The sequence below is a fragment of the Neovison vison genome, chromosome 2 (genome assembly GCF_020171115.1).
Source record: "Neovison vison isolate M4711 chromosome 2, ASM_NN_V1, whole genome shotgun sequence".
Classification (NCBI taxonomy): Eukaryota; Metazoa; Chordata; class Mammalia; order Carnivora; family Mustelidae; genus Neogale; species Neogale vison.
This window is the reverse complement of record NC_058092.1, coordinates 183,743,564-183,885,335: the sequence shown is the minus strand read 5'-3', so window position 1 is coordinate 183,885,335 and position 141,772 is coordinate 183,743,564. Positions and strand designations below refer to the sequence as shown.

The window sequence follows — 141,772 nt, the reverse complement described above, 5'->3', positions numbered from 1 at the left end:
TGAAGTTCAGAATCACCCACCATGGGCTTCTCTGAAAAGGCTGGGTCCTTCACCAGCATTCCCCCCTTCCCAGAAAGTTACCCTAAAATGGCAGCTAAAATTCCCAAACAAACCTTCCCTCCAGGCCCAGGCTTTTTTAGGGCTGGTGCACTTGGCCCTGGCTCCCTGACTCATGCGGGGGGTCCCCCCACCCTCACTGGCAGCTGCTTGGTTTACAGAATCCAGGAGTGGGCACAGAATGGTAGAGATGTTCAAAAAGAAATTTTCCATGACTGTTCAGGGCATGAGTAATTTGCGAAGCTCGCCACCTCATTCCAGTCCAGAAACCAGGCGGTTTCGATAGACGTTAGTTAAACACAGAGGACTGACGAAGCCCATCCTTTGTAAGTGGTGACTACAGAGAACCAGGCTCCCAAGTAGCCATGGAGGTGACAGCACTGAGCGGGGGGGTCCTGCTGGGGAGGGGTTGTGGCTGGCATAACATCTCACACCCCTTCCCAGGTGCCTCCCAGCGAGGGCTGAGGAGCCCGCCGCCCCGCGAGGCCTCCCTGGTGGGGACCCATCTCCCCGCCTCCACGTAAGGGTCTGGAGCACATTTCCCACGATGGCGGCCTGTATCTCATTCCAGCCCCGCCAATCCTAGGCCGGGCAGGCACCTAAAGCTTTGGTGTCCCAACTTCTTCACCTGTGCGGTGGATAAAAAAAAAGGATCGACCCCACGATGCTGTGGAAGGAGCTAAGTGAGTTCCCACGCCTAGAGAGCCTAAAACAGACCTGCACATGGCAAATGTTCAGTAGCTAGTAATGACTGCGGCTAGCAAAGACGACCTTCCCTGCCCCCACCCCCAGATGTACCCCTTCCTGTGACCCTGGAGGCTCTGGACGCCTTGGCAATAATCACTGCCTCCTGCCCACCACCCTTCCTAAAGGGAGAGAGGTATCTGACGGGTGGGGGTGGGTACCGTGTTTCTGACGCAGCAGGTGTAGGGAACCCCGCAGGCCAGGGGTCCCGGGGCATTGCAGTCATGGTACTGGTTTTTGCTCCAATCCCGGTAGTCTTCCCCGCCACAGCACTTGAACTGAGGGGAAAGCAAGCAAGGAAGGGGGCTGCCGTCACCGCCGAGGCCTTGGGCGCACACCAGGAAGGGGACCCACCAGGAGACCCTGCGGTTTCTGATCGGGTCACTGGGGAACTGGAGGTGGTAGTTGTCAGCCAGGTGCCCAAGAGGTAGGGAGCACCCCGTCACTGGAGAGGCATGCAAGCCAAGGCTGGGCAGCCTCTCGGAGATTTACTGGGCAAGGGGACTAGATATTGGAGGGAAAGTCCTCCCTTGACATCCCCATCTTCATGTCCCATGGCACCTGCTCAACCCTTGAAGGTCCCAGAGACTAGGATTCTATGGATGCCCATAGCCCTGTGGCCCCTATGTCACAGCCACCCATCAGCTCTTAGCACAGGAGAACACACACTTCACGTCCTGCCATAGGCTCGGGACCAAAGGGTGGCAAGGAGGCCCTCATTTTCACCTTAGCTTAGCTTCTCCCCCTGCACTGGTGCCAGTGCTCTGGGAAGTGGTGACTCCACTGAGGGGCTGATGGGCGCCAGGCATGATGGTGGGCACTGGAGTGACAAGGGTGAGCCAAAGTGACACGGCCGTGGCGGACAGGCTCCGTTGGGGAGACGGAGTAACCACTACATGGAAAGGTCAGTGGTAGCGCCATGCGCCAGGGGCATGGGAAAGGAGGAGAGGGGAGCTGGGGGGCGGCTGTGTGTTGGGAGGTCAGGAGAGGCCCCTCTGAAGAGATGACATTTAATCTGAAACTGGAACAGCAGGAAAAAGCCAGTCAACAGTGCATGGGCCCTGCACATGTGGGCTGAGCTGTAGGGGGTAAGTAGCACGCAGAGGCTCATGTGTTGGGAGCAGGGTGAGCAAGAGGGGAGGGATGAGGTAGAGAGGCTGGCCCTAGCCATACCACGCGAAGCCTAGTCAGCCAGGATAAGTAGGGAGCCGGGATTGCATTCAGAGTGATAGGAAGTCATGGCAGGTTAGCTAGGGGAGTGACAGGGTCACAGGTCCCAGAGAAACACAAACCAGACAAGACACCCTTCCAGAGTCCCCACAGTGCCCTCTGGCTGTCAGCTCTTAGGACCTAGCAGTGCCTCCCCAAGCTGCGGTTCAAAGGGCATTTGTTTTGAGTTCAAGAGTCAAGAGACCAGAGATCAAATCCTCATCCTCCCATTCTTAGCTGTGTGACTTTGGGCAAGTTGACCAGCCTCTCTGGGCCTCAGATTCTCATCTACCAAGCAGGAAGAGCCCTGCCGGCCTTGCACAGCTGAGCTGAGGATACTGACGTCAGGCCATGCGTGAAGCATGCATCCTGGGGCCTGGCACCGAGCATGAGTCACCCCCCCCCCATCCCACCCTGGGAGAAATGAAATCCCCAAGCCAGGGGAACGCTGGTTCCAATAAAAACATCACACTTCATCCAGCGGCTGGAGCTGGCCGACACACCCTTGGCAGAACGGGGCTTCCCAGCAGCTGCACCTGTTGTGACTACAGTGAAGGCCTGAGCCAAGGGAGTGGCCACTGCGGGTGGCCATGGGCATGGGGAGATGTGGTTCCCCCTGGGGACGGGCCCAGGAACCAGGCCCACTGCAGCCCCCTAGACTGTGTCCCAGGAAGCGCCACCAGGGCTGAGTCTTGCCTAGGAGAACACGGCGGCGGTGCTCACCAGTCTAGGGGCAGGTACCCACCCCCTGATTCTGATGAGACCCTGAGGCTCAGAACCAAGTGAGACTAATATGCAGAAGCCATCAAGGGCAGGGCCAGTCTGCCACTGCTGTTATTATAACGCCACAGATGCGGCGGGTCTTGGGGGAGGGACAATGTCCCCAAAAGATGATCATTGCACCGAAAGAAGTGTTATGGAAGAAAAGGGGAAGTCATGTTCTGTTCCCCAGTGCAGGGGGAAGTGGAATCAGGGAAGAGTGCTCTCTAGCTCAGGGCTGTCCCTGATGTGCAGGGAGTAAGCTCCCCATCACTGAAGGGACTCAGCATAAGGTCTCTGAACTGGGCAGCTTGGAGGTCTTTCTCCGTCCCCTCAAGGAAAGAGGATCTTAGGCCACTGGAGAAGTATACCCTGGGACCATACAAGGTAGCTTGTAGTTAGAGTGGACCTTATTATTTATATATTTATTTATTTTGATGGTGGGGGGGATATCTATGTGACTAAAGGGAGGTAGGGAGCATAAGGACCTCTGGGCCAGGCACGTGGATAGAGGACTGGTTGAGAAGGTCAGGCCCCACCCTTGGTGCCCATCCATGCCCCCGCCATTACCTCCCAACTTAGCCAGCCCCTGCTTTGGGAATGGATAAGCCACTGTTCCCTATCCCCTGCCCTCCTGAGTGAGGTCCCGAGCTGGGGGACAAGGGCATGGCAGGTGCATCTCTGACCCAGAGCATCTGGCTCACCTTCTTCTGAACAAAGTCCATGATGTTTTTGAAGTCCAGATCGTCATAGTAGTTCTCGATTCCTCTTCGAATGTTGTCATTCAGAAAGTCGATGGTCTATTTCGATGGAGACATTATGAACGAAACAGACAACCCCCGACCCCCTCAAGGTCCAACCCAAGAGTTCCCAGAACTCAGGACTAGAAGAGATTGCTCACAAGCCCAAGTAGCCCCCACCCCACCTGCACTACCTTTCTGCCCACACACCCTCTCCGGACCCCAGCGCCCATCGATGCCTGGGTCCCTTTGCCATGTCTGAGCAGGACTGATTCACCTCCTTTCCTATACAGATCAGAGAGCTCAGGCCCCAAGAGATGGGGCTCTGCCTGGGGAAGCAGCCACACCCAGCTGGGACTTGGCTGGCCCGGGTCCCCGCCTGGTGCCCTTTCCACTGCCAAAAGACAGGCCTGAGCTGAGACTGTCCTCCAGACCCCCTCTCTGCTCTTCTCAGCTATCCAAACTCTTGTGTCATGGATAAGGAAACCGAGGCCCAGAGAGGGGGCCTGACTCTCCCAGGGCATGGCAGGCTGGTTAGGGGCCTGGCCGGGACTGGAAATCAGCTCTCCTGACTTCCCCAGTGGGCCACTCTTCATGCGGCAGGGCTCGGTGCTGAACGACAAGGCCCAGTTCCCGCCTCGGGCGGGGACGCTCCCCACCGGGAGGGGCGCTGGCACATCGCCTTCTCCCGGTCACACTGGGCCTTCTGGATCAACAGCCAGGCTGTTGTGCTGAAATCCAGGAGCACAAAAGGCCCCACAGCGGGAAGGGGTGGGGGTGGGAGGGTGGGCAGCCCAGCCCCATGCTCCCAGCGACAATCAGGGCTTTCAGCACAGGGAGGCCCGTGGATCACCAGAGATTGTGCTGGTACAAAGGGGGCATTCTTGGCTCTGGAGCCAGACGATCCCTGGGGGAGGCGCCTGCAGGCGCCACTGGGGAAACAGGGCCCTGGGTTCCAGGCCTGATTCTGCCACTGCAGGCCCCACCACCACCTGCCCTCTCTGAGCCTCAGTTTGCCACTTGTGAACCAAACCTGCAGGCCTATCTTTGTGATAACTGCCAGCTCTGAGGGTCAGAGACAAGGCTGAGAGGGGCCGTCAAGGCCCACGGTCAAGAACAGTTCCAGCAGCCACCCAGGCCTCAGACGCCTCATTTAGCCGCCAAGCCTCCACTTCCTTCCCTGCCAAATGCGGAGCACAACCTCTGCCTGGGAGAGATTTCAGTTTAGATAAACTAAAGCTACAAATGTGCTTAGCAAGGGGCCAGGCACACGGTAGGCCATGGTATTATAGATCTTCCTCTCCTTCCAGGAGACACATACCCTCCAGTACCGCTCCATAACCGTCATATCATCACTGGAAGATGGCTAATCCCAAGGGAAACCAAGGCCTCAGGTCTTGTCCAAAAGGCTTCCTGAGGTGGAAGCGGCCTCCCAAGGAAGAACCAGCCCGTGGCCTCAGACCCCTCACAAACACCTGCAGCCCGGAGAGGTGAGCTGACTAAGGTCACCCCGCCAGTCGTTGGCAGAGAAATGCTAGGAGCAAGGTGGCAAACTCCCAGTGCGGGGTCCTCTCCCCAAACCATCTCCAGTATCAGGAAGAGAGAGGAACAAAGGGTACCTCAGCCACCTCCTTCCTGACACTCACCCTGCTCAGTCAAGGCAACAAAGGAGACGGGCTCGGGGAGACCTATCTCTGTGGCCAGGAGGACAACCCTCTGCTGATGAAGATCAGCCACTTAGAATTAGACTGGGGACCCCAAAACCTGACATCAGCATCCAGTGTGGGGGGGCACGGGGGGAGGGGCAGGCCCTCTCTCGCGTGAAAGACCGCTAACTTGCCAGCCCTCAGTCCCACACTGATCCCAGGGCAGGAGCCTGCTGGTTGTACAACCTGGGCAGGTCAGGGACCCCACGGCCTCAGGCCCACCCTACTCAGAGACCCTCAGGTCATGAAGGCTTTCCAATCTGGGGTGCCCACTCCTCTAGGGGATGAGGGGACAGGCCAGCCAGCAGGGGCACAGTTGGGGCATCTCAGAAACAGGACATGAGGAGTGGGGGGTCAGTCCACCACCCAGGGTAGGGGGAAGGGAACAAATTCATGGCATTGAATGGCATGCGGGAGGGGGCCCACGGCTATACAGAGGTGGGGGTCAGGGGAATGCCACGGTCAGGGTCACATGCATAAGGGGTGTGTCAGCTTGTTGCAGCCAACTCTTGGGGCATTGCAGACACAGTCCCGGTCCTCCATGCCCCTCTGCACCCACCCCAGCCCAGTGGCCACCTCCCGGCCCCTCCCCTGCATCACAGATTATCTGGACTTCCCCCAGGGCGGGGGTTGAGGGGCCTGGGGATGAGGGCAGGAGGCCCAGGGCAGGGTCAGCACAGGGAAGGCCCAGTGGCCCAGCGAGGAAAGTTTCTCGCTCCTTCTTCAGTAAGCAGCTCTGACCATCCTCCCTAAACCAACTCAGTCACTGGGTACTTTCCAAACCTGCTGATGCCAAAAAGGCCTCTGTGACAATCAGGCCTCCCATCTGGTAAGCTGAGCTGGGCCCCTACAGGGATGGGAGGCCCTGCTGGAGGCCCCTCCAAATGGGCAGGAGGAACAGATGGCCCCAGGCTCCGAGGGCAGCAGCTCCCCAGCCCCCTCAGGGACCTCTTTGGATCAGGCTTGCTCTTGTGTGCTCTCACATGTGTGTGCGCGTGTGTGCGGGTGTGTGTGCACGCCTGTATATACCAGAGATGCGAGGAAACTTAGGTGGTCCTTGTGCCATGACAGGGCTGGGGAGGGATGAGAAACTCCAGTGAGACAAGCAATCTGCCCAGCTCATGAATTTAACTGTGAAGTGCTCGGCTGTGCTCAACTACATTCTGCGGGACTGTGGGGTGCAGTAGGGAATCCTCGCTCCCCTGTTCCTCCCCTACCCCGAGACCAAACTCCCAGTGCCATCCCTGCCTGCTCAAAACAAGGTCACAGCAGCAGGGCCGGCTCCAAATAGTGCAGGAAAACCAACCCCCACAACACCCCCCCTCCCGCCCACCCTCCTCCAGGCCTGGCAGAGCTTCAGGGTCCACATGGCCTGGGCTAAAACTAAACTCAGCAAAGGGTAAGCAAACATTAAAGGCCACAGGATTTTCAGAGTACACTGTTTAAACCACCAGAGGCAAGCTGCAAAGAACTGTCCTTTCTAGTTCTTTCTTCTAAATCTAATTCTAAAGCTCTCCAAAGCCTCTGGGCATAGCTTCCAGGAGAGGTGCTTAGTGTTTTTAGGTGAATGAGGAATCAAGGGGGTGGGGCATGCAGGCCCCCCACTCCCCAGGCTGAGGAGCAGGGGGAGGAGGGCCCTGGCCCTCCTCCTGGCCTCCAGAGATGGACCTTCTGCGGCTTTCACCCTGAAACCCAAGGCTACAGGGGTCCCCACTGACACCAATACCAGCCCAGTTCTCACAATGTGAAGGGGGCTCCCAGGCTTAGCTGTGATCCCAGCATCCTCTGATCAAGACCAGGAAAGAGGCCACTCCTCACCCCTGCCTTGGCAGTGGAGGGAAGGTAGAGTCCAGAAGGTCTGGGTTGGGGGTACAGATGTACCAACCACAACCCAGCACCCTCTGGGTGTCCCACGCAGCTCTGCCTGACTGGGGACACATGGGCAGCAGCTGCCCTCTCTGACACTCCTGGAACACGCTGGAGTACTGGTAGGTCAAAGTGAGACCCAGACAGTCATGGGGGTCACGTTGGTTCTCCTCGCACTGTTTGGGGTCAGGGCGCAGCACTGCTGATGCCCAGGCCCTTGGGGTTCCATGCCCAGCTCCCCAGGGCACAACAGAGAAGCCACTTGAGTCTGACCATCAGGTCGTGCCCGACAGAGGAAACCCCAACTCCACCCCAAGGTCAGGGATGGAGTTTTGTCTTTATACCCAGGTGTCTGTTGGTGTTTGGCTGCCAGGACAGCTATGGCCTGCTCCCTTCTTGACAACCAAGCATGAGGCCGTTGGCCTACTTTGTCCTCCATCTGGCACCACAAGTGGATTCTTGGATTTAATAGGTAGGCTGTGTGGCCAGACTTCTCAGAGTATGGCTCAGAGAAATGTTTCTTCTCTTGGCCAGGAGAAAATGGAACTGGGGGCTCACTTCCTCCTGGCAGCTGACCTGCATTGCTCCCTATTTCCTCTCCACCTCACACTGCCCCTTCCTGCTGCTGTCAACAGCCCACCCTTAGCAGTGGCCAGTCTTGTGTTTTACGTTACAGTTGGAAGAGACATTATTTTCCTTTATATGGTATTTCCCCTCATGATTATAAGAAAAAGAGGATTTGGAAATCTTCTTTTGGGAAGAAATGGGGGAAAATGTCAAAGAGAAAATAAAAATCACCCTAGCCCTACCCCTCAAAGGAAATAAGAGTTAATATGCAAATAATTCTATTTTCTTCCAGATTGCTCCTATTTTTTTTTAAGATTTTATTTATTTATTTGACAGAGATCACAAGTAGGCAGAGAGGCAGGCAGGGGGGGGGGAAGCAGGCTCCCTGCTGAGCAGAGAGTCCAATGTGGGGCTCGATCCCAGGACCCTGAGATCATACCTGAGCTGAAGGCAGAGGCTTAACTGTCTGAGCCACCCAGGTGCCTCTCTAGGCCTATTTTTTAATGGCAAAGATCTGACTGCATTTGCAGTTTTGTATCTCGTTTTTCAGTTATTTTGAATTATGTGTCAAAAGCAGATGAGAATACGGCTCACCCTGAGCCTCCGAAGAGCTGAGAGCCCCGATGGTGGGGGTCCTTCCTGGGCTGCACACAGAGATCCTCTCCTGACAGGACCCCATGAGGGGACATGCCATCCAATCCTCAGGCTTTGGGGATAATGAGATAATGAGAAACTCTTGGCGCTGACCTCGGCCCGTGGCGTCCTCAGCCATGAGGACTAGAGAGCTCAGGAAGAAGGAGTGGTGGGTGTCATGGCACCTACTGACCTTCAGGGCACTGGAAGATGTCAAATCAGCCTGCGTTTGTGAGAGCATGCTGGAAACCAAAATGGCTGCTCATTTAGGGGATGGTTTACGAAAACAATCAATGCTGCTGACCACAACCTGGATCTGGGCTCCAGCTAGGAAAGCACTGATCCAAAATTTCTGGATCTATGCTGGAGTCCAGTGACTGCACAGAAACACATCACCACGGACAAATGGAATAAGCGCTTTTCTCCCCTCTGGCTATAGAGACAGGAACCAACACCCCCATCTTCCAGCTCAGAGAGGATGGTCTTAAAGGCGGGAAAGGGGAAAAGGGAGGAGCAGGTAGTGACACCAGACTGGAAAGGTAACTAGGGGGCAAAGAAAAAAGGGAAGTAAAAGAATGTTTTGAGACAAACGAAAATGGAAACACAACATACCACACTTTGGGGATGCAGCAAAAGCAAGAGCAAAAGCAAAAAGCTTAGTTCTCAGAAGGAAGTGTGTCGCAGTGAACATCTACCTTGAGAAAAAAAAGGAAAGACCTTGAATGGAAAATCTCACTTTTCACCTCAAGAAAATAGAAAGAAAAGAAAGAATGAAGCCCAAAGTTAGTAGAAGGAAGGTAATAACAAAGATCTGAACAGAAATAAGTGAAATAGAGACTATAAAGACAATAGAAAATATATGTAAAATTAAGGGATGATTTTTTAAAAGATACATAAAATTGACAGCCTTTAGCTAAACCAGGAAAAAAGAGACAATTCCAATATAAAAGCAGATATGAAAGAGGAGATGTCACAACTGATACCACAGAAATACAAAGAATCATAAGAGACTATAATGAAAAATTACCCACCGAAAACTGGGTAACCGAAAATAATGGATAAATTCCTAGAGCACACAGCCTACCAAGGCTGAGTCATGAAGAAACAGAAAATCTGAACGACCAATAACAAGTCAGGAACTAGTAAACTAGTAAAACTCTAGGGCCAGATGGCTTCACTGGCGAAGTCTACCAAACATTTAAGGAATAATTTATACTAATCTTTCTCAAATTCTTCCAAGATATTGAAGAGGAGGAAACACTTCCAAAGTCATTATAAGGCCAGCATTCCTCTGATACCAAAGCCGAGTGAGGACACTATAGAAAGAAAGAAAATTATAGGCTAATATCTCTGATGAATATAGCTGTAAAAATCCTCAGCAAAATACTAGCAAACCAAATTCAACAGCACATCAAAAGGATCATAGCCATGATCAAGTGGGATTTATCCCTAGGATGCAAGGATGGTTCAACAGCGGCAAATCAGCCTATGTGATACACCACAATAAAAATGAAGGATAAAAATATGATCATTTCAATAGATGCAGAAAAAGCATTTGACAAAATTCGATATCCTTTTCTGACAAAAATGCTCAGCAAATTACGTATAGAAAGAATGTACCTCAACGTAACAAAGGCCATTCATAAATCTGCAGCTGACATACCCAACAGTGAAGAAGTGAAAGCTTTTCCTTTAAGATCAGGAAGAGACAACTGTCCACTCTCACTACTTATATTCAACATAGTCCTGGAAGTCCTAAGCTAGAGCAAGGAACTTAGGCAAGAAAAAGAAATAAAAGTCATCCAAATCAGAAAGGAAGTAAAATTTTCTATTTGCATATGACAGGATCTTATATAGAGAAATCTTAAGCATCGCAGGGGCGCCTGGCTGGTTCAGTCAGCTGAGTGTCCAATTCTTGATCTCAGCTCAGGTCTCGATCTCAGGGTTATTAATTCAAGCCCCATGTTGGGTACTGTGCTGCGTATGGACAGTACTTTTTTAAAAAGAAGAAGAAGGAGAAGAAGAAGAAGAAACCTTAAACATTCCAGCAAAAATCTATTAAAACCAATAAACAAATTCTGTAAAGTTGCAGAATACAAAAATCAGTTGCATTTCTAAACACTAACAATGAACTATCCAAAAAATAAATTAACAAACCCATTGACAATAGCATCAGAAAGAATAAATTATTTAGGGATAAGTTTAATCAAAGAAGTGAAAGATCTATATGCTGAAAATCATAAAACACTGATGAAAGAAGTTGAAGGCAACACAAATAAATGGAAAGTTATCCCTTGTTTATGGATTAGAAGAATAATATTACTGAACTATGCATACTACCCACAGTGATCTACAGATTTAATGCAATACCCATCAAAATTCCAATAGCATTTTTTTCACAGACATAGAAAAAAATCTGAAAATTTGTATGGAACCACAATAGACCCCCAAAAGCTAAAGCAATCTTGAGCACAAAAAGCAAAGCTGGAGGCAACATACTTTCTGATTTCAAACTATATTATAAAGCTATAGTTATCAATAGCATATGGGATTGACCCAAAACATATAGATCAATAGAATATATAGACATATAGATCAATAGAACAGGACAGAGAGCCTAGAAATAAACCCAGTCATACCCACTAATTTTCTACAAAAATGCCAACAATACACAATGGGAAAAGGATAGTCTCTTAAATGGTGCTAGGGAAACTGGATATTGACATGCATTAGAATATATTGGACCATTATCTTTTATCATACAAAAAAATAAACTCAAAATGGATAAAAGACTTAAAGACAAGACCTGGAACTATAAAACTCTTCCAAGAAAGCATAGGGGGAAAAAATCCCAGACATTGGTCATGGCAATGATTTCTTGGATCTGACACCAAAAGCACAGGCAACAAAGGCAAAAATAAACAAGTGGGACTACATTAAACTAAAGAGTTTCTGCACAGCAAAGGAAAGAAACAAAAAAATGAAAAGGCAACCTACAGAATGAGAGAAAATATTTGTAAACCATGTATCTTTTAAGAAGCTAATATCCAAAATGTATAAGGAAAAAAAATGTATAAGGAAACCTTACAACTGAATGTCAAAAGACAACAACAAAAACAAATAATCTGATTTAAAATAGGGTGAGGAACTAAATAGATATTTTTCCCGATGAGGCAGAGATGGCCAACAGGTATATGAAAAGATGCTCAATATCATTCATCATCAGGGAAATGCCAATCAAACCACAATGAGATCTCACCTAATGCCAATTTGAATGGCTATTACCAAAAAGACAAGAGATAACAAATATTAGAGGGGAGAAAAAGAAAGCTTTGTACGCTGTTGGGGGGGCTATAAATTGGTACAACCATATGGGAAACACTATGAAGTTTCCTCCAAAATTTCAAAATGGAACTATACCATATGACCCAGCAATCCCACTTGTGGGAATGTATCCACATGGTATGAGGCAGCATTACTCACCATAGCCAAGGAATGGAAACAATTTGAGTGTCTATTGACAGATGAATGGATAAAGAAATGAAAAAATGTATAACGTATTTATATATTTTTATTTTTATACTGTATTGTGTATCTGTCCATTGCATACACACATGCTGGAATATTATTTAGGCATAAAAAGGGAAGGAAATCCTGCCATTTGTGACAACAGGGATCAACCGTGAGGCCATTACACTGAATGAAATAAGCCAGACAGAAAGACAAATACCGCAGGGTAACACTTGTAATGTGGAATCTTAAAAAAAAAAAAAAAAGTTGGGGGGGGGAGTCAAACCCATAAAGAGTGGTGACGAGCAGGGGCTAGGGGTGGGAAATAGGGAGATGTAGGCCAAGGGTACAAAACTCTCAGTTATACTGTGAATAAGTTCTGTTGTACACAGAGTGTCTCTAGCTAACACTGTATAGTACACTTGAAATTTGCTGAGGATAGATCTGGAACATTCTCACTAAAAGGAAAGTTCCCACGTGAGGTGATGGACATGTTATTTAACTTGATCGTGGAGATCATTTCGCAATGTATATGTATACCGAATCATCAGCTTGTAAGTTTAAACATGCTGCAAGTTTACTTGTCAATCACACCTCAGTAAAGCTGGTGGGAAGGAAAAGAGAACTGAAACCAAATACTGAGCTGCCTCTGTCTTGCTGTGTGCCCTGGGAAGGGCTTCCTAACCACTCTGTGCCTCACTGATTCTATTGATATGATGGGACTCTCCCTACCTGTGTCCTGCAGTTCATAAAATGGGAAGAAGACTGCTGGACTCCAGGGGCATAGACAGGCCTGTGTTTTAGGTGCTCCCCTGCTCCCCGCTCCCAGGCCAGGATGCAGCTGCACCCACAGGGAGTTTGGCAGGAATCAAAGACCAGGTCATTGGAGGTCTCTGTACACCCCTGTGTCTAGGATAGCGATGGCTGCCCTGGGCTCAGCCTCCAACAAGAGAGACAATGTGGCCACAGCACTCCAGCACCTGCTCAGCAGAATGCCCAAGGGTGCCAGGAACCAAGCTGTCTGGATGGGGCGAGCTGGAGGCAGGGGAGCGGACAGACGGAACAGAACTTACACAAATTCACCGTGCTCCCCACGTCCCACCTCTAACACCAAAGCCAGGATGGAGGCAAAGGAATGAGATTATGAGAGAAATGACAGAGCCTTGGGTTGGAAGTCAACCCCACACAGCCACTACGTTCTTGTGGGACCTTGGGCAAGTTTCTTCTCTCTCCAGGCTCTGGGACAGAGGAGTTGTTATGTAACAAGGGTCTGCCAGGGGACATAACCACACCGGATCCTTCGCAAGCATTCTCTCCTCAAATTCTCACACAAAGCCCTGTGAGGGAGGAATCGTAATCCCCTGGGAACCTGAGGATCTGAGGGGCTAAATGACTTGCCCAAGGTCACAGAGCCAGTATGAGACACACACAGCCAGCAACAGAAGGAGTTGGAGACCAGAAGTCCCAAGAACCTCACCTCGAAGGGTCCCTGATTCTGCCAACTCTTCCAGGACCAAGCCATCATCCCCTCCTCCCTGGACGACAGTCACAGCCTCCAGCTGGTCCCCCCACAGCCCCGCTGCCTCCCTATTGTCCATTCTCCATTCAGTAGCGAGTAAACTGTAAAGCAGATCACATCACTTTCTGGCCAAACTCTCCAAAGGCTTCCTACTACCTTTAGAAAAAATTCCGAGGCCCCAAAACCATGGCCTATGAGGACCTTCAAGATCTGCCCTGGTGACCCTTTCCGACTTTGCCTTCTGTCCCTCCCTATCACTCACCTGCTTTAGCCCAGTGGCCTGCACACACTGGTCCACAGATCTGCCAAGCTCCTTTCTGTCTCAGTGGTCCCCCCTGCTTGGACCTCCGTTACCCCTATGCCTCACCTCATTCCCTCATCTGCCCCAGGCACGTACCTGTCACCTTTTCTGTGTTCCTGTTCTCTGGTTTACTCGTTCAGTGCCCATCTCCCCAGTGGAATGGATGTTCCACAAGGAATTATCTGCCCTGCTCTACGCACACCTCAGTTCATAGCCCAGAACACGCACGTGGGTGCCCAGCATACACACGTGGCTGACAGCCGCATCAGAGGCCCACCTGGTTCCGGAAGATCAAGGCTACCACGCCACCGATGAGCTCAATTATGAGGCAAATCCCAAGGATGTACATGAACTGAAAAACAAAATTCAGAGATTCACTGAGAGGGGCAAGCAAAGGGCCATTTGCTCCAAGGTCAAGTCCTTTTGCTCCTTCTTCCTGTGAGGACACAGGATGTGGACAGATATTCCCCGGGAAAACCCATCTCTAGAGCCGGTCCGCAGTCAGGAAGGGTGACTCAGCTGTCTGGGCCAGATGGCCGTGGAGGGTTGTCTCAGGCGTCCTCAGCAGACTCTGGTTGGAAAAACACCCCTTTGCCATCACCAGCACCGCCGTGAGGACAGCAGGTCCTCACTGCAGCTGCCCCAGATGCAGGCCTGGCCCGAAGGGAAGGCGGGAGTGGCATCTCCAGCTCTGCCCGCAGAGCCCCTCAGAAGCCACTTCCCAGACCCCTCAGAGTGGGTGACGCAATGTCTGAGGCTTGAGGGACACATACCCCCGCCCCCGGCCCCTTATCACAGGGCAGCTGTTGTCCAAACTGATGTCAGCAACTTCCGGCCTCAGGCAGCCCCAGTAGCTGCTTGTTCGGGCTCTGTGCAGCTTCCCACGTGAGGGACGACACTGAGGTCAAACAGACGTGTGGTTGCAGAACACATGAACAGATCTGCCAACCCAGTCCCCCCAGCTTTGGGGAGCCATTCCTCACTTCAGAGAAAGGCAGCTCGGTGGGGCTGACCCCAGGGCAAGGACTTGGCCCAAGCAGGGGTAACCCCATACCAGGGTTACCAGGAAAGATCCTCTCAATCCAGAGTGGATAGGTCTGAGGCTGCGGGTGACCCTTGCAAAGACAGCCTGAGGACAGGGAGGTGGCAAGAGAAAGAGGGAGCCCAAGGTCTAAGCCATGGCGCCAGCATGGGTTTGCTGATTACGTGAGCCAGTGACTGACTCACCACCAACATTTTTGGGGTTTGCTGGCTCCCATTCCAGTGTGGTTTCTCCCACTTGCACTGGAGAGGCGGGAGCAACACAGTTTAAATAGGACAAGAGTATCCAGATCAGCCTTGACCCGCCAAAGCGGCTGGTCTCTCTCGGGCTAACATGAACAGGTAGGCTGATTCAGAAAACCCTCTAGAAAGTCTGGTTTGAGGCAAGGCCTGGAAAAAACGGGCTTCCCAGGGACCCCGGGGCAGTCTCGCCAGCTCTCCAGGGAACTCCTGCCCCCGCCCACCAGCTGAGGGGCACCCGGGGCCCACTCACCGCTTGGAGAAGGCACAGGTTGTCACGGAGGGAAGCCAGCACGCCAATGAAGGAGACGATGAACATGATGACCCCCAGGAGGATGAGGATGATGGCTGGGGCCAGAAAGGCACTTTCAAGGGTTTTATATTTCTGCCTCTCCACCTCCGCATAGATGCCCACTGAGAGGACTAGGGCTCCGATCAGCTGCAGCAAGAAAGCGGGGAGTGAGAGAGAAGAGGGACTGGCAGTCACTTGATTATCCTACAAAGAGCTCATGGGGGGCTCTGGTGCCCGCCTGGGGGGCTCACCCCAGATGACCATACACGAGGGAACCTGTTATGGGCTGAACTGTGCCCCCCGCAAAGTTCAGACGCTGCACTCCTCACCTCCCTCAAACCCAAGTACCTCAGAATGTGACTATATTTGGAGATAGAGCCTTTAAAGCGGTAATTAAGTTAAAATGAGCTCATATGGGTGGACCTTAATCCCGTAGGACTGGTGTCCTTATAAGAAGAAGAGATCAGTCCACAGACACACACGGAGGGGAGAGCATTTGAGGACCCGGAGAGAAGGAGGCCATCTGCACAACGAAGAGAGAGGCCTCAGGAGAAACCGACCCTGTCAGACCTTGAACTTGGCCTTCTAGCCTCCAGAGCTGTGAGGAAATGAATTTCTGTGGTTGAAGCACACGGGCAGCCCGAGCAAGACCCTCTTTAGAGGACAGTGCCCAGGAGCTTGGGGCCCCTGGGATGCCTGTGACACAGGCAGGTTCCTCCCCACCCCCCCACCCCGGGGACATTTCAGAGCTGCAGCATGCACCCCCCTAAATGTGGAATGTATTTACACGAGGACCCTCAGGAAGGCAGAGGACTGGCGAGGGAGGAATTTTGAGGGGATTTTGTGTCAAAATGTGTCAAATTCCTTGTCGATCAACTTTCCCAACAGTGGCAAGATGACTGAGTTGCACTGTGTCAGGAAAAACCAGGTCACAAAGCTCTTTGGAGGGCCCCTCTTGTCTCTCAGCCTAAAAGTCTTGTACTAAATTTTCAGGGAATTTTATCAGCTGACACCACTCCTGAGCCTGAGATGAGTCTGGGGCTACACTGCTGCCCTGGGATCCCACTGTAGTGCCCCGACTGGCCCCTTTGCTCATTCTCCACCCAGAGTGACCAGGCAAACCCTTACAGAGCAGGCTGGTTCTCTGTGTGCTGAGAATGAAAGCCACAACCCTAAGCACAGATGACAGTCCCACAGGACCTATCTGAGCTCACCTCTCCCTGCCTTCCCTCCCTCACTCGGCTTTTGCAGCACTGGGCTCCTTATTGCCAGTGGAACACACTAAAGGCACCACCCCAGGGCCTTTGCTCAGGCTGCTCCCACTGCACAGACTGCTCTTCTTCCTGACATATCCACAGGGTTCACTCCCTCAGCTCCCTCTTGTCTTGTCTTTGCTCAGTTGTCAGCTGCTTTGTGAGGCTTTCCCTGGGGCCATCTTATTTAAAAGTAGAAAATCCTTCCCCCTGAAACTGCTGATCCCATTCCCCACTTTATTTTTCTCTTCTGCCCTGACCAGTATTCAACAGGCTGCTTTTTTCTTCTGCTTTATAATTGTTTGTCTTTCCCCGTGAGACTCTAAGCTCCATTTCAGGAGGGATTTTCCAACTGTTTGGGGTATCTCCAGCATCAGGACAGTCTTGACACTTAGGAAGAATAGTCAGGGCTTACAATCCATGTGTACTGAGTGGATGTGAGCCAGACATCCACTTGGGTCTGAGTCTGACATTGTGTACCCCTTCTCCTGCCTGTCCAAGGATTCTGAGTTTCCCTGACACAATTCCTGAGGGCAAGGACACATCACTAGATACGCTGGGCTTCCCCACCAGGAGATGGTGGTGTGGGACAATAACCAGAGCCGCAGCGAGGCTAGCTAAGGTCCGAGCAAAGGAAGTGAGGGGTAATACCGACAGGATGTTGGTGAGATATACTAGAGTCAACAGCCAGAACACCAAGGAGGCTGCCTCTCCAGTTCCTTAATGGCCTTAAATTGGTTCTAATGTGCCCTCCAAATAGATGCCCTTGACTTCCTTCTGAAGAGCACTGAGATCATCCTGGGGAAAGGGAAGTGCCTGCTTTTTCCGAAGCTTTGACAAGTGGCCAGGATGCCAAAAGTCAAACAGAATGAGCTTACTTAGAAAAACCGGATAACAGAGGATGGCCAGGAAGCTGTCCCCCCGGGACAAGTTGACTATATCAGGAAAACCATGCAAGAAATGATGTCATCGAAAGTACCCACTTGAAAAAAAAAAAAGTACCCACTTGGGTGAATGTTTAAATTTATAAGCCAGAACACACACACACTCTCTCTCTCTCTCTCTCTCATGAAACTTTCTACAGGAAAACGGTGACCCCAGAAAGTAAAGTCTACCTTTGACTGAGCTAGATTGATCAGAAACTATCTGGTCAGTTCACGCTCCAAAACCCAGAACAAGGTGAGATCATTGTTCAAGGCTGGCCTAAGCCCCGTGCGTGCCCTAGAACAAGACTAAGCAGCTGAAAAACAGTCCCTTCTGGCCTTTCTGAATTACCGGACTTCTAAGGAATCGCTCGCTCAACCCTAACCCTGAACCAGACGCGGAGCCCAGAATCCCTCCACCCCAAAGCTGAAGATCATGGTTAAAAAGGACCCCACACAGACGGACAGACGGACAGATGGAAGTCTTGAGAGCGCAGGCAGGGACTGAATTAAATATGCAAGGACACAGCGTACATGCGGGCGACAGAGGAGGGGTTTATCCTCTGGGTGAAGTGTCATTCTTATGCTGTCACTAACCCAATGAGATTACATCATAAATTTTCAAAACTGATTCCATATACTTCTGAGAATTTTGTGCTTCCCGTTTTAAAGAAAAAAAAAAAAAGTCTTCTGGGCAGGAGAGCCCTTAGCCTCTGTCCCTTGCTCATGCCTGCCTAAGGCTATGCTTCTGGGCTAAGGTAGCCTGCTTTGGAAACCACCTCCAAAACACCAAAGCAGAATTGACCCCAGCCCTCTCCATAAAGGCATAAAGTGGCTTCTTCTATTTTTACAAGCTCCCTAGAGCCCCGGGACCCACTCCAGGATGGCCTTGCCCACAGGAAACGATACTTCCTTTGGTGTGCTCTCCTTCCTGGTGCAAAGCATTGCATTTTCCTTGCTTGTCAGCCTTGCAACATTCCCAGACCACTAAAGCCACAGGAAATACTCCTGTGGCAAAAGCATCCCGCCTCCCCCCGCACTGTGAAAACTGAACCATCACACACATGTTTCTCCTGGTCCAGCCCGACAAGCCCCGAGGGACACAGAACACACTGCTCTGGGCTCCTCCCTCAAGAGCTCAGGGGGCCATGGGCATGGGGAGAGGCAGCTGTACCCCTCCCAGGAACTTCAACATTTCTAATGATATTTACATCTTCGATGACATCAGTTTATGTTTGCATTTGAGTATAAAATTAACTGTCAGGGTGAGCATTCAATCCCACCCAGAACTCACTGCTAATTATAGCCTTTCCCCAAGGCTGGGGGAGACCACTCCAGTCCCAGCCAATAGCAAATGGCCCATTTGTCTTGCAACTTCAGCTAGACAGGGCTGGGAGGGAGAGGTGGGCGGGCACATGGCCATGCCCATCTGGAGCCAAGCAGGGAATGCCCCTGGCAGCCCCCAGCCCAGGCCCAAAGCCCCAGGGTTTGCAAACCTTGTGGCATCTTCAACAAGCTGCTCAGGAGCCCTGTGGCCCAGCATAAACCAGCCTGAAGGATCCTGTGGAGCCCTCCAGCTAGGAAGCAGCCCTTCCTCCCCTACAGGGATAGGCCCAGCTTCATAGGGATGCTGGAAACAGGAGGCCCTGGGAGGCATTCCAGCACCTGTGTCTCCTCCTCGAGGAAGCATCTGGCCACCGGTCTGCTGGCTCATCCCCAGCTAGGGCAAATCTCACAACGTTTTCACCCTAAAAGGCACACACTAGTCACCGATTATGTTCCAGACCTGGAGGTCATAGGAGTCACAAAACTAGATAGGGGTAAGACTGGCATAAGATAGGGGTCAGAGAGGCTGGAAATGACCTCTACAGTCCGATGGATGGAATTCGGCAGGTCTTTGAACTGGGAATGGAGAAAAAAGTTGTATCTTTACTTTTGCTAGCCTCTAGCTGAAATGTTTCTGACACCAAAAATGTGAAGATTCCCTAGTCTGTGTGGGGAAGCAAGCTGCAGTTCCTACCACAGAGAGGGGCAGAAGGAGCTGGGGATTCAAAGAAAGGGGAGGGGGAGACAGGGAATAGAAGGAAATCAGGGTGGGCTTCCTGGAGGAGTCAGTGTTTCCTGGAAGGTCCCAGGAACTGCTTCATTCTGGAACGAGTTCATGAGGCACTTGAGGCTCCAGAGTTCTCTGTCGGGCCCCCAATAAAACACCTTCCTGAGTTTCTAGCTTTTAAAGAATGTAGGAACTCGCTTAACTCCAGGGCCCCAGAGAGACTAAATCAGATGGGGTTGGCAGGGCTCCTACATCCGGACCTCATATCCATCAGCCCTTCTGCCCCAGCCCCATCCTGCCTGTGCCTGGGCAGATGGCCACCCCTCCTTGGCATGCCCATACCAGCTTATGTCCTGCACAGAAGGAGAAGCAGCGATGAGACAAGAGATAGGAGCTGGCATTCTGGGCCTCCATTATCAGCTCAGTGTTCCTGGCCATGTCTCCTTTGGGGCTCATTTGTCACCTGTGAAATAATAAAGCCCGCTGCCATTTACTGAGAGATGATGTCGCACAGGAGCCCGCGAATGCTAGACCCGCATCACCCTCCTTAACCTTCGCACCCCTCCCACACCCAAGAAAGGACTGGTCTCATGTTCCAGGCCAGGCGCTCATCTAAACCAAGGGACCCAGAGTGTAGGAGAGGCAGAGTCAGGATTCCCCACCAAAAGCCTGTCTGCCTGACCCGCCGCTAAGGTCTCCAGACAGGGCTTTCGAGAAGACCTGGAGAGAAGGGGTCCAAAATGTCCTGGCAAAATACAAAGTAATCACGAGCAGAGCAGTGCTGCCCGGGCAGGTGCTGCGATGATGCTGAGTCCCCTCTGCACCTGCCATGTGCGGCAAGCCAGCTCTTGAAATGTGACTTGTGTGCCCAAGGAGCTGCGTTTTTTTAAAAGGCTTTTTGTTTATTTATTTGACAGAGAGAGACACATCGGGAGAGGGCACACAAGCAGGGGGAGTGGGAGAGGGAGAAGCAGGCTTCCCGCTGAGCAGAGAGCCCAATGCAGGGCTGGAACCCAGGGCCCTGGGATCGTGATCTGAGCCCAAGGTGGACACTTGATGACTGAGCCACCCAGGCACCCAAAGAACGACATTTTTAATTACATTTCACTGTGATTAACTTAAACATGGCCACAGGTAGCTAGGGGGCCACTGTGTGGGACAGCACAGCGCTAGATGTCCCCCATTGGATGCTGTCCCTCGCCGCTCTCCACAATGCTCCTTACTGAAGCCACAGTGACCACCCTTATTTAGAAACCATGGCCCCTAATCATCCAGTCACTAGCTGGAGAGGGTTCAATTCATCTTCACTGACCTCATTTGGCAGAAAAGAGTCTTTTCTCCCATTTGGCCCAAGAAAGCTCATTTCATTGTCCCACTCCTCTTGCGCCCAAGGAAAACAGGTCCGGCCTGATGCAGAAGGCCCTGTCAGTGCTCCCAACCCAGACTGATAGGGGGTCTGCTCTGTCTCCTCCAGACCCACCTCTAGGGCCACAGGGCAGTTCCAAGCTCTCTGGTCCTAGAACCCAGCGCCCCCACCCTGGCCCCAGCCACTGCCACGGGCAGCCCATGCTTGCAGAATGGGCTCCTCCCAACTTCAAGTCAAAGCCAGCCCCGGGAAAGCAGCAGCTGCTGTCACCTGCTGCCAGCAAAGGAGCCAGTCTCTGGCCTTTGTCACCGGTAATTTGCTGTCAACTCTGCCCTGACCCTGAACAGGACTCCCTTCCTTTAACAAAATATGGACATCAGGTACAAAGAACCTGGTTAATTGCAGTCCTTGGTCCATGACGCTCTGTGACACAGCCCACTTTCACTTGTAATGTCATAAGCACCATTGACTACCCAGTTCTGTCCCCGCTGATCTGGCGAGACCCCACTGTCACACGCTAAGTTCCCACATATGCTTAGGTCTGTTTGTGGCTCCTTACTCCTCCCTCGATCAGTCCAGCAATCCCCAAACAAACCTTCCCACCCTGAAGTACAGCTTCAAAACACGTCTAGGCATCTGAAGGCCACGTCCCTTCCTGTCTTCTTTGGAAGTGGCTACATATCCTGGGACCTTGAGTCTCGCGGATACATTTTAGAGTCACCTAATCAAATTCCAAGAAAAAACCTGCTGAGTTCGACCGGGCCACACTGTGGCTCCCTTTGGGGAGGACCGGCATCCCTATCAGAGCCTCCTGCCCGTGAGCAAGCCTTATTCCTTCTTTGCATCTTCTTTATTATGACTTCTCTATGAACGGTGCTCTCCGTCCCCTTTGAGCTTTTTGGGCAGAAATGGGGAAAGGCCTCGGGAAGGCCGGAGGGCCCCCAGCTAGGTCCAGGAGTGGCAAATGTGGCCTCTGGAAAACAAACCTCTAGGAAACAAGGTGGGTACACCAGTCTGTTTTTCTTCCCCTCCTGTTGCTAACAGTTAGAGAAGCTTGATTTCAAAGACTCCTAAACGCACACAGCACTTTCCAGGCTATGCAAGAGCTGAGCTGGGAGGTCCAGCAGTCTCAGGCAGGGCAGAGAATGGAATTTCTAATCAAGAACTCCCCACATGTACCAGGCACTGTGGGTAAGAGCTGACCCAGCTGGGACTCTCCTGAGGAAGTTTGGGGGTAGACAGGTGGGAAGTGGTAAAACAGATAACTGATAAGGATATTCTGAGACAAGAGGCAGAATTACTTCCTCCTGGGACAGCAGAGCATGCCCCCACTAGAGCTAGGCCTAGAAGGCTGCAAGGGAGTTTGACTTCCCGCCACTGGGCCCTCCACGAGTGTAGGGACCACTGGCCCAGAGTACCTGCTGGAGGAGTGAATCTGAGACAGGCTCTTGCTTCAGAGGTCCATAAGCCAGAGAAGAAACTCTGGTGATGGCCTTCTAGAACTGAGCGTTCCAAGGCCTACGGATCCGTGACTTGTGGTTCGTCTAAAAACAGGGAAAGAGCCAAGGGGAAGAGGAGAGTCAAGAGCAGCCACAGCACATCCCTCTCCCTGGTTTTCTTTCGCCTCCTTCTCCAGACCTCTCACTCCCGGACCCCTTCACTATGTCAGAACCAAGAAAGCCAGAAGCCACCCCCCAGGGCTGTGTTCCCAGGGCATCTGAGTGATTATCTTCCCAGATCTCCTCCAGGGGTGGGCTCATTAACAGGCCCATCAGCACAAGAAGCCTGGAATGCATCCTGGGTGGGTGGGCCTGGCACTGGGGACAGGAAGTCCCCCAGCTCTGGTCAGGGCAGGCAGTGTCCTGGGCCTATGGATGGAGCTCTTGCTGAGAGGCGAGGAATGGGGTATGGAGACTGGGATCTGGGCTTGGGGCTCCTCAGAAGGAAGAGCTCTGGGTCTGCGGGTGCTTCCTGCTCGGGTACCCACTCGGGAGCATACCTTGGGTCAAACCACCACTGGTTACCCTCTGCCTCTGGCCCAAGAGTGCCTTCCCCTGGAGCACACAGTGTCCAGGGACCGCTGTCACTCTCCCACTCGGGGCTGTGGGCTGCTGGCAGGAGTAGGGAAAGTGGCCGGGCATCCCCACCTCTCGGACCTTTTAAAAGGAGACACAGGCTCACAAGGGTGACAAGAGGGCTTTGTCCTAGACATCGGCCTCCAGTGCAGGTCCCAGGAGTCTTTCAGAACATACATATGCTCACGAGGTACTGAGCCAGGAATCCCCGATTCTTCCACTGGCCTGGGGTTTTTCCCAGAAACAACCCAAAGTGAAGCCAAGAGGAACTTCAGGGATAGGGCTGGGGGTAGGTGGAGGCCTCCTGTGGTCTCACTTCTCCCTGACCTCTGGTCTGCTGAAAGGAGCACCTGTAAAGGAGGCCACTGCAGAGGCACCTGGGTGGCTCAGTCGGTTACACATCTGCCTTCGGCTCAGTCATGATCCTGGGGTCCTGGGATCGAGCCTTTCATCGGGCTCTCTGCTCAGTGGGGAGACCGTTTCTCTCTTGCCCCTGCTGCTCCCCTTGCTTGTGTTCTCTCTCTCTCTCAAATAAATAAAATCTTTTTTTTAAGATTTTTTATTTATGTATTTGGCAGACAGAGATCACAAGTAGGCAGAGAGGCAGACAGAGAGAGAGGAAGAGAAACAGGCTCAATCCCAGGATCCTGAGACCATGACCTGAGTCAAAGGCAGAGGCTTTAACCCACTGAGCCACCCAGGCACCCCTCAAATAAATAAAATCTTAAAAGAAAGAAAGAAAGAAAGAAAAGAAAAGAAAGAGGGAGGCAGCTGCCTGAACAGGAGTGGGTGGGGCGGGGAAGGGCAGTGGGGAGGGGAAAGAAGGATGAAGGACGGTCCCACATGGGTGCAGAGGGAGCAGAGGCCCCATGGCCCCCTCTTGCCAAGGGTCACCCCGCTGAGTTGGCCATATGTAAATCAAGGGCTGTCTCTACACTCAAGTGTTTCATGTTTCTTATTTTTAATGTTAGACGTAGTTTTTTACCTAAGAAAAAAATGAATCAAATTGCTTTTTTTATATATGTGGCCCTTGCTTCATCTTTTCCCCCTTTGCTCCTGAACTGGAGCTGGAAGCGAGAGGGAGCAGTCAGACCTCAAGCATCAGTGCTGGCATGTGTGGAGCCTTACAGAATGCAAACTGCCTCAACTCCTAGAGCTCAGGACTCAAAGAGCTCAAAGGACAAAGGGGAAAAGGAGTAGTACCATACATTGGAAGGAGCCTGGGGGTGATCCTAGTCTATCACTAGCTCCCATGTGACCTTGGGCAAGCCCCTTTCACTCTCAGCCCTCAGTTTCCCCATTCCAAAAGGGTGGGGATTGGCTACAAGCCCTGAAATCCCTTCACTGTTCCAGAAGTACATGGAAATTCCTAGGAGGCCAGCCCCACCTAGAATCCAGGCCACCAGCAGAAGGAGGGTGGCCCGAACACCCCTTTCCTGGGATCCCCCTACTTTCCTACCTGGTGCAGAATGTCACGCTTCAGCATGATAAAAAACCCTACAGGGGACAGAGGTGCCCCTCCCACCCCAGCCTCCACCAAGGCGCACCGCCCCCCCTCAGCACCGTCTCCTACAGCAACAGTGGAAAGGACACCAACTGTTTTTTCTGGAAATAGTAAAGGAGTAAGGGGCTGATACCCACCTGCCAAAACTCAGCTCAAAGCCCTCCTCCCCTGGGAAGCTTTCTAGATCACCCCAGCTTCAGGGATCTCTCTCCACTTCTGATCACCTATGAAATCAACAATGGGAAGCCCTCACCAGTACTGTTATTCATGGTATTAATTACGCCCATTGAACAAATAATGCCAGGTGTTTATTACCAACTGCCTGCAGGGCATGGTGGCAGGACCCAGAAACACACACCCCATCTTTGCCTTCGACAACTTCAAAGTCTACAGATGTCTTAGTTCCACAAGTTCACGGGATATTTGGTGGCTTAGCTCCCAGACCACGCTCTCCCCCACAGAAGCCATATGAAAAGTTCTCGGGGCCCAGGCTGGACCACAGTAACCTGTTGAACCACAGTGTCCCTAAAGCGGGATGCCATGCAGAAGTTTCTGGTGTCTGAGAAATGTTATTCCTCTTTACTGTAAAGATATAGTACTGTTCTAACACTGACATCTTCAAATAGAGGCCAGAAACCATGTCCCCCCACCTTTAAAAGCACTCTGCTCCAAGTACAATTCAGCGAAAGGGGAGTGTCTCTTCTGAATTCCAAGGTAGAGTTCACCAATTCAACATACATTTATTAAAAACTATTATATACCAACCACTGGGCCTAATGAGATAAGACCTAGTTCCTGCCCTAACGAACTCATTCTGATAAAGACATACCTGCATACCAGGAAATGAAGCAGAGTTAGGGAAACCCTGGGGGCAGAGTGTGCAGAAGGGTTGGAAAGGAGGAGACACTAACAGGAAAGACTGGTGAAATCTGACAAGGGTTCCTGGAGGAGGTGATGCTTAGCCGAGTTTGTTTAATGCATGGGATAGACAAGCAAAGATTTCTGAATTTCGGATGCCCGTGAAGGTGCCAGGGGGACAGCAGGTCCGCACAGCTGGAGCCAAGCACAGGTGGCTGGAGGAGGGGAGAAGGCCAGGCAGGCCCACGGAGGCCAGACCGCCAAGGCCAGGCTCTCAGGTTAAACCAAAATGTTCATTCATTCAACATCTCTTTACTGAGATGTTTACTGAGATTTACTGAGTGGACTTTTAAGCCAGTGGTCCTTAAAGTTTTTGATCTCAGGACTCCTTTTAACTCTTAAAGCATTTGGAGGACCCTAGAGTTTTTGTTTTTATGGATATCTATTAATTATTGACTACATAAGAAATTAAAACAGACATACTCTAAATATTTATTAACTCATTAGAAATAACAATAGACTTACATGTTAACACAAATAGCGTACTTTTGATAAAATATCTTCCCCCCACAAAAAAAAAAAAATGGAGTGAAAACAGTGGCATGAGGTTTGCATTTTTTTAAAAAGATTTTTTTTTTTTTTAATTTATTTGAGACAGAGAGAGCACATGAGCAGGGGTTGTGGGGAGAGGGAGAGGGAAAAGCAGACCTCCCGCTGAGCACGGAGCCCAATGCAGGACTCAATCCCAGGACCCTGGAATCATGAACCTGAGCTGAAGGCAGACGCTTAATAACTGAGCCACCCAGACGCCCCTGAACTTTACAGTTTTGCAACAGCGTGTGACTGACAGGAAGACGTCTGCACCCTCCTAGCTGCTCCTTGCTGGGTCTGCAGCCATCATCACCGCCCCATACCCCGAATACCCCCACTGAGCACACCAGGATGACAGCGGGGAAGGCAAGCAACATCTTGGTATCACTATAAAAAGAGGCCTCCAAATGGTTTTGACTTCAGGAACCCCTTGGAAGGATCCCCCCAGGGATGGCTGGAGCACACTCTGAGAGCAGCTAATTGGGGAACAAGAGGCGGTGGGGGGTGGGGGGCGGGGGAGACACAATTATAGCAGCAAACCAAATACACAAGTCCCAGCTTTGGGGGAGTTCAAATTCTAGCTGGGGAGAGACAAATAAGAAGGACACAGTATGTCACGGTTATAAGTGTTATGAAGGAAATAAACAGGAAAGGAGGCTGGGAAGGCTGCGGGGGGAGACTGTCATTTTAAATGGCTTAGTCAGGGAAAGTGACATTTGAGCAAAAACTTGAAGTAGGGGAGGGCTCCCTAACATCCACGTGATGTACGGACGAATGTTCAAGCAGCTTCCAAGACCTTGCAATGTGCTCCTGTGCTCACAGAAGAGCATCTGTGGGGTGTAGAAGATGAGGTCAGAGGGCAGAGGCAGGGCAGAACAGGTCAGGTGGAGCCTGGGAAGCCACTGAGAGGACTGGGACTTTTGCTCTGAGTTCACAGAAGGCGGGCAGGTTTACAAAGGAACCTCTGACCAACTCTGATATTTAAAAGAGTTACTGGGACTGACTGTTGTGCTGAGAACAGACTGGGGGCGGGTGTTGGAGGCACAGAGGGAAAGCAGTCAGGAATCTGCAGTCCCCCCAATGCCAGGTGGCAGTGGCCTCGCCCAGGGTGGGCATGGGGAGGGGGAGAGAGGAGGCAAGACCCGAGCTATATTTTGAAGTAGCAATAAGGAACTAGCTGAAATAATTTAAGGAGGGAGTCACACGCTCAGATTTGCTTTCAAAATTTAAGGAGGGAGTCATACGCTCAGATTTGCTTTCAAAAGATCTTTTGTGGGGCACCTGGGTGGCTCATTGGGTTAAGTGTCTGCTTTGGCTCAGGTTATAATCTTGGGATCCTGGGATCAAGCCCCCCCATCAGGCTGCCTGCTCCATGGGGAATGTCCCTCTCCCTCTCCCACGGCCCCTTCCCCCGCTCATGCTCTGTCACTCTCTTTCAAATAAATAAATAAAATCTTAAAAAAAAAAAGAAGTCCTTTCATCAAAGAGAATATTCCCACACTTGTCATCCAGGGTCATCCCACACTTGTCATCCAGGGGAAATGCATGTTGACAGTGGAGGGGGCTGGCGGGCTGGCTTGGCAGGGCCAGCAGCGGGGTGGCCAGACATGATCTGCCTCCGAACGAACGTGGCATCCCGGACCTCCTGCCACAGCCCCAGGTGGCGCTTGTACCAGAATCGTGTGGCTGGAGCGCAGGGACGAGGAAACCAAGAAGCGGGTCCAGAGCGCTGGCCTCTGCCGGTCACTGGCCTGGAGCTGTCAAAGGAATCACGGGCAGTGCGGACGGACTAGACTGAGGGATTCCCGAGATGCGTCACGGCCAAAGCCAGTGTGTGAACCTCAAGGGCATCCTGGTTGAGTAAAGGAACCACCCCCAAAGACATCTGGAAAACAACTGCATAGGAACCACATAGGAGATGAGGTTTTAGTTTACGGAGATTTTTTTTTTTTTTTTCTCACAGAGAGACAATGGTAGCGTGTGGGAGAACGCCTTTTTTGGAAAGCTGAGTAGCTGAGTGCTGGAGTATCTAAGGGTGAGGTCACAGTGCCTGCAGCTTTCCTTCGGCTCAGCTGGCAGAAAAGTGTTGTATTGAGAGAGAGAGAGGGATGAGAAAGAGAGAGAGATGTTATACGAGATGCTAACAATTGGTAACCAAGGTATGCAAGGTGTTCTTTAAGCTCTTCTTTCAACTTTTCTGTGGGTTAAAAAAAAAATTTTTTTTTTCCAAGCTCATTTCCCCTCTCGCAACTTGATTTCGGAACTACAGATTTGAGGATTCTTGGCAACCAGGGTTCTCCGCCTTGCAAGAGAGAAGGGCCTCTCCCGCCCCACGCCAACCACCCTGGGAGCATCAGAACCAGGGAACTGGAGATTGCTTCCCACATACCCGTGGGCACACTCACTTCCCTAAAACCTGCTCATACACAGGGCTGTTTGTGGAGCGTCCACGACCAACAATGCCTGGGCATGTGGGCAGCCAGCCCTGGCTTGTGCAGCTACCTCCAGTGCCTCCCCCAGGGCCTGGCACGGGGCCCAGCCCCGTGGATGGTGGTGATCCGGGGTGGACACTCGGGGAGTCCCCAGTCTGGCTTCCAATGGGACGAAAGCTCCTGCGGGCCCCCTCCACGCCTGGATCACATCAATATCCAGTCCCAGCCAGCCTTCCCCTATCCACTTGGTGAACTTCCCTAATAAGCAAGGAGAAGGCAAGGTCCCAGTAGGGCGATTGGTGGATCAGGCAAAGGCAGGCAGGCGGGTGACACACAACTGTCCTCCCAGGCCTTCAGAACAGACCACTCACGTTTCAGATGGACTGGGACCTTTTTTGTCAAAATGAGATTCAGGAACTGTGCAGGGTTGGATCCTGAATTTTTTTTTTTTAAACGCACTGTGAAAAATATTTTGGGGACAATTGGAGAAATTTTAATATGGACTTTGTATTTCCCTAAGCTTGAAAATGGTAGTTATAGTCAAGGATGTTCTTTTTTTCTCTCTTTCAGAAAAAGGATCCTGGGATATTTGGAGTGAACTGTCCTAATGTCTGCACCTTTGGCCGAATGTTTCGATTCTGCTCGATGGCCATCTGAGATGTCCTTGTTTCTTTCCTTCGTCTTCTCTCTATTCTAATTTTTTACAATAAAAAGTTGAGAAAACCATCAAGATCCAAGCTCCATTTTTCCCAATAGGAAGACTGTTTACAGGTCCGAGCTTCCCTTTGGCCTGGGAAGTCTCTGTGGCCACAGCCAGGGGCCTGCTCACCAGAGGCCGGGGGCAGGGAGCTTCCTGCGGCCTGGGATTAATGCCCTCACCAGATGTCTCGCTCACTGCTAACCGGGGCTAAATATAGGTTATAACAGAAACCTACCAATTATACATCCAAGAAAGCCTACTAGAAACAGGACCCTGAGGCTTCCGGACACGCTCCTCCCTGTGCACGGGAGAGAGGCCTGGGGGATGGCAGAAGGGGATGAATTCCATCCTCCTCTGCTTTCAGAAAATTAGCACGAAAGAACACACACACAGCAAACCAACACGATGCCACCTTGGTGCCAAGTGTCAGCTGTGGGAGGAGGTAAAGGCCACTGGACCACCACTAGCCGAGGCTGGGCTGGTGTGACGTGGCCGTGAGCTCACGCTGGCTGGAGGCCCTGCACCACTCAGGAGCTGTGTGACCTTAGATAGGCCACTTCCCTCTCTGAGCATTGGTTGCACTGCCATTAACCAGAAACGCTAACACCTGCCCCATGGTCCTCAGAGGATCCTGGGAGATGGGGAAACTCCTTTGTAAGGTACTGTAAGGTACTGTAACATGGAGTGAGAATCCCCATTTCTTTTAAAGCCAACAAAGACCATGTTAAATGCCTACACGTGACCAGGAGGTGCTATTGCTTAAGTAAAATAATATATTTTAAAATAAAATATTTTGTTAGTATTTTATATTTGTGTATTATATATAATATTTCATATCATATTTAATATTTTATATTATATATAATATTTCATAATATATTTAATATTTTATATTATATATAATATTTCATATCATATTTAATACTTTATATTATATATAATATTTCATATTTTATTTACTATATTATATATATAATATTTTGTATTATATTTAGTATTTCATATTATATGTTATATAAAATAAAATTATTTAAAATAAAATTATTTAAAATAGAATTTAAAAATTTCTTAAATTGGCTTTTTCTTAGTAAAATAAACATAATCCTGACCTAACCCATCAATATCTATGAAATCATAGATTTGAGAGAGTAATAATTTTCTTCCACACATATCACACTTCATGCATATCAGTTAAATTATAAAATGTCCCCCCAGGGACCACCTCAAAGCCTCTTGTGAACCGCCAGGAATAAGCAGATGGACGGGTCTCTGGCCCAACCCCCTTGCTTGGCAGATGGGAATGTGAGACCCAGATTGAGGCTGTCACTCCCATGAGATCACACAGGATCTTAGCCATTGGATAGCAGCTATGACCCGGGTCTCCAGACTCCCAGGCCAGTGCTCCCTGCACCACAAGCTGTCCTCTCTCATCAGGAACAAGAGTTCTCACGTCCTGGCATGCCCTCTCCTGAAGGAAAAATTAAAAGGACACTGATGGACACCGAAGGACAAGGATGCCAGCTCCATTTCTGTCTTCCTGCAGTTCCAGAAAGCCGGATGTCGATCTGGGTCCCGGCACCCTGTGCCACTCCCAGCCTGCTACCTCCTGTCCCACACCAGGCAGCAGTCAGCTCACCTCCATGCAGGAGCCTGGGGCCCTGCCCTGGGAAGCTAATCCCCACACCCAGAGCCTTGCTCCTCTAGCAGAGCTTCGGGGAGAACTGGAGGGCCCCCAAGTGCCTCAGAAACATTAGATGGCTGCCTAAGTAACCAAGCCAATGAGCCAACAACCCCCCCAAAACAGCCCAAGTCTCCAAAAGGGAAACTGACCCCTGAGACAGAAAGGAACCAAGGGAGAGTGACGTTGGGCACTTCCTTTCAAGTTCCCTAACCTCTCTGGGCCTCTCTTTACTTCAGTGTAGTATGGGACAATAATAATGAGGCCTCTTTCTGTGGCTTACCAAGTAAATGAGAGAATGTCTAGCATACAGAGGGAGGGCTCATTGATTGTTAGCTTTAAAAGGACAAAACAGGAGGATCCAGAAGGCACGAGCAGACTGGACAGAGGGCAGCATGGCAGGCTTCCCAGATGCAGAAAGTTCAGTTCTGAGAGAGGCCAGCACCAGAGGAGTCCACAGGGGAGAAAGAAGACAGGGACAAACAGGCCCTACCGCTGTCACAGGGACTGAGGGTCCCTGAACAACTCCTGTCCTCCTCTTGTTTCTGCTCTGATCATGGGTCCCCCCTTCTCGAGGATGGAAAGAGTCAAGTGGCCACTGTCATCTCTACGGGGAGCCCAGAACCCAACTGTCTGTCCACTTCTCCCTCAATGTCCCCACCAGAGCCTCCTGAGAGCTGCTGGCCCACCCCACCCCCATCACAGAATGTCTGCAGCTTCCCTGAGCTCTCTGCCAGCGCCCAGTGAGTGACAGCCTCTCAGGGGACAGGGCTGGCTCCTCTCTCCCCGAAGACCAGCACAAGGCCAGGCAAACAGTGATCCTGGGGCAAAGGTTAGGCAGAACCAAGCCGGAGGCTGAGTTCTAAACTGCTATCTCTGTGGCCCTACAGGGACCATCCCTCCCCGCTGCACAGATGGCCACACAGCAGGCCTCTGTCCCCAGGAACAGCGGCAGTCCCATTTACAGGGTGGACCCCCATCCCCCAGACGGAAAGGCTAACCCGGGGGGAAAATCACCCAGCGGTACTCATCGTCCCCTCCAAACAATGGGCGTTGTTCCACGGACCACCGAGTTTGAGAACCAGAGGCAGGTGCCGTGGGGTCTGGCGGATTTCCTCCCCCTGAAAGGAAGGGGTTGCGCCAGGTGCCCTCCGTGGCCCTTGAAGTTTGGCCCAGCTGGAAGTCCAAGTCACAATCTCCCCGTGCCACGTGCCAGGTGACACTCTGGTTCTGAAAGGCTGAGGGAGAACCCCAAAGGTTTTATGCCCCGTTTGGCGTGCAGTTTCAATGAAACTGCTTGTAGAACCAGGAGGTCCTTCCTGAGAGCTAGCTCCCATTCCCCTCCCGTGTTACACTCCTTCCGTCCGGCTTTCCTCTAGGAGACCGTGGAGAGCACAGCCGGCGGGGGCGGGGCGGGGAAGGGGAAGGGGCGGGGAAGAACGGTAGGCCTCGCCCCACGCCTGCCCTGCTCCGCCCCCAAGCCCCATCCGGGTCTCCGCAGCCTTCAGCACCGCCCTGCTCAGTGGGACCCTGCCTCAGGGAGACAGCCTCGTGGAGCACGGGGGGGGGGGGGGGGGGCACTTACGTGTGTTCCTTGAAGCTGTCTTCAGAAACCCCGAGTTTGCTGAGGCTACCCCGGAGCAGCTGGGTGCCTTCCAGCAACAGCCAGTCTGGAGGTCTGAGGCTTCTCGACCTCCAGGGGCTCTGGGGGAAATCCTTCCCTGCTTCTGCCGCCTTCTGGTGCCTCATTTGCCTCCGCCTCCATGTGGTCCTTCCCTCTGTGTCTATCCCAAAGCTTCCCCTGCCTTTTCTTACAAGGACACTTCGCCTTCGATTTAAGCCACACCTGGGTGATCAGGATGATTTCATCTCAAAGTTAAGAACCTAATTATATCTGCCAAGACCCCTTTTCCAAATAAGGTCACTTTCGCAAACATGAACATACCTTTTTTTTTTTTTTTTTTTTTTGGTGGAAGGGTGGGCTGGGTGGGGTGAGGGTCCATCAGTCTGCTGCAGAGCCTAGTGGCCAGAGTCAGAAATCGAATTCCCATCCTTCCACTAACTTGTCACTTGTTCATCACCACGACCCCACACAAACACATCTCATCTATCTGGAACTGTTTTCCCATCTGGGAAATGGGGATAGGCAACTACCAGCCATGTCTCTCCTACAGGGGTCAGAACTGCAGATCAACGAGATCACAACCAGCATTTCAAACATCATGCCCATGCATCAGCAGTTCTCAAACTGAAGACATAATTTAGGGGGTTGGGAATCATCATAGCTCAACTCCCAAGTGTGAATCCCTGCCTCACAAAAATACCCTTCCGGTTGAATATAAACTTTTTAAGTTACAAGGTTAATACAGAGAAGTGTTACCTTTAGAACAGGTGACAGAATGTTGTAAAGATAACCAAAAGGAAAACAAAATTCTAGAACTTAGGGACCACCCCCACTCCCCAGATACATTCCAGTCCCCTGGAGAAGCCCAGCCTCCTGAGCGATCTCCCACATTCCCCAAGCTGGCAGTATCCCCGGCCCTTCTCACCTAGGCTGTGCCTGTAGACTCCCCTGTACCCTTCCCCGGACCCCAGCTAGCCCTTCTCTCTGGTCCTGGGACCAGCACCAGCAGCAAGCCTCTTCCAAATGGTGCACTAACTCCCAGCGCACAGACACTGTCCAGATTGTCCAGGAGGCTGGGGAAGTTTCAGCACATCACTCAGGATTCACACAGAGAGAAAGGAGGCTTGGAAACCGGCCAGTCTGGTCAGGGTTCCCTCACAGGCACCCCACCAGAGCTGTGGCTTCCGCTCCAAGCTGCACGTTAGAATCATCTGGAAATGTTTAAAGAGTTGAGGTGCCAGGGCACCTGGGTGGCACAGTGGGTTAAGCCTCTCCCTTCAGCTCAGGTCATGATCTCAGGGTCCTGGGATTGAGCCACGCATCCGGCTCTCTGCTCAGCAAGGAGCCTGCCTCCTCCTCTCTCTCTGCCTACCTCTCTGCCTACTTGTGATTTCTCTCTCTGTCAAATAAATATATAAAATCTTAAAAAAAAAAAAAAAAGTGGAGGTGCCTAGGTCCCACCCCATACTCACTGTGTCAACTCCGAAGATGGGGCCTGGCAGGTACGTGCAAAATCCTCCAGGGCCAGAAGCCTCAAGCCAAGTCAAGGCCCACTGATCTAGAAGGTCCTTTCGACCTCAGGAAGTGACCCAGACTCACAATTTGGCACCAGCCCAGGAAGCCAGCATCCCACTCCACTCCAGCTAGGAGACTTGGCCCCAGACTGTAATGGGGTAGCCCTGGGGGTTGGCCTCTGCCTTCAGCCAAGCACGCAGAGCCCATCACAGCACCCAGAATGCTATGGGTACACAGGAATGGGTGTCTGGCCCCAAGCTCCTCCACGGTCCCACCACACTGCCCCCAGCACAGCCCATCCTCTGGTAAGGGACCAGAGACAGCAGAGAAAGCCTCTGTGACTGGTCCAAGGCCACACACAGTATCCTGGGAGGCTCTCCCAGCAGGAAGGAGGGGGGCTCTGAGCCCCTCAGTCTTGACCAGCCCAAAGCTCTTTCCCTTCCCCTCCATGCAAATGTTTACTTCCCTGCAGGCCAAGATGCAAATGCCTCCCTGGGTGAGAAAGCCGCCTTGGGAAAAAATTAAATACAACACTGCAGGCACTTGCCACAGTGAATAGTTCTGGTCTGGAGGATGGATGCAAATGTGGGGTCGTGCCTGTCACTTCCCTGGTGAGGGCTTCAGTCTCCTCAGCTGTAAAACACAACTAGTACTCCTGTCTGGCTGGCTCCCATGGTTGTTCTGAGGATCCAAAAAGGTGAAAACGAAGTGTTGGTGAAGCAGGCAGCAGAAGGCATCCCTCCCATGCCCTCCAGCACCCCCTGACCAGCACCCCTGGAGCACAGGGCTCCTGCCCACTGACGCCAGCACCCAGCGTCCACACTGAATGCTTACTGCAAAGACACTCCACGAGGAGCCCCGCAGGCATGACCCCGTCTGCCTGGCCCCCGTGGGATGTACAAAGTTCTCCCCTTCCCGCTGATGAGGGAACTGAGGCCCAGAGAGTGGTGGCTGATCAGGCAGCCCATCACTCTCGTTCCTCACCCATCACCCGAGTGATGGTCTCCTAATCTGCTACCAGAGGAGCTGGGTCTCCATGGCCTCCAGGCCCAGCCTCCCCTGGGGTAGATCTGACCTCCGTGTCCAGACCCAGCCATCTCCCCCTGCTGTGACTGCCCTCCCTCTCCTGAGGCTCGTCTGTCCTCCTCTCTGTGCTCCTCATTGTCCTCCAAGCCCCCTTTCTTCCTCTTCCAAGTCGTCCGAAGCTCCTCTATAACCCAGGCTGCCCAGGGGGATGGGAAACGAACGGTACATGCCTTCTGTCTGCTGCTGCCCACTTCAGCTCCATCCTCTGCCTGGACTGACCCTCTGGGTGGGGAAGATGACAACTTCGTCGTCTCCATTTCCCCTCCCGGCCCAGGCCTAGCCTGGAGCTGGACAAATGCCCCATGTTGACTCCCAAGGGTGGTGGAGGGCACCTGGTGCAACCCCTTCCTTTCAGCAGGGAGGAAAGCCACCAGACCCCACGCGCGGCAGCTGCCTCTGGTTCTCAGACTTGGTGGCCAGTGAAACAATGCCTATCGTTCAGAGAGGATGAGGAGCACCACTCCGGGATTCCCGCCCCCACCCATTAGCCTTTCCATCTGGGGGATGGCGGTCCACCCTGTAAATGGGACTGCCACCGTTCCCTGGGAACAGAGGCCTGCTGTTTGGCTGTCTGTGCAGCCAGGAGGGATGGCCCCTGTAGCGCCACAGAGAACTCAGGCAGCAGCTTGGAACTCAGCCTCCGGCTTGGTTCTGCCCAACCTTTGCCCTAGGATCTGGTTACCTGGCCTTGGGCTGGGCTGGGCTGGGGCGTAGAGAGAGGAGCCAGCCCTGTCCCCTGAGAGGCTGTCACTCACTGGGTGCTGGCAGAGAGCTCAGGGAAGCTGCAGACATTCTGTGATGGGGGCGGGGCAGGTCAGCAGCTCCCAGGAGGCTCTAGCGGGGATACTGAGGCAACAGTGGCCAGACAGTTAGGTCTGGGCTCCCCGTAGGGATGGCAGTGGCCACTTGACTCTTTCCATCCCCAAGAAGGGGGACCCATGATCAGAGCAGAAACAAGAGGAGGACAGGAGTTGTGGAGGGACAACTTTATTAAATCCTAGCTAGGTACAGTGGGTGATGTAGGCCTTGACCCTGAGTTCTGCCTGACACCTGTCTGCCATTCCCTGCCATGGGGACACACTGCCCCGGGGCTCCTGGAAGTACTTCTCCCGGCCCCATTGCCCCAGGTGCTGGGACCAGCGCTCAGCCTTGTGGGACACTTCTGGGACGGCCTCTGCCTGGATGTGCATGCCCATGACGTGATAATTTCTGCTGGTGCACGGCTAAAGCCCGGGAACTGAGGGGTGGGAAGGACACACCCCCGAGAAAGGCCAGACGTGCACCCACTGGGTCAGACTTAGCCCAAGGCTAAGTCACAGACATCTGCTCTAGGCAGACAGAGCATTCCCAGTAGAAAGTAGCCTCCTCTAATAAGACAGACTCCAGAAGGTCTCCCATCTTAAGCCCCAGCAACCCCCCACCCCCGTGAGCTCTGCAAGACCCCCCCACAGGGACGCAAGGCCCTACAGGGTGCCTTTGCATCTCTCCTCTTGCAGAAGCTTCCCCAAGGCCTCTAGTGTGTCCAGAGATGAGAAGTATGGAAGGCTCAGAGAGGTGGTCCTTTACCCAGGGTCACAGGGCTGCAGAAGCAGCCCTTGGTCTATGTCTCTAAGGTCCTGACAAGGAAACTTCCAGTTTCAGTAACCCGGACCCAGACTCCTCATATGGCCAGACCCTGCCACCCTCTCCACCCACAACCTGGCCCTTCTTAGGCTTCCACATCTGCTTCAACCATGCTGGCCTACCCCTGGGCCTTTGTACTGACTACTCCCTCTATCTGAGATGCTCTCTACAGGCCTTTTTTATGACTGGCTCCCTCTCATTCCATGGACCTCCGCTGAAATAACAGCTTCTCATAAACTCCTTCCTTGACCACACCATGAAAGAAGGAAGATTCATCTCCTCCCCTTGCTCCCTAATTTCGCCTTTAGCACCAACCACAAGTTACGTTTCCTTACTGGTGTGTCTGTCTTCTAAGGTCCAGACTAAGTCTGTCTTGTTCATAGCTCTTTCCCAGGAAACACCACAGAGCCTGGCCTACACACTAGGCATCAAATAACTATTTGTGGACTGAATGAGCAAAGAACCACCTCCACCCCGGAGGGCACAGCAGGTCAGGCTGGACTCCCCGCCTTCCATTAAGATGCAATTCAAACCTTCTCACAACCACAGGTTCTCTCTGGGCAAGAGATTAATCTCAATCTCGTGTGTTCTGGACTGACCCAGAAGACCTCCTTCCCCCTGTACATGGAGCCAGCCGGTACAGAAATGTCATTATCAGTCTCTTATCTGGTTTACTCTGAGCCCCAGCCCAGGCCAGCACTGTGAGTCACCAGAGAGGTGAGGCACCAGCCTGGGTAAGGACAGGTTGTTACTCCTGCGTCCTGGGAACAAACAGCCAAAGACAGGGAGGTCCCAATCCCTTCCTACAATTTCAAACAACGCCTCTCTTGCAGGAAGAGAAGGAAGGGCCCAGGCTCAGAACCCTAATCTAAGGGCAAAGAAACTTGCTTGAGACCTTAGTCTGCTCGTCTGTGAAATGAATGCACTGGAAGGTTCTCCAAGCACCTTTCAAGTCTGCCTTCTCTTCTCTGGATTTGGAAGGCCCCTCGGGTAGGCTGGGAGAAGGCACCCTAGTCCCAGTGCTTCCAGATCCTCTCTGACAGCCCGTTAGGCCTGGTGGCTGCTTCTCCAGGAGGAAGTCACTTTTTGCTGAATTTCCCGGTTTTCTCTTTGCAATGCTTGCCTAGAACAAGAGGAAAATGGACCTGCCTGAGGATTCAAGCACAATAATAACTTTTTAAATGCAGGAAATAAAGTATGTGCCTATAGGTATGAGGAGATGTCCCAGATGTGTGTTTATCAGCGTGTAACATGGGTGCTCGCCCAGGGCCAGTACAAAGGTGACATCCACTGTCTTCGATGTACTCACCTGAATTACCCAGAGTGTTTTTTTAACTAAACACACATATTATTTTCACAAAGACAATAAGGCTCTTTTTGAAAGTTAGAAATTCCTGCTAGAAACTGAATCTACTTTTTCTTTTTTTTTTTTTTTTTTTTTTTGGGTCTGGCTTCTTCCAGTGCTTCACCAAGAGGCCAGGGGCAGGGCTCCTTCCAGAAATGTTATCCTCCACCCACACCTTGGGCCCTCACAGCAGGGAGAAGACCATGGGGGCAGGGGGAGGGCTGCTGAAGGCTACTGAAACCCTAGCCGGTCAGGCTGCGTGGGTCCTGCTCTTGGTCCGTCCCAAACTTGCTATGGGGTCTAGAGCAACTCCCTTCCTCTTTCCAGGCCTGTTTTCCTCGGGGAAAATGAGAAGATCTCTCGAGAGGGAACTTTAAGGACCCTTCAAATTTTCAGTCTATGGGTCTTGAGTTCTTAAAAAAACAGAGAGGAGGGTGGGAAAAGATTGGCTAATCCTTAAGTAGCTGATGTAGTGTTTATGCTACTGGGCCAGGCACTGCTGTGAGTTCTTTCTGCATATTCCTCCATTTCGGGGTCTCAGCGAATCTCCAGATCACCCACTTTACAGATGAGGCAATGGAGGCACATGGAAGCTAGCGGCTGAGTGACTCAGCTGATAAAATACCAGAGCTGGGATTTGAACCCAGGCAGCCTATCACAGGGTCCACACTCTTAAGCATTAAATTACAGGAAAACATAAAACACAGGGCATGCTCTAATAACGGGGTCCATCCTTGGAGAAGGCAAGGAAGAGTTAACACCGCCTCTGGTACTTATGACCTCCCCCACCTACCCATGCCCACTTCCTTCCCACTCACCTACCCCGCCCCAAGTCCTTTTCTTCCTGATTAGTCAACATCCCCCAGCCCTGACACTCTTTTGTACTCGACTAGAAATCCTACCCCACTGTCAAGGCAACAGGCTGATGCTTTCTAGAGGGCCAGTGCCTTCCGTGATCAGCCCAGGCTGCTCTGCAAATTCAAGGCCTCAGCAAAGCCACCCATGGTTGGCCATACACCCAGCTCATGCCCTCATCCCAGGGCCCCCACCTCAGATCCTTGCTCACCAGATACAGGCTGGAACTTGACCACCCCAGCGCAGCAAGCCTTCCCCAAGCCTTCACCCTGCGGCCGGCCCCAAGAGCAGCACTTGGAAGAGGATATGAACAAGCTACGCCCCTGACCTCCAGAAGCCCAAAGTCCAGCAAGGAAAAACAGTCATGTAAACGGATCTCTAGGATACTCTGTGGTCAGTGCTAAAATTAGAGGTGCGTCCCCTGTGGGCTGAGGGCACATGTGTCAGAATGATTCACGCTCCATGCGGGGAAGAGGAGGCTGTGGTGCCGCTGGGTGAGCTCATTCCTTGTGGACTTACCAGAAGGAGCTTGGAACTGGGGCTGAGGAGGGCCTGAGGAGGGCCTGAGGAGATACTCTGAAAACAAGAGGAACCCCAGATGTGGGACAGGAGATCATGTGAGGGGCTCAAGGTCATGGTTATACTGGGTCATAGACTGAGAAGATGTTCCCATTGCTCACACCCCTTCCCATCCTCTCCATTGCAGCCAGGAGCACATCTGGATGGTGCGAGTCTGTCTCCCAGCCTCGCAAAGATTTGCCAGCCTGCCTTTTGAACACAGAACTCAGGTCCACAGCCTGCATCACCCACAGGATCCAGCCAGGATTTGAGAACGTTTTGTTTTCCCTGCGCAATTTACTGTTACAGTTACACGCTTGTGTCAGTGCTGTATGTCAGTTTCCCGTTGGCAGGGGTGATAGAGATCCTTTTAAAAAATAATTTAAGATTAAAAAGTGAGTCAGTTTAAAGTAATGGAGCAAATAAAACTATAATTTGTATAAACTCTATGTAGGGCAATTTTTTTAAAAAATCAAAATTTTCAATGCACCTACAAAACCAGCCAAAGCAGTACTATGCTAGTAGATACTCTGACTATGATCACTGCCAGAGGGAGGGGGAGGTGACCGGAAGTGGGCACAACGGGTAGGGGGCTTCTGGCTTCTGCTCCATTCTAGTAGTTGATCTGGGGGCTGATTATACACATCTGTTCACTTTGTAAAAATCCGTCAGGCTGCATACGCTTATGACAGGTGCATTTCTGTGTGTATATTGTACATTCGTGTATCCTTTAAACCCACTAGTTCTCCTTCAAGAAAGTACCCTGCAGATATACACACACATGTGCAAAATAATACATTCAAACCTCTTTGCTGCACTGCTGTTTGAAGTCACCAGAGATTGGAAACAACCTGAGTTCCCCGGTGGGGGGCTGATTGAATGACTTCAGGCACCAACAGTGAGCTCTGTATAGCCATTGGACAGAAGGAGGCGGCCACTGCCAGAGCTCTGAAATTCACATGGACTTAAACGTAAGTCAAAAGGTAAGGGCAGAGCTGTGTATCTTCTGCTCCTCTCTAAGGGGAGGGGGAGGTTATATAATGCGTGCACGTGTCTGCGCCTAGGGCACCCTACGGCTAGGAGGCTATCTTCGAAATAAATGATAAGAAACTGATCAGAGATGTTCCCTCTGGGCAGGGCTGGCCAGGGGAGAGGAGCAGGCGGGTCTTGTCACTGATGAGGACTCTTTGGGACTTTAAAATCCTTGCATTTCCTATTTGATAAGACTGAAAGCAGGAAGTCTTACAGAAGGTATGAGGGTATGCTAAAACTTAGAACCCCGCCCAAACCTGAGTCTGAGATGAAGGTGTTAGTACTTTGGGCTTATAAAGCAAGTAACCCTCAGCCCCATTCCTCACCCCAAGGGATGGTACCAGAGAAAATGGGCCTTCCAATAAGGGGTTTCCAATCAGGAGGAAGGCCAGTCTAGGAAACCATTACTTCCTCACACTGGGCCTCTACCCTGCAGTGAAAATCTGGCCCCTAGAGCTGCCCTTGCAGGGTTGGCAGGTGGCTGAGTTCTTGGCATGGGTAGGGAGGTTTTAAGCAGAAATATTTCCAGGGATGGAAGTCCAGGATTTGGTAAGGCAAGCTCAGTTGGCTGGAGAGGAAAGATTCCAAGTTCTGAAACCCACCCGGCCCCAAGAGAAGCAAAGCAAGGGCTAGTGAGTTGTCCCCTCCAGGCCACGGGAGACAGTGACAGAACAAGATCCTGACAATCAAGTTCAACTGTAACTGTAGGACTCCCTTTTGTACAGCACTAGTCTCTTCCACATGTCACTCTCTTCCCATATCACTAACACTAAAAACACTCCGGTGAGGTGTGGGGCAAGGTACCAGTTACCCATTTTATAGATGGGAAAATGGAGATGCAAGGGGATTAAGAGATCGGTCACGGATTACACATGGAGAGAAGGGGTGAAGCCAGAAACACAGCCCCTGCCTTCTGACTCCCGGTTTTCCCTTATCTTCAAGGGGCAGGCAAAGAATCCCAGAATCAGAACCAAGGGGCCTGGGAGACCATCAGGCCCAGCAGTTGACAATCCTGATTACAAACTAGAATCACCTGGGGAGCTTAGCATACTTCTCTAGAATGGCAAGTCACTTAACAGCCCTGAGGTCCCAAACAAGGAAGTGACTTGCCTAAAGTCTCCCAGTGAGTCAAAAACAGAACAAGACTAGAATCTGGATCCCTTGCCCACCAGGCAAGGCTGTATCCATAGCGGAGTCAAATGGAAAGTGAAAGCTGTTATCAGACAGATCTAGCTATTCCTGCTAACAGAATAGATGCAGGGATGGTCTGAAGAGAATACAGTGTGTATATGCTTCAGGAGGGATGAGAGCCAGAGATCTCCCCTCCAGTCCCCAGACAAGCCTGCCCTGTGGCTCGTGGGGGCAGGAGACGATTCTACAGTGGCAAGTCTGGAGCTGACCCATAGAAATATGTTCTCATTTCTAGGTGCAGGTCCAGCCTAGTCTGAAATCTTCAGAAAGGAATCACTGTCCCGTGACAGCTTACCAGGAGGGCTCAGCTTCCCAGTCAATAATAATAATAATAACAATAATAATAATAACAACAACAATAATGGCTCACACTTCTTAAGCTCCTCGCTGGTCCCGCCCGGTGCTGAGCACTGTACTTGGCCTACTTCATTCAATCTCCACACCCATCCTTAAAGTTGAATATAATTACTGTTTCTATTTGCAAATGAAGAAACTATGGCCTAGAGAGTTTAAATAACTTCCTCAAGATCACTCAGCTAGAAAGTGGTAGCGGCAGGATTCGAAGCCTAGTTCATGGCCAACCACCAACACCCTGCCGCCCAGCAATACACAAGAGGGAAGGCTCAGCGGCTGCGGAAGTTACCGGATATCCAGGAGCTGCTGGAGACCTCCCCAGACATGACCTGGTGGAACCCTCCCAGCTACTCCGCGGACAAGGTACGCCCATCCTCCTTCCACCGTGGACGAAACCGAGGCATAGTAGGGAAGCATCTCGCTCCGGGACGTCTGCAAGTAGCTAGTGGGAGTCCAGGTTTCCCCGCCCAATCCGGACCACAAAACCAGACCACTTCTTCCCCACAAGCTGACGCGGAGGCAAACTCCATAACGCCCGTAACACCCGGCGGGGCGGGTGCGCAGGCGGGCGCGCTCCACACGGTAACCACGGCCTAGCGCACCAGCCAATACGCACCAGACGCGGAAAACCAACGCTCTGGGCAGGTGCACACAGGTGAGCCACGGAGCGCTCCTGTGTGGTTGTCAGCGCGTAGTCAACGCTCCGGACCCATCTGCTGCTGAAATTCAGGCTGAGCCTGGGCGCCAGAATTTCCTGCTTCCCAGGGAGAGTGGGACGAGGAACCAGGCGTGCACTCCCCACGCCCTCCTCGGAGCAGCCAAGTCTAGACCCTACCCGGGTACGGCGTGGGGGCGGTCCAGGGAGTGTCGGCACCACAGTCCCCCATCTCAGGGTCTCCCTCGGTCACTCACCCAGAACACCGTGGAGTAGACGACCAGCGAGAACTTGAGCCAGAGGTAGGAGAGGCGCGCGCAGTAGCGCACCTGCTCGGAGTCCCCGCGGGGCATCCTGGGCACTCTCCGCGGGGCTCCGGGGCTCCGGGGCTCCCGGGCTAGGTCCCTCGCCTACAACAGCCCCACCTGCGGCTGCCAGCCCGGCCGCGCGCCCCGCCACCCTCGCGCGCTCCGGGACTGACATGGGCTGGCGGCAATCACAGCCCTGGCCGGGACCAGTCCGCCCAGCGGCCAATGGACGCGAGGCCGCGGCCCAGCCTCTGGAAGAGGGCGGGCAGGGGGCGGAGCCGTGGTCCCGGACCCGCTGTAGGCGTAGGGAGGGGAGGGGGCGAGGGTATGCAAACGAAGTCCTTTGCGGCTGTGGAGACGCCTGTGCTTCGGACGCGGAGCGGGGCGTGGGATAGTATGCACAAAGGCGCGCCGGGGAGAAAGCCGGCCCACCTAATCGGGGGTACGTAGAAATGCGTGCTTTCCATTGTTGGCAAGAGGGAAGACTGTGGGAAGGGGGCAGGAATTAACAACCGCTAAGGGGCTAAAAAGTGTGCAAATGAATGTGCGAGCCGGGAACGGAATAAAGGTGGAGCTGCTCAGCCTGAGGGGGTGGAGGACCCACTTTCGTTAGGAAGGTGTGACAAACCAGGATGGGGCTAAGGGGTCCCCTTGGAGCTGGGGCCGCGAGTTTCCCCAACTAACCTTTTTCCAAGTCTCCGGGAACCCCCTTCTCTGAGGCCGGTGGAGATCCCAACCCTGCCCCCGCCCCCCGGGCCTCCTCCTCTGGGAAGCCCTCCGACCACACATCCTCAGGCCAGGTCAGTGGCCCTGGCCCTTGCAGCACACTCGCAGCCGTGGTCTGACCCAGCCTCTCCTCTCCAAGCGTTTCCTCTGCCTGGGGTCAGAGGCTGTCTTCCACTGGCCCAACTTGACTCAGACGCTGTTTCAGGCTGAGCTCATCCTGGGGCTTGGGAGTCCGACAATCGTTTGCGGCATTCAGTTATTAAATATGTGGCCCAGGGGGCTCCTGGATGGCTCAGTGGGTTAAAGCCTCTGCCCTGTGGTTCAGGTCATGACCTCAGGGTCCTGGGATCGAGCCCCGCATTGGGCTCTCTGCTCAGCGGGGAGCCTGCCTCCGGCTCCTCTCTGCCTGCCTGTCTGCCTACTTGTGATCTCTCTCTCTCTGTGTCAAATAAATAAATGAAGTCCTTAAGAAAGTAAATAAATATGTGGCCCAGAGGTCGAGATCAAGGCAATGCTGGGGGCATTGGGGTCCCTGGTGGTGACTGCAGGAATGGCACCCGGGTCTAAGTCCCCTGCCCTGGACTACCAAGCCTCCCATATACACACACTCCCAGAGTGAGACAGATCTCCAGACAGACCAGGCCCACTCCAGACCCCAGGGCTCTGCCCTAGAAGAAAGTCAAGTTGGGATATGGAGTGTTGGAGAGCAAGAATGTCCTGTCCCCTTCAAGGTCCTTCTACCCAGACTAAGAATCAAAGTGACATGAGACAGATTTACAGGAGGAAATCATATGAGGACATATGAGGACTCCAGATAGATGTGAAAATTCCAAAGACAGGCAAAATGAGGTACATGTGTCATTCTGAACTAAGGAGAAAAGGTTAGGGGTCTGGGACTTCAAAGAAGAAATGCAATTCACAGGAAGATGAGAAAGAGTAAATGTTTGATAAACAGATATTTGCTGGGTCCCCACCGTGGAAAAGATGCAACACAGAGGACTTGGCTCAAACAGGCCTTGCTAGGTTCCTCCCTTTTTACCATACCTAATTTTATCATTATTACTATTATTATTATTATTTAGAGAGAGGGGAATAGACAGAGGGAGAAGAGAAGAGTAAATCTTAAGCAGGTTTCATGCCCAGTGTGGAGCCTGATGGAGGACTCGATCTCACAACCCTGAGATCATGACCCAAGCCGAAATCAAGAGTTGGGGGCTCAACCGACTGAGCCACCCAGGCGCCCCTACCTTGCCTACTTTGTATCATAATGTGATTATCTGTGTCTTCCTGGAGAAGATTCTCCATCTAAATTTTTTTCAGGCCGTTGAGGGGGGGAGGTAAAGAGCTTTTCCTGAATATGCTGGGCTTTGATGGTTCTCAGTTCAAAATAACCTTCGTGCCAAAGTGGCCCCTCTTGGGGCAGCCTGCCCTTGGCCCCTGCCGCTGGAAGGCAATGCCTTGCCCAGAGAAGTAAACGGAATTCAGTCTCTGGGTACAAATGGAGCGAATCCTGCACAGGTGTTTGTGTTGGGCAGGGATGCAGAACCAGGGACAGCTGCACACTGAAAAGGGTAGCCAAGGGCCACAAAGACATCCTACTAATGTGTTAAAAGTTGTCCTTTGAGGAGGAGGACACCAAGTCTTTACCCTTCTTTGGGGGACTAGCTTCCCTGCCCTAGCCTTGCAGAGCTCACCTTACACCCTCTCTTTGAGGTACTGGTCTCATCCCTCCGCTCCCCCGGGGGCCGTCCATCTCCCTCTCCCTGGAGGAGAGCCTAGCCAAGGAGGTTTTCTTTCCAGTTGTGTTAGCCTTTGTTTTGGCATCTAGCTAGCTGCACTTCCTATTCTATTTCAAGTTTTCCCTGGTGACAAGCCAACTGGAGCAGCCCCTCTGGGCTCTCCCTGAGCCCCTGTAAGTAGTGCCCCAAGAAGGGGCTGGGACAGCCATACGGGGAGCCTGGATTTCTTTGGGACAAGCACACCATTCCCTGGGCTCCTGGGCACCTTTGTTGCCCCCCCCACCCCTAACCTGACCCCAAGTACTGTGGGCTGCCCCCAGTCGCATCTGCAAACACTGAGACCTCAGAAAAAGTGACCCCTTATTTGTAACTTTTCCTTCTTTTTGCCAGGAGCTCTGGGCTGGGGGTTAGCCTCCTAGGGCCGAAACTCGTTTTGCCATGAATTTTCAGAGAAACTGTTAGAATGTGCGGTATAGATCGTGTGTCTACAGATCTGAGTGCGACCTTGGCTGCCGTTTACAACCACCTAGTGAGTTTTAAGCAGATGCCAAGGGGTGCCTGGGTGGCTCAGTCAGGTGAGCGTCTGCCTCTTGGTTTCTGCTCAGGTTGTGATCGAAAGACGGAGCCCCACATCAAGGCTCTACAATCAGCACAGAGTCTGCTTGTCCCTCCCCCTCCCCCGGTTTGCTTACACTTTTCTCGCTCTCTCTCAAATAAATAAATAAATAAATAAGTAAAATCTTTAAAAACAAAAACAAAAACGGGTGCCTGGGTGGCTCGTTGGGTTAAGCCTCTGGCTTCAGCTCAGGTCATGATCCCAGGGTCCTGGGATCAAGCCCTGCATCAGGCTCTCTGCTCGGCGTCCCCGCTTCCCTCCCCTTTCTCTCTTCCTGCCTCTGGCTACTTGTGATTTCTGTCTGCCAAATAAATAAAATCTTAAAAGCAAAATAAAAACGGATAAAATAAAATGAAAAGTAAATGGACGCTGATATCCAGACCCCACCCTACCTCAGCGAAATCAGACTCACCACCAACAGGGACTTAGGGATCAGTATTATCTTAAAGGTCCCAAATAATTTCTAAAGGCAGCCAGGACAGAGTCTCACCCATCCAGAGGTAATCATGCGGGGGAGTGACCACACTCCAGAGGTCACCGGCTAGCCAGTGGTGTGCTGGTGAAGGTTTAATGACTGCCTCTCCATTAGTGGGGAGTGGATGGGAGAGCTTCTGCTGCTGGTCTCCAGAGTGGGAATACTTCCTTCTACCTGTGGTCCCTGGGCATTAAGAGACATAATCGCTCCCCCCACCTCTGCACCCCTCCCTCTCTCTGTCCACCCCTACAGCTTTACTGATTACCCCAGGGAACCCTACCCATAATGACAGAATGTATCCACGAAATTCATGTCTCATCATTAGCATAACAAGTATTTTTTTAAGCATTTTATTTATTAATTTGCAGAGAGAAGGAGAGTGCACAAGCAGGGGGAACGGCAGAGGGCGAGGGAGAAGCAGGCTTTCCACGGAGCAGAGAGCCTGATGCAGGGCTCAATCCCAGGACCCTGGTATCATATGCTTATGATATGCAGATGCTTAACCGACTGAGCCACCCAGGTGCCCCAGCATAATAGGCATTAGAAATGCACTCTCCTTGGGTGAAATCAGTAGTACTCAAGATATGCAGATTATCTAAAATGAGACACACACACCTGTTTCTTGTTCAGAGGAAAAGAATTTCACTTGAAGATGATGGGTGGGTCTAAATTCTTGAAGATCCCATGTTCCAAGGTACCTGGTTGCCTGATGTGGGCAGCAGTCTCTAGAAGGTTGCGGCTTCCTTGGGTAGACCCTTCGAGCAAGGCAGTAGAGTGCCTAAAAGCAGAGAGCCGGGCCTTCCCTGACTTTACAGAACAGATTGTCGGAACCAGTTTTGTGGCTACTTGCCAATAAATGTTTGTTTTATAGCTATATTTATGGATGTGACAATTTGTTCTGAGATCTGTCTTCATGATAACCTGGCAGGCCGATTGTGGGAGGAGATAACTAGCTGCCGCTCTTAGCGGCCACTGCTGCTTATGAGAAAGAACCCAAGGCCACGCGGGACCGACTTGGCTTGCAGAAGTTTGCCTTCCTGCCGCTGGGCAAATGACTGTGCCTCTGGTTCCCCAGCTGGGAAACCGTGGGGTTCAACACTTTCTCCTCTAGCTCTAACCACCTTAGCGATCATCCTCATGCGCAAATCGGTGAGCAAATGTAGACTGAGCTTCTCCCGTGAATCAGGCCCTGCCCCAGTTCTGGGATACGTCTGTAAGCAAGACAACCTGCTGTCTTCTATTGGGGACAGAGTTGTGACACAAGGGACAAGCAAGTGGGCTCTCTGCTCTGCGGGGGACCTGCTTCTCCCTCTCCCTTTGCTGCTCCCCTGCCTGTGCTCTCCTGCTTTCTCTCTGTCAAACAAATAAATAAAATCTTTTTAAAAAATAAATAAATAAATAGAGGGGCGCCTGGGTGGCTCAGTGGGTTAAAACCTCTGCCTTCGGCTCAGGTCATGATCTCAGGGTCCTGGGATCGAGTCCCACATCGGGTTCTCTGCTCAGCAGGGAGCCTGCTTCCTCCTCTCTCTCTGCCTGCCTCTCTGCCTGTTTGTGACCTCCGTCTGTCAAATGAATAAATAAAATCTTAAAAAATGTATATAAATAAATATATATAGCATGAGTGCGGGGAGGGTCAGAGGGAGAGGGAGAAGCAAACTCCCCACTGAGCCCTCAGCAGGGCTCCACCCCAGGACCTCCTGAGATCATGACCTGCGTGGAAGTCAGACCCTTACCCGAATGAGCCACCCAGGCTGCCCTGAGTCAAAAATTCTTAAAAGCACAAATTCAGGGGCGCCGGGGTGGCTCAGTTGGTTAAGCAACTGCCTTCAGCTCAGGTCACGATCCCGGAATCCCAGGATTGAGTCCCACATCGGGCTCCCAGCTCCACGGGGAGTCTGCTTCTCCCTCTGACCTTCTCATCTCTCATGCTCTCTCTGTCTCTCTCTCAAAAAAATAAAATGAAATTTTAAAAACACACACACACAAACACAAATACACATGTCTTTCTTTCTCTCTCTTCCTTCCATTCTTGTTCCAAAGTACTGTACTTTCCAGTCTATATGTTTATTCTCAAGAGGGACTCAGTTGTCCTTGGGTTTTCCTTGACTGTTTTCGGTGCCACCCGCTGGCTCAGACTTTAGGCCACTTCTCTGTCCCATTTGAAGTCTGGTGTCTCCACTTATCCTCAATCAATAATTTGTTTCGCCTCAGGCGCTGAGCTGTGGGCTTTCACGTACTCAGAGCTAAAGTCCTCAAAATCCGTGGGATTTGATCTGTTAGATCCCACTTTACAAAGGAGGCTACAGAAGTTCAGAGAAGCAAACTGGCTTTTCTCCATGAGGAAGTTCAAGTGTTTTTTGACTCAGCAAGCAGGGCGCCTTCTACGTTAATGGAATTATCCCCCAGCGATGCTAGGGTGAAATGAGTTCACTGGGTGGCTTGAAAAGAAACTGGGAACAATACACTCAGCTCAGATACTGACAGTTCGATACTGGTTAGAGTGGAAAATTGAGTTAGTGTAGGTTTCTGCAAAACAGAAGTTCCATGAGATTTCAAGCGCTTTATAAAGAATGATCTAACAAGGAAGTCTGGGATGCTGCAGACATCAGACCCTTTACCATGGGAACAGAGGAGGCTGAGAGGGGTCTGCAGCCTTTCTCAGCTGTTCCTGATTGCATGACTCAGTTTCCCCTAGACACCAGCTGTAACATCTCAGAGAACCAGGATCCTTCAGAATATACTTTGGGAAACGCTGTCCTGTGGGATTGGTTCCTAATTCTTTCAAAGTCGGAAGTGACCTCCTCAAAGTTAAGAGGAAAATCAGAAACAGATTGTTCTGTGCTTGACCTTGCGAAATTATACAACTTCCTTTGCTGTGATTGTCAGACAACCAGCTCTGTTTGTGATCAGACCTCTTAGGGCCCTGCATGGGGTGAGGGACATGTACTTGATGGCCTTGGGGACCAGGTGAATTCCAGACAAGAGCCTCCTACGAAAGCCAGATGCTCATGCTCAGAGGGGCTTGGGCCATTCCAGCCATTTTCCCATTTTCTTTTTAATATCCCCTGCCTCCTTCTGTCCCCCAGGAAGGCTGACTGCCCCCCAGGCCCCCACTCCTTCACATCTCACAGCCTCTCTCCTACCCTTGGCTGCTGGACACCTTCTTCCAACAGCACTCCCAGACTGCTTCCATGGCCTTCAAAAGCCGCAGGGGGCTCAGAAACCTTCTGCTGGGCAGAGGAAACCAAATCACCTGTCCTCAGGGCCCCCTCCAGTCCCAAAGGCCCACTGTGCTCTGCCACTCCCCACCCTTCCTTCTAGAGACAGGATCCTGGACCAGTTATGCAAACGTTCCCCCCACAGAGGTCAGCCCAGGCCCTCCTTCCTGCTGTCCCCTGTTGTCCCCACTGCAGGGCTGCTCCTGACCGGCCAGCTGGAGCTGACATCCTTGGGGGCAGCTGTGGGAGGGTACACGAGAAGGAGGGGGGCTGGGGGAGAGATGTTAGCTGGTTAGGCTAGGTCATAGGGAACTCTGACTGAACGATGGCGCATTCAGGGAGGCCTGTGCACACTTTGGAAGTGATGTGGAAAGGCTTAAGTATGGTGGCACCGGCTCCTCCTCAGACTCTGAGGCTCTGTCTGTTTGTGGGTGGGGGTGGGGGTAGGGCCTGGGTCAGGTTCTTCAACGCAGCTTTCCCAGCTTGTTTTTTGCCCTGTTCCCCATGACGGAGGGGGAAGAGAGCAGTGGTGTCCCAGGAGGGCAGGGCCTATGGAGAAAGGGCTGCCGGCCTCCGGAAGGGGCATCTCTGGAGTCCTAAGGGGCGTGGCCCCGGCGCGAACCCAAAAAACCAAGCTGGAGGATCCCGGACCTGGCAAGTGGGTGGGTCCTGCAGGGAATGGTCAGTACCCGCTGGCATCCCAGGAGCCTTCTGGCGAGGGGACAGGCTCTGACCGCACACGTATGGACGGATGCCCGATTGAAGGGCAGCCCAGGGGAGCATTCGTTGTTGGGGTGCTGGGCTTCAGGTGGGGAGGGCCTGTGTGAATCAGAAGGCCTGTCTCATGACAGGATTTGCAAGGGGAGGTGGGAGTGTGGGGGGCAGGTGGAGGAAGCAAGATACCCAAAGGTAAGTTCAATATGATCATAGCTTTTCCGCAGTAGGTACCGCCCCTCAAGGTGCAGCGTGAGGTCTCACCCTTATGAGAAGGGGCCTCAGTTTTAAGAAGAGAGTAGGAGGGCTTCTCCTGAATTGCGAGACCAGCAAGGGTCCAGTCTTTTCCTATACAGCTTGGCTTCCCAGCCGGGGCCCCAGGCATGTCTGCATGGCCTTTGGGACGTCATTCCTCTGCAAGTGACAGGCTACATGTCCCTGAAGATGGTGAGAGGCTCACCACGGGCAGCTCGATGGCCCACGTGAGCCTTCGCTCCAGTCGCGCACCTGCAGCCAGGCTCTGGCCCTCCCATTTGGCTCCCTGGGAACCTGGGGGAGGATCCTCCCCCTGGTCCAGCCCGGGACGCTGATGGTGAGAGGGCTTCCTTCCTTCCTGATCTCTCGCCTTCTGGACCCCTCAGTGGGGAAACCGAATGCCCCGGCAAGATCTGTTTCCTTTCTCTGTCCCTTCTTTCTGGGATCATCAACCATCCTGAGGGGGGTTTCAGGGCCTGTGGTGGGTTCAGTCGGAAAACCAGGACAGTCCGTAGAAGCCATAACCATTCGCCTAGAACAGAGCGGTTTCCTGGGCTGCGGAACTTAGGTGCTAACACCAGAAAAGTCCTGTGCAAAAGCAGAAAAAGTTAGTCCCCTTACTTCTTTCCAGCCTTCCCAGCACCTCATAGGAGTTCAGAGTGGGAAGAGCCAGCATAGGCACAGGAGGGAAGACCTGCGGGACCAGTGGAAGGAACTCCTTCAAGGGGGCCCTGGGGTGGGAGCGTAGACGTCTGGGGCATGTGGACGGTGAGCTGGGGGCCCAGAAGCGGCCCAGGAGGTAGGAAATATTTGATTCAGAGTCAGACTATGGGGTAGGTCCCATGCCAGCCCAGCCATGCGTGAGCCAACTCAGAACGAAGACCTGGAAATGTGAGTTACCCTCCCGGGGACCCTCCTCATATGCCCTATTACGAGTGAGAAAAGAGAGAGGTTAGGACATTTTCCCCAGGGAAATATATTCCCCGTTGGGGGAGGGTGATTAGCAACAAAGCAGAACCGAGGTTCTGGAAGTGCCAGAGCTGGGAGGCTCTCGGGGCATCACTGTGTCCAACCGTTTTGTGAACAGACAGAAATTCAGCTGCAAGAGGGTTAGCGCCCAGCTCATGGCCGTGTAGTTCATGCCTTGGGCTCTTGCCTACATGTGGGCTCTTAAAATGTCCTTTAAAAAAGACAAATGCTCTCATTTTAATTTGCATTTCCCTGGTAATTAGTAAGGTTGAGTGTATTTTTATATGTTGATTAGCCATTTGTGGCTCTATAAATTTCCTGTTTTTCTCCTCTGCACATTTTCCAATTAAGTAATAGCTTCTTTGAAGCGGGCCATGTGGAGGGCTGACAGGCTGAGAAAATGCCATTCCCACCCTCTCCTCCCCACAGCGAGGGCCCTTCGAGCTCAGACGACTCCAGGCTGGTCTCCCTGTGCTGGGACGGGGGAAGGGGCTTCAAGCTGGCTGCCAGCAGGGGTTGGCCCTGTTGGGGTTCAGCCAAGCATTCTGGGAAGGCGGCCTGGGAACACTGGCTGATGGGGTGTTGGGCCAAGCCTGCATGAGTCACGGGGAGTGGCCGGGTGCCCAGGCAGCGCGGCCACATAGTAGCTCCACCTGTCAGTCGAGAGGGCGGGGCAGTGGCTCCCAGAAGCTTGGGTGCTGCTGGGGGCAGGGAGCCTCCGAGGAACCCCGCTCTTGGGGCAGTCTGAGGGTGCCAAGAATGGGATCCGGGGGACACAGAAGTGGGGTCTTAGACTTACCCCATCAGCTATTGAAGAAGAGCTAGAAGGCTTCAACACTCAGAAAACATCTCTGTATCTGCGGGTCTGTGCCGAGGAAGGTCCTGCTGTGGGTGGTTGCTGTGGGGCCCCCAGTTTCTACTTTACAAAGTGCTTTCACCCACATGTGAGAGCCCCAGCCACTTCCAGACTTGGCCAGATGTCACCCTCCTTCCCTCCTTCCCAGGCTGTCGGCACCACGAGGCAGGGACTGTCCTACCACTAGCGCCTGGGGGAGTGCCGCGCACGGGGTGGGGTGGGGACCGCTCATGGGACATGGAGGCCACCAGTCAGTTATCCCCTTGGCCACATGGGCTGACTCACCCTCTGTCCCATTTCAGACTGCAACATCCCGTCCGTCCCTAGGCTTCCACCAGAAATCCAATCACCTGGGCATTCGATGACAAACTTGTGGGGTCACCAGGACCCCTTTCTCCAACTTCCCATGTTTTTCCTCAGGTCATTTCAACTTCCTCTTTGCTGTTTTCTGAGCAATTCAGCTCAGCTGCCCACGGACTGTCTGTCTGTCCTACCCACATAACCCTCGCTGTGCACTGAGAAAACAAAAGTCCTTCCATGTGCAACATGTGTCTTCTGCCCCACACATGTGCTGACTGAATGGTTGGTTTCTTCTCTCCCCTGGTCGTCAGAATAGTGTGATGTGGGACACAAGGCGGGACAGCCTCATGAGAAGACCGTCTCAGAGAGCGTCCCCAAAGTCAGACACACTCGCAGCCCGTGAGGAGCGGCGCGGGGACTGGAACCCGGGCTGCCTTCTGCCTCCTCCTCCATCACCGCTTCAGCTTCCTTCCCTCCCGCGAGCAGGGATGTGCTCACTCTCCACCTGAGCTCGAGGCCCAGAGCATTTTGCAGCGACTGCAGAGAAACCAAGCTAGTCTGGGCTCTGGGAGGGTCAGGTGAGAGGGGCTGAGGAGAGACCCCTGGCAGCTTAGATAACCGTTCACTGTTTACCCCCTAGAGCATCGTAAATGCCACGGGGGCCTGGTAACTAAAGTCAGCTCGGGGTGGAGGGTGTCTCTTCCCTCTACTGTAAAGAATCTAACCCTCCTAGGTCACCTGGGTGGCTCTGTGGGTTAAACATCTGCTTTCAACTCAGGTCATGATCCCAGGGTCCTGGGATTGAGTCCTGCATCGGGCTCTCTGCTCAGTGGGGATGCTGCCTCCCCCTCTTCCCTCTGCCTGCTGCTCCCTCTGCATGTGCTCTCTCTCTCTCTGTGTCTAATAAATAAATAAAAATCTTAAAAAAGAATCTAATCCCCCTTTACATTTACCTTCTTGTGAAGTCAAATCACTACCCTGCAGAACGTCCTCCCATTCAGCAGAGCTCGCACACCTTAAAATTCTCGCCAGAGATGTGTCTTACACGCTAGCGCAGTGTGGCTACAAAATGCACGACTGAGCAAAAGTTGCACGAAACACACCCACCCTCAGGGCAGGATGCATTCTTACATTTTCTCTGTTATCCCTTTGTTTCCACAGGAATCGTAATCCACTGCTGCAAATCGCTACTCTAATTCAAAGTGCACTTGATCTTGGGGTCCTGCGTTCAGGCCCTGAGGGCTCCCTGCTGGGCACAGAACCTACTTAAAAACATGAAACAAAGTACAGACAGAGAAACCCCTACTAGGCCCGCTGTAGCAGACAGAAGAGCCACACCTGGACGGGCAACACTTGTTTGTGCAGGAAGTATCCAGGCATGAAGCAAAAGCAAAGCCTTTAGAATCCTGGCTCCAGTGAACTCAATATCAAGGTTGCTTAACTGAGCATTGACTGCACCGATCCCTTACCACCCCTGCCAGCTCACTCACTCTCTGCGTAACAACGAGGAAGCCTGGAGGGGACACTTGAAGGAGGACCTGAGGCCACAGAGAGCCCTGTACCTCCAAGGGCAAGGACAGGTACGGGGCGTCCACTCCCAGTAATATCGATGTGACCTACAGGACTGAAAGCATGAAATAAGACCTAGTACTTCATTATGTAACTGAAAATCTGTGTAAAAGCTACAAGGCACCAAATAATATTATACATTTACCGTATGTATAACACAGAATATATACACAATATTAAGGTAAAAATTCCTAGGCCTACAGACAGATTTAAGAAAATGTTATAGTTGGACATTTTAATATACTTTTTAAAAAACTCGGATCAACTAAGCAAATAATAATTTCATAATACAGGGGATCAAGTACTACAATCGACATGCTCAATTTAATAGGTATGCTTAGAATTTTTAACATCAGAAATAAAGAACATACATCCTTTTCCTACACCCTTGGAAAGCTTACCAAATTAGCCGTGCATTTAGTCGCAGTGGCAACTAATAAATTATACACAAAACTGAGATTTTGCTAACAACATATGCTGATCACAGGCCAATGAAACTAGAAATAATTGAGATTGACCCCCCAATTTCCTCAACTATCTGAAAACTATGAAACATTTTTCTAACATAACTTGTAGATCAACGATAAAATTGCAATTAAAATAACATTTCCTGGCTAAAATTAACAAGTCAGGAAATGACAGATGCTGGCAAGGATGTGGAGAAAGGGGAACTCTCCTACACTGTTGGTGGGAATGCAAGCTGGTGCAACCACTCTGGAAAACAGCATGGAGGTTCCTCAAAATGTTGAAAATGGAACTGCCCTATGACCCAGCAATTGCACTACTGGGTATTTACCCTAAAGATACAAACGTAGTGATCCAAAGGGGCACGTGCACCCAAATGTTTATAGCAGCAATGTCCACAATAGCCAAACTATGGAAAGAACCTAGATGTCCATCCACAGATGAATGGATAAAGAAGATGTGGTATATATACACAATGGAATAATATGCAGCCATCAAAAGAAACGAAATCTTGCCACTTGCGACAACGTGGATGGAACTAGAGTGTATCATGTTTAGCGAAATAAGTCAAGCGGAGAAAGACAACTATCATATGATCTCCTTGATATGAGGAAGTGGTGATGCAACATGCGGGGTTAAGGGGGTAGGAGAAGAATAAATGAAGCAAGATGGGATTGGGAGGGAGACAATCCATAAGTGACTCTTAATCTCACAAAACAAACTGAGGGTTGTGGGGGGAGGGAAGTTGGGAGAAGGGGGGTGGGGTTATGGACACTGGGGAGGGTATGTGCTTTGGTGAGTGCTGTGAAGTGTGTAAACCTGGCGATTCACAGACCTGTACCCTTGGGGATAAAAATATATTATATGTTTATAAAAAATAAAAAATTAATTAATTAATTTTTTAAAATAAATAAATAATAAAATAACGTTTCCTAAAAAATAATGAAATAAAGATACCCCCCTAAATCCATGCATTATAATAAATATGTACACAAAGGAAACATTGACCTCTATTTTTTATATAAAACTGAGACTAAAAATGTATGAGTTCCTTCTAAATTTTAAAAAATCAGGGGAAAAAATGATCTAGCATATTCCCTCCCTCAAAAAAAGCAAGAGGGTAGGAGTCACCTGGCTGGCTCAGCCAGTATAGAGCATAGGATTCTTGATCTCAAGGTTGTGAGTTTGAGTCCCATGTTGGGCATAGAGTTTACTTAGGGGGAAAAAAAGGTAAGAGTTTAGTAACTTAAACTTACAAATCAAGAAATACTGTTATTATGTTATGAAGACATGGACATCAATTCCAGAAAACTAGCTCAAAGAATTGAAATCCGTTGCCTCTGGGGACAGGAAATGGGTTAGAAAGTACTATAAGGAATCACTCTTTATTGTTTTTAAGTTCTATGGTATTGACTTCTTAAACTATATACATTTATTATTTGGATAAAAATTTAATTTATTTTTTTAAAGATTTTATTTATTTATTTGACAGACAGAGATCACAAGTAGGCAGAGAGGCAAGCAGAGAGAGAGGAGGAAGCAGGCTCCCTGCTGAGCAGAGAGCCCGACACGGGGCTCGATCCCAGGACCCTGAGATCATGACCTGAGCCAAGGTCAGAGGCTTTAACCCACTGAGCCACCCAGGCACCCCTGGATAAAAATTTAATTTAAAAGGTGCCTGGGTGGCTCAGTTGGTTAAGCCTTGACTCAGGTCATGATCTCAGGGTCCTGGAATGGAGCCCCGTACCAGGCTTCTTGCTCAAAAGGGAGTCTGCTTCTCCCTCTCGATTTGCCCCTCCCCCTGCTCGTGCTTGTGTGCTTGCTTTTTCTCTCTCTAATAAAAAATAAATGAATAAATATTTTTTAAATTAAATTTTAAAATTACTTAAAGAGTGAAGGGAAAGTGAACCTGGGAACTTTGACCCATCCTGATATAGTGGAAAGAACATGGATAGCCAGATAGGACTGAGTTTAAATTTTGTCTCTCCTGTTTACCTGTAATAAGATCCTGGGCAGTGCATTTCATCTTTAGGTCAGGATTTCTTCCTTTGTAAAATGGGCACGGACTTATACATCACTATCGGAGAGGACAAGGATGAGCCTCCCCCTCGTGGACTAGATTAGAATTCCCTTCCCAAACCCTTCCCTGGCACAGGCAGGACCCCCAGGCACAGATCCTTGCAGATGAACTCAGCCATCAGCTCCCTGGTTTCATATTTAGTTAAAATTGTTATTTAGGGGGCACCTGGGTGGCTTAATCGGTTAAGTGTCCGACTCTTGCTTTTGGCTCAAGTCGTGATCTCAGGGTTGTGAGATCAGACTCCTGCTGGGACTCTGTGCTCAGCATGGATCTGCTTGGGTTTCTTTCTCCCTCTCCCTCTGCTCCACCCCTCCTCTCTCTCTCTAAAATAAATAAATAAATCTTCTTAAAAAATATTGTTGTTTTGGTTTAAGTCTTCCATAAGCCACAACATTTGGGATATTTTCCAGAGTCTCAAGGCCCCTGGGCAGATATTAGCCACAGTTTCTATTTTCAAATGGAAAACAGGTTTGTTTTTTTGTTTTTTTAATGGCATTAAGGGTATTAAGAACAGACGTCTTTACATCTACATCCACTTTTGAAGAGAAAATCTATTTCTTTATGCTTCAAGCACTGTAAACAGACTAACTGCCGAAATAAAAACCTGGGACAAAATTCAAAATCCTAAGAATAATAAAACCTACCCCTTGTGTTGGTGTAAAAATTCATCCCACTCCTGGTTCCACACCTCGTGGAGCAGAAGAAGGTGTGGAAGGAGGGAAAGGCAGGCATCTGAAAAAGCAGGAACAATACAGTGTGGTAAGCATCCAGATCCGGGAGGAGCAGTTGCCTGGGTCTGAATGTGTTCCGCGAAGGCTTCCAGGAGGTGGCGATGTTCAAAGGAGGCCTGCCAGACTTAGTGGAAGTGGCCCAGATGAAAGCGTGTGGAGGGGGGTCTCCATACAAGACAAGAGTTGTTCCTAAACTTGGTGCAAACTCAAACCACCTGGGGACCTGTCAAAAGCCCTGGTGCCTGGCTCCCACCCCCATACATCCTGTCTTAATTGGGCTGTGGGACGACAGGGCATCAGGAGTTTCCTGAGCTGCCCAGGTGATTCTAATGTGCAGCAAATTGTGGGAACCACTGGCTTGCACCGGGGCGAGAGCCTGTGAGTCTCTGTAAATTGAATGGCGAACCGGAGGAGGCCAGACAGTGGCGTGGAAAGAAGCAGACGGGTTAGGATCTGGGGTGTAGAGTACACAGGAGTAGGTGATAGCGGGGAGAAAGTGAGGGTGGAAAAGCTGGTCAAGTTCAGGTTTCAGAGCAGGGTAACAAGGTAGATGTGGCCCATTTTCTGAGATGCAGACACGGAAGAAAGGGGTATGCCCAGAAAAGCCGACTGCTTGGAGGTGGTGCGTGCTTATTACAAGGAAGTTTGGCTAAATAAATAGTAACCCTGGCTGTGGTCAAGGTCACCATCACCATCATCACCATCCTCATCCTGATCTGATTCCGAGGCGGCTGCCTAAAGTCCTCGTGGTCACAGAGAGTAAAGCAGTTATGTCGCCCTCTAGTGTCGGTGTCTGTGTACTACAGGTACTCAGGCAGCAGCCCCACGTCTGCTGGGCAGGTGGCGGCGGGGGGTGCGGCGGAGGGGAGGGGGGTGCGGCGGGGTTGGGAGAGGGGGTGAGACAGCCTGGGCCTAGGGAGGAGCAGAGGGTAGAAGTAGGAGCTCGGATGTGGGTAAGACACTGTCTGCTCTTAATGCTCAGGCCAGGATTTCCCAAGGGAGCCCCATGCTCTGCCCAACTGTGAGTCAAGGTCTCCTTTGGATGAGCTGCTGTCTCTCAGAAGTGCTCTCATCATTGGAGGAAGCCCTGGACAGAGGAAAGGGCTCTGGACAGGGAGTGTGGAGGCCCCGGTCCAAGGCACAGCTCTGCTCATCCCGGCTGTCTGACCTCAGGGGAGTGCCTTGCTTGGGCACCAGCATCCTTATCCAGACTAGGTGCTTCTGAAGGGCTAAGATTGTGTGCATTAATGACCACACTGGGGGCAAGACTAATATTTTCTGTCCAGAGAAGAGACAAGGGGCCAGCCAAGTGCCTGTGAGGAGCAGAGAGCTTGTGCCCCAGAAGGCTTCCTGGAGGTGGTGGCATTCCATCCAGACCTGAAAGGAATTAATAGATGGTGTCCACGGCAATACACCCACCCTTGGGACATTCAGGAGAAACCTACCACGTGGTAAGACAAGAAAGGGTATGGGCTCCAGAGTCAGATCAGTCTTTCACTGTTGGCTCCCCTGACTACGTGACCTTGGACAAATTATTTAACCTTTTTGAGCATACAGTCCCCTCTATGGAATGGGGATATAATAAAATAGCAACAACAAATGCTTAGTTAGTTCTATGTGCCGGGTACTATTCTACATATTTGCATGTATTAACTAGTTTAATCCTCACAATAATCCTATGAGGTAGTATAACTAACCCCATTCCACAGATGAGGAAGATGAGGCACAGAGAGGTTGTACAACTCATTCAATCCCTCGGCTCATGGGTGGTGCCATGGTTTATACTGAAACAGGTGAGCTCTTCGGCAGGACCCAATCTCCAGGGTGGGCCAGTGTCAGGGAGGGAATTTCACGAGACAGGAAGCAACGTTCTCCAGCAAGCATCAAGAACAATACAGGATATTTGTGGTCACATCACGATACCTCTGCATGGTTTATACTGAAACAGGTGAGCTCTTCGGCAGGACCCAATCTCCAGGGTGGGCCAGTGTCAGGGAGGGAATTTCACGAGACAGGAAGCAACGTTCTCCAGCAAGCATCAAGAACAATACAGATTATTTGTGGTCACATCACGATACCCCATGCACCCCGGGGACTTTCCAGATGGGACCATGCAGGCAAGGAAGGGCAAGAGTTCTTACAACTGGCTTCTTCCCACCACCTCCCCATGAGCACCACAGTGCCAAAACCCTAAAAAGGAAGACATTCCTTCTCCCAGCTTCCTGTGCAGTTAAGGGTGTCGTGTGACCTTGTTCTGGCAATAAAATATAAGGGGCATCTGCTAAGAAGGTCCTGGGAAAGGTTTTCCTTCTGGCCAAAAAAGAGAAGTCTGGAAGAAGAGTTCTCTTCCTTTCTGGGACAGGAAAGCCGTTATGCAGGGACATGATATTTGGAGCTCTTGCAGCCATTTTGCAGGCATGAAGCAAAGACCAAGAAAAATAAAAATTCCCCAAGAGTGGGGCACCTGGGTGGCTCAGTTTGTTGAGTGTCCAACTCTCGATTTCGACTCAGGTCATGATCTCTGGGTCATGAGATCCAGCCCTGCATCGTGCTCAGCTCTCAGTGGGGAATCTGCAGGAAATGCTCTCTCTCCTTCTCCTTCTGCTTCTCCCACCTCTAAAAATAAGTTAAAAAAATCTTTAAAAAAAAAATTTCCGAAGAGCTTTGAAATCATTAGGCTATTTAATAAGAGATCACCTACCTCTGGACTTCTGGTCATGTGATAAAAATAAGCCCCCATTTGTTTAATCACTATTACTTACAGTAAAAAGTATTCCCAATATTTTATCCAAGTTATTTCAATGTGTTCATTTCCTTGTACAATCACTCATGTATTTAATCAGCAAATACCATTAAGCATATGCTATGTGCTAATTACAATAGAGGGTAGAGAACTATGGCTATGATCAAGATGGACATAATTCCTGGCCTCATGGATTTCTCAGCTTGGCAGGGAAAACGCACTTTGAACAAGTGTGATGGGTTGGGATGTTAACAAGAAGGGAAGTTAGGAAAGCTATCAGAGTATAGGACAAAGAGAGCTGGCCAGGGTGAGCATCCAGGAAGTTCTTGAAGGCTGATCTATCATTTAGGGCTAAGGTCTATAGTAGAGCCCAAAGGATGGTGCCTCAAATAAGAGAAGTTTTTTTGTTTTGTTTTCTTTGTCTTTTTCATATAACTGTCCTGCGTTTTGCCACCTCCAATATGGGGCTCTCCTCTCCGGATTCAGGATGGCAGCTCCTGCCCTTGTCATTCCCAGACAGCAGGAAGGGGAGAGTGGAAGTGAAGGGCAATCAGCTCCTTCTTTAAAGATGGCATCCTACGTGCTGAGGTTGTGGATACATACTTGTATATGGGCCCTGCCCACGTCCCATGGCCAGATCTTAATCCTGTGACCACATCTAGCTTGAAAGGGAGGCTTGGAAATGTAGTCATTTGCTGGGCAGCCAGGTGACAGCTAACACTTGGGGAAGTCCTGTTGCTGGAAGGAACAAGGGGGACGTGGTCCTGAAGGAAGGGTAGCAGTCGTGCCTGGGAGAGGAGGGGGGTGATTTCCTTCTACCCTGAGAGCAATGGGGGGCCATCAAAGGGTTTCCAACAGGAGGAGTATGGTCAGATTTGTATTTTTAGAAGATCACTGGGGTGGAAGATGGAGCAGAGGGGGCCAGCAGGTAAGACCGCATACAATGAGGAGGCTAGTGTCGAAAGTCTAATGATGACAGTGACCCGGGCCCAGTGAGGATGGACAGAGGGCATGTGGATCCAGGCACATATTTGACCAGTTGAAAATAAGCTTATAACAAAGTATGACAAAGACTGTATGGGATTCCAGTGTGAGTTGAAGACACATGACATCTGTATTCATCCCTGCTTTCCCTTGGTTGGGGATCTTCAGAATCCCTTAGCCTCGTGACGTCATTTCTGCAAAACTACATGCGAGTAACCCCGGCTGATACCTTGTGGGCCAGTCAGCTGTCATTTCTAGGAGATCCAACGCTGTCACAGGGTCAGGCTATGCTCCTCAGTGCTGGGGTGAGTTGGGGAGGGGACATGTTGCAACACCGAGAGCCCAAACCAAGAGGACCCAAGCCACCTGTCACAGAATCAGGCGTGCTGTGAATAAATGTGTTTCACGAAAAGGGTGCCTGGACGTCTCAGTCGGATGGGAGTCTGACTCTCGAGTTTGAGGGAAGCCCCACATCAGGCTCTTGGCTCAGCAGGGAGTCTGCCCTTCTCCCCCTCCCTCGGCCTCCCCCACCCCCGCTCACATGCATGCTCTCTTTCTCTCTCCCTCCAAAATAGATAAATAAATCTTTAAAACTAAACAAAACAAAAACACGGCCCTTTGGCCCCAAGACCACATGCTGGTGTCTCTCTCCCCAACAAAGTAGCACTTGAGGGATGCTTGAGGGACCAGTTGGGTGACTTCAGACAACATGTCCCAGAAAGGACATTCAAGGCTCTCTTCAGTGGCCTCCACTCTTCCTCTCCTGCCTCATTTCTGGAGCCGGAGATGGATGATCCCATCATCTTCATAGGGAAACTTAGCTTTGGTGTCTCTTACCTTTCTCTGCCACTCTTGAAGGGTGAAATGACAATATGGTTTTCACTTCCTAGGAAGAGCTGAAGGTTAGAGTCTCCGGGCCTTTGGGGAAAGCAGGATGGTCTCTTCGATGGCCGGTGCTCTGGGCTTTACCAAAGTTGCCGTGGAAGAGTGAGAAGCATGGTGAGGTTTGGAAGGAGAGACTGTGAGCTTCCAGAAGCAGAACTTCCTTAAGAGGACGAGGAGGAGGGAGGACTGTGGGGCCAGGAGAAGTGAGCATTGCATCCCTGTCCCTGGCGGGGCCCCAGGAGGGGTGACCCAGTGTGGGGAGGTGGGGTGCAAGGATGGATCACTGGGACGTGATCCCCAGTAAGCCCCAAATTCTCAGGTCGCAGGTGTGTCTCAGAAGTGACAATCCTCTGCTATCAAGCACCCTGCAGAAACAAGAAGAGGCCTCTCTAGAGTGACATGTGTGCATGAATGGCCAAAAATGGTCGCACCCCAGATGACTTGGCACTATAGACAGCCCCAGCGTAGGGGGGACGGGGGCCCCGGAAGAAATAAAACTGGATTTCCCTGCCAGAGAGGTTTTAGAGAATGAGAGAATGAGGAAATGGGACCTATCTGGCACTGTGTGAACTGAGATTTAGTTCACTGTGTGAACTGAGATTTAGGCTTAATCTATCTCCTAGTCCTTTCTGTCAGAACCCTCAACTCCAGCCAGGCCAGTCTGACCTTTCTGTCCAAATGGGGGTTCATTCCATATCCCAACCTTCATTACTTCCAAGGACCACTCAAGGGGCAGCACCCCCTCACTCCCTGCACCCCCCCAAAGTCCTCTCCCTTCCTTTTCTGAAGCTTGAAATTCATGGTGTCACCCATTTAACAGATGGGTAGGGTGAGTTATCTGGTTCCGCTGGGACTTGGCTCCCCAGGTTGGCCAGGAGCTTCATGAAGGTGGAGACATGACCCTTTCTCCTAACCCTGGGCTGATCATTGGTGAGCCCCTGCCCGGTCGAGAGACCTCTGCCAGCCTCTCCTCACCTCATCCCTGCTCCCACACTTGCCCCCACACGTGCCAACACCCCATCTGTAAGACCTAGGCTCCCTCTGGGATGATCCTGCTGTCCCACCAGCAGGTGGGTGTTGTGATGTCCCCTCCTAGGACGAGCCTTTCCCACTTCCTCCTCCGCCTGCCATAGAAGGGCAGATTTTGCTAAAGCTTGACGTGGACAGATGGCCCCGTTTTGTGTTAAGAGCCCCTGAGCTCTGTGTATGCCAGGACCAGAGCAGATGTAAACACTGGCAGCCTGTCTTCCCCAGCTAGATAAACTGCAGGCTTTCAGGACAAGGCACTGCCCCAGCACATTCACGGTGTTTAAAAAAGTGTCAATCCCAGCTCATGCTCTTGGCACAGGCCGGCTCCCCCAGCGAAGTCCCGGATTCCGGGCCACCGATGAGCGGGCCCAGGAAGCAGCGTGCACTTTCACACGTCAGCCACCCACAGTGGCTCAGACACAGCGTCACGTGGTCTCCTGCTTCTCTCCCCGCCCCCCACCCCAGGCACAGAGAGGACCACCAAGAGCAGACACCCGCACAGTCCTCTGGCCTTTCTGGGGTTCACAGAAGAGGCAGCAAGCCCCCTCCTTGTCCCAAGAACTTGCCAGAAGCACTCTGAGTTCTGTCTTCTCCTACCTGCCGAACCCTGAGCCAACTACTGGGTCCCCTCTGGGGCTACAACTCCCTGTCATGCTTTTTCCCCATGTTAACTAGGTTTGGCGTACGTTATCTCATTTAAAGCTCGCAAACACACTGTGAGATATGCCCTGATGTGTCCTATCGCTGTTCAGATGACAAAGCTGAAGTTCGGTAACCTTAAGAGGCTTGCCTGGAATCACACAGCGAGTCTCAGCCCCAGCCCAGCTCCCAACGTGTGCTCCTGATCACTTTCTAGATGCAGCCCCTGGCCTGGGCTGGCCGAGAGTGTAAACACGCACCCCCAGACCCCAGGATGGTGCCTCCATGCCAGCCCCCACTCCTGCCGTCCCCTCTTTCCCCTGGATCTCTCCCTGCTCTGGCACCCAGTCCTAAATCTTTTCTCGAGAGTCAAGGCTGGGCCATCCAAGCAGGGGGTGGGACGAGGGGCGGGAGCTAGAGCTGAACCCCTGCCAAGGCCCTCAGCACCCCGCGGGGGAGAGCAGCAGGGAAGGCCGTGGCTCCGAGGGCTGGCAGTTAGCAGAATGGTGAGCGTGTCCCCGACCGCAGGCCAGCCTGTTCCCCAAAGCCTGGAGGAAAGCCCGCTGTGCTGTTGACCCGTGGAATCCAAAGGCTGCTGCCGTGTGCTCATCTGATCCAGAACGTTTCCAAAATGGAGGAGCCTGGGTTGGAGTCCTGGTTTGTCACCCACTTACTGAATGAGCTGGGCTGGGGACGTCCCCTCTTGGAATCTGTCCTTCGTTTCTGCAGGAAAGTAGTTGATTGATGATTGACAAGGATGTTCCCTGCTCTGAAACTGTGTCTTGGATTCTAGATTTCCATGGGACATCTGAGAAGTCTGGCCAGGACATGGGAGTCTGAAGGGTGAACGGCTCTGGACCCGATGCTCTGCTCAGCCCAGCTCGTCTTCACTTGAAGCTTGGGAGTGACCCCTGTCTCCCCGAGTGCCTGGCTTTGCACCTACTCCTCTCTCCCCCACATACTCCCGCAGCCAAGAGGATTTCTCTTCCGTAGCACATCCAGGCAGGGCACCAGGGCTCAGGAGGAGCGAAGAGGCAGGCCACTTGTCCCAGACCCAGGGGCAGCCATGGGGGCCCATGTCATTGTGACTGACGCCAACATCTCCTCCAGCCTTGAGAGCAACACCACGGGCGTCACAGCCTTCTCCATGCCCAGCTGGCAGCTGGCACTGTGGGCCACCGCCTACCTGGCCCTGGTGTTGGTGGCTGTGACGGGCAATGCCACAGTCATCTGGATCATCCTGGCCCATCAGAGAATGCGCACAGTCACCAATTACTTCATTGTCAACCTGGCCCTGGCTGACCTGTGCATGGCCACCTTCAACGCCCCCTTCAATTTCGTCTACGCCAGCCACAACATCTGGTACTTTGGCCGTGCTTTCTGCTACTTCCAGAACCTCTTCCCCATCGTGGCCATGTTCGTCAGCATCTACTCCATGACCGCTATCGCCGCTGACAGGCAAGAGGGGGCCGTGGGGGAGCTGGGGGAAAGGGTCTCACTTGGTTGGGGCTCAGACAGGGCTGGTGACGTGCCTGCAGTCACACAGCAAGTTAAGAGTAGAGCTCAGGGAATTGCCTCCCGGCCACATTGTGATCCAAGAGGATGCCTCTGGAAGACGGGAGACTGTGGAGCCAAGGTAGGCGAAGCTAAGGTTAGACATAAGAACTTAGTACTGGACGGTTGTTCGAGGCCATAGGGAGAGAGCGGCTGTGTTTAGGGACCTACTGGAATGTTCTTCTCTGGAGCTGATCTTTTTTTTTTTTTTTTTGGTGTCTTTCATTACAAGGAAATTGTTTATATTGATTTCCTATTCCTAGGTAGATGATATGGGGGAATTGAATATTGCATACAGTTACTGTATAATTATAATGGGTCCAGTTTTCTCCTGATGCTGTTCTCAGGGGGCTGAGGGATCCATGGACCATGTACAGTCCTTCTGAAGCTGGCTGGGGACAGCAGGGCACAGTTTGGACTCAGAAGGGGACTGTGTGACCCTGGGGGAGTCCAGTTGAGACAGACAGCAAATGAAAAGGGACCCAGAAAGACACCAGGTGCGTGTAGGAGATGGGACGGGCCTGGGACCCTCAGAGACACAGACCCCTTGTCAGGATGGTTTGAGGCAGCATGAGCCCCACTGTCCCCCATTAACCCCCAGTCTCCACCCCCACCCCCAACATGTGGCCCAATAACACGTAATGGCTGGCTTCTCTACTCTGGGCTGTTTTTCTATGGAGTTTTCCTAAATTTGAGAAATGGATTTCTATCCATTAAAAATGAAAAGAGAAGTGTGAAAACCGTTTGTGTGGGCCACGCTTCTGTGTTTGTACCTGGGACATGAGGATCAAGACAAGTAGGATTGCCAGCAAGTCGGGCACAGGGCCAGGGGCCCAGAACCCAGAGCTCTCTGTTCTCAGTAAGGGCACGTCCCTCATCCGACCTCAACCCCTCCCCCCACCAGCAACACCTCAGTCCCCCTGGACGTTTCCGCAAGTCCACTAATATTTCCTTTTCATTCACTCGACAAGTACTGGAGTGTTCTCTCTGTTTCAGGCACTGGGGGATATATATCAGTGGGAAAAATAGTCCTGGAAATCAGGCCTCATGGAACTTCCATTTTAAAGGGGTGTGTGGGGCAGTGGGGGGGCACACGGACTGGAGGGGGTGGGATGGGAGCCAGGAGACCAAGCAGGAGGCTGCTGGTAATAATCTGGATGAGAGAGGACGGTGTTCAGAGATTGGGGTGGCAATAGTGAGAACGCATCCGTTCATTTCTTCATTCTCACGTTCCATGCCCACTGTGTACAGATCCTGTTCTGGGCATTGGGGAGATAAACAGATAAAGACACCTACCTGGTAAGGATTTAAACAATAAGTGCATGAAGAAATGATATGTTGTATTTTGAGGTCATGAGTGCTGTGGGAAGATATCAGGGAAGGGCAAGGGGGCCCGAGAGGCCAGGCTGTGTCTTAGGCTGGGGGACAGGCTTTAGGCCAGACAGGGTATGGAACCAGCCCTTCTATGGGGTAGGATTGGAGCAAAGATGGAAGGAGGAGGGGAGAGAGAGAGTGATCCCCATTTGCTGTGGGGAAAGAACATTCCAGGGGGCGGGCATGGCAGCAACAAAGGTCCATGGCAGGATCGTGCCTGGTGTGCATGAGGAGCCCCAAGGCGGGCTAACCTCAAAGAGACAGAGTGGAAGAGCTCAGGGCACATGGAGTCAGTGCTCCTCTTGTGCCCCAAACACCAAGATGTGAACTGCCCTGTGCAGGGCAAGGACATCCGATTGTCCAGGCCTCGTCTCAAGGTTTGGATCAATCCCAGAGAGGAAGGCCCAGGCATCATCCAGGACGAAAGCCACTTCTGGTGGATTTAAAGGGAATAAATACATGGGACTAACCATGCTTTCACACCGTAATCCCCACCAGTCTGCAAGCCTTTCTCAAACATCTCTCTGGCCTTCCACACCAGCCACAGGTGCACAAATGACCGTCTGCCCACTTTACAGAAGAGGAAAGAGAAGCTCGAGGGGGCTCAGGTGGTTTGTTTAAGACTCTACTGTTGGAATGTAGCTTAGTCAGGATTCAGATTTAGATCAGTATGAATCCAAAGTCCCAGACCCGCCCCTCCACCAGCAGGGTAAGAAGAAAAGCTCTCCCTCCTTCCCATCCCACCTCCTAGAACAACAAGGGAGCCCAAGCCCCAAGTTGACCTACTAGTCACTTGCCTTATCTGTGGGGAGGGCCACTGAGGAAAAGGGCCTCTCTTCTTGCCCTGCTGAGACCCTCATCCAGGGTCCAGGACTGCCGAGGTCTAGAGCTGGCCCCAAGCCCAGCTACAGTAATAGGAGAAGGTCAGTGTCTCAGGGAGAAGGTCAGTGTCTCAGGGAGAAGGTCAACAATCATCTAGCCTAGACGCGTGTTACCCATGACCACGAACTGTGCACAGAAATCCCAAGGGTTAAGAGCTTCTGTGGGAGTTAAAAATCACCATTATAAACAGAGGCAGCACACCACATTTTGCTGGGACCCCAGCAGTGCCTGGGACAATGTCACCGAAAGAAATCAGAGCTACCTCTGCTGTGCAGAAATTTCCAAGTATCGCCAGTAACCATCACTACTTAAAAATTACCATGGGTTCCAGACCTCCTGCTAGAACTTTTTGTTTAGTGGGTTGATAAAGAAATGTGCGTCTTGCTTTGCCCCAAATCTATTTTATATATATGTAAAGATTCTATTTACTTGAGAAACAGAGAGAGAGAGGAAAGGAGAGGGAGAGAGAATCTGAAGCAGACTCTGCACTGAGCGCAGAGCCCAACACGGGGCTTGATCTCACGACCCTGAGATGATGAACTGAGCCAAAACCAGGAGTCAGATACTTAACTGACTGAGCCACCCAGGCATCCTTACTTCATGTTTGGTTAACTGTATTTTAGGATAGCTGGTTGTCTCTCTAATCTCGTGTAATTTATTCCTGTAAAAACCGTAATCTGTGGAGGGCCCATGGACCTTATTGGATGGCCAGCAGGTCCATGACACAAAGAAAGCCCCAACCTAATCCCAAACCCTTCCTCTTCCAAGGCAGCAACTAAAGCCGTATGGGGGCACAGGCCGTGTCCTGGGTCTTTGATAGGATAGAGCTCTTCAGGTCCTTTGACCTGGGAAGCAGGCGGCTGCCCCAGCTCTCCATCCCTGGTTGGGGTCCCAACCCATGAGGCCTCAGCCCCACGAGACTGTAGAACATTCCCACAGTGGCTTCAGAGGTCCTGGGGGCAGAGGCAAGCCACGCAACTCAGTTCAGAGCCAGCGCTGCCTCTTCCAAGCTCGTTCTTCCTCTTCTCGAAGCCTTTGTCTCCTGGCACAAGAAAGGGAGAGACTAACCCTTGCCTGAGATACTCGGCCACCAGGCAGCAGGGTGCCAAACAGCAGCCCCGACCCCCACAGGTTCCCCCGGAGAGAGGCAGGGGCTGAGGAGACAAGCTGCTTCTGGCCGACTTCTTGGAAAAGGTGGCCTTTCACTTGGACTTTAATGAATCCAGAATGAAAGGAGAAATTCCAGGAGGAGGGGGAAGAAATGCTGCTCCCCGCCCCTGAATGTCCCACAAGCAGGGCTATTCCCTAACCAGAGAGAGCCAGGGAAGGTGCTGGAAGCAATGAGAGGGGGCTGGAAAGTGCATCGGCCATGTGCAGAGGGCCTTGAACACTGAGTTTGAAGGTTTGGACCTGCTCTGTCTGATATTGTAACTAGAGCCATATGTGCCTATTTACATTTAAATTAATGAACATTTAAAATTCAGTTCCTCAGTTGTATTAGTCATGCTTCTGGGGTTCATAGCCACGTGTGGTTAGTGACTTCTGCACAGAACCGGACATACAGAGAGCATGTCCACCACCATAGAAAGCTGGGCGGTGCTGGTTTTGGGCTTTGTCCGGGAGACTGTCTGCTTCTGCTGAGGTCTCTGAGCACAAGTGGGGCTGGCATAGGGCCAAGTGGCTCAGCTGTGCTGAGCTTCAGGCAAATGTCCTGAGAGGACTTCCAGTGTGGCCGCACAACTCTCTCATGTCAGAGGGAGGCGGTGAGGTGGGCCTGGTCTGCGGTTTCAGGGGCCAGGGGTGTGGGAGAGTCACCAGCCTGGATAGCTCTCTGCAAGTCCCCAGCAGCGGTGGGGGGTGGAGGGGAGTGGGACTACGGGGTCCTGGAGAAAGGGATGGGGGTTGCTCTGATGGGAGGATGCCCATAGCTCACACAGCCCTCTGCTCATAGGTACGTGGCCATTGTCCACCCCTTCCAGCCACGGCTCTCGGCCCTGGGCACCAGAGCGGTGATCGCTGGCATCTGGCTCCTGGCCCTGGCCCTCGCTTTCCCCCAGTGCTTCTACTCCACCATCACCATGGACCGAGGCGCCACCAAGTGTGTCGTGGTCTGGCCCGAGGACAACGGCCGCAAGACGCTCCTTTTGTAAGGCCTGGGGGGTGGGGAGCATGAGTGTGTGTGTGTGTGTGTGTGTGTGTACACATCTGTGTGCATGTGTATGTGCAGGTGCATAGACTTGAGAATGTACGTGCTTGTGCATATGCACTTGGGGGTGCACGTGCATTTTTGAGGGTGTTTGGGATTATGTGAGTCCATGTGTACACCAAGTGACACTTAGCCCTTCCTGAGAGTCAGGCTTTACACACACGAAGCCAATCAGTTCTCCTAACACTATGGGACACGCAGGTCTTATGATTCCCATTTTTCAGATGAGTAAAACAAAGCACTAGAAACCAAGTAATACGCCCACAGTCCCACAGCTGGAAGGTGGTGATGCAAGGGCTTCAATCTGGGCAGAGCCATTTTGGAGCGCCCCCCCCTTCTGCGCCACCCCACCACTCAGATAAGGACAGGGACGTCCTTAGGTGAGGGTATGCATATGGTACTACTGAGCGGCCAGGATGCACCCACGTGTGTGTGCACGTGTGTGAGAGAGGGTCCAGGAGCATGTCCGTGGAAGGGGGTGTGCTCACAGGTGTGTGGAAATGTGTGTAGGGGGTGTGTTTGGGGGAGGGTACTGTACATGCCCGGGCCACAGAGGGTCAGTGTATTGAGGCGGAAAGGGCAGGTGTTTTCTGGAAGCTGCCTGTGCCTGTCTCCCGCTGAGGACCAGGCAGAAGAACTCAGACCTGGGCTGGCCACCGTGGAACCCTGGGTAAGTCCTTTCCTCTCCGAGTCTCGTTTTCCTTCCGGATGCCCAGGCATGCGACTAGGTCATTTAGCAGAGGGACAGCAATTGGTTGAGGTTTGGAAGGCAGTCGTTGGGAGTCCTGCTCTGTCTCCTGCTGGCTGGAGGACCCCTCGTAGTCACTTTGGCCCCCCTCTCACGTGGGGATCCTAAGACCACTCGCTGGGGGGTGCTGCGAGCATGGGTGAGCCAGGCCGCTGAGCCGTTAGCGCCGCTCTTGGGAACGAGCACCCAGTATGCGGTAGTTTAAGCAGGGGACAAATGAGAGCGAACCTGGAGGTGGCCCATTTCGCCCAATAGAGATCCAGCTGCCATAGGCCGGAGGATGTGCCCGCTGTGGGCACCTTGCGGCCAGGTCACCGCAACAACACAGGCCCCGCCTCCTTGAACACCCCTCCCCCAACGTCCCCCTCACCCCCACCCCCACCCCCCAGCCCCCGGCACCGGCTCCGTCTGCCCGGAGCACCGGCCAGAAGAGAGTCCCCCTGCTGCGTGGCCTTCAGTGCTACGGAAGAAGCCGGAGAAGCCCGTTCCTGGGGACTGATGAGTTTTGAGGGCGGGCCCTGCCGGGTCTCTGCCGTCCCTCTGCACCCCACCCCGCTCCGAAGGTCTGGTCGCTCCAAGGCTAGTGGCCTTGTAGGGAAGGCTCGGGGACGGGTGGAGAGCAGAGTATTTTATGGATGACCGCTGGGGGGCAGTGTTTCTCCACCTTATTACAGGCCTTTCTCCCTGAGAGGGGGATCAGTAATAAATAACTCTGGGGAACCAGCACCAGTTTTGCCGGGATGGTGAGTTCCAACCCTGATTCAGGCACCAAGGGAAAACAGGAGGGCAGACGTTGAGCTAGGAAGGCGATACTTTGATGTTACCTAGAATTCTGCGAGGGTATGGGGAAAGCCTGGTTTTCTGTGTGCAAATGTGCTGTTTTTGTTGGAGGCGCTTCTGAGATCTGGAAGGCGGCTGCATTCTCACAATCTCCCATGCTGGGTGTGTAGGCACCTGATGAAATTACAAACGCCCTGTCCAAGAAAACGCACATAGACCCCCAAAATCAAAATACAAAAAAAGCACAGGCTCTGAGAGGAGTCAGTCCTTATTTGTGGCAGACCCCAGATGATCCCCAGGGCTCCTTGGTGCTCATTTCTGCATAGGAACCTGGCCCAGAGTGAATTCCTATACTGAACCATGTCCCAAGGAAAGAATGTCACTCATACTTGGGAAGGATCTTAGTGATTACCTCCTTGTTTTACAAATGGGGGAACTGAGACCGAGGGACAGGTCAGACTTGCCTGAGGTCACACTTTTTTTTTTTTTTAAATAAAGATTTTTATTTATTTGACAGAGAGATAGAGAGAGAGAGGAAGAGAGCAAGCACAGGCAGGGGGAACCGTAGGCAGGGGAGAAGCACCCTCCCCACTGAGCGAGAAGCCCAGCCAGGATCCTGGGATCATGATCAGAGCCAAAAGCTGCCATTTAACCGACTGAGACACCTGGGCACACCCTAAAGTCACACTTTGAAGTGAGAGCCTGAAAGAGAATTCAGTTCTAACTTCACAGAGCTGGCCTTCAGTGATAGGGAAATCCTTTGAGTGTTGATTAAATCTCTGGAGCTGTTTCATATGTCACAGACACTCTGCACCTCTCTGAGCCTCACTTTCCCCCTCCGGACACTGAGGCAGGTGGCCCTGCTGACCCTCAAGGTCTATCTAACTCAGACACTCTGTGACCTTACAATGAAGGTAAAGTGAAGGAGGTCTGGCATTCACTGCCCTTCCCTGCCCTTACCTGCTCCACAGCCGGACTAGATGAGGATCTGGGCATCTACACCCCTGCCCACAAGCCTTTTGTAATTAGCATACTTGCCCAAAGAGCAAGCAAACAGAATTCTCAACCCAGGCTTTAGGGAAGACATTTGCTGGCGCCCCCCACTCTCTGAGTGGCAGCTCCTCTGGAAAAGGGGCCCAGCAAGTCTGGCACACTGATCATGGGGCCTTGGGAACACTTCAGCCGTCCTAGAAAAAGGCCATGTGACAGGGCCATAGGTCTCACCTCATTCACGAATGGGCAGAAACCAGAATGGGCAGCACACACATTTCCAAAAGGAAAGGAAACCGCCCCACACAGCCCAAGGTGTCCTCCGCAGTGACTAGATGAGTGACTGTCAGGGTGATCTGGGCCACTTGCTCTAAGGTGGTGTGAGAGAAAGCCTGCAGCTGTGAGCTGTGTTCCCAACCAAATGCTGATGGGCAGGAAGAGAGGACCCATATCCTGTACCGCCTGGACCTCTTGCCCCTGGCCTGTTCCCTGATAAGGATATCCGCGGGGGATGGAATGGTGATGGAATTGGTGAGAATGGAATTAGTAATTTTACTTCCTCCTTTGTGGTTAATGGCATTTTAAATGTTAAACAAATATACTATTTGGTTAACTTTTTCATTCCTATTTATTTCCTTTTTCGGTAGTATTTGTCTATCACCTGGAGAATCACACAGATAAAGCAGGTGTCCCTTTTGCAGCAGGCGAAGCCCTCTTTGGGCATATATGCTAGCCAATGTTGTCCCCCCCACCCCTTTATGTTAAATCAAGGCCTTGGGAGGTGGCCCCGGGTGGCCGGCCAGAGTTGGCTCAGGGGCGCGAGCGGGGACAGGGAAACTGAGCGCTGGCGGATACAGAAGTCGCTCCCTGGCCGTCCCATGCCCAGGCCCTTGCCTTTCCCTCCAGGTACCACCTCACGGTGATCGTCCTTATCTACGTGCTGCCTCTCGTGGTGATGCTCCTCACCTACAGTGTCATCGGCCTCAAGCTCTGGAGACGCGAGGTTCCCAAGCACCAAATGCACGGCGCCGGCCTGCGCCACCTGCGGGCCAAGAGGAAGGTGCGCTCCGGGGGCGGGGCTCGGCGGCAGGGGGGGCGGGGTCAGTTCGGGGCCCGCCTCAGGGCACCGCCCTTCGGGGCTCGGAGCCCGCCCCTCTGGCGGTGCAGGTGAGCACGGGATCCATCCCAACTTCCTCCAGTGCAAAGCCCCCGCCTGAGCCTGAGTTCTTCCCAGGAGGTCACACTTTAGCCCTTGGCCAAATGCGAAACTGAAGGAACTCCCCCAGAATGTTTGGAGAATCTTAAAGCCCCACAGAATTGCAGGTACTCTCAAGAATCTTAGAATGAAAAAAAAAAAAAAAAAGAATCTTAGAATGACTGAATCTCAAAATCTTAAGGCATGTTGCGTAATTGGAATGTTGAATTTAAGAAGCCCCGTGGAACTCCGGGAGGCTTCTGTATAGAATCACAAGAGAATTCTCAAATGCTGGAATGCACAGTTCCCATCCGTGGAGTCCAGCTGCACGCAGTCTGCCTTCGATTTCCAACCCAAGTGCCAGTGTCGTCCATCCTCCCGGCCATTGGGGCCCTCCAAGGGTCCCGATAGAGCATTCTATGATTCAGACCTCCTCTACTCTCTTCTCCGGGAAGTTTATCTTTGCCGTGCCCTTCTTGTTAGGAGTCCAAGGAAGGTAGTGGTTAATCTCAAGTATGAGGTTCCCGTCTTGGTTTCATGTCTGCTACTGGGCATTTTTCATAAGGCAATTCAGGGAAGTAGGCAGACATGGGACACCATCTGAGTGTCCCTCCTCACGACGAGCTGGTCTCCACTTGCCATCACTGGCTTGCCCTCCGTTCCTCACGACGTACTGGACCTGCAGAGACCAGGCTTGAAAGGGGAAAGGTCAGGGTGCTGGCTCCTGGGCAGAGGCTGGGATGCCCGACTAGTCTTACTACCCATGGATAGAAGGGTTATGACAGATGGAGAGAGGGGCACCTGAGAACCATAGCTGCCATAGGGGATCCCCCAAGAATTGGGTTAGGAGCTCACCCACTCTGCAGGAAGGGGAGCTGCTCTGAGGGAAGGGGTCTGGGACACCAGCTAGATGAGGCAGCCCCAAGCTGGGCTTCAAGGAGTAAGGATGTGAAAGAAAGAACAACAGTTCAGGCAGAGGTGTAGGGCCTAGGGGTCAAGGCCATGAATGCTCCAGGAGACTGAGGGCTTCCCAGGGATGAGGGGCGTCCTGCCGCCACTCTTGGAGGTTGGAGGGGATGCTGCTTCCAGGCTGAGGTGTGACCTGAGGCTCTCCTGGCCCAGTTTGTGAAGACCATGGTGCTGGTGGTGGTGACGTTTGCTATCTGCTGGCTTCCCTACCACTTCTACTTCATCCTGGGCAGCTTCCAAGAGGACATCTACTACCACAAGTTCATCCAGCAGGTGTACCTGGCACTCTTCTGGCTGGCCATGAGCTCCACCATGTACAATCCCATCATTTACTGTTGCCTCAACCACCGGTGAGCCCTCATCCCAGCCCCCCTCTCCTCGGCCGTCAGGGACCCGTGGCCTGGCCCCAGCTGGGCTCCCTGGCACAGCGTGAGCCTGTGCCCTCCACTCCCGCATGGGTTGCTGTCCTCATACTGAGCCCACAGCATAATCCTCACTCCCTCGGGGGCCCAGCTCGAGCCCCCTCCTCCTCCCCAAAGCCTTGTCCCACTGCCCAGGCCACAGCTGTCACCATCCATCTGCTTCTGCCCTCTCTTCAGGGCCTACATATGGGGCCAGAAGAGAGAAGGGAGGGACAGAGAGATAGAGGGAGGAGCAGGGTCAAAGAGAGGCCATAGGACAGACAAAGGGGGAGAAAAGAAGGAGCCTGGTAAAGGGGGGGCGGGACTTCCTCTGTCCTGACATATTCAAGAACTTCCCACAATGAGACGTTTCCTTGAGCCAGGTGACCCGCACCAGCCCCAGCAGTATGAAGCACTCATGGGGGAGTGGGGGTCAAGACTGGTAAGGGAGCAGGTTGCTCCCTCGGGAGATCAGAGGGCATTTCCTGCTGCCAGGGGGATTACTGGGACAGCTGAAGAGTGTGACCTTGGCAGAGACAGTCAGGGAAGAAGGAACCAAGCTGTCACTCCTCAGACACACTTGGTTGTCCCAGCCCCATACTTCTGGAGAATCAGCATTCCCCCAGTGGGGCTGGCATTTGCTCTGGGGCACCTGGAGAGGTGGAAGTCTTCAGGAAACCCAAAGGGGGGTCAGTTTAGAGGAGATGAGAGGTGGACACAGTCTTAGTCTCTACAAGACAGCCATGTGGATAAGGTTGGCCATGGGCCTCTGTGTTCAAGCCTTTTATCACCCGCCTGCCCACATGTCCAGGACACTCATCATGCCATTAGGATCTTTGTTGCCCAGATATTCCAGCCACCTGGGCCAGGCCAGGAGGAAGTGAGAGAATTGTGGTTTTTTTTTTTTTTTTTTTTTTGAGTATTTAACCTTCCATTGTCTCCTGAGAGGTAAGATGATGATAGGAGGAAGGGAGGTGTTATCCCTTTTTACAGTTGAGGAAACTGAGCCCCAGAAAGGAACACTCCTAAACTCATACAGCAAGCAGTGGAACCAGGATTCCATGGAACTCCAAGGCCTGTAAACTTGACCCCACATCACACCTTTCTCTTGATGTAGTTTCTAGGAGAACTTGGACCCAGGAACTGGCATAATCAGGGAGGGACCCCCAGCACTCCCTGTCTGTGCATGGGCTCTCTCCCATTACCCAGTGACGCAGTCCCTGAGAGTCTGAGAGTCTGTGAAATAATTCCAGAATCCACCAAGTGGATGAACCACGTAGTGTATTAGGCGTAAGTTCTACGGAAAAAAGGAACACCAGAGCTGGGGATGGGAGGACAGGACGTGCTGGGGGGAGGAGGCAGCACAGGGGAAGCACTTTTATAGCATGGCCAGGGTTGGCCTTCTTGAGGATTCTTTTGAGCACAGATGAGGATTGAGTGGGCCCTGCAGCTGTGTAGGGAAAGGCATCCAGCAGAGGGAACAGCAGAGGCCGTGAAGCTCCCACAAGAGAGGCATTTGTTGGGCCGCACCATGGAATCTTGTAGAGCTGCAAGGTGAGGAACCAAAGTCAGGGCTGCTCTTCTGGAACATGGAACCTCTGTCCCCTGGGAACAGTCAAGTGGCTGTCACCAAGGGTCCCATTGATCTCTGCTCCTCTCTGACAAGCCAGTGTTCTGTTCCTCCCAGGCCATTTCCTCCACTGCCATCTGCCTCCCCTTCTAATTTACCTTTAGTCCGGCCATGGGGAGAGCTATTTTTTAAGCAAATATACCAAAATGTAGTTTGTTCCCTGTGCATGATTTCCCTCAAAGCAGCCCCCTTGGGAGAGCATCCTTACTCTGCCCAACACGGCCAAAGCCCAAACTTCTTCAGCCTCTAGAATACTCCTTTAAAAGCCAAGGAACACGTCAAACAAGAAAATCTGTTATTTCTTTAAGTTGTATGTGGTTTCTTTCTGTCTGTGATAACAAATGGTCTAATTAGGCTTAATCACCCGCTTCACTCATTAGATTTAGCTCCAGATTCTTTCTGGGTGTTTCCAAAACTCAAATCCACTCAGGCACAGTGAACAATGACAGACAGGGGTGAGAGGATGACTTTCCTCTGGAGGGGAGATCCCAGACTGTCCCCCTCACCCCTCTGCTCAAGGTGACCCCCTGTTCTCCTAGGTTTCGCTCTGGATTCCGGCTTGCTTTCCGCTGCTGCCCGTGGGTCACACCCATTAAGGAGGATAAGCTTGAGCTGACCCACACTCCATCCCTTTCTATGAGGGCCAACCGGTGTCACACTAAAGAGACTTTTTTCATGGCTGGGGATACTGCCCCCTCTTAGGCTACCAATGGGCAGGCCAGGGGTCCCCAACATGGGGTACCTGCTGAACCCTGAAGCCTTGTGCCTGCCACCCTTGGAGAAGTAGCCAGTGGAGAGGTCCAGATCTCAAAGTCTGACCCATCCTCCAGCCTTCAGTACACCAGCGGAAAAACAAGATGGGACCAGGAGCGCGGCAAGTAGATGCAAACTCTAAGAGGGCCCAGCCCCCTCTCTGATGGGGCTTCACATCAGCCAGTAACAGTCCAGGAAGACAGTGCGAGCGAACAGTTATCTAATCCAGGAGTCACAAGCTCAGACGCCTTCCTGGGGCGTACAACTCAAGGAGTGACTTCCAGCGCTGGGGTAACAGGGAACGGTACGAAGTGGAGGGCGTACGCACCTAAAGGGGACAGCAGCTGACCAGCTCTGGACAAAGGTTGTCATGAGGTAATGGGCACCCACTGTTGCTAGATCTTCCGGATCCTTCCAGACACACCAGAAATCCAAATCTGTGAGCCTTCCAGACTTGTTACATTTGGCTCACATTTGTGTAACTGTTAGTGAAACCAAACAGAACACAGCTGTGGACAGCACCCAGCCATGATACTGATTTATTATCAGGCCAAAGACACCGGGAGGGAGCGGCTTATTTTGGAAAGTTGTGAGTTGACCTGGGGCTTCTCTGCGTCGGCATCTGAACTCAGACCCAGCTCACTGTGGACGGTGGATACAGAGTCAAAAGGAGCAACACAGCCTGGGACAAGTCACTCTGACTCTCCGCCTCTTCTACTCCCAGGGGCAAAACTGCCTCACAGGGATGCTGTGAGGAAGACTGCAGTGAGGCCTGTAAACGAGCGTGGAGTGCTGAAGAACCAGCAGGCGTGAATTTTATCCCCACCAAGCCAGCCATGCTACACAGATGCCTCCAGGGCGCAAGCAGCAGTGGTCCCCCTCACTCCAGCAGCAGGAAGGTGGCAGGCAGGAAGTGACTCCAGCAGAGCTCCAGGCCTGGCCCGGTGCACCCCAAAGACACACTTCTCCCCACTTGCTGCCTCACCTCGCACGCCCCATTGCCCCTCCAGAAGAACCATGTGACACTGTAAATGCACAGCAAGAGAGTTTAATGCTAGGTGTGCCCCCCCCAGAGATCACGGTGCCCAATAAAGGGACTCTGGCCTTAAACCGCACAGGACATGGAAAGTGGGCTGATGTGGGATCCACTGGTGGGCTATGGGGTGGGAGAGGGACAAAAGGGTCAGGGGAGGCACGGTTTCCTACAGAAGGGATTCATTCGAAGGGGAGAGGAGGACAGTGCAGACAACCTGCTCCCTGGGCTGCCTGAGACTTCATCCGCCTTAGAGCGGGGGTCTATACCCTCTGGTCCCTTGGGAGTTGGCAGAAGGTGATGAAGGGTGGGGTCTACCTGGGGAGAGCCAGTGCCCACTCTCCTCTCATTAAACCCAAACAGCCCCTGGGAGCCCAGAGGCCTCCCACCACTTTACCTTCTTAAAGGTGCGGGGGTGGGACCCGGGGGCTACAGCAGGGATCTGGCCAGGCGGGGGCTGGAAAACAAGGGCAGACGCTAGCTCGCTGACACTCTGCAGAGAACAGAGAAGTTACAGTACTCAACGAAGGCCGGGGGCTGAAGCACTCCCCCCCGCCCAGCCTCCCAACCCAGGACCCCCAGGGCTCAGTTTCCTTGGCATCCCTGCACGGCCTCCCCACCTCCAGCCAGCAAGCATCACTCAGGGTCTTTGAATTGGTACAAAGTTTACTAGGTCATACAACATGGCTCACAAAAGCAATGGGGAATTCCAAGGAGGGCACTGTTTGTTGGTTTCGTTCCTTTTACCCAAATGGAGACAAGACACTTGCCCGCAGAACTGCCCACCTCCCCTCCCACCCCCAAGACAGACAGAAGGCGAGACTGTCACAACGTGGCTCTGACCAGTTCCACGGACATACGATTCAGTGGCATTGACACGTCGCGATGGGAACCTCGGGACGCCAGACAGCAGTGGGGGCTGGGACGGGAGGAAGCCGCTCAGATGCCCCTGGGAGGAGGAGTCCCGGCAGTGTCTGCTGGTGAGAATACATTTCACACGGGGGATGAGTCCCCAAGGACGGGCTGTGGAGGCCCAGAAGGCCTGTCAGATGGCGTGACTTTTCATCTTGGGCCAATAAATAACTCTGTCGGACGAATGCAGAAACTGGAAATGGGCGCCACTAAACTTCACACGTGGGGAGCGGACGACCGGGCTGAAATCGGATCATGCAGAATGGCAGGGTGGGTGAGGAGGGGGCCGGAGTGGGGAGAGATTATCAATAGCACACGCTCTATTTTGTACCCTACGTTATGCGCCTTAGTTGGCTTGCGTCCCCTCCCCGCCGCGGCGATGGCGGGCTCTGGCGCCGGCGGCTCCCGGCCCAGCTCGCTGGGAGGGACAGGGGTGGCCGCCCGAAGAGAGACGTGCCGGAGGGGCAGCAGGCCGGGGGACTGAGACCCTTAGCTGCTCGTTTCTTCCCGGAGCCGGACGCCCACTGCCGTGATGAGGGCAGCCCCCTTGCCGCTCCCGTCTTCAGACAGGAGGAAAGACACGTTACATTTTGGTGACAGTTCCTTCACGGTTTGGTACATGATTCTGGAGAAGCTGAGAGAGAAAACACGCAGAGGAGGGTAAGTGGCGAAGATGTGAAGAGACGCTGGGCCCACGAGAGGATGGCTCAGGACCCTAATGACAGGGGACAATGGAGACGGGAGGGGCTTCTAGAGAAGGGTTTGGGGGACACTGGATCTGCCCTGATCCTACCACCTCAGTTTCCGGCAGGGAGGAACAGCTGAGAATCCAAACAGAAGTGACCAGAAGGCTCATCAGAGCCAGGCCAGGAATAACGTGCTCAGACCCAGCCATCCCCCAAGCCCAAGGCAACTGGGGAACAGGATACGGAGAAGGGTACCAGCGCCTGCGTGCGGCCCAGCGCCGGGTCAGTTCAGCAGCGGCCCCTCGAGGTCCCCAGCCCATCACTGTCCACGGCCCAGCACCTGGCCTCCAAGGCCAAGAGCAGCAGGCCCCCCCGGTGACAGACACCCTCAATGACAGGAGACTCTGGGTTCCCACACTGTGTTTGGGCAGTAAGACACGGCCAGGCTGAAGCAGCTCAGACCAATGGAGCTCTCAAGGGTGAGCCCGCCTGCCCGCTGTCGGAGCACTGCGAAGGCCTCCTCCCCGACTTCTATACTACCTTCCAGCCCTGCCCATGGCCATCGGCCATGAAGACAAGGACACTTGGCTGTGGGGCACTTGAGCATGCCTTCCAAATGATGGTGTGGGGATCACAGCCAAGAGTGTAGCTCTAAGCCCCACCAGTGTGTTGCCCCAGGGGACACAGAGGACAGCTGTGAAGGTGGAGAGACAGGGACAGACAGCAGCTGGTTCCCTCCCCAGCCATGGCCATGAGCTAAGAAGCATATGCCCACATTGGTTTGCATGAGGCTGCTTTTAAGGAGAGTGACATTATGGCCCCGATTACCAGGGACGGTCCCAGTGTAATTAGTAGCGGCAGTCTCTTCACTGGCAAAAGCACCGCAGTTTAGACAATAGTAGGGTCACTCCATTCAGAAGAGCCAAGCTTTGGGGTATGTGGTCAAGTTAAGAGCAGGTGGGGCCGAGCACAGTGTCAGACCCTTGACCATAAGGAGGCAGCTCCCTGCTCCTCTTCCTGCCTTGCAAGCCTCTTGAGAAACTGATCTAGCAGGTGAACAAGACAAGGCGTCCTCCTCCCTCCATCCCCACTGCCTCTCCCCGCTTACCAAACTCAGCCTCCTGGCTGGGCTGCAGCTACCCAGGCCGATGGGTAAGGCCACACCCACCCTCCCCTCGGATGCTGCCTGACCTGAGGGGGGCCCAGGAGGAGTGGGGAGAAGGAAATCTATGCCACCAGTGTAAGCTGAACCAAGCAAAGTCACTCTTCTCCAAGGATCTCAGTTAAACTTCAGAGCCGCTTGGGGTTCCTGGGTGGCTCAGTGGGTTAAGCCTCTACCTTCAGCTCAGCTCATGATCCCAGAATCCTGGGATCAAGCCCCGAATCAGGCTCTCTGCTCAGTGGGGAGCCTGCTTCCCCCTTCCCCTCTGCCTGCCTCTCTGCCTACGTGTGATCTCTGTCAAATAAATAAATAAAATCTTTAAAAAAAAAAAAAAAAGAAAAAAAAGCAGCTTTGGAGCCGCTCCTCAGCTGCTACCAGACAAGGCCCAGTCCCTGAATGCACAGGCTCAGGTGCTGTGTCCTGGTGAGGAATTATCCCAGTGAGGGGGTGGGGGGAGACTCACATCCTGGGGGCCCATAACCCATCAAGGGACCTCAGCAGCGCAGGACGCCCCGACCACCCAAGCAGAGGCCCCACTCACTGCGGGTGAAGCTTGTAGAGTGTTCCGTCCACGCCCACAGTCACGTTGAGGTGGTCCAGCCCTCTGTTCTCACGGATCTTATCCACCACGGCAGCCATGCCCGCCCCACACAGCTGCGCGGCCCTCTTGGACACCACCCCGCACACGGTCTTGACCAGGATACTGTCGTCACAGGTGCTGTTCAGGCCCAGCTGCTGGAGAATGGCCCGGACCTGGAGCAGCGCTAATCGGTCACTGCGGTGGACAAAACCCAGAAGGCTGGATGATGCAGGGTCCCGCAGAGTGGCCTGGGAGCCCGCACCAGGGGACCAGCCGCAAACCACTGTACTTAGCATAAGGAGGGCTGTGGGGGCTTCCTTCCTCCAAAACATTTACTTGTTTAGTTTTATTATTTATTTTTTAAGTTAATTTTTTAAAGTGACCTCTATACCCAGCACGGGGCTTGAACTCACAACCCTGAGATCAAGAGCTGCGTACTGAGCCGGCCAGGTACCGCAGCTTCCGCGACCATTCTAAGAACAAGGTGGCTTTTGCTCATGCCGAGCGCCCTGCACCTGCTCTCATGGGCCACCAGGGATGAGGGCAGAGGCAGGGAGGGGACGGTCCGTGCACACAAGAACACAGGAGAAGAGACCTGCCATGGGGCACACTTCCTGTCTGAGCAAGCGGCCCGGTCCCAGGCTGCCTTTCAGAGGAACGCGGGCGGGACCCGACCTGTGGCTCTTGGCTCTACTGGGCTCAGCGCCCTCGACACAAGTATCTGTGAGGAGCCTCACCCTGACACGGAGTCCTACAGCTTACTCGCCTGACTTCCAACAAAACATACATAATGCTCCAAGTGAAGAAAAGGAAAATCGTTAATAATAAAATTATATGGTTTCAGTATGTAGCTGCTCAGGGTCTATACTACTCCAGAGGGAGGAGGAAGTCCTCACACATGACAAAACGTCCTGTGAGGGGCCTCCACGCTCATCACAAACCCCCGACCCTGCCCACCTTGGGCCCGGCCATGTGGGCCTCTAACAGCGGGGATGCCCCCCCCACCATCGCTCACCTCTCAATCTGGGAGAGATATTTGGTCTGAAAGATGCCCCGGGTCTTGAGTGTCTCAGAGATCTGCCCTCGGAAGAGGAAGCCCTTCTTGGTAAAGTCGATCAGGATGTTGCGGACAATCTCCCCCAGGTACATACCGCTAATCATCTTCTCGTACCTGAAATACGGGCAGGGGCTGCTGTCTAGGGGCCGCCTCTGGTCTCCCAGCAGCCTCGGGTGCTTTCCTGCCCCTCCGGGAGGGGCACACACCCAGCCCTGTGCTCAGCGGAGGCAGAGGGAGGCCAGGAAGGGCTGAGGGGGCCTCAACCCTCCCCAGGCTGGGAACCGAAATCACCAGGGCTCCTGTCTAACTGCTGAACCATCTCCCTCCTGCCTCTGTCTGGCAGAACCCCACTCCGGCTCTCCGCTCCAAACTCTCCTCCAAGAGGCCTGTCTCCCCCCGCCCCCCCCGACCGGGTTCTATCTGCCCCTCTCAGGCTCCCACACATCCTCCCTTCCTGTCACAAGGCACACAGGGACACTGCCTCTCTTGGCCCTGCTGCAGAAGACCTGAGAGGCCAGAACCCGTGTCCCGCTCAGCTTTGGGGCCCAGGGTCTAGCACAGATGCAGTGCTAGGCTCTCAGTCAAGTGCTCAATAAATTATCTGCAGAGTAAGCAAACAACTGCTCTGAGTCTTAAAGGGACAAGAAGACAATGAGGGGAAAGTTCCCATTAAATTTCTGGAAGGTTTGAAAAAGCCCAGAGCGCTGGTCAAGCCCTCAGCACAGGGAGGAAGCTACCCAGGCTGGAGGGTTGAGGCGGCTGCCATGCTCCTGAGGGCAACCTGTTCCTGGGGCTTCTGTCTCCTGCCCTCGTGGGCTCAAGTCCCAGTGACCCCAAGCTGGGAAGAGTCCACTGGGCCCTACAGAGGATTTCAGGGGCTCCAAAGGAAAACCAACCATGAGATGGTGCTATCGTCATCAGTTCCCCTCCCGTCCTCCTCACACCATCAAGGATGCCAGCTCAGTGCGGTGCCGATGGGGCTCTGACCCTGCCACCGCCCTGCCAACCTAGGGGGTCCTTGTTTAGAGCCTACGGTGGGAAACAGGAGCTGGAATCGAGTGACGCTCGTCTTTGTATATTCATTTTACGATTATCATCTGTTTACAATAATCCTGGTTTCCCCCTCGTTCACCTTCCTTAAATTTAAGTAAAAAATAGAAGCTGACTTAAAGAAAACCATTGAGTAAATAACAGCATGGGTGTATCTGGAAAAGGCGAAGATCTTGAGAGTGACTGGGGGACAAGTCTCATTTGGGAGGTGCTGCCCGCCCTCCTCCCCCCACCCCCCGCCCCAGTGCTTCTTCCTGCTTCTGGGGACACAGCTCGGACCAACCCATCCGGGCGATAGCAGAGGATGGCCTGAGTCCTGGGAGCCTCAGATAAGGAGTCCTTGGTCTGTCCGTAGGGAGGACAGACACACATCTCAGGCAGGGCATCGGACCCAGGCTCCAAACTGCCAAGAGGCGATGCAGGGGGCTGGGGGACAATGAACAGAAGCCCCCACTGGCCACATCCTAACTCACCGTGCCCTCTGACAACTGCAGGTCAAGTGCATTTTACTTCCACCACACAAAACAAAAACCTGCTGACCAAGAGGCTTCTATTAATCTGATGGGGAAGAAACATAGAGCAGTGGAAAGACCAGAATGTTCCAGAATGAACACAGTCACTGAGGGAAGCGGTGTGGCTGCTGCCACCCTGTCCTCTGGGCAGACTCCTGGGCAGAGGCAGCACCTGGCCAGGACACCCACCCGGGCCCACGTGTACCACGGTGCGGGAGAGGGGGGTCATCCTCCTGGTTCTCTGCTCTCCTTGAGCCAAAAACAAAGGCCAGGAGGGAAACTGAGGGACTAGTCTCTAAGCCTGTGTCCAGACTCCATTTCAACAGGCAGATCACAGCCTTCCACCCTCACCGTCCTGGCCCCCCATGTGTCCCCTGCCACCAAGCAGAGTTACCTTTGCTTCCCAGCGTTCAGAGAATACTCGTCCACCAGCCTGTCATAGACCGTTCTGATGTCATCCAGACACCCGTTGTCCCCAAAGGCACCCCACTCCATGTTGATACACATGCGCCCCTCATTCCCCTCCAGCATCTCGACGTTCTTCATTTCTTCCATGTAACAGGCATTGCTGCCAGTCCCTGCAACACACAAGGGGGCAGTGACCGGCCACGGTCCCCAGACCTGGGGTTGCTGGGAGGGCCTGGGGCCTGGGACTCCAGGGAGAGGAGGGTACATTCTTGCGACAAATAAAGCAACAGCTTTGCTTTCCTACTGTTTTCCAGGAAAAGCTCGAAATAGAAGGAGAGTCAGACTTAAATTTCCCAGAGAGCATCTGATTCATTTACTTGAAACCAGGACGTCAGAATCGAGGACCTCGTGGGTTTACCTGCCTAGGCAGAGCTCTGTTTATTTTAACAAAAGATGGTGTGACAACAAAGAACAAGGTCTTCAGGGTGCCTGAGTGGCTCAGTGGGTTAAGTGGGTTAAGCCTCTGCTTTTGGCTCAGGTCATGATCTCAGGGTCCTGGGATCGAGCCTTGCACCAGGCTCTCTGCTCAGCAGGGAGCCTGCTTCCCCCAACCCCCACCCCGCCTGCTGCTTTGCCTTTTTGTGCTCTCTCTCTCTGTGTCAAATGAATAAACAAAATCTTAAAAAAAAAAAAAAAAAAAGAACAAGGTCTTCAATGGCAAAAGTTTAGGCAGTATTCAGATTGGAAGAATATTTCTCTCCACACGTGCACGCACGCACACACAACTGCACACACACACACATATCTATAAAATAAATACACTGGGGCTGTCTACCATCACACCATCGATGTCCGCTCATCCCCACGGATCAAACGGTCATGGACTGCGCTGGCCCGGTCCCCTCCCCCACGTGCTTCAGAATGAAGCTCACAGCTGGCTCAGGGAACCACAGTGTCCCAGCACGTCCATGGCACCTTTCTCAAGGTGGCGGTACCTTGCCAGTCTGATGTCACAGCCCTCCTTGAAAACCTGAGGATGCTCCTGAGAAAAGGGACTGCGTCTGGGTGCACACACCAAATCTGACATACAGTTCCCAGGGACCCAGGAGCCTCTGCTCTCCATCCCTGAACTGCCTAGTCTGTGGGCCCACAAGGACTGCAGTGGGACCACCAACGGTCATCCCCGAGGAGCCGAGTACGGAAACTGAGAGGAAGTGTCTGAAATGGTTCTCGGCAGTTTCCGTCACCAGGACATCCCCATCCCCGGGGTCCTGGGCCTTATCTCTGTGAAGGGACTAGAAAATGTAAGGTCCCCACTTCCTGTAACCAGGCCCCAGAGCACCACCAACCCGGCCTCGGTGCGATACAGACAGACTTTCAGCTCCCTTGGGGGACACAAGGCAGTCCCCACTAGCTAGACCAAAAGGGCTTGGATTGTTTTCGTTCCCTTTAAAGAAAGGTATGTAGAATTCACCAACGCTTCTCCCTGTGGTCACTGGATTGTTTGGGGTTTTTGTTCTCTCAGTTCCCTTTCACCTTAAAGTGTGAAAGAGAAGAGGAGCCCCAGAAATGGCCAGGGGTGCCCAGAAAGCCGAAACATATAAATCATATTTCTTGCCAATGGGCGTCAGAAGCGAAGGGCAGAGGGAGGAGGAAGTGGGTGTGAACGTGGCAGGGGAGGGGGCGGGGCTGGGACAAGCTCCACCCCACCCGCGCGCTCTCACCCGATGCCAGGAACAGCTCATCAGGCAGCCCTGAACTGAGCAGGAAGGCCAGGCCCAGCCTGGCGGTGGGGAATAATGTGCTGTGTCACTCTGGATCTGCGTGTCACACCTAAGCCCGTTCAGAAGCTGAGGTGCTGGGAGGGGTGGGCGAAGAAAGCTTAGCAAAAGGAAGGAAGGAACAAAACAGCCCCAGAGTCAGGCCCCCAAATCCTTACACCTGCAGCTGCTCCCCAGTTTTCAGAATTTCCTCAGGAGCCAAAATGGTTTTTACAAATGAAAAGGTCTCCCGAGCACCAGGCAGGCAGCCTTCAGGGGCCTTCTCCCCATCTCCCAGACATTTAGCAAAGGGTCTGCCCAGCAGGCCTGCTGGCCCTCCTTGACCAGGTAGGGCCTGCAGAGGTTGGCCAAGAAATAGGGCTTTCACCCAACATTCAGACACCAGGAGCAGACTCGGGGGGACAAATGGTCTTCTCACAGCCCGAACTGATACGCTTCCGATATGACGCGATCTCGAGTCCAGACCCCTCCTGTGTCTGGACTATAAGGGTTCCCCCAGAGCCAACCTCTCTGTGGCCCACCCAAGTGGCTGGGATTGCTCACGGGACAGTGGCTGCCAGAAGCAAAACGGTGCCCGAGACTACTCTCTGGCCCTTGCCCACAGTCAGGGGAGAGGGAGGGCTCTGTTGCCTTCCCAGTCATGGGCTTCACCCCTCAACTCCTGCTGGTGGCCTTCCCTATAGGCCCAGTGGTTGCCCTGGTAGCCAGGCCGGCCCCAGGTACTCCCACCCTGTCCACCCAATCCCTGTGAGCCATCTGGGGCCTCGTTCCAGGACAGCTCCATTCTGGCCATCTGGTCGCGAGCCTTGGGGTTGAGTGTTGGGAGGAGAAAGTCCCCTGACGGCTCTGCAACCTTGTTCCAAACTCTGGAGGCAGTAAGGGGACAAAAGAGACAGACAGAGTGTCTCCCACAGAGGACTGAGCTGCTGGCTTATGGCCCCACAGAACAGGAAAACCCAGCCTTCCCTGGCCCAAAGCGACAGACTTTCCAGGACACCCACCTACGATGAGTCCAACCTCGCAGGTAGGCTCCTCATAAGCACAGGTCATCATGGTGCCCACCGTGTCGTTGACCACAGCCACCACGTCCAGGTCAAATTCCTTTGGAAAGAAAGGGACACAGCTTTAGGGGAGGGACAGTGCTTCATGGTGCCTCAACTGAAACAGCTTCCTCACCAGCCTTTAAGAGGTGACTAAATATTCCTTCACTAACTAAACACCTGCTATTAATGATGAATCCGACATTGGAGAGCTAAAGAGAGGAAGCATTCCACCCATTTCACAGATGCTGCCGAGTGCCACAGAGGCAGCCTGGAGGGAACCACTGAACGGAGAAAAGAGGGACTATGGCCGAGCAGCTCTCTCTTGGGAGTTCAGAGTGTTAGTGTTAGTGTTAGTGTTAGTGTTAGTGTCAGTGTTAGTCAAAACAGAATACCAATATCCATTCCTCAGAACCCGTCCTTCGGAAACAGCCATGCAGGTACACAAAGATACTGACTGCATGGCTTGCACGGACCAGAAATCTAGATCAGAAGGGGCTATGTGCGAACCTGTGTAAGACATGGCTCCAGCAACCACCATGCTGCTGTGTGGCCACGGGAAAGGACGTTGGTCTCTGTGTGATGACAGGACAAGATGCCTTCTTCACATTGAGGGAAATAAGCAAGGTGTAATAGTGTGCGTACGGTAGGGTTCCTACTACGAGATGTGCGTTCGTGGGTCGGTCTCTGCACAGAACGTAGGGTAGAAGAATGCTAACGGGGACGGTGCTGGTGTGGGCCAAAGCAGGTCACCAGGTTTCTTTGTGATGGGATGGAAGCTGTCTTACGTACTCTGCTGGGTGCAACCCATCCCTCTTTCAAAAACCCATTCACATCAGCCTCCCCCATGGCTGGTGCATTTGATTACTCTTTTGAACTACAGGCATTTGGACTTTTTTTTTTTTTACTAATTCCCTCTTTGATAAATCAAACATTTCTGGAATTTTCCATTTTATATTTTTTCGATGTCCTCCAGCCAAAGACCATCAGAAACACACCTATAGTCAAACAGAGCCGGGCACAGGGACCAGGTGCCACGCGGGTGACACAGCTTATGGGCATCTAGGAACAGGTTAGAAAGCACCCACTCCAGGATTGGAGCCTGGGCTGGTGGTTTCCGGGAGGACTCGGAGCGGGGTTCGCCCTGGCCTGGAGGCTGTCCAGAAGCAGGGCCACTGTCTGAGTGCGTGCTCAGTGCGGACATCAGTACTGACTCCTCTCCTTCCTGTCTAATTCCTTCAGTTACGGAGTCATACTCCATGTTCTCCAGGAGCCCAGCCACCAAGGCTGACTGGGCCCAGTTACCAGGGGCTGCTTTTTTCTTCTTCAAGCTGTCGGAGAGTCATGATTTTACCTTTCTTAAACCATCCTTTAACAACATAAAACCATTCACCTCCTGTTTACCTGCTGACAGTTTAGGGAATCTCCCTGCCCAGGTCACACACACACTTCTGTATTGTCTGAATTCTTTACGACCCAGCAAGGACAATTTTTATAAACTCCCCCCCAAACAGTGAAGATTTTTAAAAATATCTTTTTAATAGTTACCTCTCTCCTTTTTATCGCTTCCCTTAGTAACGTGGCTACATCATGCCCCACGCAGTCAGTTGCCTTAAAACCCTTCGTCCAGGTGATCAAGATTCCCTGAAAGAGGAAAGGTGCCAGGAGAGTCCTGTGGCATCAGCCCTTCTGGGCAGAACATAACATTTCACTCCCAGGGAGATGAGGTTAGAGCATCTGAGGCCCAAAGAAGGGACCCTCCACGGGCCGACCCCCTCCTAATGGTCCCCATGGCCAGCTGGTCCACAATGCCCATTTCACAGATGGAGAAACCGAGATGTAGAAGGATAATGGTACGCCCCCTGGTATAACCATCTAGTTCCCCTAAAGAACAGTCTTTGAACAACGTAAGTGGAGAAATACAAACTTTTAGGAACACTGTTACTGCCTAAAGCGAACTTTCGGTTTGAACAAATTTCTACATTTGCTAGGTTTGTCCTCGACTACAATGACCAAAGGTGTCAGTGAGGGCGAACTCCTTAAACAATGCAGAGCTTTAAAAACTGCAAAACACAAGTTTATATGGACCTAGCTGCTGAGATGTAAAAATGCTTCAGAGGAAAAACCCCTAAGTCAGCACGGTGAGTTGATTAACTGGCTTCCAGAAGTGGCCCAACCTCGCTTCCCTACCACTGCCTATCATTTGCCTTAAATCCCAAGGTTCCACATGAGCTCATGCCGCTCCGGGGCTCCCTCCCTGGCCACACCTCCACCTGTGACACAAGGAGGCACCTGTGGCTCCTCCAGCATGACAGGCACCGTCTTGTGTTCCGGAAGAGGTGGGTGTGGCAAATGATACAAAATCAATAGAGAAGGGTCTTGAAATGAAGCGGAGGGCATGACGGAAAGCCAGATTAACCCACTGTGACGTGGGAACCGTTCCCGACACCAAAAGGGACGAGTGAGGCTGGGGGAAACCTCAAGGCCAGCACCGTCAGCGCCTGCAATAAAGAGACTTACCGCATCCAGGCTCGTCTGCTTGCAGGGGAATGAGAAGGTGAAGCCCAGTGGCATTCTGGGGCCTTTGATCCCCATGTAGTCCAAGAAGTCCGAGATGCAGGAGACAATGTGGTCAAACAGCTGCAGGAGAAAAGAAGGGATAACCCATGCTCTCTGGCTTCATGCTTCAGGGCACGCACGCCAGGGCACATTTCCACGCGTGCACGCACGCACACACGCGCCCTGACACATGCAGAGCAAGCGCACCCTCAGGAACTCTGCAGCCCCCTGGGCATCAGGAGCCCAGTGTTGCTGAAGGTGCCCAGTGCCCAGTGCTTGTAGGCCACAAGGACACAACAGCAGAGCCACATGCACCCCAAGGCAGATTGGAAGCGGACCGCGGAGGACACTGGACGTGTGACACACGTGGGCCATCGTGGCATCAAAGCCAGAATGTCTCACCTCTTCCCCGGTGCCCTGCATGATTTCAATGGGAATGGCATAGATCTTGTTGTGCATTTCCACCGTTCTCTTCTTCCCACTGCGGATTTTCACCAGGAGGACACGGAAATTTGTTCCTCCAAGATCAAGAGCCAAGAAGTCACCGTGCTCTGTTAGTCAAGAACATAAACAACATCAAAAACAGCTAAGCACCTTGTGGCAGCCAGTAGCCCCAAGACCCGAGCCCCCGTATTAAATACAGGGGGGAAGCCTCAGCTTCTGTTCCCTCCAGCACATAGCTCGGGCTCAGGGAGGCTGGGCATGAACGCTCTGACCGCCACGACCTTCGAGCCTCACTGCAGGGACTAAAGACCCACGGATGAACCAATGGTCCTGATAAACAAACAAACTTCTCTGGGGTTCCTAAAAAGCGTGGCAACAGTGAGCCGGTTTTAGGGAAACTCACACAAAAACTGGCAGTTTATATCAATGTGTAGAGTGTTTGTAAAAATGTGCACAGTCATTCTCTTCCCTGTACTTTTCCTCTGCAAAGTGACTCTGCAGTTCCCATCGGAAGATGGAGTCGGTTTCTCCTCCCCTTGGCTCCAGCCCAGCCCTATGACTCGCTCTGGCCGACAGAGTGTGGCAGAGGCAAAGCTGAGCCAGTCCCAGTCCAGGCCTCCGGGAGCCTTAGAAGTCCCTCTTCTCCTTCATGGGCCCTGATGCTGCCATGTGGACGAGCCCGGCGGCCCCTGGAGAATGGGACTCGCTGAGTGCTGATGGCTGGGCGCGTGAGCAAGGCCTCCGGGCTGACCCAGCGAGTGCAGACGCACAAATGTGTCCAGCAGAGACCCTCTGGGCCTGGCGCAGAGGAGCAGTAAGACGTGGTTGCCGTTTGAGGTCACTAGGCTTGAGGGTGGTCTTGAATGCAAGGGTATAACACAGTCGTAAGTCACTTACCCATGGGAACCTAATTCCCACCACACATCTGATTTCCAGGCCCACCCAAGAAGCCCCTCAAGTCCCCAGAGCGCTCAGCAAGGTCAGCAGTAAGGGCTGCATTCTGTTCTCCTACCTGCCTGGAGCCCCAGGCCCCTGTCCGCCCCACCACACACCATGTCAGGAGCTAGGAAGGTGCACCGGGCATCTATCCTCTGCCAGTGAATGTGTTTGGGAGAGGACCCACAGCCATCCCAGCGCTGCAGGAAAGGCCCAGGCTCACTGCTGGAAGAACACCTTCTGATTCTGAGTGGGACTGTGGTTTGAGAGATGGTGCTTGCCTGGGAGGCCAGATCCAGGGCAGGTCAAGTGCCCTGACTCACACACGGGGCCAGCCAGTGGGAAAAACGGAAAGCAGAGGGTTGCGTTTCTAGTTCCTGCCAAAAATATACACATCTGCGACTTCCCTGCAGCCCTGCTTGGCCCCTGATGGGAGAAGCAGGAGGGGTGCGTCCGCCGCGGCAGAGGCCCTCACCAGTCCCATCTGGAGTGCTCCGGACAAAGGAGGGCAGCATCTTGACCACCGCCTTGTCGTGCGTCTGCTTCCTCAGGCCCATATCCATCTCCGCCCGCATTCTCTTCTTCACCTCCAGCAGCATGTCCTTGGTGAGGCGGAAGTGGGCCAGGGTCTCCTCGATCTGCCGGTGTTGCTCGGCCAGGCGGTAGGCCACCGCGGTGACCATGGCGGCCCCCTTGCCACTGCCGCTCTCCGAGAGGAGGAAGCGCACATCGGAGTCAGGCACCAAGCGCCGCAGAGTCTTGTGGAACCGCCGGGAATACCTGGGGGCCGGGGGAAGGGAGCAGGCCACGACAGTTAGACTGAGCCATCGGTCAAGGAGCTCTGGTTCCCCTTTCTTCTCCCACATCTGAATTTCATGTTCTAGACTTGATGTTCTCAGCACCCAAGTCATACATGTGCTTTGGAGAAAAGCTGGCAAATGCAGAGAAGTAAAAAGGAAAAATGGAAGGGCCCACCGTCACACACATTAAGACACGAGTTATCAAATACAGAAAACTCAGGGTCCACAAAGGGTTCTGTCCTGCATCACGACATGGAGCTGACAACACAGAGGTCCAGAGCCCAGTGTTTGGAAGTCAGACAGATCAGAAGACAAGGACAAGCTCTGCCACCTGCATTAGGTGACCCTGGGCCTGAGACTTAACCTTGGAAGTCCATGAGGATGGACAGGATCTGGAGGATAGTGGGGTGATGGGAACTAACATCAGTTGCTTATGCGATTGGTTACTGGCTCTGTGAAGAACCACTCTTGTCTTCTAGTTTCACTTGCCCTCTCCTTCCGCCCCCAAGAGTCAAGGCATTCTTTATCGACCAGAAGAGAACGTAAGGACTCCGTGAGACAGAGAACCTCCCCAAAGTTTATGGTCTGTTTTAAGTGTGGAAGGCTGCTTGCCAAAGGAAACAGGGAAACCAGAACCCCAAAATATTAACAGTGACCAATGCCAGGGGTAGGATGAAAAAAAATCCCTTCTAATCTCTGTCATTTTTTGAACTGTCTCAAGTTTCTATACCAAACACCTGTGGTTTCTGAAAGAGAACACATCTGATCAAAGTCACTGGTTGTACTCGTGACACCGGAGATGAAGAGCTTGGGAGGCGCCGGCCGTGACCGGTAGCACAACAGTGTGCACGGGCTTGAGACTACTGAACTGTATACTCAAAACTGGTTATGACAGTAAATTCCATAGTGTATATTTCACCACAATTAAAAAAAAATGTTTAGGGCGCCTGGGTGGCTCAGTGGTTAAGCCGCTGCCTTCGGCTCAGGTCATGATCTCAGGGTCCTGGGATCGAGGCCCACATCGGGCTCTCTGCTCAGCAGGGAGCCTGCTTCCTCCTCTCTCTCTGCCTGCCTCTCTGCCTGCTTGTGATCTCGCTCTGTCAAATAAATAAATAAAATCTTTAAAAAAAAAAAAATGTTTAAAGTGATGTTGCAAATCCCTTTCTGATCCAAACATTTGCCAAGAAACCACCTATCCCTCAAAAACATAGGTGGTTTCGTTATCAAAATTTTTACAGTTACTGGGGCACCTGGGTGGTTCAGTCCTTAAGTGTCTGCCTTCAGCTCAGGTTATGATCCCAGGATTCTGGGATCGAGCCCTGCATCAAGCTCCTTGCTCCTTGGGGAGCCTGCTTCTCCCTCTCCTTCTGCCTCTGCCCCCTTCTTGTGCTCATTCCTTCTCTTGAATAAATAAAATCTTTTTAAAAAATTACAAATACTTTAAAAATACAGAGAGATAAAATTATAAACCTAACAGATAAGGACATGTAACGAGCTCACGCCCTAGCTGCTCAGTACCAGAACGGTTTCCATTTAAGTCCACATTCGCTTAACTGTGACTAGAACTGGCTGTGAAGGTCCCACAAGACCACGTCACATGCACCTCGCACACAGAGTGCCGAAACATCTGAGATCTTGTGCAAAACAATCATATCATGGGCAGCTATTGTTAACGGCACACAAAGACTCGGAATTTCATCTTTAGCTTTCGAGAACTGGACCAGCCATGTTCTCGGTACCACAGAAGGCTTCTGCAGCTAAGGGGTTTGGTATACAAGAAGGCAGCCCCTCATCACCAACAGGGACCAGCTCTCACATGCAAAGGTCTACAAGCTGCCTGGTTTCAAAAGGTATGTCTGAGGGCTGGGGGGCCTTCCACAGGAGCTTCCAAAACAAGAATGTGGGCACTGCAACATGACCCCAGCAAGCTACAGTGAGGATGAAGGTCTCTGACACAAAATGGATAAGCAAGAGAACTTAAGATACAGACACATTCCACCCAGTGTTCTCGGCAGCCACAGATGTCTCTAACACGACAGAAGAAGTGAGGGGGGAAAGGACAGTGCAGATGCAACACCAGGAGAATTGACTGAGGGTTGGGTACTTCTCAAGTGGGCAATTCTGATCTTTCTGCCCAGAACTACAATTGTCTTGTGAGCCAAAAACCTTCACTGGGTGCAAAAGTCTGACCTTTGGAGAAAGTCTTCGGCCCAGATGGGCACTGAGTGCCAATGGTAGCAAAGGGCAGACTCACTGTGGGTGCGTCTTGTAAAGAGACCCGTCGACACCAACCGTGGTCCGCAGCCTGGGTGTGCCCTTGTTATCTCGAAGGCGGTTCAAGATGGCGCCCAGCGTTGCAGCCACCAGGTTGGCGGAGCGAAATGAGACAATGGTACACACGTGCTGGACTGAAATACAGTCGTCGTCGGATGGCTCCACTCCCAGGCGGGTCAGGATTTCTTTGGCATTGTGGAGGCCTTCCTTATTCCTGTGAAGTTAGAGGCCGATAACCGTGAGTGTCCCCCCACCCCCCAATAAAAGAAAAAAAGGACTTTGGGAAATTATAAGTCAACCAAAATGAACTGTTTTCTTTAATATGGTAATGAATACTACAGATCTCTCAATGGAGAATAAATATGCAGTATTTCCCAATCCTATTAGCCACAGAACCCTTTCTTCAGGGAACACCCAATTATCTTGAGGTCACCAGGGTTCTCTAAAGCAGACTCTGGAGAAGGTCCTCACATGTCCCAGGGGGCTTCTAAGCCCAGGGTCCAGGCTCAGTGAACTCCTTGTTCCCCACTGGAATCTCAGTTTCCTGGCCTCTAATCACCAGCCCTCACATGTGTGGGTGGGCAGGGGTGCGGGGTGGAGTGAAGGGAAAGAGAAAAGCCGGAGGGGCAGCACCTACTTCTCAATGGCTGATACATCACTGGTCCTGAACTTCCCCCTGGTGAGCAGCTCTGGGGTGATCCGCCCTTCAAATAAGAGGCTCTCCTTGGCCATCTTGACCAGGATCAGTCGCACCAGTTCCCCCAGGTACATGCCACTGACCATCTTCTCAAACCTGCAGGAGAAAAGCATGTGGCATCTTTCAGGGCCTCCCTACAAGCGTCCTCCCAGGGTGGCTCATGAGATGCAGGACAGACAGGCAGGAGGCAGAAGGGAGAAGGAGGAGGCACTGCCTCATGCTCACGGGCTCACCAGCAGGCAAAATCACACATCTGTGTCACTAAATGACCACAACACAGCAGTGGAGAAGGGGGCGTCTCCTCCAGACCCCATACCCATCACCAGGGCAAGGCACGGGGACAGGCAGGGAAGGCTGCCCGAAGGTGAGACTGGGGATGATGAGGAGGCCACCCCAGAAATGCAGAATACGATCATTTCTTACAAAACACTGCACTATGCTTTTTAAAGGGCCTTCCTGCCCATCACTCCAGCAGGGATGTCCCTGAGCCCTGTGACAGAAGGTGGCTGGAAGTATTCTCTCCATTTCCCGGCTCAGAAAGGGTAAATGCCTTCTTGGGGCGGGGGGAAGCTGATGGGGCTGAAACACAGCCACGCCCTACAGAACCTCTGTCACTGGCCACCCCTCCGTTATCCACATTCTCCTTCTCTAGCCAAAACGACCATGAATTTGCTTTGGGGAGCCTACTCCTCCCTCACTGACATTACCCTAAATCCCAGGGGAGGGCTCATGGGCAGCCACAGGCCAGTCCCAGAGTATATCCTCTCTCTCTCTCGCCTCCCTGGGAGGTGGCAGGTCTGGAAGCGCAGCAACCATTTTGAGCCCAAGGCTGTAGGAGAGCGGCGACCACAGAACAGGGCTCCGTGCCACCTCCGAGCCAGATTCGGGCCCCGTGTGCTGGTGAAGCAGAAGCCAGGAGGGAGCTCCGACCGGGACAGGCCACAGTGGCAGGCCGGCATCCAGGAGCCTGCCTCTCCCCCGAGGGAGCCCAGCTGGCACCCCCAGAGCTGCCTGTGACACAGCAGAACATGCTGCTCCCCCCTGAGCCAGCCTGGGTGCTGCTGGGACCTGAGCACCTGGCCCCCTTTTACCCCAACATAGGCACAGAGAAACACAGTCCGCATTGTTCCCGCTCCGGACAGGACCAGACACGACCGCCCCAGCCAAGGTTGTGTCGGAGATCCCTGGCAGGAGGGCGCCTCTCTGAGGCCCGGCCGCTCCGCCAGCACCCCAAGGACCTGTGGGAACTGCCTCTGTGTAGTCCCGATCAGGAATCTCAAAGCAGGCAGGAGCCAGACTGTCTGGGCTGCATCCTGGCTCTCCACTGACTGTGCTCTCTACTCCCTGCTTTCCTCACCTGGATACTGGGGAGAGGGGAGAGCCCTCTGATGAGGTCACCGTGCAGGGCTCATGGTGGGGACGTGCAACCGTGTCTCCATGTCATCAGGAGTGTCTCACGCTTTTCTAAGCACATGATGTGTACTAACTTGCTCCGTGTTCAGTACAGCCCCATGAGGTGGACAACGTCACTATCTCCATTTTACTGATGGGGAAACTGAGGCCCAGAGAGGTCATATCATTTGCCCACAGTTACAGAGCCAAGGGGTAGCAAATCCACACTTGGAACCCAGTTAAGCACCAGAGGCTAGGCTCTCAGCACTGTGCTGTCCTGCCTCTCTTGTGGGCAATGCCATCAAATGTGAGCTATCACTGTTATCAGCTCACTTCCTCCCTAGGCAGCCAGCCCCCTTCGGGCGATATGACAACAGAAAAGCTTCTTCCCCTTAGCAAGAGCTAAGATCAGCCTCCTGGCACCTTCTATCTATTGCTTCTTACTGTGCCCTCTGGAGACATGCAAAATGATCTCCCTTTCCCATAGGACGTCTTTTATGTACACAGATCCTTTGAAACCGTCAGAGCAGCAGGACGAGGAAAAGGCACCTCTGATGGGCCTCGCTCAGCCCACTGGAGGCACACAGACACAGCAGGCTCCTTTTCCACTGGGACCCAGCAAGTGGTGACCTGCCTGGTGGGAGTAAGAGGCTGATGACCACAGGCTGGCAGGCGACACCGTGGTGCTGTGGCCTTCCTGCCTGCAGGCATACACAGGCAGGGCTGAGACCCAACGGGGCCTGGGGACAGGCTGGGAGGGGTGGGATGGGGGTCATGGTCAGACAAGGGGAGCAAGGACTTGACGGCCAGTCAGGAGCTCCCCTGGCAGCCAGGGTGTGCTGGGACCGGCAGCCCAGGGACGAAGAGGTGGGACAGGTCTGAGGCCATGCTAAGCAGGACTAGCAGTGTGCAGAGGTCTGCAGAGTGGGCAGAGCGATGGTAAGCACGGGTGTTTGGGGATGGACTTTGCCACCATTCAGACGGAAGAATTCTCCAGGTCGAAGCGTCCTGCTCACTGCTAGTGCTGTTTTGTGAGCCAAGTGTCACCTTGCCTTTTGAAGGATGTGGTAAGGAATCACACCAGGCAATGGGATTCAAAAGTCCAGACACGACACAGAAAAAGATCAAGAAGCCCAAGGAGACAGGAGGGGAGGAGAAAGAGAATTAAAAATGAAAGAAGATGGGACTCAAATCCAGAGTAGGAGATAGGTATGTGACCAGAATTTCAAAGGCCTAGAATACAAGGACAGTAGGGAGGGAGCTGGGTCTCTGACCCCTTTTAGAGAGACACCGCCTAACTCTGGGGCCTGGCTGGGTTTGCTGACTACTCCGAGCCGTCCCCTGCTGTCCTGAAAGCAGCAGGTCACCAAGGAAGGCAGGACCCACAGAGCTACCATGCCGATGCCCTTCCCGGCAACCGTACACAGTCGGTACCCTCGGTGAGGGTAAACTTCAGACAAAATGAATGAGCGTGTGTGTAGGGGTCCAGAGCCCATCTGGGGGTTGGCCTTCGGGCAAATCCCACATGCCTACATTTTCAACCCTGGCTACACACCGTAATCACCTGGGGAACTCTCGGGCTCCTGAGGACAGCCCCAGCCCAGGCCCAGTGAGAGTCAGAACTGGGAGGGAGGTGGGTAGGGTGAGGGGTGCTGGGGCAGCAGTATGTTCTTAAAAGGCCTTTATGTAACTCTGATATGCAATCAGGGATGAAAAATCACTCCTCCAGGCCCTTCCTGATAAACGTTTGTCCGAAAATGAGAAGAGCTGACTCTTAGACATTCTACAAGCTCACTCTAAAAACTCAAATTTTCACACCTCTCCCTGACAAGGAGGACAAGATGGCTCTGAAGAACTTGGCATTGCAAAGACGATGACACAGGGAATCCCCAAAAACTTAGACAAGGAACCTAGGAGAAGAGCAGAAATTTTTTTGGCAAAAAACTCTCTGACCAGTAGCCTATTTCCAGGAATACATGATGCAACTCAAGACGTTGTCCCCTCTTCAGCCTTGCTCTTAACAAGAGCTGACCTCTGGGGCTCGGTTCACAGGGAAACATACTGGAGAAGGTGGACTTCACCCCACCCTTCACTCCTACCCCCATTCACCTGCTTATTCACCCACCCATCTGCTAGCCATCCAGCCACGCCCCTCCACCCTCCATCCATCCTCCATCCCCACCACCCATCCATTCAACCATCCACCCATCTCCCCCCACCCCCATCCTTCATCTGTCCATCCCCATCCCCCCTCCGTATCCACTATCCATCCACGCACCCATCCAGCCATCATTCCAAAAACGCTTATTGCAAGGCAACGGTGAGCCCAGTTCACCGTTCAGCCAAGGGCTATAGTTCAGCCCCTTAGAAAAATTCAGAAATAATTCAAAACGGATGGCAGCGAAATCCAGGTTTCCACGCAAGTCACAGGGGATTCCCCCCACTGGGGCCAGGACAGACGGGCCTGCGTCATATCTGTCAGTTATCCCAGGTAACTGCCCTGCTCCACTGAGAAGGCAGCAGTCCCCTGCCCTTCTGATTAAGGGCATGACGGTCACTACAGCTACATAATGTCTTATCTGAAACCCCTGGGGTCACATATGCTTGCAAATGTGGAAGCGAGAGGGTTTTAGAGATATAACACACTGCATATGTACATATTACAGAATATCCCCCAGAGGTTCTGAGACAGCAGGGCCATCGAGTAGAGCCGCAGCTCTCCCGTGAACGGATGAGTAGATGAACAGACTGGGGGAAAAAAACACCTTTGGCTATCAGAGCTTTAACACTGGCGTCCTTTATCCCAAGCTGGTACCCCAGTCTCTGGATACAAAGTAGATGTTCAACTCTGGGTCTAAGAACTTGGCATTCTCTAACAAACCCAGGTTACTTGCCACCGCCATTCCTGGTGGAGAGGGGCTGGCCATTTACACGATGCCATTAGCTCGGGTGGAAAGCCCCATCATCCAGCCTGGGGTGCGGAGATTTTGCGGGGATGGGCTTCAAAATGACCAATGAACTCCCATGTCTCTCTGGCACGAGATAAGGACCCGTAGCCAAGAGAGTCAGCACGCTGACAGCACCTGACCCCAGGGCGAGGCAGCTGGCAGGGCCAGCAGAGAGAGTCAGCAGCCCGCCGGCATCACAGAGAAATAGGAGCACGCACTGCAGGAACCAAATAGCTCAAATCAAGAAATGCCCACACCACCTTGAATAACATCACTCACACCTCTGCAGCCGGGAGCTTTCCGAGGCCAAAAAGAACCGGCCCAGTAAGTCTGATGTTCGTTACCAACACTGACCCGTCTGCCCATAAGTAACACGGGGGAAGTTTCTCCATGCTCTGGGCTCCCTTAGCTCTGTATGACTCCAAAGATTTGCCCCCACTCCTCTGCAGGACAGATGTTCAAATGTGGGACATGCCTCCCCAACTAGCTCTAAGTGCGGGACAGGAAGGGGGTCCTCGGTACCCTCGGAACCCAGCTCAAGGCGCTCAGGATGCTCACTCCCCTGCTCGGCGGCCGCCCTGCCTGCCGCGGGGCCTCGCTTCCCCCGGGCAGCGGTGCGAGTGACTACAGGGTACACGAGGGTTTTGAAACCCTAGTTCTATACTAACGCTTCTGTGCTCTTCGTCTTCAGAACTTTTTACCAGGACACAATTACAGCGTAATTCAACAAAGAGAAAATCATTCAAAACATGCTTTTTAAGGCAGCAGACGCTACAACCGCTCATCTGGCCAAAGGAATGAAGGATTGTGCAGATTTGATGGGCTTCGGCTTTGTGATCACCTGCCTTTCCGCCCCCCTCATCTCAACCTCTAACTCTGGCTAAGTATCCCCAAGGTCACGCACACAACGGGGCAGAAAAGGTGGGACTCACAGCTGCTTCCCAGGGTTGAGAGAGCCACGGTCGATCTCCCGGTCGAACTCGGTACGGATGTCCTCCAGAGACCCGTCGTCCCCGAAGGCCCCCCACTCCGTGTTGATGCACATCCTCCCCTCGTCGCCTTCCACCAGGTCGATATGCCTCAGTTCCTCCATGTAGCAGGCATTGGTGCCAGTGCCTTGGAGAGAAAGAGGGACCAGCTCAGGAGCTGTGAGCGCAGGCTGCCTGTGCCTTCTGGAAACCCCGACTGAGGGCGGGCATGAGGAAAGGGGTGACGTTACCGATGATGAGGCCGACTTCACACTGCTGGTCATCGTAGCCACAGGTCATCATGGTCCCCACCGTATCATTCACCACGGCCACAATGTTGGCGTCGTAGTCCTGAGGACACAGAATGGGGCTGTCACTGTCCACTCTCACATGGGAGCGGAGATCACCGACGTCCAAGAGGGCACGGCCAGTGAGCCCCCGTGTTCGGAGCCAGCGCTGCTCCTGCAGTGGGGTGCGCCGCTGCTCCTGACTGCTGGACCCCAGACCAACCGGATGAGAGTGCAGCAGTTCCAGCACAGAAACCGCACGGTCACCTTCATTACCCAGATTAAGACTCTCTTCCAAGCAGAGGCATAGCCCTCCGCAAACCACGCACTACAGCCCCGTGCTGACGGCCCTTGTTCTAGCCACGCAGGCGACCCCCGCACGTGTCAGCTGCCTCCGCACAGCCCAGCACTCCAGTCAGAAGGAGGCAGCTCCCGCCCCGGGGTTCAGGATCTCCATGCAGCGCTTCTGGGAACCCCACTTTGAACCACCCTGACCTTCCGGGCTGTGGACTCTCCCTGTTCACCTGCCTGTGTCTTCAGGACACCTAGCATGATGCCTCCGGCCATGCCCAACTGCCCCCAGGAAGGGCCTGGTCTGTTCCAGACCCCAGCCTCCTCCCCACACCACCCCACCTCCACAGAGCCGGGACAGGTGGCCCAGAGAAGAGTTACCCCACGCTTCTTGATGGCTTTGTTAAGCAGCTTCACCACATCCATTCCCTCCACGCCGCTCGCTTTAAATTTCTTTGTCCAGGTGATCAGGATGCCCTGCGAAGGAGAGCCGGTGGGGGTTGGATGAGGGCTGGGAGTCCTGCAGAACCCCCAGGTCCCTGGGGAGGCCGCTCAAGGGCCGTGAGAAAGCAGAGGCCCAGAGAGGACAGGCGGCTCCCTCCAGATCACAGCAGGTAACCACAGAGCCAGACTCCGTCCCGTCTCCTGTCCACCCACTGGCAGGACGGATCTCTCTGGGGGATGCCACGGAAAGAAACCGTGCGGCTCAGGCTGGAATCCAGCGTGCAAATCTGCCTGGATGTCGATTACACAGCCAGACTTCAAGTAAAAAGAGAACAAGAGAAATCCTGTTACTACCTGATCCCCCTCCATGCTGGCAAGCCAGAGCCCAGCTCCCACAGCCCGGAGGGAAGACAGGCAGAGCCAAATGGGGAAGAGAAACAAAATGTCAGGAGAATTCTTGGCTACTGAACTTCTAAAGCCAGGTGCTAGAGATATAAGGATAATACCCAGCGCATATGACTTGTGCCTCTTCCCTAACTTTGGAATTTAACCCCCATTTGTAAGCAGCAACTCCACTAATGGGTCCAGTAGGCCCCATCTCTGTTTGTGTATTAATGGAGACTTATCAACAAGACTAGACAGCCAATGGTCACTCACTTGAGAATCAGGAACGGTAAGAATTTTAGTCTTTGCTTTACATCTTTATATTATCTATATAAGTAGCATTATATAATTGCTTTTGTATTTTTTTAAAATCAAAGAGTCGAAAAAAATAAATGTTATACTTGACTATTTTTTCTCTGAATGGAGAAATATGCCCACATGTGCAGCAGGGTGGGAAAGAGCTGTGGTTCGGGCCCCGTGGGCCTCTGAGGTGCCACAGGGGTGGGTGCTTGCCCACACGCAGCCCGCCCCCGCTCACAGTGAAAGCCACACAGCATGGGGCGGTGCTTAGGAGATGTGGTTCTCTGTGGCTCTTTGTTCAGCAGCAGCCTGCTCCTAAGCCAGGCATTCCAGAAACCCCTAGACCCTGTCTTCTTCCCCTCAACCCCAACCTGCAAAAGCCTCAGAGAGTATGTTGTGGAAAGAATATGGAGTTGGAAGTCAGGAGACCAGTCCCATTCTCACACCTCTGCCCACATTCTTGTGGGCAGCTCCCCGGATTCCTCTGAGGGTCACTTTGCTCATCTGGGGAATAAGGCAGCTGGTTTAGATCTGGAGAATCCAGAAGGTTCCAGGCAGCCCTGAAGAGTGTGCATAGCATCCTCCCCGCCCATGGGTAATTAGTCTCACCGGCTTCCCAGCAGGCAGTGCAGCCCAGCCTAGGAAGCCCTCCTCGGATGGGGGTCAAGGCCTGGGAGGGGGGGCCCCTCTCACCTCTCTGCTCACAAAGCCCCTCTAACAGACACATCTGCCCTGCCCTGGAGGGCTCTCCTGCCTCTGAGGATATTCTCCCCCCCTTCTGCAATGCCTTCCTCCCCAGAAGATGGCAGCTTCTGTGGGGCGGGCCCCATCTGCGCCCTGTCCTCTCCCAGGGCCTAGCCCGGCCATCCGGGGATGGCACCTAGGCAGTGTCCCTGACGACGGAGCTAGGTCGAGCAGTCTCTGCCCCCCTTTTCCCAGGGGGATGTGATTGTCACGTCTCCGCTCTCAGAAGCCAAGGAAAACTTAGTACCAAGAACAGGCCTTGAGAAAGGTTCAGGAAGACACTATGGAGGCCAAAGTGATCCGAACACCTTGGAGGTGTTACAAGCCAGACACCAGAGTCTGGACAGGCCACAGCAGTCCTAATGGGGACGGGGACAGCAGTGTCCCAGAGGTCTTCAGTGGGGGGAGGGAGAAGGAATGGGTGACAGGAATGTCTGGGATTCTGGCCCTAGGTCTGCCATTAATAAGCCCTGTGACCTTGGGAGGTCTGGTTTTCCAACTGGGCACTGATTGGTTTGCCCTACTAAGCCCTCAAGCCCCCTCCTGCTCCAGCATGATGCGATGACACAAATGGCACAGACAGAAGGGCTCCGAGGGCATGAAGCAGTGGCCAAGACAGGGCGCTTACCCTACCAATAAAGACATACAGGGGAGCTGCCCAAAAGCGTGGAGGGGCTATATGCACCAACGCTACTCTCCTGCAGGGAAGCAGACTGGTTAGGAGCACCAGCCCGGGAGCCAAACCGCCCAGAGTGAGTCTGGGCTCTGCTGCTTCCTGGATGGGTGATCCTGGGCAGGTTCCTGACCCCTGCCAGCCTCAGGGGTAAACTGGGAATCACAAGCACATCATGCATGGGCGTGTTTGAAGATACCGTGTTCACTGTGGGGTGCGCGTTCCAACAGAGAGCCTGGCACCTGACGGCCCCTCGGTAATGTGAACTCTCAGGGTCCCTATTATGAGAGGCTTGTTCACAGGTCGTTGTGTGTGTTTTCTGTCTCTCATGTCGCATCTACTCATTCTGTCTCTGGGCGTGCCGTCCGAGGCACAGTGGTGCCCTGGGGTTCGTCTGAGTCCCTCCCTGCTGAGTAGGTGAATGAATCAACAATGACCCACAACACCATGGGCACGAGGACCCAGACGGAGGTCACAAAGGGCCTCTCTGGGGATGGAGCTGCTCATGTGCAAAGCTTTGGACATGAGCTGCTCGGATGCAGCCCGGGCACCCGAGACATGGGGTCCTGACCAGACTCCCCATTCCCGGGACAGCCTCCAGGTAAACTCCACATTGCACAACCCTGACAAAAGGTTTGCCCGCCTCTCACCACTTCCACCAAACCTACTGTCTTTTCTTTCACTTGCTTGGATTTTATAAATGTCCCCACCTACCCCGTCTCCAGAAATATGGAAATGCCTTAAGTAATTGAAAGACAAACACAGTAACACGATCTCACGTTAATTCCTACAAATGTTTCTTGAGAAATACAAGATAGGCGGGCCATCTGTCCAGTAGAGCAAAAGGGGAAAAAGAGTTGGGAAAGGGGGCTCCTTGACTTTCCCACTCTGGGGCTTCTGCGGGGCCCGCCAAGCCCAGTGTGTACTTACCTCGTCTATTCTGGACTGCCGACAAGGGAAGGAAAATGTGAATCCCACAGGTAATTTCTTGTCCTTGATTTTTTTTTTCTCCATGAAGTCTCCCAGGCACTCAGCCACGTGATCAAAAAGCTGGAGGAAGCACAAGAGAGCTGTAAGGAGGGAGAGAGGGGAGCCCAGATTTGGGGCAATTCCCTCTGCACACACAGAAAAGAGCGCGGCCATAATGGCTGCCCATGCCCACGGCACCCCACAGCACCCCACAGCACCCCTACAGCACCCCACAGCCCTACCGGGAAAGCCAGGCTGGGTGTGAATGCTAGAGAGAGTCCCTTAAAGAGAGACTTCCCTGCAGGACGGCACAGCGTAGGAAGCCATTCAACCCTTCAATCAGAACTAGCCACTGGGTGCTGAGGAAATTTTAAAGTACTAGAAAATCCCCCCAGCCCTCCATAACAGCGGGGCAGTGGGTCTTTATCAGCCCAGGGGTGGCGTGGTGTCTGGCCCCTTCTCTGGTTCTGGATCTTTATCTCTATCTACCTCGGTCTGTGTAAATTCCAAAAATTCTATGGGCCGCTCCAGAGCCTCTAGCCCACTGGCATGATTTCACAATCTTCAGACTATCCTATTTTTACTTTTTACTGAAGTCGGATACACACGCACAGAAAAGTGCACACAGCCAAAGCACAGCGTTCACTGGCTTCTCCCCAGCCCACCTGCCTGTGTCGCCAGCACCCTCCCTCGCGCCCCCTGTGGTGACTGCCACCGCCTAACCCCACAGGGGCTCTCGGCGGTCACTGTGACGTCTAGTGCTCTGGATTCGCTCTGCCAACTGTCGACTATGCATAAATGCAAGGAGGGTGTGCTCTTCTCTTCAGTGTCCGCCTTCTCTCCCTCCACATTACGTGTGGGAGAAACATCCACACTGTTGTGTGCCTGTAAACTAGTCATTCTTGTTGCATTCAGTGGATTTCAATTTAAATTCACCTGCTCTGTGGCCCATTGTCTGGGATATGCATATACATCTTAGGAGCCACTAGAAAGAGCACACAACATGATTTCCCTAGCCTCTGCACGAATACCGTCAATGATGGAAGGCTCACCACCTCTAAGGCAACCTTTTTGGATCGCTCTAATACCTCCCCTCATCTCTAAAATGTATCCAGAATTGAATATAATGTTTCATATGTGTTCTGAACACAGGAGAGCTTAGTTCAACTAAGACTCTCCCTTTTCCTTGGCTCTATACCTCTGTTAATGTAATCAAAGCATATATATGCTCTTTTGGCAAACAAGCCAGTTTAGGTAACCCTGTCTTTTTCTTTTTTTTTTTTTTTTTTTTAAAGATTATTTACTTATTTATTTGAGAGAGATTTATTGAGAGAGATCACAAGCAGGCAGAGAGAGAGGAGGAAGCAGGCTCCCTGCTGAGCAGAGAGCCCAATGCAGGGCTCGATCCGAGGACTCGGAGTTCATGACCTGACCCAAAGGCAGCGGCTTAACCCGCTGAACCACCCAGGCGCCCCAACCCTGTCTTTTTCACATGGCTGTCGTAACACTAGACCTCCTTTATGTATGGGACTGACAAAGTCACGGAGCTTCCAGAAGACCAGAAGAAGGCAGTGTTGGCAGGGCCAACCACATGGTCACAGGAAGCAATCCCAGTCCATGTTCCCAGACAAGGCTCTCTTCCGGGAAAGCTTTCCTTGTGGGGATATCCTCAAGAGGGAGCTGGAAGTCATCATTCCTATCCCCAACTTTCCTCAGAGGTTTCTGACCCAGCTCTACAGTCTGAATTTCCTGTGGGGGTAATGGAAAACCCGCCAATTTTGATTTAAGAGCCTCTGTCCCTGAATCACCATTACTCAGACTGTGGCTGCAGCCGGTGACTCTGAATGAAGAGACACATGACCACCTTCCCTGGAGGAGCCCGGCCAAGTCTCCAGCGACCTACATTTCTAAGTCACATAAAGCCATTACTAAGTCATAAAGCCATTACTAAGTCCGTCCGCAAGCCCCAGGTCATCTGCTCTCACAAGCCCCATGCCCCGCCGTGACCCTCCCAAGAGATGGCCCCCAGGGCAGGAGGAGGGTGGAAGGAAGGCCCAGGCAGGAAGAAACGAGAGGGCAGGCTGCAGAAACGGATTCCCACAAATGAGGCGCTGTAGCGCTTCCAGATCCAAGCCAAACACAGCTACCCCGCAGCGCTCTGTTAAGAAGGAAATGCCCACAGCCCGGAGCTCCCAGCCTGCTCAAAGAGACCGGAAGCCACTACCACACTAACCTAAGCCCGTGACCGACCAGGGAGGGAAGCTAGCCCACCTTGCTGGGCTCAAAATTCTTGTGTCTAAAAAGCACGATTTTTTTCTTTCCAAACAATGCAATCATTATTTTAAAAACCCCCAGAGAGTCAGTTTCTCCCCATTGAAAAAGGTAAAAATGATGAAAACAAAAATTTAAATATTATTCAAAATTTCCCAAACTAAATAAGTGATTTTTCAGAAGGCTGCATGGATGCCTCCAAGATTATTAAAGCTGAAAGATGAACTGAACTTTTGGGGATAGCGTGTGTGTGTGTGTGTGTGTGTGTAAGGAGGGGGAGAAAAAGATAAAGCAAATAGTTAACGGTTGGGGAATGTGGATGAGGGTATATATTAGAGGCTCCTGGTGCTTATCTTAAAACTTTTCCATAAGTTTAATATCATTCCAAGTAAAAGGTTTAAAAATCTATTTAAAATCCCTGTATGTTTCAGAAGATGAGACCACCACCCCGTGAATTCAGGGCTGTTCAGTCTGAGTCTCTGCTGCTTCACAGGCACGTGGGGCCCTTGGCCTCCTGCCGGATTCTACAGGCCCGTCAGAAAAATGGCCTCTGATACTTGTGTCTAACCTCAAACCAAACTTCTGAAGCAGAGTTTCCTGTCTCATCCCTATTTTCAATCAACTGCCAACCCTCTTCCTCAGCCCCTGGACTCTCCTCCACAGCCCTCACATTTCCTCACCAACCAGAAGGTTTAAAGACAGAAAGCCCAGACCCAGGCTCAGAGGGATCCACATTGCTGAAACCCTACCAACCGGGCCCAGACTACGTGGGTGCAACTCCCAGCTCCACCACTTCTGAGCCGTGTGACCCAGCAGGCGGGTGCTTAACATCTGCCCCTCTGTTTTCTCATCTGTAAAATGGGACGGACGGCGAGCTGAGGGAGCACACAGAGCTCCGTGAAGTACTGCGATAATAACACAGCATCGTTACCCTTATCGCCATCCTCATCACCTTCTCTTTGCAGACTGTTTGAAAGGGGAAGGGGCAGAAGCAGACAGCAGGAAACAGTGACCCTGGAGCTGAGAAGATGGAGACAGAGGCTGAGACAGAGGACATCACGGGGGCGCAGGAAGTAGTCGTCACTGTGGAAGTGAATATACAGCCAGGTGGGCCCCTGTTGGGGGCACCCCCTTAATTTACAGACCCTGCTCCTAAAAGGTGAAGCCAAAGTATACAGGACCATCTCAACATAGGGGACAGTCCTGAGGGCGAAGGCAGCAAGGTGGCTCAACCCAATGCCAGTTGGAACAGACAGAGACAGGTCAGTACTCGCTGCCAGATGGAAAGAGCAGGCTGCCACCTGGAGGCTGCTGGTCACTTGCAAGGACAAGGCAGCAGTCGCCAGGCTGGACTGGGAGATCCAGCAGCTGGCAGGCCTCATGCACCATCGGACAGATGGGCCAGGTTCTGCAGCCCAGCAGTGCGGGGATAAGCAGGGGAACCTCCAGGCAGGGCCATCCAGTGAGTGACACACTCATCTGTGCTGGAGACAGTGTCCTCTTCAATGCTGCCTGCGACCTGGTCAGAAAAGCTCTGAACCCAAGCCCCCAGGAGCACATGAAAGGCTAGGATTAGCCCTTTTCTCTCAGAACAGAAAAAAAAAAAACAAAAAAATAAAAACCAACCAACCAACAAACAAAAACCACGGAACCAGCAGAGCGCTGGCTCCAGACCCACCCACATTAACTTAGAAACAAAGTAGAGCCAAGAGGAGAAGGCTCCTGGGTCTCATCTCAAAGTCCAGCTCAGAACAAACGAGTTTTCTGGAGAACTTAGTCATGAACCTTTACGGGAACACACCCTTCCTAAAGCAAACAGTTGGCGAGCTCTGAATACATATCCGGGGCAGCAGCCATGACTCGGGGGGCAGCAGCCATGACTCGGGAGGCGAGCTCCAAACCAGAGGGGCCGGAGCAGCTATGGGAGGGCGGGAGGAGCAAACCCCATGCGTGGCAGGCAAACAGCACACAGGCAAACTGGAAGCCATGATCTGGAAGCGACGGCCCCACCGCTCACCACAGCCAGAGAGATGGGGAAGGGCAACAAGCCCTTCCGATCGTGCCTGCAGCCCCTTGGCCAGCTCTGGAAGACAGCCCTCCCAGGGGTGCCCCACCAAGGGGACGGGCCTCAGGTATCAGATGTGAGGAAAGGAGGTGGTGCCTTTCTGAACCAAGGACTCTCATCTCAGGAGGCTATTCAATCCGGTAGCCAGGAGCCCTTGACCAGCCCTGGGGCCACGAGCTCACATTGCTGCGGCCCCACAAGGTGACATGAGGCCTGGGCCCCAAATGAGGTGGGTGAGGAGGCCAACGACCTAGAAGAGCTGCTTTCACCCAGGCGCTCTGCGAAACCTGCCCCAGGGGGCCAACCCCAGGATCCTTAGGAAATGAATACATTTACCCACAGAGCTGCCGGGCACCCTCTTCCCGCCACCCCCCTCCCACCTGCCAACTTTCCCAGATGGTGGGCTCTCTTTCAGTGGTCACACCTTTCCACCCAGCAGCCCCTCTCTGCGTGAATCTATGAGGGACTCCTTCCAGGGGCTCAGACACCAGAGCTTGGGGGGGCGGGTTCCCGGAGGCAGGAGCCCACTGGGGCCAATCAGAAGGGAGCAGGGACCCACCTGGCTTCCGCTGCCGTGCACGATGTTCTCCGGGGTGTCATAAATCTCGGACTCCATGTGAACATTCTGGTTTTGCTCATGATTCACTTGCACCCTCAGAATTCGAAAGGAAGACCCGCCAAGATCCAGGGCAATGAAATCTCCCTTTTCTGTTTAGGGAGACAACAGGGATCACATCAGGGTCACATATGACGGGAAGGCCCCACACTCTGCCCGCCTCTTGACAGGGCCCAGCTGGCCTGCTTCCCTCATGCAAACCTCACTCAACCACTGCCTACCTGGAAAACAAGCCAGGGAAACCTCCCCAGCCTGACACGTGGGGGCCAGCTCCAAGCAGGGGAAGGCGAGGGCCAAATTCCATTCAGAGGCCCACCCGGGCTTTCTCTAAGGCCCAACCCCTTCCCCCAGGCAGCACCATTAGCCATAAGATAAAAAGAGCATTTCAACTCCAAGAACACCCCATACCTGAGGTCGGTCCCATGCCTTGAGTTCCTAACACACCCCCACTCACTATCCATGGGAAGAGGGATAGGGGATAAATTGTGGTAAAATCTACATAACATAAAATTCACCACTGGAACCATTTTTAAGCAGTGATAAGTACAATGTTGTGCCTGCATCACCACCACCATCCATCTCCAGAACTTCTCCCTAGAAAACTCTAGAACCATTCCCTGCTCCTCCCCTATCCCCTGGTCACTGCCTCTCGCCTTGCTGTCACCATGGATGTGCCTCATCAGGATGCCTGATTGCAGGAGTGGAATCACACAAGACTTGGCCTTGTGTGTCTGGCTTCCCTCACTTTGCATAATGTCTCAAAGTTCATTTTGTAGCCTGTGTCAGAGTGTCCCACCTCCTGAAGGTGGCTGGTCGAATCCACTGTATGTCATTACCTCACAGCCTATCCATCCAGACACCTGCCGGGGAAGGTGTTGTCTCCACCCAGGGAAGACTTGTAACAGAAGTCTCTCTCGGTCGCGTAGGAGGAAATGGCCTGACATTGTTGCAGCCTTCAGGTCTGATGTGGGCCCTGACAGAGGCGTGCCTCAGTGGGACACAGATGATGGCACCATACGCAACCCAGGGCCACCAGATGGCAGCAAGGAAGCCAGCCGTGGGAAGGGTCCCAAACCATCAAGCCACCATCTAACATTCCTTACCCTCTTTCTCACTGGTAATTCTCACTTGCTTCCAGAAGCATGGCGAAAATCTGTGAATTTTACTACTGATGTGACATCCTCAACTGATCCAGTGGGTATCGGGCCAGGGGTGACAGCCCCCCCTGCCACCCAGAGCCCCGATAGTCCCCAAAGTCCCCAATCCTACAGCAGCATAGACATAAGTCTGCTTGGGATCTCATCTTCCTAGGGAAGCATCTTTAACATTGTTTTTCGATAACGGCATCATTGAAATCTAAAGCACCAGACAAGTCACCCACTTGACGTGTGTAATTTCGTAGTTTGTTGCATCATCTGTGATGCCACCAGGGCCACAGACCAGTTTGAGTGCTTTCATCAACTCCAAAAAGAAGTCCTGGACTTTTTAACTGTCTCCCTCTCAAGCAAGCACCCTCTTCTCCCCCCTGCCCTAAGCAATCATTAATCTGCTCTCTGTCTCCACAGCTGTGTCCATTCTGGACCGTCTGTATGAGTGGCATCACACAGCATGTGGCCACCCGTGGCCAGCATCCTGGTGTAGCATGGGTCAGTATGTCATCTCCGTATGGCCAAATAATAGCCCACTGCATTTACCCATCTGTCTGCAGATGGAATATCTGGGTGGTTTCTACCTCTGGCTGTCAAGAATAACACCGCAATGGATATTTCTGCACAAGTTCGTGTGTGCCCTGTTTCTATTTCTCTTGGGTCTATACCTAGAAATAGGACTGCTGTCCAGGGGTAACTCACACTGAACTTTCTGAAGCACCGTCATCGGTGTCTGAGCAGCCGTTCCATTGTCCACCCCACCCACGATACGAAAAGGTTCCAATCTGCCACATCCTCAATTCTCATCACCAACTTACTTTAGTTTGGTTCGCATTTCTGTAGCTAATGACAATGAGCACCTTTTCGTGGGTCTCTTGGCTGTTTTTTTACCTTCTTTGGAGAAATGTCTATTCAGATTCTCAGCTTGTTTTAAAAATTGGATTGTCTTTGGAGTGTTGAGTTGTAAGAGTCCTTCACATTATAGACCTAAGTCCCTATCAGATATAGGACTTATAAATATTTTCTCTCATTCTGTGGATTGGCTTTTCGCTTTCTTGATGGTGACTTTTAAAGCATGAAAGTGTTCCATTTTGATGAAGTACAATGTATCTGTTGTTTTTCCTTCGTTGTCTGTGCCTTTGGGGCCATATCTTAGAGGCCATTGCCAAACCCAGGGTCACAGAGATCCTCACCTATGATCCCTGCCAGGAGTTTTATAGTTTTAGTTCTTACACGTCAGTGTTTGATCCTTTCCGAGTTGACTTTTCTTTATGGTGTGAGGTAGGGATCCAACCTAGTTTGTTTATGTGTGGATATCCAGTTATCCCAGTACATTTGCTGCAAGACAGCTCTTTCCTTCATTGAACAGTCCTGGCACCTTTGTCAAAAATCAAGTGACCATACAGGTATGGGTTTCTGAACTCTCAATTCTCCCCACCTCCCCCAATTTTGATATATAATTGATATCCTGAACTCTCAATTCTGATCCACGGCCATCCTTATGCCAGTACCATAGTGTCTTGATTAATGTTACTTTGTAATAAAATTTGAAACGAGGAAGTGAAAGTGTTCTAACTTTGTTCTTCTTTTTCAAGATTGCTTTGGTGTTTCTGTGTCTCTTGAGCTTTCTTCTTCTCAATTTTTAAGGTAATGGTTAGGAAGAATTAAAAAGCCTCTTTTGTAAATCTTGTATTTGATTCCATCAACCTGTCAGCTCTGACACACCGCTCTATTTCTGGAACTCAGAATGGTGTTTGATATACAGTAAGAGCTCAACAAATACTTCAACTCAGGAGGGTGGTAAGGAATCAATAACCAAAGAATTCTCTGAGTGAATTTTCCCCATTCTTAACCTCGCTCTCAAGTTCCTTGATAAAAAAAAAAACCACAACCTGGGCTTGTTTGCATCTTACCCATGGCACCCAGGAAAGATCAACAAATGCTCGGCAGATGCTTGGGTATAGGGGCTGGTGACCCAATCATTCCCTCACTCGAGGTAGCCCTGCTCATTGGTCATTAAGCACAGGGCAGTGACACTGCTGGCCGGTTGGCTTCTTAGCTTACAGCTTTGTTGAGAAATTATTCATATAGCATACAACTCATCTTATTTTTTTTAAGGTTCTTATTTTAATTCATTTGTTACAATTCATCCATTTTAGTGTAGAACCCAGTGGTTTTCTAGTGTATATACAGAGTTGTACAACCATCACCACTACCTAATTTTAGGATGTTTTCGGCATCCCAGATAGGCACTCTGTACCCATGAGCCGTCACTCCCCACTTCCTGGCAACCCCTCTCATCCACCAATAATCACAAATCTACTATGTGTCTCTCTAGATCCTCCTACTCGGGACATTTTGTGTCAATGGACGCATACAAGAGCTAGTCTATTGTAGATGGCTTCTTTCACCTTCTATAACTGATGTTTTCAAGCTTTGTATATGTGGTGGCATGTGTCAGTACCGCATCCATTTCTGGGACCGAATTATATCCCATTGTATGAATAATATGACATGATGCCACTGGTTTTAAATTGTTTCTATGGCCCAAAGGAAACAGACCAAGGGAGAATGCCAAGAAGCAGGTATCACAGATCAGTAGGAAATTCTGACTCTGATTTTGTGGGGTGTTCAAATCTATTTAGAGGGCTTTTTTGTTTATTTGGTTTTTTTTTTTTTTTAAGATTTTATTTTTAAGTAATCTCTACACCCAGTGTAGGGCTCCAACTCACAGCCCTGAAATCAAGAGTCACATGCTCTACTGACTGGGCCCACCAGGCACCACGGTTTAGAGTTTTCTTAGGGTTCCCATCAGAACCCTAATCTCCATGGTGCTCAGTTAAAAAACTGAATTTGGTACAAGGCTGCTCCTCCTCTCAGGAAGACGAATTACTAGAATATGAAAAGCCTTTATTTTACCATCAACCAACATTCACGGAACCTCCGTGCATTCTAGCTGCTAAGTCCTTCAGATGCATCATTTTATTTTTAACTCCCTCAACCCTATGTGGTAGGTACTACTGTGATCCCCATTTTACAGGTGAGCAAGTAAGGGCTGGGAGGGGTCAGACGTCTAGCCCAAGCTCACAACCTAAGTGGCAGAGCCAGAATGCGAACCCAAAGCTTAGAGTCACTACCACAATTCCAACTGCCTGCTGGACAGACATCATGGACACAGGCCCCCAGGGGTCGCTGTGGACTGAGACTCCAGCACCACCAGAATGGCCGCCTTTCTGGGGTTCCTCAACATCAGCGACTCCTCTCGGATTTGGGGTTCATTCTGCCTCATTCTCCAGTGAAGACAATGCACACTCAGTGCGGTAAACAATCCCAACCCGCTTGAGCAGATGAACGAGCACAAAGGCAAACACTGTGCTAGCATGAACTTATGGGTGCTTTATGCTTTGTTTCAAATTTTTTATTGCTTTAATGTTTAAATAATTATTTATTTATTTCCTGTTATAAACTGACTTTACATCGTAACTTAAAAAAAAAAAATAGCATGACCCATTTTTCAGTTGCTAGCCTGGTCCAAAGTCTCATTTCCAGTTGAATCAATGGTGTTAAGTGAAAGCAGCTTCTTAAGCTCAGGGGCCAGGTGTCTGCGGGGAGGAGCTCGTGGTTACTGGGGTCAGTGCCAAGTCAGATCAGGTGAGAGCTTTCAGATCCTGCTGCGGGAAGGAGTCAGGTTTCAGTCAGCACCTCCACGGGACCCAGACCTGAAGTTTTTCAAGCAGGAAAAGTGCAAATGACCTCAGCTGCCAATAACCAGAAGACTCTGGCCTTCAGGTACACGGGGCTGGGCCCCACTTCCACAACCCTGCGAAGACCAGTGGTCCATGCCAGCTCTGCTGTGGTTTGTCCGCTCCAGCTCTCCCCTGCTCTCCTCAACAAGCACAGGTCAACAGGGTCCCAAGAAGTTCGAGTCAGACATGGCAACCAGAAAAGGTGACCTTGAGATGTCAGGAAAACACTAAACACTGGACACTCCCCACACCTGGAAGTGGGAGTTGACCATTTGAGGAGGGCCTTTCCCAGAAGGCAGTTTACATGGGGTCATGGTCAAGCCCAGCACGGTTCCTGGTCCCTCCCTGAGTGGTGGCCCTGGTTCCAGGCCATGTTTGTGACTGCCCAAAGAAATGGCACCTCCTTCTGTAAATCACATTTGCAGCTTGGGAGCTGGGGGACAAATATCAACTCATCTTCCTGGTTTCCAGAGAAGGAAGCTCAACCAATCCAGCTGAACAACCTGCCCCTGGTCACACCTATAGTGGTGCCACAGCCCCTCCCTTCTCTTAGTCACCCACGTATTTGCAAATATTGTGATGCTCATTATCTTCTAGGGGTAAGTGGTTTATCTTCCTCAGCTGGATGATAAGCAACTCGAAGGTGAGGGCAATGTGACACGCTTACTTCCTCCCCCTCCACCCCCACTCCCCAGGGCTCATGCAAGGCAGGGAAACAGTGTTGGCTGCTAGTTTTAAAAGAACTGTCTGGATTGGGGCACCTGGGTGGCTCAGTGGGTTAAGCCGCTGCCTTCGGCTCAGGTCATGATCCCAGGGTCCTGGGATCGAGCCCCGCATTGGGCTCTCTGCTCAGCCGGGAGCCTGCTTCCTTCTCTCTCTCTCTGCCTGCTTGTGATCTCTCTCTGCCAAATAGATAAAATCTTTTTAAAAAATAAATAAATAAATAAAATAAAAGAACTGTCTGGATCAAATATACGCCTGTCTGGTCCTAGTGTCTGCCACGGCAAAAGATACCAAAGAATGACGTCTGGTTAAGGGGAACAAGATTTCCAGTGAACTTTGGTGGCTGTCTAGCCTCTCTTTAGATAACTATCCTCCCCCTTTTTCATCTGAGGTTGGGGGTAAGCTGAGCCCCTGCTCCCACTCCAGGGGGACCAATGGTCATCCAGCAGCATCCAGTCTCCCACCCTGGCCATCATGATTGGCTCAGGATGGGCACATGACCTGAGTCAGCCAGCCAATCATCACCTTCTCCAAGACCATGGCTGGGATCAGGAGCTCTGAGGCAGCGTGGGCTAGAGCTGCCAGAGCCATCCTTGTCTGCAACCCTAAGGAAGAGGCAGCCCTCAAAGGCAGCCAGCACCCAGACTGCAAGAAGGGACAGGCGAGTCTTGGAATACAGAAGCCAACTTACAACTAGATTTCCCAGTTATATGAACCTAAAATGTTGGTCTTTTCACTCATACAAATCTGAGTTCGATTTCTTTCAGCTACAAGGCTCCTGAGCCCGATACTCTTTATTAGAGAAGGAACCCCCCAAACGCCTACTTGCCCTCCATAACAAAGGGCATCTAGTGGATCTCAGGTTGGTTCCCCATTAGAGCTTCGGTGTCCCATCCCCCCCCGCCAGCAGAGGAGGAGAGGAGCCCCCAGCTCACAGCTCTGGTGCCTCTGCTGTGGGGGGACAGGAGTGAGACAGCCTGCCTCTGCTGTCCCCTTTTTTCTGCCTTCTCCCCTGACAGCATCATGGAGAGGCCAGTGAATTCTGAAAAATTCTGAATCTTTTTTGTCCAGGGCGAGACCTACACATTTAGGCCTGATGGTGGGGCTCCTGTGACTGGCGGCATCGGCTCCCAGAAAATTCTTACAAAGTTGGTTGTTAGATGACACTAGCGTTAAGGAGGACAAGGACCCACTAGAACTCTCACGGTGGTTGGCAGCTTCCAAAGCACTTTTCGTTTGATCCTTTTGCAGTCTTCTGAGGCAGGGAGGGCAGGGTCCGATAACCCATTTTACAGATGAGGAAATGGAGGCACAGGGAAGTTAAGGGACACCTCCAAGGTCAGACAGATAATAAGGAGTAGAGCTGGAGATTAATCCAGTGTTCTGGGTTGGTTTGCCCCCCCCCCCACTTTTAATTCAAGTTCGGCCTCTTTTTAGAGCACTGGGCTTCCCTCCAACTACCTCTTCAAAACTTTGGCCTCAACCTTCCTTCCTGCCCCTGCTGCCTCCTACTTACAACTTCTTCCCACATTGCCCATTTTCACTGAAGCCAGGAGAACCGCTCTTCCAGACAAGGCTCATTAAACAAACCATCTGAAGGGCCTCTGGCGACTTTCCATTTTATGATGACCGCCATTATTCCCAGCAAATAATGGAAAACAAACACAGGGACAGATGTCTCTCTCAAGTCCAGGTCTGCACCGGACAGAATACAGGGCAAACAGAACGCCCGCCTTCAGGAAATGCCTACCTTTGCCCTGTTGGATGAATTGATTCTGTATGTGAGATGCAAAAGCTCTCCCTGCGTGTCTGCAACTCAGCTACTCAGATAACAGTTGTACACCTCCATCAGAAACCCAACCAGAATCCGAGACACGCAGGTTTCACGGGTGGAGAGACAATCCAATCATCTTCCCAGATCCGGAACCAGAGACAGAGAAAGGGAAGTGACCAGCCCAACGGCCATGGGAAAAGACGGTATTTTCTTTCCAATCTGGGGCCAATCTGGGGCCCCAAAAATTAACTGAACACACTGCAAATCAAATATTTTCCAACTTATCCTTTGGGTAAAACGTGTGCTTAGAACCATAAGGCAGAAACAGTGAAATATTCAGCTCAATTTACCCTCAAAAACCTTGCACCTAACTGGTATTTCCAATATCCTTACTGAGAAATGAGAAGAGGAGAAAAAAGGGGAGGTTTCATGAATGAGACCCAGAATGAGCACTTCTGAGGGAAGCATGACGTGGAGGGCCAGCTGTCCCCAGAGACTCGCAGCTCTGAAAAGGGACCTTCTGTTTAGCCAAGTCACCAAAGTGAAATGGCTTCAATATCTTCCTTCTTTTATTTATTATTCATACCTTTCCTACTCCAAAAAGGATATGCAACAGCTAAAAGCCACTTTAGGGTTTAAAAAAAAAAAAAATTAACATATAGATTACTGAAGAGCAATTTAAAGAAAAACCACTGCCCATAAAAGATGTCCAAAGGGGGTGGGGGAATAATAAAAATGTGCTGATACATTTCCAAAAAATCAGTAGTTTTAAAACTCTGAGGCCAGTTCCCTGAGGTCAAGGTCAGCAGGAAAGGAAAGGAAAGGTTTGTTTCTCCCTTTGACTCCGAAGTCACCCTGCCCTTAGCAGGTGGGGGCATCTCTCCACCGAGCTGAGTCCAATTTATCCCTCAGTGGTTTGGGATTACCACTAATTCTGTCGCTGACTAATTATACAGTTAAAGCAGTGATTAACATTTAAAAAGGGAACAGCACCTTGGTTTACTATCAAGGAGGTCTGCATTCTGACTACTCCAAGGGACTTCTGGTTGTTGGTTGATAAGGGGGTACAGGCCACAAAGGGACAGGGAGGGGACTGGGGGCAGGTATGCGAGGCCTTGGCCTTCGAGTCAGTGTCAGTGCCTGTGTGGGGCTGTAGGGTCGGTTCCAAATGGACTGTGGGCCCCAGGGCATAGGAACTGAGCCCAACTGTGAATATTAGGAACAGCTAGGGGGAGCAAGGCCATAGGGTGTGTTAGGGTTGCACTGTGACACGCCCCCACCACCCCCCCGGAAAAAGATATACTGAAGTCCTAACCCTTGGGACTCCGAAACGTGACCTTGTTTGGAAACAAGGTCTTTGCAGATGTAATCAGGTTAAGATGAGCCCTGAGTGTGGGGCCTAATCTGATTAGTATCCCCATAAGAGGGAAATGCCCTGTAATGACAAGGGCAGAGACTGAAGACATGCCGCTGGCAGGCCAAGCACCACCAAGGACTGCCTCCCACCACCAGAAGCCAGAAGATGCTGGGAGGCAGGGGTAGGGCTGGGTGGGGTGAGGCAGGGAAGGGGGCTGAGAGCCATCAGGCAGACCCAGGCTGCACAGGAGGGGGATCCTATTACTGCAGAGCTTTGGTTTCGTCGCCTGTCAATACCACTCTTCCATCCTCAGAGGCCCTAAGTATTTGTCCCGTTCATACTGGGGAAGAGAGAGGCTCAAAAGGAGGCCTGGGGCCCAGGCTGTGGGCTTCCGTTACCACGCGTGTCATCACACTGAGAACGGTCAGACATACTCTTTTACACAACACGAAGAAAGAGCAAACACCAGCCGTTACCATTTGACAGTGCAATGACAGCACAGTGCACTACAGATTCCAGAGCCATCCAAACTATAAAGTGCCTCAAAATAGACGGAATGTGTAAGAAAAGAGCAAAGGTTACGGGAAAAGGCAGGTACGCCAGGTTCAACAGATTTCTTTTCTGCGGGACAGCTCAGGGCCTACCGTGTCTTGGCACGTGTTATGAAAGCCTGAGGGAGGGCTGCAGAGGGTTTTTCCCCAGGGAGTCTGAATGCTGGGCCTTATTTTGAAAAATAGCCAATGGGGGTAAATGGCTAGATGACTCGTACAGCTGGATCACGCTTAGAGACCCTCAGCTCTGCAAATGGTTTCTGGAAGAGGAAACGAAAGCACCCCCAGCTGACATACGGTCCTGGCATAGACATATGGCCCTTGGACACGTTAGCCCTGGGCCAGTCCCATAGGATCAGGTGCCCCGCGGGCATCAGGTATCCCTCTGCGCTCCCCCCAGCCAAGCCAGAGGAGGGGCCCTCCAGGGGCTGCCCACACCATTACTTCTCCCCTCCCCCTTCTCTTAGCCGGAAGCAGGCAAAGCCATGCGTCTCCAACAGAACTCCGCTCACCCTGGAAAGGCTCACTGCTCCTAGATGCGGGACCACCCAGAGCTGGGAAAAAACAGGAGTGAACCACAAAGCCAGAGACGTCAGGACAAAACCCCGGGCACACCACAGCCCCATCACTCCAGGGACCAGAATTTCTTGGGTGATTATTACAACGTTAAAACTGCTGGTAACCACGACCTCAAGGAACACAGGAGGAGGGAAGTGGAACAGATTTCCAACAGTCAAGAAGCAGGGAGAGACGAACGCCAAACCCCACCTGCGCCACAGAGCCAACAGAGCACACGGCCTCCATCGGCGTCCAGATCTCGTCTGGGGCTTCTAGAGAGCCCGCACACAGGGCAGGACCTTCCCACCGCGGCCGGTCCGCTCCAGCAAGCGTGTGCTTGCCCATCCTTCGTGTACGCCAACAACCGCGGTTTTCCTGACACCCGTTCTGCAGGCTGTGTACCAGAGGCTCCAAATGAAGGCTTGAAAGGAAGCCTCCAGAACAGGGAAGAAACCTCAGGGGGGTGTGAGGACCAGGCTCTCAGGGTGTGGACTCCCAACCGGAGAGAAACAGGACCTCCCCATCATCTCCCTCCCTCTCATGTGCAACAGGTGAACCCCAGTCCAGAGCACAAAACACCCCTCCGAGCAGGGTTCCTGGGAGGGTGCTTCACTGAGGCCACCAGAGGACTCCCCCCGCCCGCCCCCCGCACCCTCCTCTGCCACAAACTACTAGCTGCAGGTCAGTCAGACAAAATGGCTCCACCGAGCCTGCTGAGCTGTGCCCTCTCAGCCTCCGCTCTGCCGAGAGCAGGAGCTAATAAGCCCGCTCCTCTGGGGAAGGGGTACTGATGATCCACGCGGAGCCCCCAACTCCCCTTTGTGGGGCACTGAACTTACACAGATGCACACTTACAGGAGAATTTTTTTCTCCAGTTCTACCTCCCTTTGCCATTTGCTCTAGAGGCTACCTTCACGTCCCACCTGTAACATTTTGTTAGATGGGAACTTGACTCTCCCCTCTGAGTCCAATACCCAGCTGGCCCCTGGGATTGCTACTTATCTGAAGGGAAGTCTTGGTGCCCTGATGAAGAGATTTTCCTAAAATGAACTCATTTGTTCTGGAGCTTTTCATATTCTACAGACATAAGAGCAACACACACAGCATCTATAAGGTCGGGACGCACGATCCTTCTTTATCATTAGTCATTAGACAGTCGGTCCAGTGAGGGCAGATCAGCCTTATCCAACCGTGGTAGCTGCGATGCCTGGCACATGGTAGATACTGAGCAGGCATATTTGGATGGATGGATGGATGGACGGATGGACGAATGGACGGATGGGAGAACAGACGGATTGATGAATGGGTGGAGGAGTGAGGGAATAAATGAACAAATGTGAAGACAGAAGACAGGATGTTTTCACAGAGAATTCAGCTCTCGGAGCCCAATCTCTGGGTGAGAGACTCACCTGAACCATCGGGAATGGACCTTACAAACGTCGGCAACATCTTGACTGTGGCTGTTGGATTAAAATCCCGGGAGAGGCCATTCTTCATCTCCTTCTTGAAACGAGTCATGATATCTATCAGAGTTTCATCGGAGAGCCGCATGGCATAGAGATATTTGTCAATCTGGGGGAAGGATAAGAAGGCAGGCAAGTGAGGTGAAGCCTGAAGGAGGTCATTTCAGCTTGAACCGGGCTGGGGAGGGACAGGGCAAGGGCGAGGTGCCCGCCTGTGTAGGGCCATCCAGCTCCCACAAGTTCGGACACACCACACGACAGGATGGGCAGTCACACAAATGCCATCAGCCGTGTCCCTCAGAGCAGTCTTGTAAATGGTCCAAGCCCCATTTCATCCTGCAAAATGAACCAGGTAGCTCCAATCCTTTCCAATCCTTGAATGCTCCACGGAAGTTGCCCTTTGATCCCCAAGCACGCACCACAGGTGCCCTAAGCCTACCCACGATTCCCTTCCGCTGTGAGAAGTGGCCGGCTCACCCGCAGATGGACGGCAGTGTCACAGAGGCTAAGAACGAGGGTGCCAGAGCTGGCCACGTGGGCTTCCACTCCCCGCACCATCACTTCACAGCTATGTGAATTTCAGCTTCCTTAACTGGGAAACAGACTGGATAAACAGGACCTAACTCATAGAGTTGGGAGTTTTAAGATCAGTTGAGACCGAGAAGCAGTTAGAACACATGAAGTGCTTAAGAAACTTGAGCCATCGGTGTTAACGTGAGACAGTGGTGCTGGGGGGATTCCTTGGGCACGATTTCTTGGTAGGCAGAAATAGTGGCCAAAAGGCTGGAATCCTTCAGAACATGGAGTGGCAGGCCCAAGAGCAGGCAGACCTGAACCCCACCATCCCCAGAAGGTATGGGGACAGCCCCCAGGATCCCCGACACAGGGGCCGGGGCTGACATGCCCACACTCTCGTCATCCCAAGTACTGACCCAATCTGCTGCTCCCCTGGGCTCCCCATTCTCCTCGGGGTTCCAAGGCTTCTAACTGCCAGACCCCTCGGACTGTCGCTGGCTAATCTTCATTCATAGTGTGTTCCCATTTACTCTCTCCGAAAGTATTTATTGGGCACCTCCTGTGTACCCGGGCTCTAAGTCCTCTTGTCTCTCCACTCATTCTTTTTGCTTCTCTTCGGCTCAGGAAGCCCCAACAGCCACGTGCCTGGACTTCTCATTCCTCTTTCCTGAGGCTCCTCAGTCACTCACCGGAATGGTTTTCCATCTTCAACCTCACCCCCTTCCATCCCATCTGGTACCCCACTGCCATGGTCTCCTTGGTAAAGTCAACCCCGCTCATTCTTTCCCTTGCTCAAAGCCTTGCATGTCTTCCACGTCCAAGGCGCCAACCCTCTCCAGGTGTGGCTTCGAGCTCTCTGAACTCAGGCCCAAACACCTCGACTATTCCGGTGGGTCCCCAGGCTTTTGCACCGTAAAGCTCTTCCTTCTCCTCCCAGTTCTCCAGATCTCCCCTCCCCTTCCAGGTTCAGATCAAACCTCTCCTTCTCCTGCGGGTGTCGGAGCTCCTCAGGCTGGAGAGGATCCCTCATTCAGCACTGATCTCTCTGCATGGGAGAGCCTGGATCACAGCTTTCTGCCCCAGTCCCCTATTCCAGCAATTGCTCCGTTCACCTTGACCCCCCCCTCCCCCACCCAGTGCCCTGCACGCAGTCTTGCACACGGAAGGCTCCCGGTGGATGGAGAGAGAGATTTATGACCCAATGAGGTTGCAAAGACCTTGATGCTTATTTGCTTCTGAGAATGCAAATCTCAGGCTCACTTTGCAGGGTGGCTGGAAATGTCCTGACTCAAGGACACAGAGTCCCCAGCCCTAGGTCTTTTCTGCATATTTTGAGCTGGGGCACCTTTCTTCTCACTCTGGCCTCCATGCCTTGTGCTCCCCCAAGTCCTGCCTGTCTCCTGTCTCACAAACCATCAGCCCATTGGCAGGAGTCCCCCAGTGTCCTCTGTGGCCAGAGAAAAGCCTGCCCCACCCCCAAGCTCTCCTTCCACAACCACCTTTCCCATTACCCCCTGTAATAAAGCCCTACAGAGAAGAGCAATCAGAAACCACCAAGAGCTCAAGTAGAAATTGCCAGAATCACGGCCCCAGGAGAAGACACACTCCGCTCTATTCTACCCCCAAGGCTGGCACCAGACGAGCAGAACTTGCTGCCATGGTGCCCACCGTCTGGCAGGGGGGAGGCAGTCACGAAACAAGGGTGTGAGCAGTGCCAGGAGAGGGAGTCTACTGAGAAGGCTTCCCGGGGGCGTGATGTCAGAGCGTGTATCCAGGCACAGTCAAGAGCATGTGTGAAGGCCGATGGTGAGGTGGGGGGGAGGGGTAGTTTGTGCAAGGAACAGAAAGAAATCCAATATGAATTGAGCACAGTGTAAAAAGTGAGGCAATTAAAAAGACCGAGAGCAGCTAAATTGTGTAGGATCCTGTAATGCACGTTAACAAATTTAGACTTGATCCCAAGTACAGTGGGCCTTGGGATGACTTTCAGGAGTATTCAACAATGAGATCTGTGTTTCCACAAGATCGAGCCGGCTGCTGGGGAGAGAACGGGTGAGCAGAGGCAAGACCCGGTACTAATTGATAATCGTCACGTTGTTACTCCCGCATTTGGGGCATGCTTCCCCGATCACATTCCCCACCCTCCATGCCGCATTTATGGATGGGTCTATCTCCTCTGATAAAACATGGGAGTTCCCTAGGGAAAGGAACTCACCCGGATGCCTGCTACAAAAGAGGAATTAATTGATACTAAGTGCTAAATTACTACTCTATATTTATCCTATGGCTCACAGCAGATCGAGCACTTTCATATCCAGTAAGTCCTTTAACCTTCAAAACAGCCCCACCAGGGACAAATTCTTGCCCCATTTTACAGATGCAGAAACTGAGGCTCCACAAAGCAAAGTGATTAGTTCAAAGACACATCAGGAGACTGAAGTCTCATACCTGCAAGTCTGACTTTGCTCCCTATAGTCGTTCCCATCCCTCAGAGAAGACCAGTTCCCCTATTCTGTGGAAGCCAAGCCCAAGTAAAGCTGCTGAGGTTTTCTAGCTGGACAGGAAGAAGCATCTAGAAAAGCCAAGGCTCCCTGCAGCTCCACAGCCATCCTTCCCCCTGACTCAAAGTGCAGGTTAGTACAGGGACACAGATCCGAGACCCAAAAAGAGCCTAGAAGCTCAAAGGAGGAAGCAGGCCGGGGACACAGAAGACAAGCCAGCCCCTGAGCATCTATGGAAAGGAGGCTTTCCTCCTCTGGTTCAAGCTCATGAATCATTATGTGGGACAATCCCTCTCTGGAGAGATGTGGAAACAGGATCCAAAAAGAAGGTTTAAGTTGGGGCAGAGTGGGAACTGGGCCTGAGGCCTCCTGGACGTCATGTGAATGAGAGTAAGCAAGGGGAGCCCTTTCCGCTGGTCCTCGGGAGCTCAGGAGGGGCCTCTGAACCAGCACAGATGCTGGGCGGGGGGTGGGCTGGAGAGCCAAGCAGTGCCCAGTGCAGGCCTCAGCGGGTCCACGGCACATAGACCAGGCCCCTTTAAGCAGCGCAGGAGACACTGGAGCAAAGCCCACATCAGGAGACACTTGTGGAACAGTCCCCAGGGACCCAGAGTGCCCAGCGCCTCACTGAACCAGAGGCCTCACTCCCTTTGTTCAGACTGGCCCTGCCTAGCAGCAGGCTACACTGCCCCATCCACCTGGGAAGGACGACTGGGTCATGGGTGGCAGGAAGGAGGACAGGTGTCAGGCCAATCCCGCCTGTCCACGTGCTCTGGGTCTCGCTGGGGCTGTGCCCCACAAGAAATGCAGCAAGAGAGCGGCCAATCCTTGGGTGGGGCCAGGAGCCCAGGAGCAGAGGACAGCAGAGGGAGGCAGACCTGAGAAAGGCCAACTTCTGGTCTTCAGGTGCTTGGCCAGAGTCTGTGGTCTTTCCAACTTCTCTGTCTCTATTCCCGCTCCACGGCATCTCCAGATCGGGCCCCTCCTCCCCGCATCCCTCCCCCTTCGGCCATGTGCACACACCACTGCTGCTCGGTGGCTCTGGCCACACGCCAATGCTCAAAAACCCCCTCCTATGCCTCCAACCCTCTCCCCTCTATGTTTTGGCGACAGGAGGCCATGGCATAGCACCTCCAGAGGCTGCAAGCCGCCAGCCTCAGTGTTTGGATGGTCTGTCATAGGCCAGAGGCTCCCACGAAGCAGTGACAGGAACCCTGGGGGTCCCAGAGTGCTCCCTCTCGCCCGTGGTGTCTGACACATGCATGCAGGACTCTGGTCGGACTATGAAGGAAATGGGGAGATGCCAGACTCCTGGACATCGCCCGGCTCTTGCCCGGGTCCCACAGACTCTTGCCCGAGACTGAGAAAGACCCTAGTCACGGCTCCAGGCACCTTTCACCATCCACTGAAGGGAAGGGGCCCTAATACTGTGCAAATCCTTGTCCTGGATGGTCCCTCTTGTGGACCAAGGAGGCCTGGAAGCTCCTAGCTGCTCGGGAAGCTGGACCATGGCAGAGACAGGAGGAGATATGGGAAGAGAGAGCACGGCCCCCTACCAAGCTTCTCTGCTCAGAGCTGTCTGGCTAATGAGAGAACCCAGGGGCCCCACACCGGGCTGCACTCACACATCTCTGCATCTGACCTTGGCCCCACCTCTTGCTCCCAACAGAACATGCACAAAATACCAATTCAAGACAGGACAGGCCCGAGGGAACACGCCCTTGTGGCCAGGAGGCAGAGTCACCCCTGGTGACCTGGGCATTTTGACCCCCTCTGTGGATGGGGACATGGCTGGGGACATTTTTCACTCCTTCCGTCCTCTGCTCTCCCCTGAGGACCAAGAACAAGGCAGGGCAGCTGGGGCAACTGCAGGTGTCTGGCACCCGCCTCCCGAGTGAACTTTCCATGGGAGATGCTCCACAGTGCGGGGCGGGCAGTGCAGGGTTAAGAAAACTCTTGCCTCAGGTCAGGACAGAGATTTCAACATCAGATTCACTTCTCTTTCTTAGCGAGGTTGACTCAGGAGAGAACGGGCCGGGTGATGAGTATCACTTGGATAATAGTTTGAATCTGCTGAGGGCTTTGCCCTTTTTACACAGGACTGTCACACACGTTGTCCCGTGTGGATGTTGCAAAAAGAGATGACAGGAGCTCATGGACGCCATGGCATGAGGTAGGCACGAGTAACATTAGCTTCCACCACCATGACCTGGGGACAGAGGCAGGAAGGACAGCCTCATCCCCATTTCAGAGTCGAGGAAACACAGACCCATGACTCACACTAGCTCTCATGGTCTGGAAGCAACAGCAGGGTCTAGAGTTCAAGTCTTCTAGGCCCTCGTGTTGGGCTTCGCCATACACCTTGAAAAGAACATGGAACGGGGTGGAAGAGCACGAGATTTGAACCTCGGATCTGCCATTCAGTAGTTGTGTGACTTTGGACAAGTTACTTAACCTGGCTGAGTCTTGCCTTCCTCCATGAAAGGGGATAATAATGCCTTCACCTCAGGAAGCTACTGGGAGAATTTTAAGAATGTGCCAAGAACAAGGTAAACATCAAATAACATTTCCCACCCTCCCATCTAAAGGACCAAAAGGGAGGTCATCTCCCTCCATGTCCTGGCTTACCAACAGTCATGGGTCCTTAATTCCTTTCATCTAGATACCTAGGAGAAATGCACTGATTACCAAATATTACTGCCCCATTCTACAGAAAAGACCACTGAAGGTAGCGTGGCCATATGCCCAAAACCACTCAAATTAAAGACTGGTAAAATTCCTCTGAAACACTGTACTGTTTTATTAGTTGTTTTTTTTTTTAAAACTATCAGTTAAGTTATGGTCACAACAAGCATTATACACTTATTATTTAAAAAATTCACACAACACAAAAATGCATTAAAGTAAAAAGTATAAGTTCTTCTCCTAGTCTTCCCAGAGAAGAGCTAAGAGTTTTATGGACTAAGACGGTTTTTCTACCTAAACACTCATACATACAGACCTTGCCTTTTTTATTTCATTTTTCCTTTTTCATTTTCCAAAAAGGAATCATACCTGGGTGTGGGGGGGGGGGATGGAATTATAAACACTTGTTCCTTCAAAGCTTAAGCCCACCTTCCTATTCCTCCAGAACCTGCCTTTAAGACTCGCACTAAGAGCCACCCTTGGATTTCCTCAGGACCCTGCCTGGCTCAGTGATGAGGCATGGACAGGGTAACGTGGACACCCGTGTCTGCCTCTGGCTTTGCTATCCTGTAGGCACCTCAGTTTTGTCATGTGTAATGTGGGTGGGTGCGTTCACATGGCTTCAGTTTTATAAAGGCCTCTCTACTGTGCCCGCCACTTTCATAGTGGTCCTCAAACTACCCTGTCGAAAAACTCAGGGCAGGTGCCATCGCTTTCAATGCCCCAAGGAAAAATCAGAGGCCCAGGAGGTTCCTCAAACGGCCAAGATGACCACTGGCCAGCAAGAGAACTGGGGTAGGCACCAAGTTCCCTGTCCCGCTCCTGTGCTGCTTCCTCTGTAAGCTTTCTTGCTCAGGCCAAGGAGGATGCAGGCCAGGTAGGGTGTGTTTGAGCCTAACAGCGCCCCCCACCCACCCACCCCCCACCTTCTGCCCCTCAGCAAGATCCTAGCCCCTCCTCCCACATGCCCAGGCTCCTCAGTGCCCAGCCCCACCTCAAGCTATGGATGGCAGCCTAGGGAACCTGTGTTTCTGTCCTGGTCTTGGCAACTGGGCAGGCAGCTCCTGCTCAGCTCCTCGTGGCCACAAGAAGAGACGTTCTTGCCCTGCGGAGTCCCCCAGAGGACTCATCACCCCAGCAGCAGCCTGCCTTCCCTCAGGCAGCCTGGGGTCCTACAGTGGTTCTTCACCCCCAGAGGCCCTTCCTCACAGACCACCATCCGCTCTGCTGGTTCAGTCTGCAAAGGCCCTCTCCATGCCTCACTCCTCCTTTCTCCCAAAGTCCACCTCCATACTCACCTCCTCGGAGCGGCATGCCATGACCGGCCCCGCCCAACACCGGCTGCTGCTCTCCTCCACATCCCCTCCGCCCTCAGTGGTCACTCTGTAGGTATGAATGTGCTCCGGGGGACACATGGCAGCATGAGAGCCTTTCCCAGGAGCTGCAGCAACAAACAGATTATCTGTGCCTCCTGCTAGTCTGTAGGGGCCCAGGGGACAGGGGCCATGCCTTCCAGGCCCTCTGTGTCCTCTACAAAGCCCTCTGGGTGTCTTTGCCACTGGGCTGGGCACCTGCTCCGCTGGGCGCAGGGCGGGAAGGCCTCCGGTGACGCCTAGCCGGGGAGGTTTCAGAAGGGTTTGCTGGCTCAGATAAGGACGGAGACTCCTCTTCCCTGAATGGCCCAGCCCTTCTCCCAGAACAGCCCCTCACTTCAGCCTCCTGGGGACCTGCGTGAGGCCAACAGCCTCTCCAGGAGGGACAGAGTCTTCTGGGCATTCTCTGGTTCTCTAACCGCCCCCCCCCGCCCCCCAATCTGTGTCTCAAGGCTGAGGCCCAGAAGGACACAGAGCCCTGCGGGTAACCGAGATTCTCACTCCGCTCTCCAGGCCTGCCGGAGACTGCTAATACCTGAGAGCCTCCAGAGGAAATGTGTTTGGGAAAATAAATTCCACTTTAGAGGCTCCCGAGCGCAAGACTGGAGCGCGAACCCCGCCAGAGCAAACAGGACCTCTCGGCATGTTAAAACCCAGCAAGGCGAGGTTCCCTCTCCCCAGGCTCGTTATGGAGGCTCATCCCCTCAGGCAGCCCAGGGACAGGACAGGGCTCTACACCCTTACCGACCATCTTATTTATGCTCCTGAACTGCTAGTTCCCTTTCAACAAGCATGGGCTGGGCACCACAGATTAGTCATACACACTTCTGTGTACTCACAACAAACCAGGAGGAAAATGGGATCCCTGTTCCCGATGAGAAACTGAGGTCTGGGGAAGGGAGATGTTAAGCAGGGACAGGGCCCGTGCTGGGTGCATCAAACAGCACAACTGTTGGGGGGGGGGCGTTTGCGTAGGGACCCTATCTTACACAGGAAAAAGCTGGGGCCACGAAATCAAGGGAGGAGCCCCATGTACCCAGTAACTGGTGTGACTCCAGCTCGAGCCTCCAAACTCGACGCTCCTCCCCTGACTGACCAGAATCCTCTTGCTAGGAGAACCGTGTAAGGCCTTGAGGTCATGCCCAAGGGCCTCCTGACGACCTTAGTACCCACTAATACCCAACAGTAGACACTTTCTCCTTGGCGAGAGAGACCAAGCTACGGCCCAGGATGAGAACAAAGCTGTCACAATGAACTAGCTAAAAATAAAGGAGGTACCCACAGGCCTCAAGAGGAACAGAGCCGCCCTGGAATGTGGCAGGGCAAGAACAACAGGCTTAATTCCCAGCCTGCCTGAGTCCATGGCTTGGGCTGGAGCCAGCCTCCAGACTCACCCTTCCCAAAGTCCCAGGCACCTCCAGACAAGAGAGAAGAGAGGCTCCAAAGGGCAGTTCTGCTTTCACTTTGAGACAACCAGACCCTAATGCCCCGGGGTGCAAACGGCGCAGTAGTATGAGTAGACTGGGCTGGAACCCCAAAGCCCTCAGGCCTCCTCCAGCTACCCCGCCCCACCCCATCACTGGGGGCAAGTCACTTCCACCAGCAGAACAGCAACAAAGAAAACTGCCCGCTGGCCCTCATAAGGGCTGCAGGAGCTCCAGGCACCGGATTACTCTTCCTCCTCTCCAGAGATGACTTTCCCCCCCACCGAAGTGCCTCTCGGGTGCCAACAGGTGTGTCCCAGCATTCCTACAGCTCCATGTGCTCTCCAAGCGGTTCCACATCCCTTCTCTAGCTGGATAAACGGGCAGAGGGCAAGGCAGGAATCATTCATCCCATCTGACAAATAACGAAACTGAGGCCCAGACAGCTCGCCGGCCAACACCATACTGCTCAAGCTAGAAGAATCTGTTAGATAGAATGGATTCTAGCCTCCCAGACTTCTGGATGCGGACACTGAGGCCCAAGGATCCCTACGAACCCACCACTTTGAATGCCAGAGTGCCTCTGCCCAAACTTCAGCCATAAAATGCACTGTCCAGCAGAGTTCTGTCCAACAGAAATATAATGAAAGCCACATATGTAATTTTAAACTTTCTAGTGGCCACGTGTTTTTTTTAAAAAGGTGAAATTAATTTTAATAACATTGTACTTAACCCAATATAGCCAAAATATTATTATGCTTTTTAAATTGCTAATGAGATACTTTATGTATCTTCTTGTCATACAAAGTCTTTGAAATCCTGTGCATACCTGACACCTACTAGCAGACTCTAATCAGACTCACCACATTTCAAGTGCCCAGTAGTCACGTGTGGCCAGCGGCTACTGTTCTGGACAGCACAGCTCAGCACCCCCATTTTGGGAGGCCTGGGTGATGGTTTCTAATGCCGGCTGTGGCCACGTATGCAGCCTGGGACCGCGGTCCGGGTTCCGCAGGTGCAGCCAGATCTGCCCACCAGTGTCAGACAGACGGGCCTGCAATCCCCGAGCTCGTCCTACTGCTTTGCCGCCACACAGATCAGGTCAATTTCACTTCCTGAGGTTCATCGGCCGCATGTGTAAAAGGCAGGAAGAAATGCCTACATCCAAGCTGCCTGGAAGGACTCGACTAAACCAAGCCCGTTAGAGTATGTCGCAAACAGAAAAGATCCCTGCAAAGGTGAGGTGGTGCCTTTACGACAGTGGCCTGGGTCTCCTGCTCCACTGGTCCCACCCACCCAGAGAGACATCAGAGAAGGCACCGGGAGACACCAGAGAAACGAGGGCAGATCGAATAACAGGGCTGAAGGCAAACCCCAATCAAGGAAACAAGCTGCTCAAAGTGCGGCTGGGCAGAAGCTGCAGGTGCCAACAATCTGCAGGACTGTGCATTATAAAAGCATTACGGGTTCTTGCATTACGGGTTCTTCTGGAAGGTTAGGCATGGCCCTTGGTGGGGGCCCTCTTTTAAATGCAAACAAGGATGGGGGAGGAAGACAGGGTACAGGGGGAAATTTGAAACATGGGACATTTCTAACATTTCACTGTAAATGACTTTATTGGGCCAATTTCCTTCCCAAGGGGAGGGAGTTCAGTCAACACTGAGCAAGAGAAGAGGGGCACGGGGGGAGGAGGCAAGCAAAGCCAAGGTGCCCATGTTGGGGAGGATGGGGAAGGACAGAAAGAGGCCTGGGGAACCTGCGGGCTGGGGGGAGGTCCCGTGCCCAGCTCTGCCTCAACTTTCAAGCTCCCTGGCTGTTTCCCTAAACAACGAAAAGGGAGGGTTGGGTGCAGTATGGTGGGAAGAACATGGGTTTCTGAGTTCGGGGACCAGGGAGTGTTCCTGTCCCTATCACTAAGGAACTGTGTGGTCTTTGGCAAGTCACTTCACCCCCTGGGGTGGGGGGGGGGTCTCTGTTTCCTCTCTTCTAAATGGAGGAAGTGCCCTTCTCCAGGTGGATAAAGACAAGGGTTCCCCCAGCAACGCCAGTCCTACACATACGCCCAAGAGGAATAAAAGTCCACACAGGAAAAACACGCACACAAACGTTCACAGCAACATTATTCCGAAGTGGGAATAACCCAATGTCCATCAACTGACAAATATATAAACACACTGTGGAATCTGGATACAACTACATTTTATTCAGCTGCAAAGGACCGATCGATGCTACGGCACGGACAAACCCTGAAAACACAATCCTCAGTGACAGACCAGACACACAAAGGCTACATACTGCAGGATTCCATTTATGTGAACTCTCTGGAAGAGGTAAATCCGTTTTTATAGAAAATAGATTAATAGACACCAGGGGCTGGGAGGAGGGTGGGATGGGGACCGTCTGCTTAATGGGTACGGGGTTTCTTTTGGGAGTGATGAAAACGTTCTGGAATCAGATCGCGGTCAGGGCTGCACAATCTCGTGACTGTACTTGAAGTCACTCGGTACACTTTAAAATCGTGAGTTTTACACTGAGTATTAATACCTCAACTAAAAAAATAATGGGGGCTCTGCCATCACATTCGATGGGTCTGAATGCTGGCTCTTCTGCTGTTTCCTAGCTGAGCCTCAGGGTCTTTATCCAAAAGTGGAGATCCTAACAGCACCCCTGCACAGGGGCGATGTGGGGATGTGATGTTTTCTGCACAGTACCCGGCAGTGAACGCGACGGGCGTTCCATGATGAAATCCTGATGATGAAATAAGACCTGTGTGAGGAAAGACAGGCCCCTAGTCGGCATTCAGTGTCCCTCCAAGGTCCCCTCCCAGTGTCAGCGTCTGTGGCCTGTAACCAAGCCTGGAATCAGATGAACGTGATCCAACACTTTCAGCCCAGAAGCAGGGACCGCGGTTTGTAGACGGCTGGGCTGCCCACTTCGCGGTTCAGTCATCCTGCTGTGGGGCACGGCCACCCTCTCCTTTTAGGGACGATAGTCAGAGAGGCTGCAGGCCTAAGCGTCCTCTAACAGGGCCAGCCACATTTGGACAGCTGATAAGACAGCCAGGCCTGGCTTGGCTCCACCCAGGAAGGGAGAGGTTGTGTGGGCAAAAGCCCACGTGCATGCTTTAATTCCCGGAAAAGTGCAACGGATTCCCACACTGGAGCACGGGGGGCGGAGGGGGGCTCAGAGAGCCCTCCCCGCCTTTCCCTGCACCTACTCCCCCTTCTCGGAGTGCACCCGGGTCCCAGCAGCCGTCAGTGGGCTGGCGCCACTCACAGACCTGTCAACCTCACCAGGGCTCGGCTCCATGCAGTAAACGAGGAAATGGCTAATTTTAAACTAAGGTCAAGTGTGTGATGTGAATGGAAACAAATGGGAAGAAAGAGACTCTTTAAAAATTATCTACTTGGGACTCCTGGATGGCTCAGTCCATTGAGTGGCTGCCCTCAGCTCAGGTCATGATCCCAGGGTCCTAGGATCAAGTCCCCCATCAGGCCCCCTGCTCAGCGGGGAGCCTGCTTCTCCCTTTCCTTCTGCCTGCTGCTCCCTGTGCTTATGCTCTCTTTCTCTCTGTCAAATAAATACATAATATCTTTTTTAAAAAATTATCTACTAAAACACGTTACAGGTTTGACTGTCCCGAGGGTTGGTGTGGGATGACAGGAACCTGTACAAACTTCTGGTGGGGGTATGAAGTGGCAGGACCCCCGGGGATGGCAATTTGACAAAACCTGGAAAATGGGAAGATGTACACACTCTTCGACCCAGCCCTTCCAGCCCAGATCGACAGCCCCGCGCCCAGAGCAACGCGCATGTGTTCTAGAGACGTGCGTGAGGAGAATCACAGTGGCACTGTTTCTAAGTTCAAACATCAGAAACCCAAATTCCCATCAAAAGAATAGATAAATCCTAAACTGGGGTGTTTTGCACAAAGTGAGAGCATGCAGCAGTCCAAATTGATGAAACACAGGTGTGTGCATCGATGTGGCGCAATCCTGAGGACAGACTGCTGAGGCAGAAAAGGCAAGTTGCAAAAGGATACATCATTTACAAAAGCTTATAACTACATAAAGTAACTATAAACTATACACTGCTTATAGACACATGCTCTGTAATAAAGGCATAAAAACATGCACGGAAATAATAAACATCTACATCAGGACTGCGGCGCTCTCTGGAGGGAGACACAGAATGGGACAGAAGACAGGAAAGCCGAGCTTTCAGTCTGTCTCTAATGTAATTGTAACCATGTCTGTAACTTCTCAGGCTGAGTGGTAGGTACACAGGTGTTTGTTATGCTGATCTCAAATCTCATTTTTATGCACCTCGAATATTTCATAATAAAATGTGTCTCCTACATATTGACTTGTGGGGGAGAGAATTAAAATACAGATTCCACGTTAAATCAGTAAAATCAAGAAGGATGGATTTTTCTCCTAGAGGGAAGAAGCAGAGGGTGTAAGAAGAGCCTACTGGAGCCCATTCCAGATTGTCTTAAGACCTTGAGAAAGTCATGTCTCTCTCCATGGGACCTCCAGTGCCTGTTTCTAAATGAGGAATAAAATTCCTGATTTTCGTCTGCAGCATAAAGGGCAGACGGGGGTGATGGTGGGGGGGGATGCCCAGGGAGGCATTGCAAGGGGGTGCACTGCTCTGGGACACTCAGGAATACTACTACTACTTCCTGTCCTCACAACCTCACCGGAGGTTTTTGAAAGCATACATACACACAAGCTTGTTAATATACGCGTGTGTATGGTTCGACAGGTGGGGACACACACACACACACACACACACACGATACCTGCTAAGACAGCCATAACTGTTCCGGGATGCTCAGCGATAACAAGCCATTCAGGAGAAAGCAAAACTACATTTTGAGATCTATCCATCTGACTCTCCCTCACCAAGTTTTAAGTCTAAGACCCATTTGCCCACCTAGGGCCTGGCTTTAAGCCCCTCCTAAGTTAGCACGTTCCCACCCATGATCCGACCACTGGCCCTATGCTCTCACAGCCTTCTGTGCTCTGCACTTCTTCCAAGACAGCAAATCATTAGTGATGCTCCAGGGGAGTAGGGAGCATTTCACACCGAGTTTATACCCGTCACCCCAGCCTAGCACAGCCCTCCGCACATGAGAAAGGACTCAACCGTTTCCAAAGAAACTACTGAGTCGCCATGAGCGGACTTGATTCTAAAGGTCCACAAATCAACAAACAGGTGCCCGAAGCCTGGCCACAGCTGCCTCCCGGCCTCGAAGCTGCCTGGCTGCCTCTTTGTCGGCCGGGGCAGGGGCGCCCTCAGGCACGCTCAGAGCCGACTCTGGGGGCTAATTCCATCCCGCAGGAGTCCCTGACTGCAGGCATGGGTGGAGAGACAGTACCAAATCTGTCTCTTCTGGATAAGGCTGCCCATGCCATTTCCAGAAAACAGCAGGAGTGTGGGAGGACAGTGCAGCACGGCCAGATGTGAAAGTCCCTCGTACCCACCCGGTTTCCCAGTTTATTCCCTCACGACAGTCCCAAATTATCAAACCAAACGAAGCGTTGGGGCTTCTCAAGGTGGGGGGAGGGGGAGCTCTGAGAACATCCCCGGTAGCAGGGACAAGGATAATGAAATAAAGAATCACCCAAGGAGTGAGGCTCTAACCGGACATCTGTGTAACAACAGCAGATCAAAAGGTATCTGAGGTATTTTTCGTAACTTTCTATCTCTCCTCTCCCTCACCTCTGGGCAATAAGAAAAGGGCATTTTATTAATGCTTGGTGTTGCAGCTGGAATACATGGGCTGGGAGAAAATAAACCATGGGTAGCTCTTTAACTGCCAAACATAGTCTCCCCCACCTTCCTGGGGCAAGCACTCCTGAGTTCAGCTCTTGGACAAATCACACCTGTTTGTTCACCTGCTGATGGGGATTACTCAGGGTCACGGGGATCCCACTCAGTGAGAACCCACTGGTTGCCATTCTTACAAACTTGAAGGAAAGAAAGCTTAGTACTTACTTTTTTTTTTTTTTTTAAGATTTTAGTTTTTATTCTTTTTTTTTAGATTTTATATACTTATTTATTTATTTGACACGGAGAGAGACACAGCAAGAGAGGGAACACAAGCAGGGGGAGTGGGAAAGGGAGAGAGAGAAGCAGGTTTCCTGCCAAGCAGGGAGCCCGATGTGGGGCTCGATCCCAGAACCCTGGGATCATGACTGGAACCAAGAGCAGACACTTAATGACTGAGCCACCCAGGCGCCCCAAGATTTCATTTCTAAGCAATCTTCACACACAACATGGGGCTCGAACTCCCAACCCTGAGATGGAGCGAAGCATGGTTTACCCACTGGGCCAGTTGGCCACCCCGGGAAGCTAGTCCTTAAGAGGCCAGTTCTCACCGTGCTGGACTCCTCCTCCTCTCCCAAACAAAGCGCTATGCGCACCATCTCCCTCCTCCAGGCTCTTCATGGCGAAGCCAAGTGGAAGAAGCCGACAAGAGGACTGGCCTGTTAAAAGTTACTTGGAGGTCAAAGGACCCAGCCTCTAGCTACAGAACTAGCAGATGTCTGGGATTCTGATGAATGGAATCTTTCACAAGCACACACGTGCCTTCCTTTTCCTGCTAAAAGCACCAGGCGAGTAAAAGGAAACTATGTCTTGTACTTATTTCAGTCTAACACCAAGACACGCTTTTCCCAGCACCCCATTAACCAACAGCACGCAAATGCACTCTGGTAAATGGGGCTCCACACAAGGCAGCCAGGCCCTTGGCCTGTTTCAACCCCAGATATATTTACAAGATTGAATTAGTGACATGTCTCACCGGCAATGGAGAGAGAAATGAGAACTCTTTTCATGATCACGTCTGTATCCTGAGCAATCCCGGAAAAACCTTCCCTGACACCTCCCCGTCTTCCTTCCTCCTACCCCCAGGCCAGAAGGCAAGAAAATGAATGAATGCTAGTGGGAGAGGCCGGGGCTGTCTTTAGAGCACAAGAGGCTGCCTAGGGCTGAAGGGCTGAATCATCATGGCTACCCACGCTGGCAGGATAGGCAAGCGGGGGCTAGCCTTGCTGGGTCCCTATTGGGTCCCCACTGGGTCGCAGGTAGAGCCTGATTTAGGCAAGAAGAGCAGGGTTTGGAGTCCTACAGCCCCACCCAGCCTTTTCACAGTAAGTGGTGGGTAGGAAGGGCTGCCCTCTACCAAGTCTGGAGGCCCAGGAGAGAAGATGCAGTCCCCAAGGCTCTGTACGGGTGGAGGTGGGGAAAGCCGACTAGGCCATTGTTAAGAGTGTCCACTAGGCTCTTAGGAGGCCCTGGAAGCTTCCTGGGGACCACACCCATGGAGGGCAATGCCACATAGCCCATCATGCAGACAAAGGTGATCCCTCTGGCAGGCGCACGCACGCGCACGCACACACGCGCGCACACACACACACACACACACACACCCTATAGAAAGCAGTTTAAGATGGTCTCCGTTGGGGTGCAAGAAAGCCATCTCGTTCCTAAAACTGTCCTTGGCCAATAATACCATATGATGTAAGCTTTGGCCTCAAGACCCTCCTCCAGCACTGTTCTGAGGCCAGGAAGGGGTGGGGAGGGAAGGCCAGGATCCCAATCTCAGAGCAGAAGGGATTTGAGGAGGACCAATACATTCAGAAGTCACACACCCAGATGCCTCCAGGAGCCTGATCAATGGAATGATGGAATTCGAGGGAGGCCACAGTCAACACCGAGTGCCTGAGGAAACAATGCTTACTGAGTACAGTCCAAACCTCAACCCAGCGTAGGCCCCGAAGGCCACACAGGTGATACGGGTATGGATGGTGGAAGCTTAGAAGAGTCTTCTGGGTCCCCCACTCCACTGGTCTGCTGTCTGGAACTACAGTGTATGCCACGTGCAGGGGAAGGACCGTTAACTCATCTGCACGGTACATTTCCCCACTGGAAATGGGAAGAATGTCAGCGGCACACAACACCCCTGGAGACAGCCTGAACGATACATGGCGGCAGACACAGCTCCCTGAGCTCCGTGGCCAGGGGAAGCTCCACCGCACTGCCCCGCAGGGAGCAGGAGTCCCACAGCCAGTCAACTCAGAGTCACTGTTGCTTCTAGCTGTGAGGGATGGTGGCAGATTTCCAGGCCTGTCTCCTAACTGCCCTGCTTTGGTCCCCACGCAGCACAGGACCCAGGATCCAAGCAGCATCCCCAGGGCCTTGGTCTCAGCACCTCCCCCTCAGCTAACTTCCAGGAGGTCCAAGTTCCCCGTGGAGGGAGGGAGAGACCCGCCCTGGCACTGCCTCTTAACTCACCAGGTGACCTTGATGAGGTCATGGCCCGCAGCAGGCCTACTTCCTATAGGGCCAGAGAGGGCTGTCCTACATAGATGGGGAGAGAACTGAGTGACTCCAAAGCTTTAGGCTCCCGCCTCTCACCTGTAGGTACTTCCCTAGTCTGATCGCCACAGTCAGGCTCACTTTGTTTGTGCATCCCAGCTTACTCCAGCAGTCCTGTCACCCATGCTGGGTGTGGGGGGTTCAGGAGCCTCTGCCAGGCCTCCGACTGATAAAACGGTTGCTTTTCCCCACAGCCTAGGCTGTTCCTTAAAAACACGGTGGCAAGGCTGGCATTAGGGGAGAGATACACCTTTAAGACCTGCCAGTGGACAGTATTTTCTGCGAGACGGATGTCAAAGGCAGCAACCCTTCAGGGTAGGGAGACGCGTCCCAGTGCGAGTACACACATGTCGCAGGCATACATGTCAAGGCCTCTATCTGACTCAAAAGACCAGTCTCTTATTTAAGCTCCCTGGCCTGGCTGGAAATTACAGTTTAAGAGAGCAGTCACGTAGAGAAATAAAAAATTCCATTTAGACATGCCGCTCCCGACCTGAGGCCTATGAGCAAAGTTTCCGGTGGCCTCCGCACCCCTCCCCGTTCCGGGAAGCCGGGTGGGTCACCCAGTCCCCAGACTGAGGAGCAGCCGCAACAGCTGGCAGAACAGGGGTGAGAGCCTCTCCGGGCACCTGGGGTCCTCCGCGAGGACCCCCGACTATGGGATGCCCGGCCTCCAGCCGGCACCCCCGCCTGCTGCGCGCTCAGCTCCCCACCATCCCTGTAATCACTCCTCCGCCCACGGCGCTCAGAACCTTCCGAGGAGGCCTTGAGGACCGACCCACCGGTCCCCCCCCCCCCTCCCAGCTCAGGCGCCTCCCCGCGTGGCCCGGGGGCCCATCTGACATCCACAGCCCAGCTCAAGGACACTGCAGCAAGCAGCCCCGTCTCGGGGGTCGTCCCCCCAACACACACAAAATCCCGGGCAGAATCGAAGAGCGAAGGCTTCCCCCCTCCCCTCCGCCCTGCCGTCCGAGCGGTGCCGGCCTGGAGGAGGCTGGGCGCGGGAGGATGGAGGCGGCGGCGAGCGGATGCCGGAATGCAACGCTGCGGGCAGAGCGCCGGGCGGCGGCGCGGGCGGGGGCGCACCTTTTTGACTTGGTCATCCTTCAGCTCGGTGAAGTAATAGGCCAGGAGCTGCGCGGCGATCATGCTGACGGTCTCGGACGCGAGGCGGCGGGCGTGGGGCCGGCGTCGGAGCTCCGCAGCCCGGGCGAGCCGTGGTCCTCGGGCGGCTGCTCTGCGGCTCCTCCTCCTCCTCCTCCAGCCACGGCTCCACCCCCAAGGCCCGGGAGGCGGTGGCTCGCGCGCGCCCCGGCTCCGCGCTCCCGTCCCCGGCCGGGTGACAGCCGCCAGCCGGCCCACCTCCTCGGCGCCCATTGGCTGCCGCCCGTCTCTGCAGCGCGGGGCGGCGGCGTCCGGGCCCGGGCGGGGGGGCGCGGCGGCCGCTCCCTCCCGCGCCGGAAAGGGGGCGGCGGCGGCGGCGGGGCCGCGGAATCCCCCGCGGTCCGGCATGTGCCGGCACGTCCCCCACGTAGGGAGCCGGCGGGAGGGCAGGAGGCTGGCTCGGGCGCGCAGGGTCGCGCGTGGCGGCGCCCGGCCGGGCGGGCGCGCTCGGGGCGCGGGAGGAGGCGCCGCCCGACTCGGACGGGACGAGCTGCCCCCGAGGGGTGCCCGCGGCCGGCCGGGGCGGACCCCTTCCCGGGGAAACGAGGGCTCGCCCCCGGAGGCTCCGCGGATGGGGAGACGCCGGAGGCGCGCGCAGAAGTGGGTGTGCGGAGCGAGCTGGGCCTGGGCGGGCGGAAGCGAGCGCCCAAGGCCGCGCGGTCCTCGCCGCCGACCCCCGCTCCGGCCGGCGCCTGCGGCTCCGCGGGGCAGAGCGCCGAGCCCCAGCTGCGTCCTCCCGGCGGTGCATCACCCCGAGCGCGGCTCGCCCGGCCTAATCTCCGGCAGGCGGATTTGTGTTGCTAAATCGAGAGCGACGCCCCACAGCGCCCGCCCCGGAGTCCCTGGAGCCCGCGGCTCTGCGGAGGGCTCACGCCCCGGCCTGGTCGCAGCACCACCACCCCACCCCCGGCTTCCTCTTCCCCTCGTGCCCCGAGGCTCGCGGCCATCCGGCCCCTCCGAGGTGCCACCTTTTTCACTTCCCCAACGGAAGTGAGCCGGGCTGGGAGGAATCCTTGGAGAAACGTTCAGCCCTGACGAGGGGGAGGGGAGGTGCGGAATCGGGCGGTTAGGCTGCTGCTGGGACTGTTCTTAGATCGTCGCGTCTGTGTGCGGGAGCTTTACTGCCTCACCACCGGACGTGTAACGAGCTCCAACAGCGAAGAGGTTACTATCCTGATTCAACAGGTCATCCAGCTGAGGCTCCCAGAGGCCGCGTCTCTGGCCGAACTTCATACAACCAGGAAGCTGTAGATCCCAGGATTAGGTCCATGTGTTCTCAAAGCCCGTGCTCACCCCTGCAGTTGGCTGTCCTTCCTTTGTATGCAGCCTCTCTGCCTCAACAGGCTGGGCTCTCGGGACCAAGGCTGCACCACATGGGGCCCTGAGAGATGGTCACAGTCCAACTCCCCCCAACACCACCACCACCTCTACCCTAGACCTGGATCCGGGGGGGCCCTGACCAGGCCTCCGTAAAGGTATAGTGGTCCCGGGGGAGAGAAGGCTTAGGTACAGGACATTCCTTCTCAGGAGCATCAGGGGTCTGACCACTGTGGTCACCAAGCAAAGAGGACCTCAGATGTGACCCTTGAGGCCAGAGCCTTCAGTCCAGAGCTCAGCACCCAGGGCTGGCTTTCTGAGTCACCCTTCTGAGCTTGCCTCCTCATCTGTAACATGGAGATCCTAAAGCCCACCCGCCCAATACAAATAAAATACCTGCTTATTATACACGATAAATGGTGGGTATTATAAGATTGGGTAGCAGCAAGGGCTTCTCACTTGTATTCCTCCCCGTTCTAGGCCCTGAGGAGATTGCATAGCAATTTTATATTTGTAATTTTGAATTGTTTAACCAAAGAGGCTCCCTGAAATTATTTAAGCCTCCAACCCCACAAAGTCTGGATCTGCCTTGAGGATAGTATCGTCATAAAGTAGGAACAGAAGTTCTCTGGCATCCATCGAACACTTACACTGCCTACATGGCCATAAAGCAAAATTGGGAGAAAGAGAACAGTTTGGTTGTTCTCCACTGCCATTTGAGCCCTGCAGTGGTGATGCTCGAAGTTGCTAGAAGATCAAGAACTGTGCTTTGCAAATTACCCTCATCCAGCCCTCGGTGGTAGAAGGAGCCCTATGCAGTGGTCAGGAGCATTCCGAGTATACATACCCCTCAACCCGGCCCCCCGCCATCACTGCACCCCCGTTCCATCCATGATCTCTTGGATCACTGAGCTGGAACCAGGGAGCCCCTGAATCTCCCAGTTTTCCAGGCTACCCTGACATGTTCTTTCTTCAGGCAAGGAAGCTGCCAATACTTTCTCTTCCCTGGCCATGGAGAGAGAAACTGCTTCTCAAGATGACTCCTTCCTCCTTGCCCCTAAATGCACACAGTCCCCAAGGTCCATCAGTATTTCCTGAGAAATATCTCTAGGCCTGCCCCACTGCTTCCCTTCAACCCTGAGGGCTCATGGTCCCATGCCAGAAATATTACAAGAGTCTCCTAGCTGCCCTCCCTGGTTTCTGGCTTTCTACCATCCCAGTCATTCTGAAGTCCAGGCCACATTATTCCTGCTTTTTAAAAAAAGAAAAAAAAGGTGGCCTAATCACATCATAGCTCTGCCCCAAATCCCTTGATGACCCCCTCCTTCCTGACAGAGCCAACCGAAACACTTCAGCCCGATGTCTGAAGCCATCTGCGATCTGACTCCACTCTTCCCTGATTACCTCTTCCTCCCCCCACTCTCCCCGACCCACCAGGTCCCTTCCAGCAGGGCTCTGTATGTCCTTGCTCGCCCTGCTTTCTCCACTCACCACCCCCCAACCAAGTGTCCGGGTCACCCTCTCACTGAGGCCCATCTCTCCCACCCGCCACAGAAAGCCTTT

The 141,772-nt window shown here is 52.6% G+C and overlaps 3 protein-coding genes across 4 annotated transcripts in view; 1 reads left to right on the top strand and 2 right to left on the bottom strand.

The window, feature by feature from the left end:
• Positions 1-42,967, bottom strand: part of TSPAN15 (tetraspanin 15) — a 48,786-nt gene extending 5,819 nt beyond the window's left edge. The window contains exons 1-5 of one of the 2 annotated variants that reach the window (XM_044239670.1): positions 42,713-42,964; positions 15,146-15,331; positions 13,889-13,963; positions 3,474-3,569; positions 963-1,079 (exon numbers count right to left, since the gene is read on the bottom strand). In XM_044239670.1, the coding sequence (XP_044095605.1) occupies positions 963-1,079; positions 3,474-3,569; positions 13,889-13,963; positions 15,146-15,331; positions 42,713-42,808 (570 nt within the window). In that variant the 5' untranslated portion in view covers positions 42,809-42,964. Of the gene's footprint in view, positions 1-962; positions 1,080-3,473; positions 3,570-13,888; positions 13,964-15,145; positions 15,332-42,712 lie in introns of both variants that reach the window. The other variant, XM_044239671.1, reaches the window with a different exon arrangement.
• A 21,799-nt stretch (positions 42,968-64,766) lies between these two features.
• TACR2 (tachykinin receptor 2) lies at positions 64,767-77,244 on the top strand. Its single transcript, XM_044239669.1, has 5 exons — positions 64,767-65,214; positions 69,518-69,712; positions 73,197-73,350; positions 74,608-74,804; positions 77,025-77,244. The coding sequence occupies exons 1-5, from the start codon at positions 64,823-64,825 to the stop codon at positions 77,185-77,187; spliced, it is 1,101 nt and encodes a 366-aa protein (XP_044095604.1). The 5' UTR covers positions 64,767-64,822; the 3' UTR covers positions 77,188-77,244.
• A 1,675-nt stretch (positions 77,245-78,919) lies between these two features.
• On the bottom strand, positions 78,920-138,966 carry HK1 (hexokinase 1). The gene is made up of 18 exons (XM_044239668.1): positions 138,815-138,966; positions 120,788-120,950; positions 109,465-109,613; positions 104,531-104,650; positions 101,437-101,532; positions 100,729-100,828; positions 100,442-100,625; positions 95,110-95,265; positions 94,453-94,686; positions 91,874-92,178; positions 90,421-90,569; positions 89,980-90,099; positions 89,008-89,103; positions 87,421-87,520; positions 84,625-84,808; positions 82,627-82,782; positions 81,573-81,806; positions 78,920-79,817 (listed from the first exon to the last, which is right to left on the bottom strand). The coding sequence occupies exons 1-18, from the start codon at positions 138,875-138,877 to the stop codon at positions 79,673-79,675; spliced, it is 2,754 nt and encodes a 917-aa protein (XP_044095603.1). The 5' UTR covers positions 138,878-138,966; the 3' UTR covers positions 78,920-79,672.
• Positions 138,967-141,772: the final 2,806 nt, after the last annotated feature.

Excerpts from the sequence above, each read along its gene's own strand:
- HK1 (XM_044239668.1), bottom strand. The coding sequence starts at position 138,877 with ATGATCGCCGCGCAGCTCCTGGCCTATTACTTCACCGAGCTGAAGGAT. Across the intron at positions 104,651-109,464 it reads TGCACGGCAGCGGAAGCCAG|CTTTTTGATCACGTGGCTGA; the intron begins GTGGGTCCCTGC and ends TGCTTCCTCCAG. Across the intron at positions 94,687-95,109 it reads GATGTATCAGCCATTGAGAA|GAATAAGGAAGGCCTCCACA; the intron begins GTAGGTGCTGCC and ends CTAACTTCACAG.
- TACR2 (XM_044239669.1), top strand. The coding sequence starts at position 64,823 with ATGGGGGCCCATGTCATTGTGACTGACGCCAACATCTCCTCCAGCCTT. Across the intron at positions 65,215-69,517 it reads ACCGCTATCGCCGCTGACAG|GTACGTGGCCATTGTCCACC; the intron begins GCAAGAGGGGGC and ends CTCTGCTCATAG. Across the intron at positions 74,805-77,024 it reads TACTGTTGCCTCAACCACCG|GTTTCGCTCTGGATTCCGGC; the intron begins GTGAGCCCTCAT and ends CTGTTCTCCTAG.